The sequence below is a fragment of the Oreochromis aureus genome, linkage group 9 (genome assembly GCF_013358895.1).
Source record: "Oreochromis aureus strain Israel breed Guangdong linkage group 9, ZZ_aureus, whole genome shotgun sequence".
Classification (NCBI taxonomy): Eukaryota; Metazoa; Chordata; class Actinopteri; order Cichliformes; family Cichlidae; genus Oreochromis; species Oreochromis aureus.
The window spans coordinates 16928033-17050876 of NC_052950.1; the positions used below are offsets into that span (position 1 = coordinate 16928033).

The following is a 122844-nucleotide window of genomic DNA, read 5'->3' on the forward strand; positions in this document are numbered from 1 at the left end:
TGTCTACCAAAATCAAGCATACATCTCAGCTGCAGTTAAGTAATCCTTGGCAAAGCCTGGCTATTGTCATAAAAAAATGAAATTTCACACATATTACGTGGTGTAATAGCAAACAGGGACCTGGGATATTCTGGGAATATCTTTCTTGACAGACAAAGAGACGGAGCGAGCAGAGAAAGTATGAATCAAAAACTTCAAGAGAAAGTGTGGCCATTCAAGTTTCTTTCAATGTTTGCATCACACTGGAACACGAGTGCTCTTCTTAGTGTTGCACAAAAGTCAACTTCCCATGGGATCTCAGCAGAGACACTTCTGTCCCTCTTCCCCTCTGCTCTACAGCTCAGTCCTCATATCATTGATTAAACCACCAAACCAATGCACAAAAGAAATGCAAATATGGCCAAGACACCCAGTAAAAATATTTGTGATACTATGAGAATGAAGATGGTGCCTCCTTGCCTCTGCCACACCCATGTCATGCCAACGCTCCAGATGTCATGGGAACCAATAACAGCTGGGGCTGGTACACACAGGCTGCGTGTGAAGCGCTGCTCCATCTGCAGAAACCCAATCCCTCTGTGAACGCAGCAAAGGATTAAACACTTTTGATAAGGTCCTCAAGACATTTCCAAAACACATCTGCAGGACCACAAACCAGAAGACTTTTTACTCAATATAATGTATTTGGAATTGTTGCAACGGACTGGACCTAAATCAGGGAATTAGTGCTCTCCAATAAATTCTGAATTTTTGAGGAATTTGCAAAAAAAAAAAAAAAAAAAAAAAAAGGTAAAATTATTGCACAAACAGCTTTGGAGGAACTTCACTGCATCTTTTGCTATAACTATCTCTGAGGGCAAATAGTTTACAGGACTTAAGTTTTTTTATTAAGATGCAAATGAGCAACATATGTCTTTAACAGTTTACACAACGAGATGGAGTTGTGGTCTCACTGAGGTCATGGTCGCTCGGACAAAAAAGGGGGAGGAGAAATGCTCAGGAAAAAAAAACTGTGCAGATGCCAAGTCCATGACACTTAAATTAGAGGGATAGCTAGGCCATGTCTCTTTAGACAGAGCTGTCTTTAGTTCGTGCAGATGGTACTGTAGTGAATCAAGGGTTGACGTTTTAGCGCTTCTGTGGGAAATAAGTTCCACGGTTACCAAATGGGAATTTAAAAAGGAGGTGCTGACTTGCAGCCTCTCGTCATTTACTTCACTCTTGTCTGTCGTCCACAGTGCCACTCCGGTCTGTTTCCCCAGGCGCAGGTGGAGCAGCCATGTCCACTGGCTCTGCTGCAAGTGATGCCGAGGACGACGAGACATGCCACAGAAGGACTACCGCTGCCATGGAGGCCAGCGCACGGAAAGTCACCTGTTATAATCCCAGCCGGTACTCGGAGGAGGAGTTGGAAGACGAAGGTGTTGAGGGGAGGATCAAGCAGGAGCGCAGACTTTCCAAAGCGCACCAGAGGGAAACGCGACAGTCGCAGAGGAACGCGGCTAACGCCAGGGAGAGGGCGAGGATGAGAGTGCTGAGCAAAGCTTTCTCCAGACTGAAAACCAGCCTGCCCTGGGTCCCAGCGGACACCAAACTTTCCAAACTGGACACCCTTCGTCTCGCTTCTAGCTACATTTCCCACCTTAGGCAGCTTCTGCAGGATGACCGATTCGAGAGCAGATTTGCACACCCAGTCAGTCTGGTATGAATGCCAAACTTTTACAGCCACGACAGAAATCAACTTTTTCTTTTATACTTTTACACATTGCTTCAGCAAATATAAAACTAACTGTCCTCTGCTTTTGACTTTCAGTATGAAACCTAATGACATCTTTGCTGACATGACAGAATGCATGATTTTTTCCAAATTGAAAGCAATTCTGAATTAACCATTGTCATTCTGAGCAAATATGTTGGATGTTCTTTTTAAAATGTAATTAATCAATTTATTCAATTTACTAATGAATTTGTATTCTTCTCTATTATTCTTCTCCAACAGACCTGGCCATTTATGATGACAGGAAGGTCAGAGGAAGACATCTCATCCTCTATGAGACTTTGTGGAGCAACAGCTTAGGCGACACGTCTTCACCCACCAAGTTCAAGCTCTTCAGCTAAAACCTGAAGACAACAACAACAATAAAAACAAAAAGGAGGGGCATCAGTTTGACCCAATTTTAACCACGTGCCTTAAACAATGACTGTGGATTCAAAACTATTATGTTTTACTGTGTGCATGTTTGCTGAAATCAGTATTATGTCACATTTACACTGAGTGTAACATCTAATCTTCATTTATGCTTGATTTTTTTGTGTAAAATTTGGATTTAGCAAACTTCTTTAATATCTTTCACCCCATCAGTCTGTGCACAGCATCATTAAACTGTTATATGGCTGAACACACTTTTGATACATTAAACAGTTTCGGCAGCTCGGCCTGTGCATGATGTCCAGTTGCAGTTTGATTCTTTCATTCTGCTCTATGAGGGAATTTAAAAAAAAAAAAAAAAAAAAACACCTCACAACTTAAAATACTTTCTGCTTTTTGCTAGTTTGGCTTGACACTATGACAGTGACCATAATATTTCACCTGTATTGTAGATCTATTTATTGTGTTCGTGTTTTAAAGTCTTTGCATTTGAGACAATGTGAGAGTCTGTCTGCATTTATTGTTTCCATAGAAGTTCACCATTTAGCCATGTGCATGCATTCATGCATTGAGAACTGTCGGATGAATTGGCACATCTGCAGAAGATGAACATCAGAAAGCGCTCACACGATAAAAAGCAAATTATAAATGTCGAATATCTGTGCCACTTGTGCAAACAATACGTGTTTTAGAAAGACATGAAAACTGTTTAATTATCAGTGTGTACACATTCTTCACAGATGCACTGAAACTATAAAGCCAGGGCAAATATTGGACCCGTCACACACATACAGGCTCCGTAATGAACTCTAAATGTGATAAAATCTCCAGCGTTGTCACAAAAGGTCCAAATAAGTGGCTCAACCAAATCAAAATGCTAAATTTGTGGTGGTCACAAGGTTAAAGAAATTCTTCTAAGCCCTCATATCAGCTGCTTGGAGCCGCCACACATGACTTCTCATTTTTGGCAGCAGAAGGGTTGGAAATCTTGAACACCACACCACACAGTGATAATATTCACATTCATATAAGAGTGGTGAAAAGTTCAGCGAAAAAATCAAAGATCACTGGTAGAATTCCTCAGTAACCTTCTGCACCCCTCCATACATTGCATATCCCTCTTGCGGCAGCACACACACTCATCCAACTCTATGCTCAGCTGGCAGAGAGAGAATGGATAACGGTGATCTCTTGATCTGGGAGTCATTTTATCCAGTTAAACCCCCCAAAATGATGTGAGTACAGATGGGCTGAGATCCAAGCCCGGGCAGTCTGGTGGGACAGACTGACAAAACGGTTTAAATGAAAGAGAAAGAGAGAGGGGAGAGGATGAGTTTTCATCAGGTTCATGTAGAGCTGCAGCTGTTGCTGCGTTGGTGAGTTTCCCAGAACTCTGAACTGCTCTCCTGGGAGAAACTGGCCACTCTCTTGGACCCGGACAGCTAATGAGCTGCCTTCTCACACTCACTCCGCCTGTTCTCGTACCATCTACTTAAAAATGTGGCACCGAGGGAGAGCATCTTGTAAATGTCTGATGTGCAACTTGACTGCACTGCAAATGAGGTGCCATTAATCAAAGCGTGGCACGTCAACAGAATGATGATGTTTGGGACAGGTCCACATGCAGTGAGCTGATTCCTTTCCTGAAGTTCCAGAAGGACTGAAGGTTTTTTTTTTTGTTTGTTTGTTTGTTTTTTCACAAACCAAACAATTTGTCTCAGTTTATGGCAACACTGGCCAGAGCAAATGAAGACGCCTAATGAGACATAAGCTGTGTTTTAGAACTCATGCATTTTGTAAATGTTGCATGAGTGGCATCTAGTGGTGAGGACTGTGAACAAAACACTCGGAAGTTTAAAATAATCGCATTTATGAGAGGAAAAAATATAAATGTATATTTTAGATATATTCAATGTCCATAACTTTGTAGACTGGGTATGACAGACTTTTAGAAAAGAAAATCCACAGTTTCCAGGTAAAAATGCTTCTTTTATGGTTGATTAAAATTTACAACAGTACACGCTCACAGTGACAGTCATTTCTAAGTAAATGGAAAATGTCAGTTTGCTTCTTCTGGTTTGATATTGTTAAAAGAAGTGAAACGATTTCATCTCAGCATACAGGATTTGTACGTATTTTAAGAAAAGCAACTCTTTATTAAAGCCATGTCATCTAGTATTGGATAATAGAATAGAATAGAATAGAATAGAATAGAATAGAACAGAATAATCGTTTAATTGTCCCACAAGGGGAAATTTGGTTGTAACAGCTGCAAGAAAAACACATATACAAACAAACAGGACACAGAACAGAAACATACACAATATTTTTACATATTTACATATTTACAGGACAATGGTTACTATAAACAGAGTACTGTACAGTTATTAAAATTAAATAAAATTAAATACAGATAAGAGGCAAACCCAGGTTGTAGTGTGAATCGGTTGATAAAATAGTGCAAGTTACAGCGCCGATGTAAACATCTATGTTTGTTGGGAGCAGTTTTGATTGTACAGTCTGACAGCTGCAGGAAGGAAGGACCTGCAGAAACGCTCCTTCATGCATCTAGGATGCAGCAGTCTGTCACTGAAGGAGCTCTGCAGTTCAGCAACATTTACATGCATGGGGTGGGAGACTGTCTATCAGAGATGTTATTTTGGCCAGAGTCCTTCTGTCTCCCATCACCTGCACTGGGTCCAGGTAATAAAAGCAGAGACATCAGGGAACATTTTTTGTATGTCACAGTGTAAAACTAGAGCTGTCATTTATAACAATACTGACTGGCTTTAGCTGCCTCTGTGTTCTGTTCATGCTGGCACTTGGGCTTTAAAAAGCCACAGTTGATACTGTACCATTTCTGTTATATCTATTCTAATGGAGTCAGAATATATGAAAAAATAGAAGAGGTAGTTTGTATTTGTTAAACTAAATCCAAGTGTGCAGAAGTCAATTAAAAAACAAACAAAAAAACAAAAAAAGACCTCAATTTCAATCATCCCTAATTTAATAAAACATCCTAGAAACAGTTAAAGTGATAATACTTTCAATCCTAGAGTGTTCTCGGAAGTCATCACAAGACCTTTTCTTTTATTGTTTTTTCAGTCTTTTATATTTTTGTCTTATTGCAAAGCAGGAAAGCCTAAACGGTTCCTCATCTGATAAAGGGTTAAAAATCCAGATGGAGAGCTGTAAGGTCAGCTGAATCAGAAATGAAATGAGTCTACTGTCAATCAGAGACTTTTAAATGCATTTATTTTAAACAAAACAATGTTGAATATTTATCACCAGCAGAGGTCAGCACATCTTCACATAAGTCATCAGGGTAAGGCCAGACTGAAACTCTGACTACCCTCCTAAAATTGTACAGCGTATTCAGTATGATGTTAAACTGATATTACATTGATTTTCAGTGATTTTTCCTTTATTGATTATTTATTTATTTATTTTTAACAGTCATTTGAATGAGAATACACCAGCAGCACATTTCCGCTCTTGGTTCTTGTTTCCATTCCACACTGAAATATGTATTTCTTCTTTGTCTTATATATGTTTTTTATTTAATTTATAATTCTTTTTTAAAAATATCGTTAGAATGAACACACTGTTTTGATATAAAATTAATTAATCAGCCATCAAGGCTCAGCACCATCAAGTTTTTTCTTCTTTTTTTTCCTTTTTTTTTGTACATCTGAATCTTTTTTTTAATTATTTGTAGAAGAATTTCCATGAACAGGAAGGACGTGTAGCTCCAAAGCCAACATCGGGCGGTTCAGTAAGGCTGCCGTTGTAACTACCCCAAAAACACTGACTTTAGGCCTTGCAGACAGCAGGAATTCAGCCTACATGCTTTGACCTTTTCATAACCACAGGCAGTATGTTTGTTGTTCAGAATCAAGTAAGCCAGTACTGCTAATGAGAAAAGGCATATGCTAATCCCCAACTGTTTAAATCATGCTAATGTACATGCTTCTCCATGGGGAGATTAGTTCCTCTCCTGTGTCCAAGCTTAATTTAAAAAATAAACCTACGATTGATTAAAAAAATGAAGCTGAGGTGATTACTTTAATTAAAAAAAATAAAATGCAGTATTTTGTATTATCGGTCATTAGTTCTTAAGATAGCTTGCTGTATTCTCATTAGCTTTGATAGTATGACTCTATGTGCCTACATCTCCAAGAATATGCGTGTGATCTCAGGAAGCAACTTCCTTTTTTAAGGTAAAAAAAATTATAAAATATCACTGGTGTTTTGTTTGTGAGGACATAACCATGAAAATGTAAGTCTCTAAAGTGAGGGAGAAAAAAAGTGTATCTGTTTTCTCTGGTGCGTGAGTGTGAACTGGAGATAGGGGCAGACGCAGCGAGGCGATCTGTCTGGTGCACAAGACTTCCTGTTACTCTGTGGAGATGACACACTCTTCTGTCAGATGATTGGGTTACAGCGCAGGGCTGGTAGACTCCTCTCAGGAGAGGATTCAGGCTCTTTGTGGCAAGACGAGGTGGACGCGCTGAAAGGGAAGGCAGACGCATGTGAATAATAAAAGAGCAGAAGAAGACGGCAGAGAAGATGCACAAACAAGGAGGGGCGAAGAAAGCTGAAGGTGAGGCGGATTGACAAAAAATAAAAACAACATCTACGCAAGCCTCCAGGCCCTTGCTTGGCCTCATTCACCATTGTCTCCCTAACTGGGTGACAGGTAGCAGTATCAGCCTTGCACGGCTGCCTGTTGACTGGGTGAGCTGCTGAGCTTCTTGGGTGGCGTCCTGGTTCCAGTGTTCCTGCAAACAGGAGCCCAGAAGAAACAGATATTTGCGTTTGCTCTCAGGGCATGTGAAGCAGTCCAGGCCATGTTTACAAGGATTGGGCGGTGCCCCTCGGGCTTATTATCTTGTCCTCACCTTTCTTTCTCTCTCACAAAGAGATTCACACCAACAGGTTTTTTTCCCCCCACTATGCTTGCTTTATGTTCACACTGGCTGCACATTTTCACCCATTGTCTCTGATTTCCTGCTGGTTTTGGTTCTGCAGATATGTACATTACTGTGTTGCAATAAATAAGCTGTGAATCATGTCATTTGTGCCCAGTAGTAGGTGCACATAAAAAAAAAGAATAAAAGAAATCCCACATGCAAAGTTTTACCTAAATACTCTTTTTAGGTTGAAAAAAAAAACATAAATTCATTATTAAATGGAATATAAATGACACAAAAACATCTTTTAGAAAGATGACTCCTTTGGCATTAACACATAACCCTAATGAGGTCAGAAAATTTTTTATTTAAAACAAGGATTCGCACTAAAATCCTCTCCACTAGACCGAATAGCTTTCACATTTTCTAAGCTGGTTCCATCGTCATTCCAGTTCGCCCTCCGGTGGCATATTCTCCCCGAGTTCATCTTCTGATGTTACAAAGGTGGCCACAACTTGACAATGGAGATAATATTTTCCTTTACAATGGCTCCCACTATCTGCTCAGGGCGAGGGCTCAGTAAGTAGCCCGGGTTTTCCCATCCCTGTCAGACAGCAGCCCAGCCCAGTGGAGAAATGAGTCCCCAGGTTGCTTAAAGGGCTAACCTGTCAGCGGTCCAGAGGGATTAGCCATTCACAGCCTCCATATTGTTCTCGAGGCCACAATAGGCTGCATGGGGCCCGACCCTTTGTCATCAACTCTGTTGTGAACCTTTGCTGGGGCAACAAAAATGTAACACACCTGCAACTGTGGATTAGAACTTTTTCCACATTCTTCTCCTCTTGTTTTCTCTTGTCTTTTCTTTCCTTTTTCTTCTTTCCGGGCACTTTGCCCGTGGCTGTGCTGTCCACATCAAAAGGCATCTTTAAGATGCCAAAAAACAACCTCAAAAATCCTTAATTCACAAAGGAATAGTGGCGAATACAGGCAGAGGTTTTAAATTGCAATTCCAAAATGAAAAAATAAATATTTTGGAAGATATGTATCTATAAAAGTTTTGAAATAATTTATATTGTTTCACAAAATTGCTCTAATGAAACCATTTACGTGCCCTGAGTGTTTTCACAAGATCAAATAAATGTCAGGAAGGCTATCTTTTTCAGGCATCAGTCTTATTTTGACATCCCTGCATCACCTTTAACCTTAAGGAGAAAATATTCTGTCAAGGGTCTCTGACTGCCACATCCCAGCAACTAAATCCCAAATCCAACCGTTTTTCCTAAGAGCCTTGAACTTTCCATGACCACATCAGAAATCAAACCGATTGCACGGTTATCATGTGGAACGTGATGTCTTTAAAAAAAAGTGGAAGAGAGACATTTATTGCAATATTTTCTTCTTTAATGCCTCTGAGGAGGGCTTAGTCTGCACAGGTGCAACACAAAAGTTTTAGTTTTTTTACAGAAAGATTAATATCTGAATTTTGTGTTACAGTAGAAGTACATTAACACAGAGCAGTAATAAAGTAGTCTCGCTTTGCATTTTAAATGTTGGTCAGATTTTTCCCTTAGTTTATACATCATCATCGAGTGTTACCCAGTTTTGAGGGATTTTTTTTTACTCTCATTTTAATTTTGCTGAAGCTTTTTTTTTTTAAAGCATTTTTTCAAAATAAAAGCCTCTTTTCATTTTTTAACTTGAAAATTGGTTAAAATTGGAAAGTTTTACAAAGGAAACTCTGTTTGACTCTGAACTGGAACGTCAAATAGTTCCCTATAACCAAATTATTCACATTGCATAAGTGCCAGAGATTTTCATCATCACCATACATTTGGGTTCATTTTTTATGATACATCCAGAGCCAAATTGCTGGAGTGGGGATTATCATTACTGCACAAAATGATCTCTTTGGGCGAACCCTGGGGTCACCGTCATACATAAGACACAGCTGACAGTGACACTTGGCCAGTTAACACTGTGTGATTGATTACCTGTAGGCTTGCAAGTGCGCATGCAGGGTTGTCTGTGTGTGTATGAGATGTACGTGTGTCTATGTGAATGCGTGCGTGTCTGCAAACCCCCTCCCTCCCCAAGAGAGCCTCTATGGCCGGATGGTGTATCAGATGGCACGTTAATTACTCAGCCTTCAAAAGGGGGCTGTCCTGGGTAGAAGTGAGTAGAGGACTGATGGCTGTGCGGTGGTCAGGAGAGGCTGCCTGTAGGGAAAAGGTGTAGAGATGAGGGGCACATGTGGAGATCTACACGTGTATCCCCCCCCATCACACAGATGGGTGAGTGCTTGCACAGGTGAGCAGTGAGGTTATCATAATGAGAAGACAGATGTGAAAAACTGTCACTCTTTCTCTCCCTGCTACGTTGTGTCTTTTGGAAATTGAATTGAGGGGTGGCAGTTTCAGAAACTAATGCAATACAGCCTGTGGCGGCACATATGACGTGTAAAGTGGCAGCTCTTTACACATCTGAACATCAGCAATTGTTATTTGTAATACTTCCTCTACTACCCGACTAATTTTGGACCAAAAGTGAATTATTCTGCTTTTAAATGTGTTTTGGTCGCCACACTTACCAATAAAGGATACATGCAATGTGTAAATGTTAAACACTCTGCTATATTCACCAGCTAGACTCTGAGTTTGTTTGAGAGTGCTTTAGAGATGGGCTTCTGTGGGTAAATATGATGATAACGGTATAAATTAACACAATTAAAGGCTGGAAAACCAAAGTAGCAATCTGAAAGATGCTGTGAAGAGCACAGGTGATCGTTCTTTCTTTGGTTTTCAGCATGAATCTAAAATATTATAAAAATTATTGATCAAAAATGCTTGTTTGTCTGTACATATTTGTAAGCATGTGTTTGTCTGTGTGCTTGAGTGTGTGCGAGAGCAGTCCACAGCCAACAAACAGGAGGACAGTGGAGATGGGCACCGGCCTTTGACCCCACCTGACCCTAACCATCCCCCTGGCTTTCAGTCTACGACCCCATCACACACATAGACAGAGCTTATAGTTCCCAAAGCCCTCTCAGACCCCCTTCTTCTGTCGGTCAGATCAAAGACGACGGGAGTTGAGAGGGACCTGACCCGTGGGAGAGGTGGAGGATCCTGCTGTTTGGCTAGTCGGTGGTGTGGAAAGAGGCAAACAGGCAGCTTCAAGGACAGCCACAGAGAGCCCCCCAACCCAGACTGATGGAGCCCTAAATCCATAGAGGTTTTTCAAGGCCATGCATGACAGAGGAGCCCGTTTGTTCTGTCGTCATATAGAGACATACTCACAGACTTGAAAAGACACACGATCAGTGTTTCTCTCACTATCTCTTCCTCCCTCGCAACAACGGAAAGGCACCCACTCAGGCGCTCACGCACACTCTGTATCTCGGCTTTCTCTTTGCACATGTAGGCGTCTTTCTTTATATTCTGGGCCTGTGACTCTGATTAATTGGTGCTAAATAATGGAGGCACAGCTTATATTAGGGAACCTGTTTTTATCACTTTCTGATGTGTCATATTTTAATTCTCTCGTCTATATCAAAGCTCAGAGTGTAGATGCAGCTCAGAAATATTAAAACACAGATCCCTGAAAGTGATTATGCTGTATCTAAACTAATACATCATTATTTATGACTGAATGCTCATATTTTGGAAAGAAAGTCATGCAAAAGGCCTGCTGCCTCAGCCCGTGGCTTTGATTAATCTGCGCGATAATGACGACACGCCACAAACCCTGGTGGGTGTAATCATTTAATAATTATGTTGTATTCATAAGGACCGAATGTTTAATGATGTGTTTACTCACTTCATCCTCACTTGATTAGATCTAATAACACCTCAGTAATACAGAGTCGTTTTTTTGTTTTTTTTAATAATAATTACATGCGGCTCTAGTGGATTTGTAATTGGCCTTATTTTATGCATTGAAATGTCCAAACAGTGATGGCTCATTTGCATCTATATTGCAAATGAGAAAACTTAATAATATCTAATGTCAACAATCATAGGCTTGAATTTCACAATCTCTCATAGCTGAGGACCATAAAATACAGTTTTGTAGCATGAAATTTCCTTTGAAATCCCAGAGACACCTGATGCTTGTTTGAGCTACTTCATTCGTCTCACACCAGCCTCCTCCACGTTTTTATTAAGCACCCTGCAATTTCAGATCCCCGTGTTCCCCTCCCGGTTTCCTCAGCCTCTGGTGTGCAACAAAAAGACACACCGCAACGCCGCTCGCCGACTCCCTCGCGCTTCTCTGTCTCTCCTCTTTCATTTACAAGGTGACAAAGCTCGCTGCAGTGTCTCTGTGCAGCTGGCATCTCCAGTTAACGGGGAGCTCCCATGCGATCTATCTGCACGGTGCTCATGTTATCTCCAGCGAGGGCATTTAAAGCTCTATGTCTTTTCCACATGGCCCAGACTAGTTTAATTACTCAGCTTTGCCTCAGCTGTAACTGTTGCACGCCCACCCCTCTGTCTGACTGTGTGGGAACTAGAACGGAGGTGGACAGGGTCTGTATATAATACAGTGATATAGTACGTTAACATAAAGGCATATAGTGTACACACTAAAACAGGTGACTAATAAAAGGAAATCCACAAGTTGATCACTGCAATGAAGGAATCCGGTGGCTGCGGCTATGGTGTTTGGGGGGCATTTTTTCCAGCATTTTTTCCACTTGTCCTGTTTGATGGAACAATAACTGCACAACCAACACAAAAATGTTCAGAGTGATCACATAGGATGATTCCTATCCTCATGGGAGTGGTCTCTTGTGGCATGCCAGTGTTGCAATCTGGAGATCACAATGGGGTTACTGGATAATTTGATGAGCTTAAAAATGACATAGATAATTTAGTACGGCATTCACAGCAAGAGCAGTGAGCAGACTTCTCCCCAGCAGACTTCCAGAGACTCCAAGAATCAATGTGAAGGTGGCTCAACACTTTACTAAGACACTTTACAGGGTTTTCCCCTCTTTATATCTCTTCCATTGGAGCCTTGATGGACAAGTACTTACATTTTTATCTTCTAATATAATTATAATTCTAGTATTATTATCGCCATGATTTAAACAGTTCTTATACTGAGTTACATTAAATCAGTCTGTGTCTTAGCTATACTTCAAAAGAAGGTCTCGTGTGGCCACATAAATCCAATTCCCACTCTCATTCTTGATTCTTCCACAAAAAAAGAAAAAAGACAGCTATGCCAAACTGCGTAATCCATTCATGAATTCTCCCCCTAACAAAATCTGACACTCACAGCCCACTATAATGGGGTGAAGCAACGAGATATGAAACCAAGCAAATAAATTCTGATTTGACCGAGTTTAAATTTAATCTTGGGTTATTCCAAGAGGTTATTCCAATAATTCAACATTGTATAAAACAATGTTATTTGCCCGTACAAAAACTAGCCAGTGTTGCGTTCATGTGATACTGCGGGCTGACTGGGTCAGGATTCTCTGGCTCTGAGCAGCGCGAGAAGTTGAGACACTCTGATAGGATCAGCTCGAATGACCTTTTCACTCCTCTCCTCTCCTCATCCCCCCCCTTCACTCCATTCCCTCTTGGCACCACTGGCGCTGGGTGGCACCCAAGAGCTGCTCGGCCCGATGGGGTAGGATTACAACAACCAGGGCCTTGACTCACATGTTTTAACAATTTCCTCCATTCTCAGAAAATTATGCAAATATTTTAGTCCAGTTTCCTTGAGTCTGGAACACCAATTAAGAGTGTCTGTTTGGTTTTCATGACAGCTGTTGAGGAGACTTGCAGACAGGCAGGCCTTTACGCTGGAGGTGAAGGGCTCCCAGCATGGAGGCCTGGACCCAGATGTAAGACATGCAGATACACAGGCTGCACACAGCGAAGCGCTACTGATGAAGTGAGAGTGGAGCATGAAAAGCAGGAGAGTATTGAGATAAAGAGGCTGAAAATGAAGTCTGAGAGGCGGAAGATTAAAGCTCACAAGGAGGAGAAAACATAGCAAAGACAGAAAGGAAGATATTAAGAAGATATTAAGATAATATAAGTGGGATTTCAAAGACATTAGTATACATGGTAGAGTTATTATTATTTTCCAAAGCCAATATAGATTTTAGAAGAATAGCAGACCTTTGCTTGGTATTTATTTAAAGAAAACATCCTTTCTAACTTCCTTTTGGCTTTCAATGCACCAACATAATTGAGGCTTATCAACCTGTTGTGATGAACTTCCAAAACTGCTCTTCCAAAACTTCCTCTGTGATAGATCTTTTATGCAGTCCCTTATTTTCCTTTTCTATCTCTGGCACATCCACCCTTAACATTCTTAAAAAAGGCTACAAATTCCACTCTAACGCTCTAGAAACCCAGCGTTGCTTTGAAGGAATGATGGCCCAACGAACTCTCCAGCACGGTGAAGGTTTTAATCGAGGGGATTGTGCTGTCTGGATAAAAGTTCCCCGTGCTCTCCAAGGGGGGGATGGATTGAGGTCCTGGCATTAAAGTATCTCCCTCAGTTCAAAGGTGCGCATGAACGAGAGTCCAGGAGAGAGATTCATCTTGGTTAGGAGAAAACCTCTTGAAAGCAGGGCATGTAATTGCACTATGGGGCGTGACGGACCATATCGTTATTAAACGGTATTGTTAAAGGAAATAGGAGAAAGGGGTCAATTTTGATGTAAGTCACTTTATTGTGACATTTGATACGAGCCTGTCACAGATGCTGGTGATAGATTTAGGTTTAGCTTTGATGAGCCTATCAATCATTATAAAAAACAACATGAAGGTAGATGTCATTTGGGGGGAAGGAGGTATTTTATATAATTTATGTGATATTGCTTTCTAAAAGGGTGAGATGAAAGGTCTAAAAACATTTTTTAGGTCAATATTGCTATTTTATTATAGCAGGATTTCCCTAAATACGTTATAAAAATTAAACATTTTGGCACACAACTTTTCTCTTTTTGTCTTTATCTATGATTGTGTGCAATTTACCTGAAAGGAGTTGCTGACAGTTGAATGAGAGAATTAACATCACTCGCACATTTTCTCACAGTCCACCAACTGGTTTATAGCTCAGCACAAAGACTGAAAAGGCGACAAAGAATGTTACTTAGCTCTGGCCAAAGCTGTTTGTTACAGTACTCACTCTGTTTTATTCCATATAAAATGATGTATACAGCTACTGTGATTCAAAGAGGTTGTGATACCTCAACAAAACCTATCAGGTTCTAGTAAAACCACATTTTTGTGCATGCACTTGTTTTTGTAAAGATTTGACTAACAGGCTTTAAATAATGTGTTTTAGAGGTGATTCTGGAAGAATTTGCTGCCTTCAAATAACGTTAGTGGTTTAGCTCTTTCTACTAAGCTTAGCCAACTGGCGGCTACCTGGTTTTATTTCTCTTATCAAGTCTTGAGAGGAAGCTCAAGCAAGTAAATGGTACAAAAATGTGCTGAGAACAGGTGAAATCATTTAGTGTCACCTGCCAGTTGTGTCTAGTCCTTTTATCTCATTCAGAGTAATGGATTTCTTCATCTTTCACTCTGCAAAGTCTCCCTCTGTATTTTCTCTTTCCCCTGTTTCCACACTCCCCTCTCTGTGGTGTCTCCCAGAGTTCTTAGCGTGGCTGGGCCTTCCTGCTCCAGGTGGTCTGCAGCCAGCCACCTGTGTTGTCTTTGTGGCCCTGTCATCTGTCTCCGGGCAGGCTTTGTGGGCTTGCCAGTGTGAGGACAGGCCTGGTGAGTGCCGATGATGGAGATAGTTCTTTCTGCTGCTGCTTCTCCCAGATTCTCCCAGGACTCCAGTGTTGCTGGACACAAGGAGCTATGTGTACACTCCCAGTCAGGACCAAAGAGAAATCCTGGGAAAGTGTTTGAATTGTCTTCTTCCTTCTAATGTTGTAAGGGACAAGTCTAAATGCTGACGTTCATCCAAAGGATGGATTCACAAGTTTGCACATTTAGATTTTAAATAATGGATTAAAGTTGATTTTGGGTCACCTCAGGCTTTATACAGTAAGTATCATTAGATGGCATTCTATTTTTTTTAAGATGGCCTAATCTGGTTTCTGTGAGTTTTTCTCCTTTAAGAAATTAAAAAAACAAAAACAAGCTCTGACTCACAAGCTTTCTAAGCCATTGCCTTTCCATAACACTTGTATACAGGTACTAAAATAACACAGCATCAGAAACACAAGCTGTAATGTGCTTTACCAGGATAATGCAATTTTCTTAATTTCCAACTGAGAGAAACATGATTCAGCCATGGCGCCTATTTTTTTTCTCTCTCTCTACATAACACCACAGAATAAAAACCCAGGTGAAGAGAAAAGAGCTTTGTAAAGTTTTATATGAAGCAATTCTGGTTTGTCTGGCAATTATTTTGCTCAGTTAACAAATTCATTTATTTATTAATCATTTAATTGCTACTTGACAGGTGAACTAGTCACATTTCAACTACAAAAAATACAAAAAATGTTGTTTGTAAGAAATGTATTGAAATGGGCCCCGGAAAGCCATTAAAACCCAGTCAAATGATTGTTAGTTCACTCATGTACCTCTTTGATCAGGGCTGTCACACAGTATGGGCTCTATTGAAGTGGGAAAAAAATGACGTTAATTTACCGTACAGTCAAAAGTAACCAGGAAGCACGTGATTTAGGAGCAAACACTCAACAAATAAACACAATAAACTGATGACTGCTGTGAGGTCAAAGTTTAGCTACTTCTTTATTTACCATTACACCACTACGTATGCTCAACATCCCGGGTAACCCTCCCCACTTCTTCTTCCCTCCATTTCCCCTCCGTTACATATTCAGAGTTTTATTTACTCCTCATCCGGAGGGGAGAGTGTTGATAAATGACGGCGCTGCGCCCTGGGACTCTCCTGTTTAAGGAGCGCCGAGGCGATTTATGAGCGCGCTCTCGCAGGCTTCACCGTGATTAATCGACGCCGTCCTCCGCGGCCACAGGCGGGGCAGGGGCAGCCGGCCCTCCACTGTTTGGATAGGGAGATAACATCAAAGCAGCCTGCTGCTTGTGTTAAGAAAATACTGCATTCTGGGTCAGCGCAAATGAATCCAGGAGGAGCCTGAAACTGTTTTTAATGGCATTCCCATCGATATATTATCACTCTGCACAATTTGGGCGTATGGGTCCTTAAATGACATGTGCAAATGTCTTTGTACCTTCAACCCCAGATGGTGCTTGAGGCTAGGCTTGACTTTGATGATCTAACTGTTTATGGCATGCTACATTTATGAGTGATGTGTGAGTGTGCTTGTCAGTGAGGGTAAACATTACCAATGTGATTTCCCTTAATTACTAAGTAATAATATATTAGTTTTTTCATAGCTAATTAGATTATGGTCGAATAGTAATAATAATCTTAATAATGATAATAATAAGAAGAAGAAGAAGAAAAATTGAAGTGGTAATAAAAACATCAGGTAAATTTGCACACCTGCATCGTTGCTCAAAGGTCAGCGTGATGAGCTGGATGCTTCAGGGCTGCTCTTGCTGCAGCTCTTTTGATCTCTTCAAAGTGACCTGCTCACCACAAGGCTAGAAATCCCTCTTGACTAGCGTTGGCCTAAAAATAAGAGTTTGTCCTCGGGAAATGACACTCAGTGCTGAAATCTCTGTTCACTAATTTACCCACACAGAGACCACACATGAATCAAAAATGTTTTTTGTTTTTGAACGCAATGAATACATTAATTAGCCAGGTCTCTTCTACAGTATGCAACAAGGTAAAACAATCCCTGCTAAGTCCTCCTTTATTTCTTATCTCATTTACACATCAAAATAGTTTCTTTCCTTTCCCATTGTGAGAACACCGTACTCCTCAAGTCAGCTGGGAATCGCTGGGCAAATTTCCGCTCTTTATTTTCTACTTCCAACTGCTTCCCCGAGTTCCTAAAAGGATGCCAATTTAGCTGAAATCGGGCTGAATTGAAAGGCGCACTGTTACCTGTCCGCTGGGGTAGAACCTCTGCGGTGGCTGCCCTTTCCCATGCTTCCACCGCAGGACCTCAACCGCAGGCAGACAGAGGGGACACCTGTTTCCTCAGAGAGGTTGGCCGGCATCTGAAATCTTAGTGTCCGCCCTGCCTATTGAGAGTGGGCAGTGTGATAAGGCCCTCGCACTGTGATGGGGTGGAGGAAACCTGAGAAGAGAGCAGGAAAGGGGATGCCTATAGCCAGATGAATCTGGTGCAATTTGCCAAAACACTGTGCCTCCTTCCCCAAGACGATTACCCACACTTGCAATAGAAAAGCCTTTGTCTGCTATGAGTCTCCACTTATCTATTCTTTATCGTAATGCAAAGGGAATAATGGCCTACCTGTGCTGCGGTAAAGGACAAAGTTTAGTGCAAAAGGGAGGAGGTGAAATTTAATGTGTCTGTAGCTGCTGGTGTAAATCAGTGCAGTTATAGTCTGGTAGGAAAAAACATTGGCCTCTTCTAGAAATACCTTTGACTCAAAATCATAAATTGTTGGCACAAAAAGCCCATCAAACTTTACGTTCTTTGAACTGTTTGTGTGTTTTTGGCTCCACTCTGCCACCATTCAGCTCCTATAGAAACAAAAGAAGCACAGAGGTTGATTTGAGACCCAAGAACTCATGCAACGGCCCATTGAACATGATAACTTTTTAAACATGTGGTAAAAACAGTGAAAGACTTAAAGATGAATGTGATCTCTGTCTCTTTTTTCTTTTTTTAATCCCTCATGGTTACAGCATAAACTAAGCCCACTGCTATTTCCTGACTTTGTTCCGACTACAGCTTCTGAGCATCTTTTGTGAGGAAAAGCAACAACATCTTTCTTTCTTGACTGACTGAATGTTGCTGGGAACATATGGGTCACAAGGGCAAACACATTCCAGCGAGAGTTTGTCCAAGATGTTTCCGCATGAGCCCCTCAATGAGGCTCATACTGCCTCTCTTCTCACACCATATATCATCAACCTTTCCCACTGAGCTTGTGTCACCTTCCCCACACCCCTCCCCTTTGATGTCATGAGATACTGGAGTACAATTTGTAATCACTGTTGAACCAAGCTTCAGCGCAGCCTCGGGCAGGCCCCAGTTGATCGCGCTCTAAGTTTTTATGTTTTCTTTTTTCCCCCTGCACTTCCGCAATATCTCAGGGTACCCCCGCTGATATGCTTCAATTGCATAAAAATGTCATGCGCCTCAGTCCTCAAATATGTTGAAGATGTACCCTAAAAGACTAGATGGGCAACAAGGGGCTTATAAGAGAGGCCTAGGTCAATGTCTTTCTGCTGCCTTTCGGGGAAGAAGAAAAAAAAAAAACAGCAGGCAGCTCTCTGCTAAAGGAAGTGAATAGTCTGAGGAGCAAAGATGCAGACTCCTGACATTTTTAAAGATTTATTTTCCCTTTGATTTTCACTTTGAAAAAAGAGTGCGGTGAGAATATTTTACCTTTAAACTACGGTAATGTTTAAATGATGGTTATGTTTGTGTATATATCTCATGGGAAGCACAAGAGGTGATTTTAAAGTAGGGCAGTTTTGTTGTATCTTATCACAGTCTCCATAGAAGCTGCTTTTCGTGTACTAATGTTTAAAGAGCTTGAAAAGAAGGTGACCAGACTTCTTCAAGTTTTGTTTTTGTATTTATTTATTTTATGTTTTATCTCTCATTGAAAAAGCTTCTTCAGTTCTAAAACCAAAAGGTGGAGGGTCCCAGGTATTTAAACTCTAGTGGAGGTTGACCCTTATGAGGTGGTACTGAAGGTCGTTGATCCTCTATTAATCATGTGTGTCATCACAAAATGTGTATTTATAAGCAGAGCTATACAGACAAAGCTCCATAGAGTAGTGGTTTCCATGTTCACCTAATAAATGAAAGAACTCTGCTTCAGTTCTAGATGGAGCCACAAATCCCTTTGGGGTTGCGTCAGGAAGGGCAACTAGTGTAAAAACCCTGCCGTGCCATGTGGAGCTACCTGCTGTGGCAGCTTCTTGTGAGTAAGGAAACAGCTGCAAAAGTTATTGCCTCTGCCTGATTGCTTAGTTTTGTTTTGTTTTTTATTTCATATTTTTTACACTTACATTTTTGTAGATCATCAAATAAATGTTAACATTAGACAAAGTTAACCTGTTTTTTGCAGGTTTTATAAGATAATTTCATTTATTAAGTGAAAAAGGTTATCTAAACCTGCCTGACTCTGTGTGAAAAAGTGATTGCCACTCTTGATAAATCATGAATTAAGGGTGATTTACCAGATTTTCTGGAGCGCTTTTACAAGCCACACAGGCCTGATTACTGCCAGGCCAGTTGAATCAAGAAATCGCTTAAATAGAACCTGTCTGACAAAGTGAAGTAGGCTAAAAGATCTCAAAAGGCAACACATCATGCTACAATCTAAAGAAACAGCAGAGAATCAAAGTATTTGACATTTTTGGGACTCCAGTGAACCACACTGACAGCCATTATCCACAAATAGAGGATATTTAACAGCAGAAAACCTTCCCAGGAATGGCCAGCCTACCAAAAGTTCTCCAAGAGTGCATCAACATCTCATCCAGGAGGTCACAAAAGAACTCAGAGCATTACCTAAAGAACTGCAGACTTCACTTGTCTCAGTTTAGGGTCAGAGTTCATGATTCAACAATACGAAAGAGATTTTATTTGTCACAAAAAAAGTCCTGATGATCCTCAGGACTTCTGGAAAAACATTCTGTGGAGCGTTTGAGTCCCGTCTGGCATACAACTAACAGAACATTTCATAAAGAGAGCATCATACCAACAATCAAACATGGTGTTGGTAATATGATGGTCTGGGGCTGTTTTGCTGCTTCAGGATTTGGACAACTTGTTGTAATTGATGGTAAAGCTCAAGCACACCTGGGTTATGCAGCAGGACCACGATCTGAAACACACCAGCAAGTCCATCTCTGAATGGCCAATAAAAAACAAAACGAGAGTTTTTGGAGTGGCCTAGTCAAAGAATGGACTTAAACCCAACTGAGATGCTTTGGCATGACCTTAAATAGTCCGTCAATGCTCAAAAACCCTCCAATGTAGCTGAATTAAAACAATTCTGCAAAGAAGAGTGGGCCAAAATTCCTCCACAGTGATGTGAAGGACTCATTGCCATTTACTGGAAATGCTTGATTGCAGTTCTCGCTGCCAAGGGTGGCACAACCAATTATTATGCTTAAGGTGCAATTACTTTTTCCACACAGGACCAGGTAGATTTGGATAACTTGTTACACTTAATAAATAAAATCATCATTTAAAAACAGTTTTTTAAAAAAATTACATTTTAATGAATTATTTTCTCAGGTCATTAAAGTATTTTTGTTTTTGTACAACAAAAAATCAACATACCTTATTAAAAAATAACCCACATCAGTTTTACTTCAGGCTGTTTATATCTGAGCATGCATTAAAGCTGCACAAATAGCTCACGTCTTTCTGAAAAGTCAGTATGTGTTCAAAGTCTTGGGTAACACCTTAGTATGTCTTCCTAATTTATTTCCCCACCCATCCTGTGGCTCAGGAAGAAAGGAAAAGAAAACCTCTTTTGTGGAAACAATAGAAGACGGCATGTTATTGGGGACAGTCCGTTAAGCTGTCCTCACCTCTTCACCTGACCCGAGATTGCCTGAGATGCTTTCTAGCCGAGGCATCCTTCCTGCCGGAGAAGAGCGAGGGGTGATTTATGGACCAACATGTTGAGAGGGAAGTGTAAGGGCACCGGTCGAGAGTTATTGATCCTGGGAATCATGAGCGAGGAAGAAGAGATGAAGAAACAATGAGAGAGACAGAGACTGTTAGACAGGAGGCAGATAAAGAGAGGGAGGAGAGGGCAGCACTGTGTGCAGCTGAGGCCATTAGCCTCTTCCCCTGTGCAGGACAGACCAGGCAGTGATGGGTGCTCTCCTGCAGAAAAGGAGTGGAGCACAGGAGGGGCTCTAATAGGATAACTCCCCCATTAACGCAGGGGAGCTGCCTTTCAGAGATGCTATCACTCCAAGCCTATGTCTCCATCATGCCTGCCAGTGTCGCCATGCAACACAAGAAATGCTGCATATATCTATCTTTCAATCAGGGAACATATGGTGTATGTCACATCTGCCAAGGGGAACACATTATAATGGAGCAAAATTAGCTTCACTGTAAATCTTAGATATTACAAATAAAAAAGCAAAGTAGTGTAGGTGGTAAGTGGCTGCAGACCTTTCTTCATATCTGGGTTCATGCCATTCTAATACTCACTATGTTTACAGTACAAGCATCTGTGCAGAGCTGCTGAGCACTTAAGGAATTGTGCATTTAACAGGCAAAATGTTTTCTTAAAGTAAACATAATTGCCATGGTGACTGTTTTTTTTTTCTAAGGCAACTGACAGCATTCATAAAACTTCACGCGATGCCATTGTAGCCCCCATTTTAAAAATATGATGTAATGGGTGTCTAATTTGGTGTGTTTACTCTTCACTAGCATTCAGCGAGGATCTGTTTTTGCCAGACGAACCAAACTGCTAAAAAAGGGAGGTGAGGGGGGCTACTTTGATTGTGCAGCGAGAGAGCGAGAGAAAGTAGGAGAGACTGAAACTGTTAAATCCAATTTACCATATCAGCATAACAAATGAAAAATACACCTTTTCTTGCCAGATAATGTGAAGTTGTTTTTCTTAATGTTGCAACGTTGGACAGGTTCTTTGCTTTTTTGAATGTGGTACCCGCTTTGACTGAATAAGGCCGGCACTCAGTGTATGAAGAATGAGTGCCTCCGGACACCTTGAGTGGATAACCATATGCTGTCACAGTAGACCAGACGCGCCTCATATTGAGAGCTCTGTTGAACTGGGAATTGTGTGGGAGGTGGAGAGTGGGGGTGGAGGGGCACGGGGGACTTGTGAGAGTTTTGAGAGGTACAAATCAAGGATTTAACTGCTCCTGCTCCGTCCAACTCAGACTGGTATAGGCCAATGTTCGATTTGGATTTTTATTTTTTTGTTTTCTTTTATTGGGCTGTCAGTGGCTCGCAAATTACTGACATGAATAGTGAGGAGAAGAGTCAAGAAATCATAAAGTACAGAGTCATGTTGTGGCTATGATGGTCTTTGAATAAAGAGAAAGAGTGAGAAAAAGTCGGAGGGAGAATCTAGGAGGAGACGGAGAATTGAAGGAAGGCAGATTTTGCACCAGCACCACGGCTCTTTATTGGGCCCACTCATTAAATCAAAGGCAGATGTTCATTCCCTTCGACCTAACCACATCAGCTGTCGCTTTCCTTGTTTCCTCCAGCCTCCTCAATTTTTTCTCAAAAGGGACAAACCAAAACCAACTATCAGTAAACATGCAGACTCCTCAGATTCCATGAATGTCAAGCAGCACAGGCAACAAGTCAGTCGGCATCCGTTTGTATATAGCTGGGAAACCCCGCTCTGGTTCTGACGCAGGGGCTGAGTCTAGCACGCTAGTTTGCGGGGGGAGTGTTATTATGGTTTAACATGCCAGAAGTTCTCTCTCATCATGAAACAAACCCACCAGTCTGTCAAACAACTGTTGACTTCCTAGGAAAGCATGTTATCATTTGCTCCTGAAGTCCTGTTTGTGGTCAGTGGAAAAGAATCACTTTTTGTGAATAATCAATGCAACTGAGCAAAATACAAATGCGCCTTTGTAATTCAAAGCGTGCAGGCAGCAGTGTGCTGGAGTTAAGGGTTTGTAACTTGGAAATGTGTCATTCTAAAGCAAAGAAAATAGATCTCACAGGCATTTGACAGCAGAGTGAAGCTGCCCTATTAGAGGTGAACCAAAAAAACATGGCAAAAACTTTCACTGGTCCATTTCTGCTTTAAGTTTCATAGGAGATACAACGCGTTCCCTTCCATTACTTAGACTGTACATGAAAATGAAACATTTCAGAGTGATGCATATTCAGCCCTTGCTTGCCTTAATGGTGCCCAATCAGTTCCACCAGGTCCTTTCCAATGGGGTAGGCGGCCTCTACCCCTGATTACACTGAATTGTGGGTATTTCCTGCCTCTAAGCCTTGCATATGGATTGAGTAAGGCAGTGGCTGAGGGACTACTGTTTCTCTCCACTACATCTTCCTTTCTTTCTCTCTCACTTTTTTTTTCAACGGGAAAAGCAAAACACTTTTGTTTTTTCTGGCTCTGCTGTCAAAATACTGAGCTGGGCCTTGGCTCAGTGTCTGCTTGCATGTAGCCAAGGAAAATCCCATGAGACAAGTGTGGCTAAATGCAGTTTAATCCACATGATCACTATCCGTCTGCAGGACTCAGCCACACCTATTGCTGACCTATTGCTATGAGGCACATTTCTAGCCAGTATTTTTCCCAGTTTTGGATATAGATGTTTTCAGTACACCCAAAGTAAAAAGTAAATATGATTAAGTCAGTCCCACCATATGTCTGTGGTCTTTTTTCGTAAAAAAAGAGAATAGATGCATTTCCCACTCAAAAGAAAATTATAATATAATCATGAAATACAACCTTCTGGCGCAAATGCCATGGTAGGACCAATAAGCGACTATTCTTGGAATTTACCAGTTATTGTATTAGCAGCACACATATGTAAGGCAAACCTGGAGGAAAATGGTGTCTGCCTAAAGGAAAGGAGTGAGATTTAAGAATAGCACATCAGTGGAATCATATTATATCCAAGGAGAGTCAATAAGGTAACCCCTCTCTGGAATTCCTTATGACATTTTTAACCTTCAAGTACATTATTTCTTCCAAATGTGGTTTCTACTAGAAGCCAAAAAGACTCAAGGCAAGGTGATAATTCAAATAGGGTAACATATCTCCTCCCTGAGCTGGTGAAGTTTCATCTCTATATGATGAAACTTTGCCAACTTTGGCAAAGTTTAAGAGATCCTTGTTTAATTTAAAAAGGATGTCTCATCAACAATCAAGGAGTAAATGGGGAGGGAGAAGATTTGGCATTTGTTGCTAGCTTACTTTATGACATATTAAAAAGAATCCGCACATACCAAATATTTGTACCGAGCAGTTTTGGAGGATTTCCCCTGACTGCAAGTTTCCCTTACTTTATGTTCTTCCACTGGACCGCTGCTTTGTAAGCTCTTTCTGTGGAAGATTTTGGCATTTGATGCCAGTGCTTGTATGTTTGCCTTGAATGTTTTTTTGGAACGGACAGCTCATTATTTGGCACTGTGCTTTCAAACCCCGGGCACGCGTCTTCTCAAATAACGCCTCTGATAGAAGGCAGATTGAACTGTGCTTTTTTTTCAGCATTTTGCATACTAGCAGGGGTATTTGATTTGGCAAATGAACAGCTTTTACATCGAAGCCATATCAGACACCAGAGCCATGAATCAAAGTATTTGGGTTGTTTATATATTTTTTTTTTATATTTGGAGGCCGATCAAGTCCAACATATACAAATTCACCGATGGCAATTAATTACTCTTTCTGGAGTACTTTCGCATGGGTGGTTGAAAAGCCTCTCCTCTAAAGGCACAATTTATGATCTGAAGCTGGAGCATGCAGGCTCAAAAAGGGAGTTCAGTGATTGGATCTTTAATTTGAATAGTGACCACCATATATTAGCAGTACCCATAGAAACCATGTGCCACATTCCTTAGTTTTAAAGCATAAAAGTGCATTGCTGTCCTAAACTGTGCATAAATTGTTACTCTGTTCAGTTATTCATACAAACTGCAGGGTTTGTTTCATAATCTGATTTTGGGAGACTTCCAAAAAGGCATTTTGTTGTTTCTTCCTTCTGTGAACTCACCCTGCCGTCCTGTGGCTAACAAAAGAGATAGTGTGACACCTACTGAATTACTGCTGCGCACAGTGTGATTGATTGACTTGTTGTCGGCCTGCCACGACCACTGGAATGCACCTTGTGTGAAAGGTAGGTGCCTCCAACAAACACACTGGCGCATACCTCCTCAGGTTACCTGGGTGGCACGCGGGGTATTATAAATTTCATTGTGTGCTTAAAGGAAGGATAATGAAGACAGAAAAACAAAAGTCAAGAAAATGTGTGCTTTTCTTCAGGTGTAGGTTATTTCACTTTGCCTGTAATCTGATAGGAGAATAATACAAAACACCTGACCTCAAAATGAAATGCTGCATATAATGTAATAAAGTACATTGTCTGATTGGTTATGGTAATTCTTCATTTAGTCACAATAGACCTAACCTCAACTGCCTCACGTCCAGTGAAATCACTTAAAACAGATGTGGCTGACGTGCAGTTCTAGATGGATCCATGAAAACTGTGTCTCACAAAAATGAGGTTGCACCAAAAAAACCCCTCAAAAACGGGTCCTCAAATGCGCAGGAGAGTGTCCCCGTGAAGACAAAGCACGGGTGCGTTGTTACATTTTATAGTCTTCCGTAAATCAAAAATTATAGAGGTGCTGAGAATAAAAAGCATCTGACATTTTTAGCGTGACAGTTCCGCCATTCCTGCGTTTAAGTGGCGGTGGGAGCTTTGTGGCGCTAGGCCGAGATCTCCTCCTGTTAAGTACACATCCTGTAAGCTTTGTCCCATGGCAGTGACCTGATCCAGCAGGAGGAAGCAACCAATCAGGAAGATATTAGATCAGCTCCAGGAAAAATTAATAAAATTCTCTCAAGTCGGCCTCACCTACTGTACTGAGCCCTGAGATCCGTACGCAAGACTAAAGGCGTTCACTTTATATGCTTTCATCAGAGTGACTCCATTAAACTCCCCTCTCTCCAGGTTCTAATGATCTATGGGCATCATGATATGCCTCTGGAAGGTGTTGTGTTCCTTACAGCTGATGTCCAGACAAGGGTGGTCTGTGCAACCGGATCCTTTGACATCACAGAGAACATGAAAACATGAAACATAGTTATTGATCACAGAGTCCACGCTAATCAAATAGCACCCTGGTTTGTTTGAAGTTAAAAATGGTTACAGTGGGTGTTTACCATTGCACTTCAGGACCCTCCAGCCGCACCCCTCTTAAACATACACAGACAGAAGTGTTATTTGTATTGTTAAATTTACATTAAGTCCATTTTAATTGCATCAACCCACTAAACAGATCTTACAATAATGGGCCTGACAGAGAAAATTGCAATCATCTGTGAAGAGCCTGTGGCGGTATAATGGACAAACCTGATTAATTTAATCTTGTTGCACTCCATTATAGCTGCACTTTATCATTTCAACAGATGGAGCACCAAGAAATTAAAAAATGCTCTCAAGGATATGTGGCACTCTCTCATCCACTCGCATCCCTTTATCTGAAGGTGTGTTGGCTGCTGTGCTAAAATGAAGGCCTGGACTGGAACCTTTGGATGAGTGCATTTTCAGACCCAAATGAGATTATGTGAACAGTCAATTGATGCAACAAATCATCAGAATTGTCTTGTGATGTATTGCTGAAGGCTGTTAGAGGCTGTCCATCCAATCATCTAGCTCAATTACTTGATATTATCAAAGTAGCAGAATGACAATCGCTTTACTATATGGAGGCTTTTCACGCAAGAATGAATGCTGCATTCATTCAGCTACTGTTTCAAACTGAAACTGTTTTTATAGTGCAGGAAAAACATATTCCTGATATTGCCAGTAAACTGGAATTTTGTAACACTCAATTAAAAGTGAAAACTAGAGCAACACAAACAGAATAAAGAGCAAATTTATTATTATTAATTTATATTACAGATGTTTCTAGAATTTATCCTAGTAGTTTATACAATAAAGTTTTTGTTGTTTTTTTTACATGTGGCCCCCTTGATATGTATTATTGTTACAGTGTATACATCCTCTATAGATTACTCAGTTTGACTTGTTTTACGAGCCTTGAAAGGAACAATGTCAGAAGAAAAGAGCATAAATCAGCTTGTAAAGAAATCCTCATAAACAGAATTTGTTGTTCTTATTTCCTCCTCGTCATCGTCTAAAACTATGCTATGCTAAAATGCTAAAAAAGAAAAAAACAGGAAGCATTCATACGCACATTAAAAGCCAAAAACCGATGACTGAACAATGGTTCCCGTAGGCGGCGCTCTAATTCATATCCAAAAATTGCGAGACATGAGGATTACTGTAACGACAAATAATCATATTATGACTCACCAGAGCAAATGTCATTTTAAAAAGTGGATTCTTTTTCTAAACGCAATTGAATGATTTTGTTTTCTGACTAATTATAAAACTATGCTATCAAACCAAAATGGTGGGGTGGGCTAATCTTACTGATAATAACTGCGGTTAAAAATAATTTATATTAAATTATATGGCACCGACAAGTAACAGCCTCTTGTTGAAGCCAAAAGTGAAGTGAATTATACCCTGGGTAAGCTTTCCTCGTGCCTGCCACATTTGATACCAGCAGCAGCGCTCGCGCACAGACGCATGCGGATATCTTGCCAATTCACTGGAACCTTCCGACTTCGCTGCCATGAAAACGTTTAGCTTTAATGACGGACAATGATAACCATTTTTACGTGATTGAAACCCCCTCCCTATTTTCCAGCCAGCAAAAGAAAGAAAAAAAAAGTTGACGGGCCAGCCGACTCTGGCGTTAATCTTTATGGACATGGATACTTGTTGCATGTGGTGACAGCGGCGGTACATAACAGCAAGGTAGGCAGCAGTCAAACCACTCGTTTCGCCTTTTTTCTTTGTTCTGTTGGCCATTTCTGCGCAGTTGTTCTGTATTTGTTTGACTTGTGTGGCGAATTTGACAGCGTGATATTGAGCCATTTCCAGAATGGGCGGGGACAGCGGGGTTACTTTCAGCGGGGCAGCCTCACAGTCCTCTGAATCACAGCGCTAGTCTGCGGAAGGATCGGTGCTCAGTGAGAAATTAAAGCTCCCTAAACTACGGCTTTTTCCTTTAGGGTGACTGTGAATCGGTTTGTTTATTTTAGTTACGTCATTGTAAACATTTTAATTGCAATTCAGTGTTTTGAAATTTTCTTTTAATTTATTTTATTTCAAGCGGTTTCTGTAAAATTGACAATGCTTCAAAGAACATTGCTTTTGAACTTTTTTTTAACTGAATTTATAAAAAAGCAGCACCAAGCCACATTTTGCAATAAAGAAGACCTATGCCTGCCCCTGCACTACACTGTGATTCATTACATGTGTCGACTCACCTCAATAACATGTATAAAAACGTGTTTTTACCCCCAGAAATGTAATGATCTACGTACCAGTTGCGTAAGACACATTTGTCAAAATATCATTTGCTCAAGTTGACAGGAGCTGTACCTGAGTTTCGCTCTCATCCATTCTGCCCCAGACTGCAGTCATTTTTCTGCTTAATTATTTCCCCCTTTTTTTAACCGTGCACCGCATTTGACAGTGATGGATAACAGGTTAAAAATGGACATTTTCTCCTCACTTAGTGTATGTTGGATTGGCTCAAGCATGCATGGTGTTCTTCCCTCAGACCAAAAGTCCTTGGAAAGATTGTGTTCCCCCTCTGTTTTCCCCATTCCTGTATGATACAGTTTGTCTTCATTTTCTTCTGCTTCAGAGTTTTTGTGATGTATGGCTGAATCACATCAGCAAGACAGAAGTGTAGGTTATGTCAAAGTTACGCCATCACGATTCCAGTTTTGCACTGGTAGGCCCTCTGCTAGCCCTGCACTGCTAATTAAGCAGCTCTCTGGACCTACTGTGTAAAAGCGGTGGTTCCCTGATTCCCACCAATCAGTGTCATGAGTGCAGGCTCTTGATGTTCATAATCAAGCTGAATTTCTTCACCAGCATCCTGAATTTTAGTTGTTTTGTTGTATTTTAGCCTTCAGTGCACAGACATTCGAGCATCCATTTATTTCCAAACTTGGTTTTATCTTTTTTTTTTTAATGGTTAAACATTAAACATTGTTAAACAGCATTAACATCATTTACAATGTGATAAAAATGTTTGAAATAACAGACAGTTAAACACTCAATATTTAGTTGAAGAAAAGCAGCAAATCCTCACCTATGAAATAGTAAACAAGTAGTAGCATTTGATATTTTTTGCTTCAAAATATCCTGAATAATTAAAACAATCAACCTGTTATCAAAGAAGCTGCCATTCATTTTGATTAATTGAGTCATTGTTATAACATTATTCTGTAATAGTCTTCTGATTCTGATTACATCATTTGACAAAGCCACAGTTTAATGTTCCTTTCCGTGGACTGCCCTTCAGAAATATCATCTATTATAAGAGGGGTCTGGAACATGGTCAAAATCCACAACATTGTAAATGACATATTTATTGTGACTTGTGGTCAATACTTTTTATAGCTTTTTATATTTCATAGGGTGATCTCACATCCTCTGAATACCGTATTTTATGGACACATTTATTGAAAATGTGGAATATCTTGTTTTGTTTTGACCCAATTTCTTTTCTTTTCTTCTTTGTGTGTGTGTGTGTGTGTGCGTGTGTGTGTGTGTGTGTGTATCCTCAGTGGCCTGAGGTGGAACAGCTGCAACCCAATGATCTGAGTTCAGAAATCCATCACTTTTTTAAAGTGTGGCTGTGCAGTAGAAATACTGCAATGTATCATGTCTGCAGCAATGAGGAGAACAATTTTCATTCACACATGTACTAGATTCCCTACTGTACTGTACATATGCTTCACGTTTTCTTTAAGACTTGACTTCAGAGGAAAGTTCTCCAGTCTGTTCTCCTTACTTTTGAAGTTACATGCTCCTCCTATTACTGGGGCCATGCAGTCTCCCCCATGGTGTCCTTGGACAGCTCTTTGAGTGCCTGAAAATGTTGCGGACCATTAATTCTGGATTGTCTTCATCTGTTTGCATAATTTTTCCTCCGTAACCGTTTTCCTCCCCCATTTTCACAGTCTGTGCTCTCAGGTTTATATTATTCTCTTTTACAAATGTTTGAGGCTTCGGCGGATTTCAGTTTTATATCATTTTCTTTCAATACCACTGACAGTTGTTAAAGTTTTACATGAGTCTGTTTTGTGGTATACAGCCTGTCAGCTGTGTACTGTACACAGTATGCTTTACAGCCTCTGTGCTGATGCTGACTGTTGAAACTCTTCACCTGCCAGCAGATAGGTTTACAGATATCTTCAACAATATTTTTTGTTCTTTTATTAAAAATTTCCAGAAACATGTAAAAGCATGAGCGCAACAGAGCTGTCAGTAAACACACAAAAAAAGAAAAAAAAGTGGGTGTTCTCTTTAACCTTATATATTTTCTAGTTTTTTCTGTTAGACTAATTTGCTGTCAGGCGGGAGGTTGTTTTTGCAACTCAGGCAGACTCCAGAAATTAATTTATCCAAATAACCAAGTCCTCCTGGGCCGTGGAGGTTGGGACACTGAAATGGCCCTGGTAGGCAAAGCCGTCTTTTGAAGTCTGGAATGTTTTGGCTGACTTAGAGCAGGCGACTGGAGTGGAGGGATCATTTTCACTGACCCATGGGATTTTTAACCATTTTCATATACCGAGAACAAAACAAAGTGAGGAAAAATGCCTGAGCTGATTTGCATTGACTTTGCTATCAAAAACCAAGGGGAAAAAATTAAGTGAGACTGATTTAGCAGGGCAGTAGATTTTCCGTTTTTTTTTTTTTTTTTTAAAGTCATTTCTGGAATATGCTGGCGATGGTGTATGTTACTTCATGGCTTAAAAAGTTTGACATATATTACAAAAAAGAAAATGTAACTTAATGTGAGATGCCTGGTTGTCATGTTTCCATTCGTTCCATTCCTTTTCAAGACTACAGACTTTTTGCTGGTGGGATTGTTCTGTGATTTATTAAAAAAAACAAAAAACAGATCTAATAACAATCACCCTTATTAATGCATTGCATTAGTGCTAATTAGGTGGTCATTTGGACCGAGGGCAGAACAAATACAGGGCACATCCTAATAATCCAAACACTTTAATTGTAAATAAATGTTCTCATTAAGAGCACGCACTGGCAGTAATTTATTATATCCATTATATAAAATCAGCAAAATAGTCACATTAATAAAATTAATTTCTGTTTTTATACTCGATCCTATTAAAGACTTTAATAACAGCACCTAAATGGTATGCTTTTATTTAACAAGCCCAAGAAAAGGGAAGTGCAGTAAACCAGGCGGCGTGGAGTAAAGGGGCACTTGAGTTTCCAGAGTAATAAATAATTCACAGGTCCTGTGTGATGAGCTGCTGAGGACAGAAATCCCTAATGACAGCTTTTTATAACCTATGACTCAGCTCCCCATTATGCTTCTGACATCCCTACATAGACCACATCCCCTCTGCTTGCCCAGTGCTCACTCTTCTCTCGCCCTCCGCTGCTTCGTCTACTGCACTGACTAAAAGGAGTTATATTACACACTACTATGTGCAGTCACCTAATGAAAGAAACTGAAATGGGAAATAAAATTTTTAGAGGCTAAATGTATGTAATTCATATAGCACATCCTAATGAAATTGTAAGCATTTATTTTATTTTACTTTATGTTGAAAAAGTTTTTTGTTTGTGTGTTTTGGGGTTTTTTCTTTCCCCTATGCGCTGGTGTCACTTGCTAACTTCTTGAAGTGTAATGTAACCCGTATTAGTCAACCTGCCTAATTAAATCTGTATGTGTATATTTTAATGTTGTAACAGTTATTTGTTTGTGCTCACAGGATATCTGCCTGTCTTGCTAGCTTTTTACTGAAATAGTGTGTCAAAGGACTTTAGTAAAAAGAGCAGTTTTACTTAGAAATGTGTCCAAGTTCACGCATGGTTATTCATTTCTTTCTTGTACTTTGCTGCCTCAGGTGAATGCTGGAAGAACTAAGCTAAACTCAATACCCGTTGCTACTGCTTTGTATGTGTGAGGTAAGAACCTGAATAATTGAGTTTCTCCAGTCCAACTTAGGTCTGTGACTTAAAGTGCTGCAGTGTGTGATTGGCATAATGGCACCATACCCCCCCAGGTAAGGTCAGTGCGAGCAACATCTGGCTCTATTGTGCATAATGCAGCTCCCAGTATGAAAGGCAAGGCCTCATATGGTTTTGGTTGATATCATTATTGTTATCATTTCAAAACCCCAGTTCTCACTAAGAATAGGTGGTTAATTTTAGATGCAAAAAAATATATATATATCCAATTACTCAGACCTGCTTGCAGTTGTCCCCAGAGTTAGTGCATGGAAATAAATCTGGTGGCCTTGATTAAGTACCTGACAATAGAGTTAGCACAGTGCTAGTAGTTTATAGTAACACAGCGGACATGGGCAATTAGGCCCACCAAGTAATTTACAGTACTGCTTGCAGGTGGTGACCAGGTACGAGCTGGGGACCACCTCAGTAACAAATTAGATCATATAGGCAAGGAGAGTAGAGGCTCTGTAGGACTGCCAAATAAAGTAAAGCAATCAAAGATTTTAAAAAGCTTGGCACGTATTTCAAATTTGTTATGATTTTGGTTTCTTTTTTTAAAGGAACAACATAGGGCACTGGGGTTTTTTGTCTGTGATTTTCTGGAGAATGAATGATCACTTTTATACGTTGTTGATCTTTTTACGTCAACGTGGACTGTTCTCCTCTCACTGCTGCCTATTAATTATGAAATACTGTAGGCCTTTCCCATTTAATTTTACTGCTTCTTCCTGCTGAACTTGGTGTGAAAGGCTGCTGTTCTTAAATAGGTGTATAAAAGTAGGAGCGGAGCGTTTCCCGAGTACCAGCTCTCCCCACAGCATTATGTCATCAGAGTCAAAAAGGCACAGCTAAAGAAAAATAGCTTGTTTCACACATACTAGACACCTTAACACGTGGAGCAAATGGAGCGCGTACAGGGCTACTTTTCTTTGTGGTCACAGGACAGACAGTGGCTGCCTTGATAAGAAAAGCATGTTTGAATGCATCAAATTTAACACTGCAGGCAGATGTGAATTTTTGAAAAAATTATATAAATTAAAAAACTTTTTATCCTCTAGGTGAATTTATTCAGTGATGCCTTTATCATTGTACTGTACTCTGTGTACTCCATGTAACAGTGTTGAAAACAGTGCCCTCTTCTGCCTGCTTGCCAGTGTCTGTGCTGTTTGTCCACAAACTGAATGACTTGCTGTATTCCACAGTGCTGAGATGCACTCTGTGTGGCACCTTATCTGTCGCTTATCAACCTTTTGTAGAGGTAATGACTAGGCTGTCCAGCCTTGGAATAACTTCGACTGCCTTGAGCTGCTGGCCTTAGTGCGGGGGGATTTCATCAAGGCCAACACAGTATGATGGCCCTGCTCCCTGTAAGTGTCCACTGCTGGGCTGGTTTCCTCAGTAAGGCTATTTCACTTAACAGTCCTGTGCGGCTAATCCAGTTCCCCCATGGCACCTCTTATACTGTAGGTGTTTCATAAAACCCTCATAGTTGTATTTTTGTAGTATGTTGTGTTGTATTTTCGCAGCAGGAATCAAGTAGTAATAAAAAAAACGTAGCTTCTTTTAAAAAAACTGTAAGTGATTTGCCTCTATTTTTATTTATATCTTTTAAACCTTTATAAATAAATGTACATGTTTATTGCCGGTCATACCAAGCACAGTGGTTGGTGAGTAGCTTTGGAGGATGGACCATCTATTTTCATTTATGACCAACACCCTGCAAATAGTCTTAACAGCTAATTGGCATAAACTCCAATGATGTGAGCAGAACCCCAGCACCAGCAGCTGTGTGTGGTCCACAAATGCTTGCACAGCTATTTTAGAACCCCAGTCCAAAAGAAATATACAGTGTGTTTATGCTTCGCTTGCAGTGCAACTCAGAACATTTAGCCTTTTCTCCTAGCAGAGAAATTAGTCTTATTTCTGTAATCTTCTTTAATATTGAAATTTAAAGCATTCATCATGCAAGTAAGCATCAGATATATTTTTTAATGTGCATGTTCTCTTTGTAAATAAAAAACAAATCCTGAATAGTCTTATAATAATAATTGATACTTTTAATGGAACGTTTCCAAAGGTATGGGTTTGTTGGATATGTTGCTGGGCTACTGAACAATAATTAGCATTTTGGCTGCTGATGTTTAATCTCTTATTAGCCTTCAGGTGACATGAAACAGCATCGGCCTCATTCTAGTGTTTGCCATTCAGACGCAGGTTGAGTGACAGCCACAGAACAGCACATCTCTTATGTAAACCTTCCCTCTGCTGCCACGAAATTAGAGTGCCTGTTGCTACACACTGCTGCCTCCTGCTTCTGCACAAATGAGAAGTAAGCACTGTGGTTCAGAAGTTCACATTTTGGATGCATGCCGGAACTACTTAAAACCAGTGACGTTTTCAGGGAACAGGTGGTCCGGGTGACATAATTCTGGCTTACTGTTATGATCCCTAGAAATTAGGCCCTGATACGCTGCCAGAAGGGTTATTACGCTGTCATTTTCTATAAGTTTTAGTGTATCTGTCTTGTTATTGATGGAAAAATATATGAATGCAAAGATATTGATACAAAATACTTCTTTGCAACTGCTTATATGCTTAAAGGTATTAAATATCGCTACAGATAATTTGCGTACATGTCAGACATTAACACCCATCTTTGACATGTCTCAAGCCTTGGCTAAGAAAGCTATTTATTCTCATCCACTGTTAACTACTGGCACATATGCATTAGAGTGGAATGCCATTCAGAATGCAGAAAATATATTTAGTTCTTGCCAACAGACAGCAAAAGGCACCAGTGGGTCTAGCCCCTGTGTGAGAACAGTTATTTCTGTCACAGTATGGACTTTCAATTACTGTAATCCGCTCCTTAAAGAACATTGATATGATTGATAAGACATGAATTTCAGCACATATTGTAAGTCAAAAAAGTTAAGATCATAACGTAATGATTTGCAAATCATTTAAACTCTAGTATATTTAATTAATAGAATAAAGGCTATGTGTCATATACTGAAACTGAGATTTTTTTTAAATACATGTGCTATTGTTGCAAAACAGTGCATTTAGGTGCAGCCCTCGCCACTTTTATGCAGACATTGTGGGTGCAAGAGAGAGAGAAAGAAAGAGGGAAATTGAGAAGTTTATTTCCCACTTTCATCATGACGAGAGAGCAGGAGAGCAGCAAATGACATTAATGTAACTCATATAAAGCAATGAACTATTTAAGCTACTACAATTAGCCCCTGAACAGGTAAAAACAGTATTAAGCTAAAACACTGACCTGGTCATTCATTTTTAAAATTATTTATATTCTTGAGCTATTATATGTGTAATTAACAGGAATCTCCCTGAGCTCGACAGGTGGGTTGCTGGGCCTGCATTTCAGAAAAACTTGGAAAAGAGGCATGTTTAACATTGTTTTGCATCGCTGCGTCTCTCAGCATTGTCTATTAACTACACCTACGCGTTCAGGAGCTGTAGTTGCTGTAGTTTTGAAAGCTATGGCCTTTCTTGCTTCGTTTTTTACAGGATTCCAGCTGCTTTACATTTCAAAGGATCATTTGTTGTAGTTTTTTATTTTTTCATCTGCCTGATGTTTCCTCTGGATTACACGTCTAATCTTCAGGCAGGTCAATTTTGACTTAACCCAGACAATTTTACAATGGAGCCATGCAAATTTAATATTGAATGGGTTTGGCAGTGTCTTGCTATAATGCGCAAGGTCTTGCAAAAAATATTGTCTGGTTAACACTAAACCACTCTTTATTGCTTTAATGGTGCCTTCACAGATATGTGGTTACCCATGTGCACTAATGCACTACCATATTATCACAGTTACTTTGCATTTATTACAAAACAGATGTTCCCTGTTTGTTTTGTCTCAGTCCATCTCAAAGAAGCTCAGACCCACAGAAGGCAGCAAGATTTCTTTATCTTATTTCTGTGTTGTTCTTTTTTAATTTGCCTCACACAGTTTTAACTTGGAATGAACTGTGTTCACTGGCAATGCTTTTTAGATGTCTACCTGAGTTGTTTCTGTCATTTCCGTAATATACTGATGTCTTCTTTAAAGCAGTGCAGCCTGAGAGCGTAAACATAATGACCACTGAATACTGGCTTAAGGCCTTGATTTTTAAGCACAAAGATTTTTCTGGTTTCCACGCCATAGATACACTAGTAAGTGCTCAAATTCTTCCCAATTGTGCATTGCAGAATGTCATTCATAAATTTTTAATTATTTGCTGTTTATTTCATTTTATTTAATGAGCTGAAACTTTTTTTTGAAGTGTTTTGGCAATGTTTTTACTTATGACATTTATCACCGGTTGGAATTTTTATGTTCTGTTTTTCATTTTTATTTATTTATTTATTTTTTATTAAATAGAGGATTTAATTTGGTAGTGTTTATTTATTTTCGGATGCAAGGTTGGCAAACTTTTATTTTTACATGATAGTTATCCGTTACACTGGCTTCTTGGGTGTTAGTCTAGGATATTGTGGAGTGAATATTTTGGGATATTAGAGCGTATTGTACCCTTTGGCTTTGTTGCTATCTGCGCTTGCTAAGTGCCTGCTTTTGGTTTGATACAAAATGACTGCATTAGAGAGATTTTAACAGTCTGACAGATCTAAGTTATTATTTTGAGTTTCTGTAAGCCCATTAATAGGTAGGCACTTATGGACGGTGGAAATACCCCACAGCTGCAGTCTGGCTGTTGCTCCATATGTTTCCCCCAGAAGAGCCTCAAACTTCAGTGCTGCACAGACATGTGTCCAGCAAACAGTAATACAAAGAGAAACAGATGTCTTGTTTTTAGTCACAATCAAATTAATAGAAGACATAGTTAGAAATCAGCTAGTATTTTCCATGCAGATATGTAGTAATCCTTAATGTTTAATTTATTATTGATATGCATGTTCACATGTAACTCCATGTTGTTACATGTAAACATTTTATTTCAGGACACACTGTGAGGTCTGATAATTGGAGGTTTTATCTAAAACCAAGTCTACCAACAAAGTCAGGTGATTCAACAAGGGTTAAATGAGAACAATGCCCTGATAAGTGAATTACTTTCCTGGTATGAACACACGACAGTGATGTCCAAAAGCCCTCTGTTTATATTAGGAAACTATTGACCAGCTCAGGCAAACACTACCTATCCTGTTTAATTGGTAAGTAATTCCTGCAAAGTTGTCTTATACAAACAGTGCAGAGCAGTGTGAATGGTTGCTGAGTGGTAAAGTGCTGCCTTCATTAGAAAGGCAAATAACTGTTGGTTTGAGTTGTGTAAATATTTTAGAACCGAGCTGCACGACTGACTATGGCCCATCAGTACAGTTGTGTAAGCAACACCAAACCCTATGGCCACTCATGTATAAAAATACTGTTTTATGGATGATTAAGCATGTTAAAGATAACACTGCTGTGTAGTACTACAAAATACACTGTTTTTCCTTATGAAATTTTCCAGAGTTGCCGATTGTAAAGTCGCACGAGTTTGTAAACCTTTTTGATCAGGGAAATAATAAAAACAATTTTGTTTTTCTCCAGGTTTTCACAGGCTCATCAATAAGTATTTTCAAGCATAACCTCATTAATGTACCTCATTAATGCCCAAATGACTGCAAAGTGATGATTCATTCATTTGGACATTGTTTGTTTAATTAATTCTCATGTTATCTTTAAGCATGAGATAATTCTGATATTAAAAAGCAAATTTATGCCTTCCTTGTACAGACCTTTAAGACCACTTTGCAATCATCTGGATATTAATAGTAGTAGGAAACAACGTCCTTGCTGCAAGTCAGACTGAATATTGGATTAAGTTTATTATGATTAAGAAAACAATCTTGCATGATGGCAAATGAAAAAAGCTTAAAATAAACATGCAGCTAATAGCTAACATTGCCACCATGGAGCCATTTATTTAATAAACTGTAATGAATAACTTGAGCAGACACTTCATTGGTGTCCGTGGTTCTGCGTTATTGAAGTAATTCACTAACGATAATCCATGTGCAAATGAGGATTATATAGAAGAAAACTTAGATATGCTGTATTTGTTTCTCATAGCAGATAACTGTGTCCTCATCTCTGAAAAATAATCCATGAGGTTTGACTAAAATAATCAAAAATAAGTTCTTTGGTCATTATTCTGATTTGCTACCATGAGTGAACAATACCTTTACCTTCTTTCAGTACTCAAACTTTTTAAATGTCCTAGAGGAGTTCTTGTTCGAGTCCCAAACCTACTGAGATCTCTAATGAAGGCTTTACCTTCCAGGCAAGCATATTTCTCCAAATGACAGTAATTTACATATGATGTATTTAGAGAAGAAGAGGGCAGGCTAATTCCATTTGGAGAGTTTCCTTTGTTTTAGGAGTCATTAGCAGCTAGCTCAAATCTAATTTTTACAATTTCATCAGGCCATCTTGGAAAGCCTCTGTGAGCTCATCAGAGAGGAGCATTTATTGCTAAGTGTTCTCTATTGCATTAGCACACAATAAAGCGGCCAGGGACTGCTACAGACGTTTATGGGGAATCCAGTTAACACTCTGGCAATTCGTTTTTTATTGGGACACAATCAATTTTTATTCATTTTAAAGCCAGAATGCTTTCTTTCATTGTGTGCCTACCCCAGCTTATTATCCCCTAAACTAATTACTCAGTTGTTTTCACAAAATGCTAATATTTATGTTAAAGATTTCCTCTTTTAAATTCAGACATGGCGTGCATATACATGCACTTCCCGCTAAGCTTTAAGCATAGTAATTGCATTCATTTAATTTGTGTAAGTCCTATTTTAAAGTATTACAGTATTAATCATTGAATCTGGCCCCTGGGTCAAATCTGGCACTCTGAATCATTTGGTACATCTTGAAATTTGAATTTTAGCATTGTTAAACTGCAACAAAACTTGTACTAGCAGAAACGTGTGCATGTAGTGGACATACCAGGGGGGTTGAAACAAGTTTTACCAGTATTACATATTCCATAATTATTATTAAACCAGAAGGAATTTCAGATTATTTGCTAGGAAGACACTCTGCCCTGGCATTGGCAAAAGCAAATCAAAATCATATTTTCACCACTCCTTACTAAAACTTCAGGTTTCAATATCCGGCGTTATTTAGCCAAACTCTGAGTGACTCTGTATGGTTTCTTTTAAAGGGACTCTTTAGCTTTAGCTGTACTTTTTAAGAGTTGCTATTTCTATCCTAGATTTATGTTGATTTTCCACCATGACTTCAAATGGTATCCTTAATCACAGACAAGTCCCGCCCTGTCAGATAAACATGAATGTGACTCTACCATACATATTTATGTAGTATATTGTATTTAAAATTAAAGGTACTATTTGCTTTACTGGTTGTGGGATTGCTGTTTGGGGTGTGAGCTAGATGAGTACGTCATCATTGATAATGTATTGTGATCAGTGCAGTGTAATAATTAGACTGCCTGAGTGTTCCAGAAGTCAAGACGAGCATGGATACCCTCTTCCTCTGCAGTAGTCTTTTCTCTTGTTTACCAAGATGGTTTTTAAAGGCTCCCATTTGATGCTGATATTGTTTGTATCAGGTGTATATCTTGCACCTTTCAACTTTTTGTACCGAAGCAATCTTACCTTGTCGTCCTTGATCCACCACTGCTTTCCCATCAGTAAAATGCACAGACACAACTAGAGAATATCCATAGCTGCTATGTGTATGTGTTTGCAACTGTGTTACTTTCTATGTGTGTGCACGGATATGCTTTTCTTCCAGTTTTGGGATTTGTTCCGCAGTGGCCTCTGGAATGCTTTCAACACATTGATGAGATGACAAGTTATCATTGATCTGTCCTTACTTAGTGGGATCTATTAAATAATGTATGGGCTCCCGTGCATTACCAGGACACTCTCCTGTCCTCGACCCATTAGAGGAGTAGGGCATGGGGCCCTAGTGGCTCAGGGCCCTCAGAGGTCCTTGGGCTTTCATTTAATTAAATTATCCTATAATGAAAACTCCCATAAGGAGATTAATTTTAATTATTTATCAGTGGCCGATTTGAGGCAGAGGCTGCATTAATAATGCATGAAAGGGCTAAACATTTTTCAATTCATCACCTTTTCCTTTTGTTAAAGGTGCAATTTATTAAGTGCTCTGCAGCTGCTAGAGATATTGGTGGTGGAGATGTGGACAGCCAGTCCCAGAGGTCAGTCAAAGGGGCTGCTCAAGTGCTCAAATGTCATTTGATAATGTTCATATTTATTGGTCAATTATTATCCCTAAAATTCTTCTGTAGTGTTAAATATTGTACTAGTGTCTTTGCATGCATTTTTACGTGTTTTGAAAGATTTATCCACACTGCGAAAAAGAAAGTAACACTTTTCCTTTCCTCAAATATACAGTAATGTTTTCCTCTGTTTCTCAAAGCTTGATGGATTTTATATTAATACCTAAGGCAAGGAAGTAATCAAAATTATGCCGGTAGTTCTCTGTTGATGTTTGTATATCTCCATCAGATTGGCATGTTGATTCCCCTTGTGTGAGCACATTAGAACGCTTTGGTGTCTGGCCAACAGAATAGGGGAAGATTGTCGACTGTCGCACTGTGTGAAACTGTAATTAGCTGGCTTGGTAATGTACTTATTTGGGTCCCCCGGCTGCAGAGATAGCAGCACAGTTGAGAGCTGTAAGATGATACATTGCTGAAAACAGCTGCCTTTTTGTGTTATAAATGAACAAAATCCACATTTTGCTAAGTTTTGTATCACGGGAACATACAGGCAGACAAAGTGGCAGAAGTGGCTCAAGGCAGGAGACAAGAATGTCATTGGGATGGTGAGCGGGGTGCATTTATCAGCCTTCATCAATAGTTAATAAATAATTCAGGCAGAGTCTGGGGCTTCTTTAGGGCAGGGTTTCAGCTAGCTTGTAATTTTGTAAATTGCATAGTCATCATGCAATGGATGGGCCAGGCTCCTCTGAGAGCCACAGCTGTGAATCTAGAGCTGTATTTATACATGCACTGCAGCCCCAAACTTTTCTAGAATCACAGAGCTGTATGTCAAAATGCTAATGTCCAAATCTTGTAGAGTATGTGCTTCAGGTAATTGTCCATGTCTGCCCAGATACAACCTAAACCACATAGAGTGATTTCATTGGGGAGAATGCAAATGATGAGGGATATCTTCCATTGTTTGCTACATGTGAGAAAGTGCAAACTTGGATGATGTGCAGATTGGATTCTCCTGAAATGGTCAAGAGTTCATGCCTTTCAAAGATGTAAGAGAAAGATAGTGTTAACCAACTTTGTGTCAAAAATACCTACATTTTAAAGGTTTTGTTTCCCTTAATATATCTAAACTAGAATGAATTTCTAGATGTAACTATAGATAAAAGTTTGACACTCAGTACTTCGGGTTGAAATTTTCCCAAAGCAGATATACAGCTTGCCACATAAGCTTGGCTACAGCATGAACAATATAAATCAATATTCAGAAATTGGCTTTTTGTTAAACCATTCTCCCATCTTCAACAAACTTCCACCAGATACTTGCACCAGCTCACACCAGAATAAACAGGCATTTCTTCCCATTGTGAGTTGTTCAAATTGTCTTAGCCCAGGTGCGGCCTTAACAGAACAGTCCATGGCCATTGAATGACCAAAGCCTTCAATTACTCAAAGTCAGCCTTCTGATACTCCTCTTTTAACAAAATAGGCCTTCTAATTGCCCCGACCAGTATTACCAGTTCTGCAACCAATAGCACACTGTTCTTCCACATTGTTTCCTAGGCAACTGGAAGTTTTGTGACCTATAAAAAGTTGCTACTCCTGTAACTGATCCGAGCCTTTGCGGTTGTTTGTTTCCATGGTAGGCTGCTGAGCTATTTATATGTCTGTTTAGTTGGTAGTAGTAGGCAGAGAAAGTATTGCTAACAGTTTTATTCATTTATTTATTTTAGGTAAAGTTTATGTTGGTGTTGATACTCTGAGAGTTGACATGTGTTTAAGAACAAAAAACCACCTGGGGATTCAGCAACTGAGTCACAAAGTTGAGAGGAAGAAGGCTTAACACTCTCATCCCAGTTTTCCCTCTGTCTGCTCCTTATAACAAACAGTGTTTATTTTGGAGTCAGAGGCAAAGTCCCGGTCGGCCAGAATTTCTTTGTTGTGGCTTTGTTAGCAAAGACATGCAGATCTGCTGGTATTGATGAATCATGTGTTCATCATCAGAGGTTACTAGCAGTTCATCACACTTTCCCCTTGTGATGTTTGACTATCAAAAGGTTTATCAGGGATTCCTCATTATTAAAGTGATAATTTATCTCTGATTCACAGGGTTGAAAAGGTATATTATTTTTCAAAGGTGCCATGTACAGAGTTCAAGAAGAGATCTCCCTGAAGGTATTTGGCAGCTGTAGCAAGCTGAACTCCAGTTTTACTCTTGTCTCTTTCACTGCCTTTACACACAGCATGCAACAAACACTATAATATCACTTGTGCAGTATTAGAGGAGTATACCACCATTTTTCTTAGTTTTGTTTCAACTCACAGAGACATGTACACCGATCAGCCACAAAATGTACTGTCCCAGAAATTTGTGCAGACCAGCACGCATCGCCAATGGCAGCAGGCTCCCTCTGTGCTACAGTACGCCCAGCATATCTCAAGGAGTACAAAGGAGAGCTCAAGCTTCAAACTGTACTGATCCCATTCTGTTCAAGCATTGTTTCAGAACAAGCACGATCCACCAAGGCCCCCCCACCTCCACTTTTCTCCCACTGCAGCTCACAGTACCCAAAAGATTTGGTGCCAGTGTCCTTGTGTCAGACACAACAATACAATTGCAGAGGTCCTTTGTTTATGTCCGCAACGGGTCAAGAACTTTTGATGGCACAAAGGAGACCTAAACAATAGTAGACAAGTCCTGTTAATGCTGTGGCTGTGAATATTGTACAGTTGTTTGCTTTATGTGCATGTTGCTGCAAATGTTTTTTATGTCCGTGACAGCATTTCTTTTTTTAAAATCAGTTCATCATCTGTAGCATTGCCATTTAGATTACATATATGCAATGCAAAAATAAGACTGCTACTTGGTCACTTATTTTGAGATCCCAAAAGAGTGGGAGGATATTTGCTAGATGGACGTTTACACCAGGTGAAATATCAATAGGAATTCATGTAGGTTATAGTCTCAATACATTAATTCAACTAACAATCAACCACTGCCATCTTTAAAGCCTTTTACACTGTGTTAATCTCACCTGGCAATACATTTCCAAGTACTGCACACTTTTAATGCTATTCTTTTGGTTACATGTCTGCCGTAGCTGGTTTGTTGCTTTCCCTTTTAAATCCAGCTTTTACTGCACAGTCTGAGTCATTTGCATAAGAGAAAACTTGGCACAGGCAAACAGGCAGACACCAAATCTATTCTGTTCTGCAAGAAGTATCTTTTTACCCTCACCTTCTGCCTGTTAGCAACAATGTATTTTTTTTTTTTAAATTAAAGACTGGCAATAGGATTGCGGTGTTACTGTACAGTTGATACTAAAATACACTGCACACTAACACGAGCCATATAGACAGAGAAAAGTGTAAATTCTGAGATTGTTTTTCTTCGAATCAGTTATACCAAAAAAAAAGAGAGAGAGAGAACATATTTTCTCACAAGCACAAAGGGAGAGTGTTCTGCATGGCGTGCATTGCAAATTCCATTTCCTCATAAGGGAAGTCACCTTTTAGAGGGGCCACTGCTGCTCTGAACACATCAAGAGGAAACAAACATGGCATATCATTGACTTTTAATGATTTCATTCACAGTGTCTGTAGAAAATGAACTGCATCTCAACTCTTTACTGACCTTTCAGTAAATTATGTATTCGTTGATTCCTCTTGGTTTAAACTGTTAGTGCTTCTCTTGGCGGTGCCATCTTTGTTTTTTCATATGTAAAGTAACTTAGACAGCTCTTCCTGTCTACTGGATATTGATAGTGCAGCAGTAGTGCTCTAAGAAAAACAATAAATGAAAGGCTGTCTCCCTTACTCGTGATGGCTGCAGCAACAAGTACCAGACACATGCACAGGAGTCACCTAGAAGTACTTTGAGGTGATATATTAGTAGACGAGTCAGTGTTCCTCTTGCATTGTCTGAAACTACAATTAATGCATTGCTTATTTTGAAAATCTGGAAATATTTAACTAGCTAGCTGCTGTCTGTTAACTTTATTCACAACTTTATTGTGGAGCTCAGTGTGTTTCTTGCTCTTGTATAAAATAAGTAAATAATCTACGCATCAGCCGACCGAAGTGCAGAGTATGCAGATAAACCCAGCTGTTAAATCTGTCGAGGAGTTAAAAATTACTGAAAGCTGGTGTCCAGTGGCGGTGCTCATTCATCACTGGAAATACCCGAGCTATGTTTGCGTGCACTTGTTTCTTTGAGAACGAATGTGGATGTAGGTTAAATATAAGTTATTTTCCGGTCTGTGCTATTTCTGTTTATTTATGTAGGACAAATAGCTGATTGATAATGCCCCTGGCTTAAATCCTCATCTGTGCTCTTGTATCATCCCTTGGCAAATATGGCACTGCAACTTGAATGTGGAAGCATTTTCTGTTAGTAAGACAAACCGCTGGCTTGCACAGCCGTGCCTCTTTTGTAACTGTATTTAGTCACTGAGGAGAATGGCACAGACCCAATCCAAGTGTCTTTCATCTGGCCAATTCAAACAGACGTTTGACCCCAGACATTTGCCTAATGTGTTTTTGTTATGTGGACTCCTGGCTTCACAAATGTCACAGTGGTTGGACTAGTGGGGGTTTGGTAAGTGAGTCAGAGAGGAGGACAGAGAGTTTGCCTGGAGGGGTGGGTTTGAGAGGCAGCAGTTATGTCTATAATGTCTGCATTTTGCACTCTAACCAATTGGGAGTTGGTTGGTGGTGAACATAAGTTCCACTGATGACCTGCCCCCCTTCGCCTCCTTGCGGGCCAGACCCACTGCAAGCCTGTTGATCAGTGGCCTGGCCTCTAGTGCTTTGCTGACCTGGGCAGCTGGGGAAGAGACGGGGAGTGCCACATTTCTGGCCGCCTGGGTTGCACAAGTCAGAAGTCTGTCTGAGACAGTTGGGGCAACCCTGACAAATGCTGCCATTAAAGGGGTGCTGAAAATTTATTACCAAACATATTGGTATTTTAGGGTGCAGCTAATTTAGATTTAGTAGTGTTGCTGTGAGGCTGTATAGTTAAACCAGAATGCTAGAGAAATTCTAAAGTCTTACTCATTCATTACCACAACAGTTATATCTGCTAAACCTACTGAGGAAGATCCCTCTTTACCCTCAGATTTGTTTCTGTGCTTGACTGCAAATTTTAAAATGATGTGACAGCTATAAGCAGATCCCACAATTTGTTATATCGGGTGAAAATGTGCTTTTGTATGCATTGCCAAAAAATTGCTGCTGAATGATAAAAATGTGCCACTTCAAGATGTTTTGATTCCTTTTTCTGATTGTTATTGCATTTGCGGGGAAGGCATCTGAAAGCAGTTATCCACTGTGTAACTTTTTTACATTAAATTATGAAACTTTTTTAGGTTTTGGTAAAAGCTGATGGCAAACGAGGGCCTTCTATTTTAAGTCGATTTCAGACTACTGAGGCTTGGCAAAATAGTATCGATAAAAAATTAATAATTTCTCTGTAAAGCCATGCAAGATCAGCTTTCACTGCATACTTTGTTTCTAATAGGGACAGCAACATATAGATCACATTCATGACTAGAATCAGCAGTTTAGATTATATCCGTCTCTAAAATTTTATAGCCTTATATTTGAATGTTTTTAGCTTTAGAGATTGTGATAAGAGCAAACTATAGATCACATTGTCATAGCATACCATTGGGTTGCACGAGCGTTAAAGCTGGAGAACATGTTGATGTTCCTACTCATAAATTTGTAATTACATAAGTTCCCAGTATTCATAGGTTGGACTATACTCTTCTTTAATTTAGTTTTTGTTCTTGTACAGACATCTATAAAATGTTTCACTGAATTTTGCAAGGTATGGTAAAGCTTTTTCTTGCATGTTCAGATATGTTAATGTCAGCTGTAAAATGTGTGTCTATATTTGCAAGGAAAGTTAGGTCATTGTTAAGCCAAATTCCAAGAGAGATAGATCAAAAATCCACATTTCACTTACTTATTAGAACAAATGTTCTATTAAAAATTTCTTTATCTTTCAGCAGGACGTGTATTATGTATGTAATGCCCACAGTGATAGCTTACTTCCAGCCCTAGCAATGTCTTATTCTGAGTAATAGGTCTCTGAAGTGTGCTTGTTTGGCTTTTTGGGGCCATTGGAGACCAATAAAGTATCTGTCTGAGGATTTTCAGGGTTCCTTATAGACTTTCCCCAGGTGTGCTTCACTGGTCATAAACTACTCTTGTCTCTTATGGCATATTCATGGACAAATGTGTCCATGGAGAGTTTTTAACTACATACTAGTTAGCAAGCACTGGGGCAACTACAAAATATAGTAATTGCTTTTGTAAATTCTTAAATCTCTATAAGATTGAGTTAAGTATATATATATTGTTTTTTTCTTAAATGGCATTTTCTCATAATTCAAAACATGTTTCTCGTGTTTTATTTGGAATCAAGATGGCTGCAACACTAAGGTCACTCTGTTCATTTAACTTTGTGACGTCCACTGAGGTTAACCATTTCCTTTGTTCCTTGCTTTCTGGAGAAAAGTGCTAGTGTATTTTCATGTCGAGGTATGCTGTGTTTACTTTTATCACTGCTCCTCAGCGAGCCAATCCAACCTGATGTTTGTTTATGAGGAATTCAGGCTTCACTAAGAACTTTCATTCACCACTTGAAAGCACTTGACTTGCTACTAATTTACCTTGAGGGATTTCAAAATTATCTGTCTGCACTGTCAAAATCTTTTTTGTGGTGGCAGCTTATCATCATCAAAGATTCTCTTTGGATTTAATGAAAGCCTGTTAGATAGGCAAATGTTATATTCTGTTTACTTGAATACTGGATGCAGAAAGACATTTTGAAATGTGTTAACATGTTTTTGGTCTTCAAAATGACATTGGTTGCTTTTTGTTTTTGCTTCGAGTGCTGGAGTTGTCATTGTTGCTAGGAAAGTTGCTTTTAAGTCTACTATTACAGAGTTCAGAAGAAAATGCATGCACTGGAAGAGAGAAGGAGTGGAATAGTTTTGAAAGTGATCTTGTATTTCTCTTGGTCATCAGAGTACTCTTGCTTTATCAAGAAAATGTCGCTCTGTGTTGCTTTGTTTTGAACAGGAAACTTTGCACATTGAACAACTCTGGAATATCCAGAAACTAGGACTTACCAAACTCCTTGACAAATTGCGATCCAGCAAACTTCACGTCACACTTGGGTCAGGGGCAAAGTTAGGAGTGGGAGGTTTGTATAGTTAAGGTTTTGTATTTTCTCCATAGTTAAAAGGTGAACACTTCACCCGGTAATGCCTGTATAAATATATAAAACTGTTATTTTATCCAAAGTTATCCCAAGTTCAGATTTCTCTTCTTGGGGGAACGTTTTGAATGTAATGCTTTGCTGAGACGTATGTCAAAAAAGGAACTTGATCCCCCAACGTGTGACATTGTGCAAACACTCTAGTAGTTCTACCCAAACAAGTTTGCAGCATATGCATATGAAAATATTGCAACTGTGTCACCGGGGTGTTAGCATTTTGTTTCATCTGAACCACTTGATCCCTTGTCACACCGTTCCTACTCCCTTCACACTGTTTATATATTCTTTGTCAAGTTAGGTAAACTCACTTTACTGAGATGTTCTCCTTTGTGGAACAACAGAGTAAAAAAATTGCCACAATTACTTGAGTTAGATCTATGTTAACTCTTAATTCTTTATCTCAAAAACTGCATCAGCCAGTTGGAATTGATGTCTCTTTCCATGTGTGCAAGAAGCTGAGTGGATAACCTATTGGCAGTGGAGGACAGTGCAGATCTCTCCTCACTCTAAATTGCAGTTAGGCATCCCTGCAGCCCCTCATGAAGACCAGTGAGTCCCATCAAGATAATCCTTAATAAAGAACGGCTTCGCATTTAATCTTAGCTCTCTTCTCAAATTTCTTACTTGATATAGTTTTTGGCAAGTGGTGTTTTAGCGCTGATGTCAGTCGAACAGTATCAGTGCATCTTTTGTTAAGCTTCCATCTGGCAGATGTAGAGGCACTCTTAGTTTTTACAGTTCCACAAACGATTATTTTATTGCTCTAATCTGCAAGTTGTTTTTTTACTTTGAATATGTTGAGTCCCCCTAACTGCGATAGTATATCGTTGCTCTTTTTGATTGTGTGCAAAACTTCAGTTTTCAAACTCTCAAGCTCATAATATTGACAATTCAATTCAAAGTTTAATCTGCCATTTTCCGTAAGATAATTTTCATTTATTGACCTTAAATTTAATACTCCGTGACATGAAAATAGTAGTTTAGCAGTAAAACTGCTGGATTGATTGGAACTTTGATTCACAACATTCAGATGCAGGATGCATGCAAGAGGAAAATCTGAGTTTACTCAATGAGACATAAACAACTCTGGATAATTATACTGTACAATTTGAAAATAACTCACTTGCAAAATTACATCTCAATCTAATTTTACACAGCCACTTAAAACGGAGAGTCACTGAATGAATGTAGTAACTTAATTGGCATGTGTACTCGTCTGCTATTAGAACTAGTTGCTTGAGAGCCCCCAAGCATCTATTAGTCAGTTTAGCTATTAAGAATCTGTTCAATGTGCAATATATTTCATGATCTGATATTGCAATGTGATCCTGTGGATTTACCTGTGGGCTGAGGGTTTGGAAAGGCAGGCAGCGCTTGCATTTCAGGCACGTCCACATTATTACCGCTCTGTGTTTAAATCAGGAGTAGTGCAGCCCGGATCTATTTCTGTCAGCTCCTCGTTGACTACTGCTACACAGAGGCCGGTTGGTGTCGACCTGCTTTCAGTGTGGGCCTTGAACACTACAGCTGATCAAGTGCAAACTGATTAACTCATTTTCATTAATATTAAATAAATACTATCGTAATCATAAAGATTTGAACGTGCTCTTTCAGTGACATGTGTGACATTTTTTAATTTCTTATCATCACCAACTGACTGGGAGTTAACAAGATATTCAAGTAGCACACAAAAAGCCCAGCCACTAACACAGCACGCTATTCTTCTGGCCGTGGGTGTTCTTTTTCTCTCACCACCTCTTTACCATAGTAAATGTATGGTTTCCTCTTTCTTGGTAATCATTTGTCAGTATTACAGTTGGTATTTAACCCACAGCTTTATTTTGTGGAAATTAAACATATTTTAAACGGTTCATTGATATCTCAACCATTATTTACACAGACTTGATATTCTTGAAAAAAAAAATGTCATGACATGTTGAAGCAAAATCTGTACACGCCTCATCACCAGCCTGAATAAATCACCAGTTCAAGCTCATCAGTAGCAGCGTGGCCTTGTGTTGCAGCTTTGCGCAGTTGAAATAATAACCTGGAGCAGACAGAAGGCAGTCATTACCTTGCACACAGATGCCGTGTGTATGTGTTGACGGAGGACTTCCACTAGAGCGCTGTGGAGATGAACAGAGCCGAGTTTCTCGGCCGCTTTTAAAACCTCTGGCTTCCCATCACCTTAGCTAATGACCTAGCCCCTTGTTTACTCTCTGAAGTCCTTCTGTGACAGAAAGAAATCCAGCAATGACCCAAGGCTCACAGGAGAAAGAAAAAAATGTGGTTTGTGGTGAAAAAAGAGCATAACAAAAACAACAGAGAAAGGGGGGAGAAGAAAAGTGTGAGCCCTGAGGGTGTGTGAGCAGAGCCTGGTGTTCCAGTGGACAGACAGGGCAGTGGAGAGATCAGCCTTTTCATTGTCTTAGTCTCCACTGATACAATCTGGAGAGGACTCTATTGCTTAAAGCTTTGAGTTAATGACATATGGGAAGCTGGTGTGAGGCACAACTCCCCCGTGCCTCCTCCAGACCCAAAGTCTTCCTGTGAGAGCACCGAGCAACTTTTCTGCTTTTTCAAACGGCAGCAGCCTCCCTCTCCCTCCCTCATTCACTGCCTTTTTTTCCTCCCTCCCTCCCTCCCTCCCTCCCTCTCCCTTGCTCTCGCTCACTCTCTCTCTTTTTTTCCCTCTTCCTCAGACACTCACTAGTCACTGCCTGAAGCAGTAATCGGACAACTCTCTTTCTCAATGGGACTGAGTCTCCTGAGATACCGCGTGGGGCTCAATGGGTTCCAACACCTAAAATGAAAAAGAAAAAAGTAGTTTTGTAGTTTACATTTATCGTGCTACAGGTTCTACGGATAGCTGAGAAGTGTTTTAGAAAGTTTGCCACCCGCTCTGCTGGACTGAACGATCTTTCTCAAGATTTTTTTTTTTTTAAGGAAGATATAAGAAGGGATAAACACACAGGGATTCAACCATAATTCTAGTGAGTATGACTTTAATTTCTATGCGATATTTATTTGACATTCTGGTTTACTAACTGTCCTGACACGATCAGTATTTCTTGAGTCTTATAGTGTGTGTGAGAGTTTCTCTTATTTCATACATTTCTGTCAGTGTTTAAGCAAGCAGATAATACTCAATTAAAGCATTAATGTCAGCAGAAAGTGTGACAATTATGACTGACATTATCTTTTAAAACAGCACCTATGACAACCCTTATTTTTACAATTTAAAAAATGTAATACTTGAGTGCATCTTACAAAAATAATGGTAACACAAACTCAAAAGGAAGGCTTTAAATTTCACGCGGTAGTTGCAGTTTATTAATGATAACAGATAAATAGCAAAAGTATTTAATTACATTTCACGTTAGTAAATCCAGCTAATATAAAACAATTAAAAAAATTACACAAAATCATACACTAAGCTCTGTTTTTATACCACATGCAGTCAGACGGAGTTTTACAAGTTTCCAGTCAAATTTGTCTACAAAAATAATAATTTATAGATGTAAATTACCAGTGTAAAACAGATATAATTTTTTTATAGTCATTAAAAAAATCTCTTTTTTTGGCCTAAGTTAATTTTTTGACCTTCGAGTAAAAATATATTTGATCTTTTAAAAAAGCCCAATGTCTTTAGTGGCATTCAAAATAATACAAAGACCGTAAATACATCAAAATTCGCATTTGAAATATGGAAGCCTCTTTTTTTTTATTCTTTAACACACTACATTTTGTTGAAGTGTGGAAAAGATGCTGCACTGTCGTAGTTCCCTTTTTTTGTTACTGGCGGAACAAACAAAATGAGCACAGTCAAAGCAGCTGACATCTAATGCCATCTGCTGAAGCGAGGAATGTTGCAAGACCTGAGAGGCTCACAGCCTCTAAACAAGACAACAGGCCTCGCTTCTCGGCCGTGCTGCCTCTCTGCTCGCCAGTGTTTCACGTGTAGCGAAGATGACTCACCCGCTGTAATCACTAGCCTCTCTAATTGAAGGATGTTCTGGTTTAATGTTCTGCGTATGATCACAGGCTTACATCTCAAGTCGAGGAATTATTGTATGGTGTGTGTGTGTGTGTGTGTGTGTGTGTGTGTGTGTGCATGTGTCCGTGTGAAGCGCATTTCATCTTTCTGAAATTTGTTTTCTTTTTATCCTCTAATTCCTGCCATTTTCAAACGCCTGCCCTTTTTTGGAGTTTAGAAAAGGTGTGTGCTGATGAAAGAGAGGAAATAGAGAGGTTAGGATCGCCTAGTGAGCCTCCGCTCTATGTAGACAAACATGACAGTGTGTTTGACTGCCTGCTGCAGCCATTCATTCACACAATAACCGTATTTATCCAATTAACAGATAATGAGCAGGCTGATTTGGGGCTGTTTACACTGTGTATTTGCTTTACACAGAGAGAGATCAGGGTCTCTCTGCCTGGCTGCAGTGCTTCATGCATGTGTAGCAGCAGTGTTTATAAGCAGGAGTGGTCGGCGGTGATGGTGGCATTGTTTGCCCAAGGACTGATGCCTTCCGTATGGATGTGTCTAGCCGGCCAAGCTCTCATCCTCTTCTCTCAGAGAGGAGATTGAAAATGGTGAAAGACACAGACGGCTAATTGATCGAGCCTCACTCAACTGTTAGGGAGGAAGATGGAGGGGTGGAAGAGAGCTCGAGAGAAGGAAGAAGATAATAGGGAAGCACCTATTAAGTAGCCCATGCTGGGCATTTAGTGGAAAGGGGTTGTTTACTAAATACTGTGGGGTGTTGTTTTGTTAACACACCCCTGTTTAGATCTGAAATATGTGGTTGAAAGAGCAGGAAATGAGTGCTCCGAGCCTTTTCTAAGCTTTCCTGATGATTGCTATTGCAGGTCCTCAATCACTAATACCCACTATTGTGCCTTTTGTGTGTAAAGGGCAATATGTTTACGCCGAGTCAGAATAAAAAGCAAGGCGCTGAGAAAATGTATTTCATTGCAACTGCATTGCACAGAATTAGTTTAATTTATTTATGTTTTATGTTTTTGTTTTTATAAAAACAATATTGCTAAAACTACTTTGCAACCTTTGGCGTTGTCAATTTGAAGTCTGCAATTTAAAATGTGTGTTGTTTCCTATTCTGTGCAAGTACTAATTTTTCTCAATATAACAAATTGCTTTTTCAGGATTGAGAAAATTAAAACGACGAGTATTAAAGCTTCATAATCATTCCGATTTGTCCCTGGACTTTCTTTCACCTTTTTCTCGTAAAGCCTCTCTCATTCTGCAGCGGTCACGGTGGTAGGCAGGTTGTGATAAAATGTCCACCTTAAATCTTGTTTGATGGCCCCTCAAAGGCAAAGTGGCCTTCTGGAAATAATTTTGAGGGTTGAAGAGCACAGTATTAACAGATTTAATGTAGCCATTGAGCGAATTGCTGGAGCACAATGTCATATTGAACCAAATGAGAGAGACAAATTGCACATCAACAAACAGCACATCTGTTAATAATTGTGCTTTTAATTGTAGACAAGTACAAAATTTTAAATTGCATGTGAAGCACCATGCGCTTTCAATTGTCACTGCACGTCGCACGTAGTGCTAAAATATATTGAATACTCCTCCATTATATGTATGCATTAAAAAAAAAAGTCATGCATTATATTTTAAGTAAAAATAATTATGTTTAGATTTGTTTTTTAATAAGATATACGGGCCATGATGAAGTCGTAATAAATAAAATAACAGAAATTGTTTTTCTTCTAAACAAAAAAAAAGGATATTAAAAATACACCAGTATTGAACTTCACTTGTCACTTCATTTTATCAGAAATGTGCAGTGCTTGTGCAAAATTAATAACACTGACAGGGTGAAAAAGCACCAGTGTATTTAATGTTGCATTTGTTGGCAGCCGTCATTTTTTTTTGGCCACGTATGGAGACACAAGTGAAGTGTAGCATTTTGTAAACTGTGCCTAATTCCACTCACATCTGTGTCCAATTGTTGTCCGCATCTACATTCTTTGCGAGTGGATTTATTTTTCCTGGGCCACCATGTGGATTCAGCTGACCAGCTTAAGTGGGGATTAGTTGTTTTAAAGTTAGATTTTGATTAAAGCATTGTTTTGCAAAAGTTGTAACGCACAACACATGGCTTATATAGTCTGTAAAATACAAAAGACTGTGTGTAGATTATAAGATAAATATGTATTAGAAATGACAAAGGGGGTATTGACTGAAAAATGCCACTTTTACTTGTCTTGTGCATTTTTAAAATGTGCATTAAGATCTTAAAATACTAAACAAATCACAATTTTTACGACAGTGTGTACATGAAAATAAGCAACCCTTGCTTGTATAATAACAGGTATATGCAGCAAAGAAGAAGAAACAGTGTGTGCTTGGTTAGGCACCCTGCATGCTCAGATGATCTTGCTAAAAGCTTGGCTGTAGCTATATTTATCTTTGGAAATGCAGGTCTTGAAATAAGTAAAGCGTAGCAAAAAAAAAAAAGCCTGCTAACGGCTCTGAATGAAGCATGTTGTGGCACTTCTTTTTTTTTTCTTCTTTCTTTTGATGACACTTCCAACGCTTCATCTAGTCAGGCTTTGTTCTTGTTAGCTTCAAAGACCTGGCAGTTCAGGTTGAAGTAAAGAAGCACATCAAAGATGCTAAATGCAGACCTTTTTTAAAGAAAAAACTAAATATTTAGCGATGATGAAGAAAGGCATGTTTTTGCTTTTAAATCCAAGCCCCCTCCTTTCTCCTCTCCCATCTTCCCCGCTCTCCCTCACTCCCTTCACCTGGCTGGTTTCACCTGCTGGCAAAGGCTGACACACCACTATGGTAATGGCTTTATTGGCATGAACTGTTGAAGAGAGAAGCCAGCCACCACACACACCATACCACATCATCCCACCACAACACTCTCGCTTCACAGCTTCCCCCAACTCTGTGATCTCTCTTAATGTGCTGTGGCAAAATGTGTTTCTCTTTCGTCTCCGTTGCTTTTGCCTCTTCTTTATATTCTATAAATATAGATTTTACTCATGTTGTAATTTTTTTTTATCCTTTTTGTGTATTTCAGTATTAAGAAATTAATGGAGGAAGAAATGCTGTTGTCTGTGGTTTGTGAAAGTAAAAGTGAGGTGTGAGCATAAAATATACCGGTTTTTTGCTAAGATGGATGTATCGTAAGCAGTGGGAGAGAAGGCAAATTGTAAAGCTGGAATGGTGTTCATGAAGGCTTTGCCTTGGTGTGAAGAGCAAAGCCTGTTGGGAAAAAAAGAAGAAAAAAAACCTTAGACCATGGAGCTCAGGTTACCCTGGCTCATGTAAACAGTCAGCCATTAAAAAATCATGGCAGGATTTTTGAAAAAAGACTTTATACATCTTTCGCTCCGTCTTGCTCTCTCTCTTTTTTTTTTACCTGACCATATGAATACCTTTGACCTTTTTTGGACCCTGTATTCCCATGGTGGGCTGGAGTCAGGTCTAATATAGTGTTATAGCCATGCAAGTATATGGCTCTGCTTGATGTTTGCAGAGAGACAAGCAGAGTGGGAGTGGACAGCAAAATGTAACTGTCAGCTAAAGGAGAGTAATAGAGGCATTCGTAGCGTCATAGGAAACATATGTGGCTCCATATGCTCTCCATGTTCTCGTTTCCAGTCTTTTTCATTGTCTGAGATGCACCACTGATCTGAGGGCCTCTAAAGTGCCCTGTGTGTGTGTGTGTGTGTGTGTGTGTGTGTGTGTGTGTGTGTGTGTGTGTGTGTGTGTGTACGCCACTCATCTGGGGGCCTCTGTAGTGCCCTGTGCATGAGTGTGTGTGTGTGTGTGTGTGTACACATGCAGACATACAGGAATGAGTTATGTGTCTTTGTGTGCTAAAAAAAAAGCCATAAGCATGAACCTTTGTGTTACCGCAGAGAAAGTGTGTGTGTATTTCTCCCGTTCTTTATTTCATGGCCATTGTGAGTCGGCTGTGAAGTTGTGCATTTTTCTATTGTGCCCCAGGCACAGGCAGGCCTAGGGAAGGCAGCCCTGATGGTCATTAGGACCTGTCAGTATGCCTAGAGGAGGAGTGCTGATAAATTTCAGATAGTGTCAATTGCAGATGAAAGATCTGCTGAAGATGCTAGGGGTGTCACGCTTGACTTGCCACTGCTCAACAAGTCCCATCTTCCTTCCAGCAGCAGCAGGCTACCTCAAGCAGGAAAGTAGGCAGGCTCTCCCACCCTTTACTGGCCCTCAGCCCCCTTCTATCCACAACCCCTCACCCCTTTGCCTACCTTCACTCCCTCACCCCCTTCCCAACACCCCCCCCCCCCCCCACCCCACCCCTTCCTGCTTACCTTGGCTAAGCCGCTTTGCATGTTGATTGGGGGAGGGCTAATCCAGTTTGCAGCTGTCGTAGACCAATGATGAATCACCTTTCCGTCATTTGGCCATGCTCCCCTTGCTCAGGGAGGAGGGAGGACCTGGAGGAGGAAACAACAGTGGAGCGGGGCTGCGGCTCAGAGCGAGACAATGTGAGCCTCTGTTCCCCTGCTAGCCCTCTCTTCCCATTCTGCTCCAGAATAACAATAATGTTTTCTCAGACAAGCCTTTTTGTGTCATGGATGGCTCCGGACTGTGACATCGAGCTGCAATAACAAGGAGTGACATTGTTTCTGCTGGGGCAGGTGGAGGCAGAATAAAGAAAGGGAGTGTGGTTTGAGAGGACTCAAAGCCATCTAGGTCCAGGTAAGAGCACAGTTGTGCCAGTGCCAGGAGCATCAGAGACATGTAGCTCTCTGTGTGGCATCAGAGATTGCTTTAGAAAGTCTGCTAAAGAACTGTCGGCATTTCTCGGCTTGACTGATTAGAGAGATAGGAGGCTTTTTAGCCGTCAGTTAATGACAAAAAAGTTTGGCAAAAGGAAAAGAAAACAGGATTAAGCCGTGTGTGCAAGAAATAGGGTCAGTTTATTCTGGATCATCCTTAAGAGTATGCTTAGCGGGTGTGATATTTTTAGGGGAGGAGTAAATTAATATACCTTTGGGAAAAAGGCAATGCAGCTTCCATTACTGGAGCACGCGTGAAGAAGACTGACTTGGACTTTTGTGTTGCTGTTTTTTGTTAATTATAATTACCTTTTTGGTGTGTACTGTCTTGCTTAAATATATATATTTTTTCCCATAAATAATTGATTTGGATTTAAACCCCAAGAAATGACTGCATCTGCCAAAATCTACTGGAAAGTATTACAACATAATATCATTGCAATGTTATTTTAAACCCAGTGAATGCATATCATAATTTAATGTTTTTATCTCATAATTCTGTTTCTTGGTGGCATCTGATATCACTCAGACTACTCAGAGTTGCTTGAGCATTTATCTTTGTGGCCTTTTGTAAAGGCCGATGTTTATCGATAGCAGAGATACCCCGAGCCCTGCAATATAATTAAAAATGACAGTATAATGTACAAAACATTTTATCCTAATTTCGTTAACTCACTGTTGCAACGGGAGCAGCGGCAGAAACAAATGGGGTGTAGAGTTTGTGGCCATACTTTTTCAAATCACTCGTGCCTTCTTTCAGCTCCATTGTCTGTGCTCGATCAGATCCTTTGAGCGCACAAATGAGACGAGAGAATAATGTTTTCAGTGGCGTGGTCTTTTGTATAAACACAGAAACAATTAAGGAGCTTGCCAGAGCAAACACATGCCTCATGAGCTTCTCATCTGCCCATCACTGAGGCATAGACTCTTATAATCAAGCAGAGTGCTGCGTTTTTAACAGGCATGCTGAGCGTTGCTTCTAACCAGCAAACATCTGTTAACAGTCTCCATTATCACACAAAACGATATATACTTAAGGCCATTTTTGTTTCAAGAAGCATCAGACTAAATTAAGAGTAAACATTTTGCGTTCACATCACGTTAAATTGTGACTGCCAGTCTCAAACTGTGCTGTCAAAATGCTTACCAGTCATTTTATCACTCTCAGTTCCACACAGTTTTTTTTTTTGTGTGTGTGTAACTTTTTTGTCTTGTGAACTTCTTTCATTTTAATCTAATATTTTTTTTTGCTGGTCATTTAGCACAGCATAAAAATTGCTTTATTTAAAGCAATTTGAAAAATATCACATGCAAGATAGAAAATAGTAAACTTGCATTAAATTGTGTATTTTTTCTACTGTAAGTGCAGTGGAATACATATTTTTTTTAGCTTATCTTCTGTACTTTTTACTCTCTCATGTTCACCATTTTATACCATGCACACTGTGTACACAGAATTCTGCATGAGAGCTCTGCGCCTTCCCTGAAACCAGACTATCTAATTTGATTTGATGTGTGCCTGCGTGTGTGTGTGTGTGTGTGTGTGTGTGTGTGTGTGTGTGTGTGTGTGTGTGTGTGTGTGTGTGTGTGTGTGTGTGTGTGTGTGTGTGTGTGTGTGTGTGTGTGTGTGTGTGTGTGTGTGTGTGTGTGTCTCGTCAGGTCTATGGAAATGCAGGATCTAGCCAGTCCGCACAGCCGAGTAAGTGGAAGCAGTGAATCTCCTAATGGTCCCAACCTTGACAACTCACACATCGGTAACAATTCCATGACACCCAATGGCACTGAAGGTATGTGTGCAGTGCTGTTGTGCGTACATTTAGCTTTCTCTCTTTTAATGCTTGCTAAAGTTCCTAAAATAACTGAAAATTGTGACAGTAAACCTAAAAGGATTTTATCACAGTATCGATGCTTTACAGCAATAAAGCCAGCGTGAGTGTTGAACTGATATTTAGATGTTTTTTAGGATATATTATCAAAACTTTTGCTGTAATATAGTATTAACCAGATCCTAAAATGGGGCGTGGATTCATTTGACATTTGCTGGTTCTCAGCCTTAACACAGTTCAGTACCTGTGTTGGTCGTTTTCTCGTGACTATTAGCTGTTTATTTAAGCACCCATGTAATTATTCAAAGCCCACAAATGGAAATGATGGCACTTTGCATGTGGTTTCTACTCTACATAGTTATAGTCACTCAGGCGATTCACCTGTGCTTCAAATCTGAGCCTTTGTTTAGTGAAGAAGTCATGCCCAAATCATAAAACATTGTCAGATAAGCTTTAGAATGGACTTTGCTTCAAGTATATTTTTTTTATTTATTATTTTTGTTTGTTTGTTCATGACACACAGGACCCGTAGTCGTGATGTAGACTGTCATGTGTCCCTTTGCCATTCTGTCTTTCCCATAGGTGATAACATCACAATGCTTACCACTGCAGACTGGTTGTTAGGTTCAAACTCACAGTCCGCTGCAGGTTTGTCTACTGTTGGTGACAATGAAAGGACAATACTTGGTGTTTTGTTTTTTTTTGTTTGTTTGTTTCAACTCAACCGAAAGCACTCATTGTAATTTTGAACCATCTGCTTGACTGGTGAAGAAATTTGTTTTCTTTAAAATCTCCCCTTAAAATTATATTACTATTTACCAGCTGCAAAGTTATAAAATCGCCTCAACTATTGTGCCTTTCATTCAGAAACTCTGGTATTTGTTGTTATTTTTTGTGGTATTCTGTTTCAAGCATGGTTTGACACAGACTTGAGTTCATTGTTAGTGATTGGTCGTACTGTGAACTTGCATATAAGCATTGTAATTTTTAATTTTTTAATTTGGTTGTTCCATGCTGATTTCCTGAATACAGTGGTTATTGTGTGCTCTGTGACCTGAGTGCTAGTTTATGCATGCATTTACCACTATTTTTCATCAGTGTGCTGTTGAAAAGAACTACCCTTTGTCAGCATATGTTCGTGCACTGAGCAAGCATAGTGGAAACATGTAAAACATGACAGCAAATGGCTTCTTCAACCATGAGGGATTCCACTGAGCATGACTCCTTTGCCCACATTGTCAATTTGTTTTGCCAAAAAAGGAAGAAAAAAATCCTTCAGCCCGCCTGAAGTGAAATGGATAGATTTCAAAGATTCCTGAGCTGTCAGATAGCTGTGAAATTGTCTTTGCAAATCTATTGCTGAGCTGTATAATAGCGTCAAGGTCGAACAGCGTTCCCCACCCTCTTAAAAAGATTTTGTACACCATATATTTCCTTGACATTTCAGTCGTACTTGCGTATCGCTTTTTATCAGCAAATTTAATGCACATCTACTGCACTTATTTCCATTCATCCCACATCTAAGTACTGATATGTCAGGTTATTTTCTTTAAATTAATAATAGAAAGCTTTAGTATTTTACATTTACTAGAATCCACTCTCATATGAAAGTTTAATTCATGGTTCTTTTTTAAGTAGATAAAAAACTTTCCTCTTTTAGTTTTGATCTTTTCTATTTTGTCAGTCTGAAAGATAAATAACAAGAGATCAAAAGAAAACCTAGCTTAGGAGATTCGCTACCAAACATATTTAGACAATTCAGTAATACATATACATAGGACTACTGCAAATGTATTGTGCATTTAAATTAGCTGATCTTATTTTACATGCAATACACTTATTAAATGTTATTTTATTTCCCCCCAAATTTTTTTTGTTTAAAAAATGTGGAAGCCTAATGTAGTGAGACAAGATTTTCCTTTTTTCCTGACATTGATTTGGTGCTCTCGCTGAGAATGTGTCTTCTTTGTTTGCAGTTAAAACAGAACCAATGAGCAGCACCGAAATCGCCACCTCAGTAGCAGACACCTCTCTAGATAGCTTCTCAGGATCAGGTGAGACCTTTTGGTGTGTGTAAATGTGTGTGAATGTGTGTCCGACTGCCTCTCTCTCATACACACAGCAGATGAGCATAGAGATGACTGACTGATAAGCCGGAACCCGGGAAGTGTCCCTTCAGCTAAAACTGCATTACAATGTGTGTTTTTGTGTGGTAGTGTGTTTAAGAACAAGGGGATCTACCTCAACTGTCAGCATATATATATGCTGTGCTTGCTTGCACCTGTGTGTGTGTGTGTCCTCACTCCACTGGTTCCCATGTCAGTGAGGACTGAATTATGACCTGTAATGCACTGAGCTTGTCTGTCCGGTGGAGTGACACGCTGTCCCAGTGGCCCTCGATCTCCACGGGCTGTTACCCAATCGGCCTATCAGAGCCAGGCTTTTCACACCTTCCTTTCAGCAAGGAAGCATCTCACTCTCACACACACACACACACTCTTTCTAACATAAACACATTGTTAAATAAAACAAAGGCCGCAGAGTATGATAAGCATTGTTGGAACTATAATAGGAATTATAACTATTTAAAATTTGGGGGGTTTATTTTTCCACCATCTGCAGGAAATCTTTGCTGTAAACATTTGTTAATAGCACTACATGCAGCTGTACATGGTATTAACCTGCTGCTAATTTGCCTTTATTTCCTAAGCTGTTTGACTAAATGCTTGATACTATACGCTCGGAGCACATAAATCACGGCATGACTTTTGTCTCTGACAGTATTAATGAAATTTAGTAATCTTATACCCCATATCCTCCGTGGGGGAAACCCAAAGCGCTCTTCAGAAGAGCAAGTTTTGTCCAGTGGCAGGTGCTACTGATGTGGGAAAAGTGTTCAATATTAATAACGTGTGTGAGGGGTTTGGGCATACAGTTACATACAGTTAGCGCCCCCCGCAACCAAATCCCTTATTTTACATGTCACGACCGATTAGACAGATGTTTTAAAACTGCGTCTCCGGTACAGTTAAATGCCGAGACTGAGATTGTTGCTTCCCTGAATTGTTGTGGTTTTAAACTAACTGTGAATTATTTTGTCAAGCTTAATAGATTTTAATTTATACAGCCATCTCTTGCATTTTATTAGCTTATTTTGATTTCATTCAATATGACTAATTTGGGGGTTTTTTTAACATTTAAAGTTTAAATTTGCAAAACAGCATTCAAGGTAGCTCTTCCACTCTCAAATTTAATTTCTTTTTAAAGATTTTCTTTCTATTTAGAATTATTTACCAGAGTCCTGTTAGTAAATTTATATTTTCCTGTTAACGTACACGTGCTCTGTGGGTTGACATGTGTGCACATGCACACACGCATCAGCAACAGTAACCGGGAAGATTTTCTACAAATAATCAAATTATAGATATTAAACGTACTTTTGTGACTGTTGTCATTTGACAAGCTGGAAAAATGAACCCTGTGCTGTGAATGTGTCAGAATGCAAAGCAGCCAAGTACATTTTGAGTTGTTCGACTTAAAACCGCACTAGCTAGTTTAATTCTCAGTTTAATCTGAGCTTGCTAGCAGCTTTGTGTTAAAGTTGCCTGTCTTATCTAAAGTAGGGCTTTGTGTTGATCAAAAGGCATATTTAAAAATCAGTATTTCTGTGATTTACCATGAATAGCAGGCGGATGCTTAAAAAAATGTTTCCGTCTCAGGTGCAAAGTTGGGAAATAAACTATCTACCTATCACCTAGCCTCACCTGCACAGTTTGACTGAAGATAGGGTTGATCTGTGAGGCGGCTTTGGGAGAAACCCTCTAACACTATATAGGAAAATGGAGTGAGACAGCTGATATTGCACAATTTTACATACCCCACAGCTATAATTAGTGTAGTAATTTCAGAACTAATTTTACAAGTGAAGGCATATTATAGTTATTCTGATGAAGGCAGGGAATTGTAGAAATATATACATTGTTGAAGATGGATGGAGTGAGTTTGAACATCCCCTGATTATTGCACAGAGAGCCAGAGCCTCATACAGTATGACTGACAAAGGCAATCTTGTGTTAAATAATTTTTTCTGCACTCAAAATAAAAAAAACTTGTAGATTTGTTTGTATTTCAACCTTAAGAGCACCGGTGAAGCATATACTCATCAGTGATGAAACGAGTAGCACTTCTTAGCTCCAATCAGTGACGTCACTTCAGATATGGCTGTGGCTAGAAAGACCCAAAGCATCTAAAGCCACAAGCCGAGACTGAGTCAGGCCATCGTGTGTGTGTTTATATCAGTGGTTGTCATAGCGGCTCAGAAGTATCTCAGAGATACGTGGGTCAGCAGGAGGACCTGATGTTTTTACCTGATTATTTTGCTTCATTCTTGCTCTCCGGTTTTCAACCTTAAATAAGGTTACCAAAATAAATAGAGTAATGCAATGTAATTACTGTTTCCTTGGAATCCAGAAGTTCTGTTGGCAAAAGATAATATTTACCTTATTTCTTAATGTTTAAATATGTGCTTGCCTCTTTTCTTTTTAACTCTCCTCAGCTATTGGAACCAGTGGCTTCAGCCCAAGACAAACGCACCAGTTCTCTCCACAGATTTACCCTTCCAAGTAAGGTTTCTTTTATTTTTCTGTAAAAAAAATAAGCAGCATCCAACTTCATTTCGTTCTTTAATTAGATCCTTCTGCTAGATGGGGGTTTTCTGACTGGCTTTGTTTGCATGGGTGTCTGTAGCCAGCGCACTCTGAAATCTGTTGTAATTATTATCTTGCAAAAATTTCCTTTGCCATTTATTGTTCTTTCACTATGTATATGAGCTTTGCTATGCTGTCTATCTTACAGCTTGGCTGGGTGTTTAGAACGAAGTAGCTCAATCACAAGGAATTTGTCAGTTAGCAAAGTTTGTGTTATGGTTTTGGGGGTAAAACACGGGCCTCACTTTTCCTGCCTTCCTTTTCTCACTCTAGTTTCTTGTTTCTTTTCCCAAATAGCAGAACATATCCGCATATTCTTCCTACCCCTTCATCCCAAAATATGGCTGCGTATGGACAGGCGCAGTACACCACAGGAATGCAGCAGGCCGCAGCTTATGCTAGCTACCCCCAGCCTGGCCAGCCCTATGGCATACCAGCTTATGGTAAGATTAACACAAATGATTGCCTCCTCTTGCTAGAAAGAGTCTGTTAATAATGTCAGAGTTCTTGAAACTGTATTAACCCAAAGACTTGGAAATGCACGACTAATTTTTTTTTCTTCATGAAGTTTAGGAAAAGTACCTTGCTCATGTTCCCAGAATTCCTCCTGTACACCAAAACCAAGAGAGATGCTGAGTTGTTGTTTAGTGCCTGCATATTCTCTTGCAGTGCAATAGAAGAGAATTTGCTTATGAAGCTGTTCAGATAGATCAGAAAGATTACTGATATAAATCTGAAAACAAGAACTGGTTTCCTCTGGCATTGCAAGAGAAGCATAGAGTACATCGCTTACTGTAGACTTTATTTGTCCTAAGTCTTTGGAGTGTTTTGACCCCAGAAGACTCTCCAATATGTGGAGGAATTTACACTGTTTATTTGAATGAAGTCCTGCAATCTGCCGTCGCTTAGAGACTACATTGTGACTGACTCAGCCAAAACAGTGGTCAGGGTAGCTCGCAAACACGGGCATAATGTTTTGTTACTTGTGCATCTTTTCATGTGACCTATGCTAAATGATAATAACAGTTATTAATAATATCATAAAATAAAACAAGCCTAATCCAAACATGCGTTTTGGTTTTCGAGCAAAGTAGTGTGCTGTTGTGCGGAGTGATGGAACTCAGCGCAAGATAAAATTTCCAAACAACAAATGATGAAAATCAGTAACAGATAATCACCAGTCATCCACTGTGATTAGTGTATTATGCTAACAGACAGAGGTGGTGTCCCTTTGCTGTCCAGTGTAATTTAAAACTGTGTTGACTGTTGTCTGTGCATCAAACCGATCTGGTGTCACTAACTGATTTAGGTCCATTGTGGGCAGGCATAAAGACGGAGGGGGGTCTGAGTCAGTCCCAATCCCCGGGACAGACAGGCTTCCTAAGCTACAGCTCTGGCTTCACAACACCACAGACAGGACAGGCCCCCTACAGCTACCAGATGCAGGGTGAGGACATCATTGTGAATTCTTTGCTTTTTCTCCCAATTTTTCAGAAGTTTGACTTTGTGCGTTAGAAAACACGCCACAAGATGAAATACATTTTACTTAAACCCAACGGCATATGAAATAGATGGCAAACAATTTTTTTTTTTTTTTTTGCTGTTTCTTTAGTGAGTCTCTTTTTGGATGTAATGCACAAAATCCTGTCTTTATTTTCAGCCCTTCCAAATAAGGAATAAATTAGAAAAATAGCTCTCTGATGATGATTTATCTACATGCAGAGGAAGACTTATTCACAGCACAGCCCTCGCCCTCACCCTTGATAGTGGTTGCAACCCAGCGGTGTTATGTGCAGCCACAACGGCCGCCTTCCTTTCCTCTCCTCTCTTAAAAGAATCAACACAGATGGAAAAATGGCAAGCACTTAGGAGGCACCAGCCATGTCGCTCCCCAGCCTTTGTTTTTTCTCTCCCTGTGATCATATTTTCATTTGTTTAAGAACTGAGAACACAGAGATTTATGCCCTTGAAACCGATTAAGATGAGTTGTGCACCCTACACTCCCCCTTTTTGTGCTCTTTCTCTCCAGTCATACAGTTTAAATGTAGATCAGGCCTAATGCCCAGTGGAGTGTATCTGTTACACTCTTTCTGCTTCTCTCTGGTTCAGAAAGCCTCTGCACCGGGCAAGCTAGTTGCTAGTGCAGTCTTTGTATTCTCTCCTGTAATATCTAAAGTGTGACAGTTGAAATATCTCCACATGTTGCTGAAAAGCCCCCAGAGCATCTCACAATAAATAACACCAGCTCAGCAGCAGATGTGGCAGGGGAAGCCTCTCTTCCACGCCTCTTAACCAAATACAGTTGGCCACATTCAGAGATTTTGGAGCACACTTCACACCTGAAAAAAGGAGAGGCAGAGAGAGAAAGACGGGAACAAAAGTCAGAGCATGTGCGGCAGAGTGCACAAGCTGCTATCCTGCCCTTAGTGGTTTAACTCATGATGACAGTATTATGTTCCCATTCATCTTCTAAGTATTATGCTCTTACTCTGTCTTTCTTTTAACCTCCGTCTATCTCAGCCTCTCCCTCACTCTCTTCAGCTATCTCTGCCTATCTTTTCCCCCATGTTAGCGTTAAGTGCGTTAGTAATTGACAGCCATGTAAGATGACAGATTGACCACTATTCTGGCCCTGGGTTCTCTAACTGTGGCTCTGGCCCTCCGCCACACCATCATCATTACTCTCTCCGGCCTATTGATCTGCCTGGGCAATGTGCCTCAGGCCCGAGTGTCCCAACCAAAGACTCCTTTTCCACATCTGATACTCCCCTTTCTTTCAGTGTCGCTGCCACCAGCCTGTGGCCAGCTGTCAAGGCAGAGGACGATTAGATTAATGTTTTTTGCTCTTTGCTTTCATCTCTGATGCGATGGAGCTTTGTGTGGTTGCTAAAGTCAAGGCACCAAATCATAAAGTGGACACTTGGGGCACTTTAGGGCATTTCAGGGAATATGGCGAAAAATATTAGAGGCGCGTAAACAGACAGAGACATTGTTTTTATTGTGGCGCTGAGCAGATGCTAATTAGGTGAATAATTGGGTTCCAGCATTCTGTCCCAATGGTAGTGCAAGCTGGAGAAGCTGAAGCCTTGGTTGCCTTTTAAAAGGAGAGCCCCATCTGGACTTGATAGGCTATTCCCAAGTGGGGCATACAAACTTCTGCTACAAATATTGTGCACTGATGATAGACATAGCCCATGGCAAGGGGACTGATCAAGCAAAGCAAATGGACTTCCAATTGTGGAGCCAGAAGGCAGGAGGGAAGGAGGAGAGGAGGGAGGGATGATGTCTGGTCCTGAGTGAGTGAACTAACTGGAGCAGGACAGGGGGAGGGAGAGAAAACATGCCCCCCGGGGAACCACAAGGCCCTTTCTTTCTCCCCCTGCTATAACCAGCACCACCACTCCAAACAGCATGGGCTCATTCTCACCGGGCTAGCGGGGGGTCCCCTCAGCTTTTATGTGGCTTCTTGTTCTTCACAGAGCAACCCTCAAACCTGCCAGCGAGAGCTTTTATGACTGTTTGAACTGTGCATTAGGCTAATTTGTTGTTCTTTGCGGCCCTTGCTCCTTATTTTTGTCTTATTGTTCAATTGAACCTTCGCAGTATGTTGAACTTTCTTCAGCGAATACAGGAAAGTTTTACGTATCTCCTTCCCCTTAAAATATTAAACAAGAAAAGAAAGAGCAGCGCTGATAATTACCAGGATGTAAAACATGCTGGAGGTAAAAACTGCACAAGCTGCACAAATAATTATTCAATTCTGGTAATTTAAAGGTATTTCTTTTATCTTTTAGCCACTATGCTGCAAGTGTAGCTAACTGACAAGTCAAAACTCAATGTCTTCATGCTGCTTTCGATGCACTGCCTTATCACCCCCGCACCCAAAAAAAAAGACACACGCACAAAACACACATACACACTCCCCTCCACCCACACAGAAAAACTTCCCTAATCATTCCCCCCTTTCTGAAAGCTGCTTCATGTTTGTCACGGTGTGGGAGGGCCCTCCTGATGGGGCCAATGACCATAGGATGAAAGGAACTCCCTCTGTTTGTGTCTGACAACAAAGGTGTAATTACGTCCTCATTTAGGAACAGTAAATCTATCTCCTGCCTCGTTTTCACTGAAGCTGTGGGATACTTTCTTGGCCATGGTAGGATGACTACGGTTATAAGTAAAGAAGTTGTTTAAAGAATACGATGGCGGCACCCTTTTTATGTCCCCTACGGCTATGTGGACAAACATAGCCGCTGCTTTTGTATGGACAGAAATGAGTAACTAAGCCCACTGTTTTTTGGGCTCAGTGTTTTTTAACAGTTTATTTGGAATGAAATAATTAAAATTGAATCATCTGTCACTGAGTAGAGAGAGTGACCAGAACTGACCAAAAACCCTTGATTTTTAGTTTTGTTTATTTTAATGTGTGCATTACACTATTGGCAGAATAATTTGCTTATACTAAACTCCACAAGTAATCATTTCTTAATTGCAGTCATTATTTTGGATCACAATGAATTACACTTGAGTTGATGAGAAATCTGCACATAAAAGTCACATCAACACATCGTGGCCCCTACTCACAGCTTTTCCAATGAGTATTTTGCAATTAAACTTTGCTCAAAGTCATTTGCTCAAATGGGAATCCCCTTCACTACATCTTTGTAATGGATAAACTAGTTTTATTTACTTGACCAGTTTGCAGTCATTGTTTGTGATTATATAAATATTTGAGTTCAGTTTAATGCCGTTAAGCCTTGGGCAATAAAATCTGGCAAATTCTCTTTCTTTTTTTTTCTTTCTTTTTTTTTTCTTTCTTTTTTTACGGTTTGAAGTAACATTTATATATTAATTCGTGGATCGAAGTATACAAATGAAGACAGATTTTTATGTAAATTATTCAGTTCTTTGAAACTCCACAATAACTGTTATCTCAAGAATTAGGATCTGGTTTCTCTACCAGTGTATGACCCCTTTAAGCTGTCCCTCCTGCTGTTCTCTGGCTTGACATGACAGTACAGGTGGATGGCCACTGAGGAGAGATGTTGTGTCCCAGAGGGCAGCTGCTGCTGTCCTATGCTACAAATCATAGCATGTATGATATTAGAGCATTAGATACTATCGACCCTTTTGAGTGATTTAATTACCCAGAAGAACCATACTTTGAACGAGAAGCATACATATTCATCAGGGCTGGATTTCAGTAGCACACCATGCCAGAGCTGCTCACCCTAACTTCAACCCTCTTTTCATATACGTCTCTGTCACTATACCCCCACCCCCCCCCACCTCCTACTCATGTCCCGTCCAGAGTGCATCCACCGTTTCCACCCCCTTTACTCAACACCACCCTTCGGTAACTCGCACACAACAGTCTCTTGTGTTCTTCACATTGTGCGGGCTTGGAAGCAGGTTTTGCCCCCCCAGCTCTGCACTGTCATTCATCAGGCCTGATCCAATCACAGATAAGGGAGGAAGAGCAGAAAGATAAGGCCACTGTTTGGAGCTCTCCCTGAGGCCTCCCTCTGTTCACCTACTCAAATAGTTGTTTCAAGATGAATCTTTTTCCCCCCTCCTAACAATGCACCATTTTATTTCTGTCGCTGCATCGAGTTTTACACTACTGCAGATTCAATTTTGTCTTTTGATGTACCATAACTTAAAGTTCCAATGTTTTTCTCCCCATAGGTGGGACTTTCACAACAACGTCAGGATTATACACAGGAAATAACTCCCTGACAAACTCAACTGGCTTCAACAGCACGCAACAGGTAGCTGCGGATTTCCCCCTTATCTCCTTATTCCTCTAATCTGGTATCAATTTGCAGCTATCATTTTATACTTGAGGTTTGAACTGCAAGCTCAGATCTTGGAAATCTTCATGAAACATGCGTACTCAATATGCTACATTTCACCCATGACACATTCAGACATAAATCATTCACAATGTCAAAAGCTTTGTACACAGGCTTATCTACCGTACCTCCTCCAACACATGTATATTATGCCACAGAGGAAAGGAGGAGGGGAAAAAACAAGACAGATCGTTGTCCAGATGTAAGACAGAACAGAACATGTGTTTGCATTTATTTTTTGGAATCTGCACTGTAAAGTAGCAACACTGGTGCAGGGCATTTCTCAGATTACCCTGCCAAACCACCTAGTTATTTTCTTCAATTCTGCTACCTTTTGTCTTTCTGTCTGCCTCTGTGTTTTGATCTAAATCTTCCCTCTAACATCCCATTGAACTTATCATTCCATTTGACTCTTTTTTTATGTATCCCTGCTCAGACATGCACTTCTTCTCTGAACATGTTGACTTTATGTCTGAGTGAGCACCCTGGTAATACTTATGTAAAAGTCACAATGGCAGTATTATGACGTTGGTCCTAGTAAGGCTAATATATCTCCATTTGCATTTGCAGACAAGCAAACATAGGATCGTGACCCATTGTCTGGAAAGCAGCTTAGAAATAAGTCCAGCCTTTTGCACGCTTGGAACTGGGCAGGCTTTTGGACAGAAACATAAGAAAAGGGAATTTAAGAAAAGGATTCCCTAAAAGTCATGAACTAGCCATGGAGATGATAATGTTAAACGAGATGCAGTGAACTTAGAACAAATTCTTCAAAGAAATTTTGAAGCTGATGTCTCTTTTAACTCTGTCATCTCCATTACCACAGCACCATCGCCACAAACCATGAACAGACACCCCAGTGCTGTCCAGTTTTGAGTGTATGACATCATGTGTGTAACGTCTCTTTTCATCACTATCGGGAAGATGTCTGAATGAAACCTTGAGGAACACTGACACACAAGTGACCTACAGAGTTGTGTCAAATTAAAGGAAAAAGCTGAACACTTACCCCTTACAATGCTCTTAGAGGGAAAAGTACAATAGGGGTTACTAAAAAGTTGTTCTAAGTGATCATCTGTATCCTGAAATGAAAATCATGAGTGTTCTTCCCCAGAAAGAAAAATCTTTTAGCTGAATGTTGATCTCTTCCGCCAGTAAAGTTTAGACTCTTGTAGAATTAATATTAAGGTGTATTCAAGCTGTTTTGGCTGCAATTTATTCCCTTACATGTGTTTGACTAAATGAAATGGCATCACTTTAATCAACTAATTAAAAGTGATCAACTTCTTCAATTTACCCTACTTACTCCACAGGACTACCCAAGTTATCCAGCCTTCGGCCAGGGCCAGTATGCTCAGTATTATAACAGCTCACCCTACACTTCACCCTACATGACAAGTAACAACACCAGCCCCAGCACGCCCTCAACCACCACTACCTACACCCTCCAGGAACCACCCGCTGGCATCACCAGCCAAGCCCTCACAGACAACCCTGCAGGTAGGAATTAAACCTCAGCTAGACCTGCCTTGTATAACCTGAATATCACGAGTTTGATTCTGGTAAGAGGCCTCTTGGAATTTGCTCTCCATAGCAGAGAAAATGTTCACTTCTACCACATAAGAACAGGACAGTTTGAGCCACTACATCTAGTGGTGAGATAGAACAGAAATCAGATGTAAGATTTTCCATAATTTCATGTGACATTAATGCATCATCTTGCAACTGAGATTGTATATATTATAAGCCACTCAGAATTTTATGACTGCATTTGAAATTGTCATCATTCACACTGAAGACAGCTGGCTTTAACTAAATATAATTTCATACTTCCATCATTCAATTTAGATAAATGACATTTTAGCTATTTCCAGTTGACATGCACTCCATTACCTCTTGTTTATTAAATCAGTATGGCGCACAGTAGCTTTTATTATTTGTTCTGCATCTGATTTATGACATGCTTGTTACCTGCAGTCTTATAAGTTATGTCTCCTGCAGGATGCTGTCTGTCCTCCATCAAGACAAATGGTCCCTTTAAACATCTTTTCTAAAAGCAAATAGAAGCTCGTCTTCGGTGCGCTCTTTTAATACTCCCCTTCCTCCTTCTTTCCTTCCTTTCAGGAGAGTACAGTACCATCCACAGTCCATCAACCCCCATTAAAGATTCAGATTCAGATCGATTGCGCCGAGCCTCGGATGGAAAGTCACGTGGCCGTGGAAGAAGGAACAACAACCCATCACCGCCGCCCGACTCTGACCTTGAGGTAGGGTGAACCCGCTACCTTGGCGACAGACAGCCTCGCCCTGTCTGAGACACATGGACACTAATCCACTTACTATATGGCTGCCACACCAACTTTAACACTTGATGGGCATTAATACTTAAAGACGTGATTCCTTAACTATAAATGCATTATTAATGCATTGTGGAATATATGAGTCATCACTAAACGCATATCATCTATAAAGGGCTTCGTATATCGTGTAAATAAACAATAAGGCATGTGATTAAGTGAGTCATCACTGATGAGAGACATACATGACTACATATATACCGCTCACTGAAGGCTGCTCACTAGCTGTTGCTTAAAGTGGTGTTATTGCCCACTTTGATAGTGACCATGTGTCAAAACAAACTTGCTGTAATTTCGAGGACTCTTCATTAATATGTTATTCATTTGACTGAGGATAATAGCAGCCATTAAAGACACTGACATCATGGCATGTTAACATATCTAGTTAATTAGTTTGTCACTATTGATTACTCTAATGTAAAGGGCATGGGGTGGAAAGTGTGTAGTGGGGTGATGAGAGAAGTGTTGCGGTGACCAACCCAAGCAAATGGATCCTGGTCCCTGTGGCACACGAATACGCTCCTGGCCTATTGACCAGGAGGATCACCTTGCAGCCCTACAGAGTGCACCATTGATTTTGCCTCTTTTTTTTCTCTGTTTTTCTTTGTTTCTTTCTCCCCCACCTCTGCCCCCCATCTCTCCAGCGAGTTTTCATCTGGGACCTAGATGAAACAATCATCATTTTCCATTCCTTGCTTACGGGTTCTTATGCCAACAGATACGGACGGGTGAGTGACATCAGACTCTGGCAGTAGCCATTCACTTTATCAGCAAAATGCATAAATATTAAAAGGAGGGGGGAGAGGATAGATTTCACTTTGCTCTAACCCCACAGTGAGACGATAGAGCAGAACTCAATGTATAGATAATTGCTTCGTCTTCTTTTTTTAAATGAGTCCAATCGGATCTGACAAAAACCCGACTACTCTTTGCAGCTGTTGGGGCTCTGCATGGCCCGTCCAGGCCCGGCTGTAGGGGCTCACAACAGTTGCACTCTGGATGTCTATTGACACATCTTGAGTGTTCTTTTCTCCTTCAGAAATGCCACATTGTTAGTTTAATTAAGTGCTTCTCAATCCATCCTTTTCAGGCAGGGATCTCCCTGGAGACCCTGGCAGGAGAGTGAGTCCACTAAATACAGCCCAGCCAGAACTCAAACTAGAGCTTAGAAATTCTGCCAAACCTGGCTTAATTAAGACTCAACAAATATATATGTATTAACAAACATATATTTTTATTATTATATTTTTATTATTATAGCAAAAGGTCATTTCTATCCCATGTAACTTTGTGCGCTCATGAAATGGAGAGTTTACTTTTCCAGGCTTTTCTATTTGTTGTTTCATGTAAATTGCTTCTCTAAATTTAAACCTTCAAAACAAATAATTTGGGAAATAAGCCAGAATGCTTTTCTCATGGTTATATTGAGGTCATAGGTTCCTTTAAAGCACATCATCCTGTCTGTTTTTCCCCTTCTAGATATAAAAACTTACTTCAATATGAAATTCATAAACTGATATGCATTTTATTTTATTTGTTTTAGAGCAGTGGGGTTTTTTTTTTAAATCACCACATGTTTTGGCAAGTTGAAAATGACATATTACTCCTCCTATGTCAGAGAGCTTAGCGTCTGCGGCCCATGCTCTGTGCCTTTGTTCTGGTATGAGGGGGTGTTTGATGGGGGTAGTGTTTTGTTTTGGGGGTGAAAGAGGGCTGCCCCACGACCCTTTACTGTTTATTTACTTTATTCCCAGCCCTGCCTGCTGCGTAAAGAGAGAGCTAAAGCTTAGGGAGCTGTGGCTCCGTCATGAGGGTCTCTTGCACCATGCACACACATAATCACACATAGGGTCTCCAGTGTGCTCCTCTGAAACTCCATAATGGCCCGTTCCATCAGAGCTCGTATAGGATGCGACAGCTAACTAGAGCCACTCACTCTGGATTTTTTCATTTGTTCTCTGTTTTTCTTCCTCTCTGCCCATTTTACTCACTTTGTAACCCATTTTTTTTGTCCCTCTGCCATGCCCTTATCTGAAATACAGATCTATAAACTCCCTTAGAAAAGAAAGTTAAGACTAACAACCAACACAACCATTCCACCCCCTTCTCCTCCTTTCTGGCTTTCATTGATGCCAGGCATAAACAAAAAAGATACAAAACAGTTTTCCCTCCTAGCTGCTCTAAACTTGCTATAAATAGATGTGTATCTGAGTGAGTGCACATCCACACTTTCGCTCACTCACTGTGACCTCCCACCCGCGCTCTCTCTGACTTTTTTTTTCTCTCCCTCTCTCTCTCTCCCTCATACACATAAACACACTGCTGTTCTTATCAGCTCTTTTAATTGGCATCAAGGCAGCTCACCCCCATAAAGCTGATGGCTAAGGCCAGCTGTGCTGGTACTGGGCTGGCCAGAGCTAGAGCTTAAAGTGGGTGGGGATGGGGGTTGTTATTGGTAAGGGGCTTGAGGGTGGAGGGGGAGGCTTGGCGTCCCCCTAAAGGCACTGACATCTCAGGACAGGTGGTGCTGGAGCAGTGACAGCAGCAGCACTTTGGCCTTCTGGCCTGCTTGTATTCTTAACTCCCTCACTGACTGATTGTTTAGATTTAATTGGAAAGGATTCACTTGTGCAGAAAAGGCAGCCTTTTCCCACCAAACCAGTCCATAAGAGTGAATCACCTAACAGTGCCAGAGGTTGGGAAGAGGGAGCTGGTAGCCATTTTCATGTGGGAGGCTAATTATTTTTGATGAATTCTTACTGAAAGATTGATTCAAACTGGGAGGTTGAGAGGAAGGAGAAAGCCTCTAGAAGTGGGGATTGAGCTCTACTTGTGTGGTTTGTACTCTGTCATTTTAGAGAAAACATAAGCATTGTGGGGTGTGACAGCTAATCACTGGAAAGCTCAGGTGTGTCTTTAGGTGGTTTAACTCTGTAATCCCTGCTTCTGGTCCTGCCTGGCTTGTCTCTAATACAGGTCTCACCCAGCTGCAGGAAAACCTCCTCCTCCACAGGAAGCTTTTGTCTTGACTTCGTCCTTTGCTTGCTGAGGACATTTTGCTGATTTGAGACTTAAAATAAAAGGCATTCAATATCTATGAAAACAAACAAGCACAAAAAAAGAATGTAAACATATCTCTCAAGTTAGTTAATTAATAGTAATATTAATATATATGAAACCCCAAAACTAAAACAACAACAAACAATGGACAATTTTATAATCATGAGAAGTGTCATTACAATTACAGTCATTAGGGTTTGTAATTTTTTAGATGTTCATGTGAGAATCCACTGATGACATTTTGCCTATACGTTAACTTTTTAAAAGGAAAACTGCACACATTGTCACAGGCTCATTAACTATTTACAGTGTTGTTCACTCCTCTCTTGGTATTATCTTACAGACAGTGCAGCCATATCACCATTGCAGCACGTGTCACATTACTGACAGAGATCACGATTTAAGGAGGAATTTGTAGTTGTGCCCGATATAGGGATTGATATAATGGTTGTATTATTTTGCAGTTTTAATTTTGAACACACAGAGTGACTGTCAGATAACTAAAGAAACTTTACAGGGAATCGTATTTTATCATGTAGAGAGCAATCAGATGATGCATCAGGACAACTATGTGGAGAATGGGCTATTTACGATGAGGCTGTGACCCCGGCTCTTCCATTTAACTGCCCCTCCCAAGAAGAGGCATGGTTTTACTCCGTTCATTCTGTCTGTCTGTGGCATTTCTGATGACTATTCTGGTCCCTTTCAGAGGGTCGTAAACAGAGGCTGAAACTTTCAGGTGCGCCTAATGTCTTCTATTATGGGAATACCTTGCTGTAGAATTTAAAGGGATTTCTGTGTTAATTGACAGACTTGCAGGGAACTTCATTATTTACTGTTCTGCATTGCTTCATCTGCTTCTTCAAACATACAGTATACACACACACACACTTGCGATTCAGAATGATGTGGTTTGATTTAATTAGTTTTGTCTGTTTTCTTTAGGACCCGCCAACATCTGTATCGTTAGGCCTTAGGATGGAAGAAATGATCTTCAACTTGGCCGACACGCACTTATTCTTTAACGACTTAGAGGTGAGTCCGTTTGTGTGTGTTTTACTCTGGTATGTTTTGTTTCTGCACAATTGCCTTCTGTTTACGTTCTGATGATTTTAGTGGCCAGAGGAGTGGATGTGCTGGGGTGTGAGAATTTTTTAGTAAAAGAAGCAACTGCTACGTAGCGTAGAGCCTCTTTTACTAATCTCTTAGTAATCTATCCCATAAGCGATGGCATGAATTTTACATGCGCTGTCAGTCTCCTGGGTCACCAGCCCTGCCCCCCACCTCCACTGTCTTCCCACTCCCATGGCAGCTAGTCCAATTTGTCAGGCTCTAGTGTTTCTGTGGCTGCTCTGTCTGTGTGTCATGCTGTGTGCTTGGTGTCGCTGTCCACCTACACCACACCACAGACCCCTCCGTCACAGCATGAAATCCCCGCCACCTCCCCTCCCTTGCCCCCCTGATTCATGTACAGTTAGTGTAAAATCTTCCCCTGGGGCACAGGAATAGAAGGATCAGGCGTGGAGAAAAATGTGTGTCACATTTGTTTCGACAAATGTGACGCACACTTCATGCATGGGTATGAAGCATACCCTCTGTGCAGATTCAAATGTCAAACCCAACTTACTAGCAACTGTCCACAAATTTATCGCATTTTTTATATCCACAGTTTTTTTGTCCACGCCTCAACGTTTTTCTCCCGGTGAATCTGATCCCACCGGCCCTGCTCTTTTCCTCAGAGTCCTGCTTTATGCTGACCTCACAGGAGAGGAAATGTTTTGTTTGATACTTAAGTGTGAAGAGATCTGTGGCCGGCCTGCCAAGTCTCATTACTCACCACCATGTTCGGCTGTGCTACATGAAGCAAGCCCAAGAACGAGCAAAAAACATGGGAGACAGAGAAAGAAAATATGCATACTCCCCCAAACAGACAAGCGACTGAGATTCCAAGTGCAGTCATCGTGATCAAAGTTAATTGGCTACAATTGGCTGGTTAAATATTTCCTTATGCCCTGGCCATGTAGAAGCTGTTCTAGCTGCACTTTATTTAATAGATGTGCCCCAATCATTTGAAAAAAATGGCACTTTGTGACAATGCTTAAATGTGGTTTTGCTCAACATCTGTCCCGTGTTTTGATCCTTTCATGTGCTTTGAAAGTGTTCACAGCTGAATTGGCAGCTCAGTCTACTTCAAAACTCCAGCACACACATTTCTTCTGCTCTGTCTCAGCAACAGTATTATTTGATTTTGTGTTTAGGCTTTAAGGACTCAATTTTTTCAGCTTTAACTGGTGTAGTATGCTTATGTAGGGATGCTTTTTACAGTGTCCAGTGTAAAGATGTCTCTGCAGATTCTGCAGTGATTGTCACTAACAATCATACCAGAGGAGGAGTGACATTCTCTTGAAGGCATATTGATCTCTCCTCTTAAGCTGAGCAGGGCCAGTGTGAGTGTTAAGTGCCAGGTCTCAGCAATGCCTAACCAGTTGTATTTCCTCTCTGCTGATTTACGGTCCTGCATCTCAGATAGAGCCAAGTAGAGTCCAACTATAAATACCACAGCCAGCAGCAGTTATGTATTTAAGCATGTGCAGAAATGCATATGGTCCATCTAATTTGGTCTAAGCCATAAAGGGAGACCCCAGAGGCTGTGCAGAAACACAGGTGCAGAGTTAGTGGCCTGACGGTGTGTGAGTGGTCCATCTAAGTCTTAACACTGTCGTTCTGACAGCCACTGCACGAGGATATTAAATAGGAGCTCAATAAAATTTCAGTGTGTATAATTCCTAATTGCTTTAATTTAAATATGGTTTCTTTTTTTAAAATTAGATTCAACATTTTTTAAACATTAGGCTGCTTTATAGGACATCTAAAAACCACAATTAAGCATAATATTGTACTGAGTCTGCAGAGGCCACATGCCACAGGCCACAGCGTATAATGCGTGTTAGTGTGTGTGTATATCTGTGTGTGAATAGAGGCTGGACTGTGTTGATAGAGCTGGTGAGTGACGATTCAGGGGAAAGTCATAAAAAGAAAGAGGGCATGCCGAAGGGGTCAACAGGGATCAGTTTCCCCCTTATGTCTCTCTCTCTCTCCCTCGCCCTTTTTCCTCCAACCATTTTTTTCTGGATCAGCACTCTCATGTTTTTGTTCACTGTTTGTTAGATGAGTCCCAGAAATACTGAAGTTTCACTAAAAGACCTCCCTTCCCAACTTGCACGCGCAATTCTCTCAATCGATTGTCCCACACAAGCCATTTGTTATTAAGCTCTATTATAAAGGAAGGGTGCATGATTGTATTAACAGTACGATCTGTTTTCTATCATCAAAAATGCTCAGTATAGAATAAGCCATACTGAGGCGATCTCAGCTCTATTCATTTTTTTTCTTCTGGTTAGAAAAATTGTATTTCAGTATTTACAGAAATAAGCAAATGCTTACTTTATTACAATTTGTAAAACAAAACAAATACTGGTTGTAATCAGTTAGTAACAATATCTCTAATACAATGTAATGGTGAGGGATTTTTTGTTTTTTTTGAGTATCATACTCTGACAATACAAAACCTGTTATGATTTTTGTTCATATACCCCATTTTTGAAATATAGCAGATTTGCTCACTGAATGCCTTTGTGGCAGGGGATTGCATGTGGAGTTAATTGATGGTCTGAAGTGATGTGTATAATGAAGTCCACTGAGGCTGAGCGCATAGAGAAGACTGACAGCTCTGCTGTGGCTCGGGGTGTGAGTTTACTGTAGGTGTGCTGCTCTAGGCCGAACTCTAATGCTGAGCAGTATGTGGGAACCAGGGGCCTCTTTCTCGCTGGCCGAGCCCCCTGTGTTCCCCTCTCAGTGGGGTACGGGGGCTGCCGTCTCCCGCCTCCTTGGGTGAGAAAACAACCCTCCCTGTCTGGAGAATAAAGGCCATGGGGGCAAACCACTCACAGGGCAAGAGAGGGGGAGAGGTCTCTAAAGGTGGGAACATTTTAAATTAGTCCACTGATGCCTCTGTGCTGTGTGCAGCGCACACTCAGACACTCTAAACACATGGAGCTATACCCACACGCATATGGAAACGCATGCATACTGTACGTAAGTGTATAATCAAATGCTGACATTCACACACACATGCCTGTGTAACAATCCTGTAACACTGTAAGCTGACTACCTTTTATAGCTCCCAGCCTGCAGTCACAGGGTTGAAAACTCCTCTGTCACTTTCACCCAGGGGCTGCCTGTTAATGAGAGATGCTGTGAAACACACGGTTACCTTTTCCTACTGGCTGAAATGGCCCTCCAGAGCCTCTTATTGTGGAGCCTTTCTGTTGGTTTTATGTCCCACTTTAGAAATACAGTCCTGTACTTGCAATTCTATATGACTGGTAGCTTTATTGTGTTTTTAGTGATAGTTTATTTCTTGGTGATTTTATTCCTGGGAAAGCAGGGCTGTGATGCTAGCTGTGATTTTCATTGAATCACAAAATTAAGTCATGCACTTGATCAGTTACCAATTAGCACTACAGCAGAATTAGTGATTATTTGTATATTCATGGGAAATCAAAAACACAACACTATCATAAAGTATTTTGAAAATTATTCATGTTTTAAATTTCATGAATTTATGTCAGTTAGACACCATTATAATAGCACATAAATCTGTGAAGATCTGCACCAGTAAAAAGCTTGGAAACCAGAAATTACAACTTTCTTTTCTTTCTTTTTTTTTAACATTTATTAACTTTCACCATGCTGCCGAAACCAAACTACAACATTTTTATATGTGGTATATTTTGTCAGATGGGCTTCTTTGGGTCTGCGCACAGTGATGTGGTTATTTTAATCATTTGCTTGGCCACTGATCCTGCACTCAGACATAACTCCATCAGGTTTCAAGGCGGGGTTGATGGTGTGTTTTGGGAGGACTACAAACAGAAAGTGGTGGTTTCAAAGCCATCCTGTCAATCTATGCTCCACAGAAGTCCACATCAACCCAATCCTCCACTATCCTCAAACAGCTGATTCATACCCCACTAAGGGTTGAGGGTTCATGGAAAATATAACATTACTGTCTTGTGACAAATGAGGAAATTTTACAGGAGATTTCTGGTCTTGCGTTAAAAAGAAAGATGCAACACCTGCACAACGTGATTTGTGTAGGAAGAGATAGGAACGTGCACAGATTTGTCCAAACAACAGACCACTCGGCAGGGATAAACTCCTCCACTCCGGATTTGTTCATTGCTGGGGGAAAATGCTGAAATGACTGAGATTTGATATGGCATTTAATGTTGTTCTCCTTGAGGTGCGGTTTGGATGTGAAGTGCCAAAAATAAGAAATAATGAGGAGCAGCTCATCTATCACACAGAACTAATTTATACTTTTTGTTGCCTACCTGTGGGGTGTGCTTTTTTTTTCTTTCTTTCTTTTCTAACTTTAAGATACAGAGCTCTAGAAAACACTTTGTTAAAATGCAGTTTGTTTCCCTCTGTGCCCCCTTTCCTGGTTGTTGGATTTTTTTTAAACCAGCATAGACTTACCTGTGCTTTGTTTGGCACTGCTGTTTGAATTCCATGACTGTTCAAGCACAGATTGTGGATTGGAATGAAGTGGGTTTGAAGAACTCTCCCTTTGTTACCCACATCCTGTGTTTGACCCCCAGATAATCACAGGCCCCCCTCCCATCTGCACCCTCCTCACCCCCCTAGACAGGGGTGCCTTTGGTGGGAACAGAGAAGGAAGTTGCTGGGGGTCACAGACCACTGGGGGTGGGGGGGTGACAGCCTCTACCGGCAGAGTGGCAGCATTGAGAACCTGCGAACCATGGATGAGCCTTTTTCACATGGCATTAGCCTGTAGGGTCACAGGGAATTTCGCGATGATGGCTGTTATCGCTCACACTATGGTGTGGGGTGGGGTGGGTGGCCAAAACACACAGCTCACCTGACAGAGAAGATGAGATAGGGGGAGAGAGGGGGCGGCTTGGATCTAAAAAGTGGACACTATTGTGTGGCAGTGACCTAGACCTTCATGGGGGGTAATGGTCAAAGAGGGAGTAAACATGGACCTTTCTGTGTTTTGGTAGCATGCATTGCAGAGTTACCCCGTCTTTCTTCTCCCTACCTCTGACTGCTGCAGTCACCACTCTGAGCTCGATCCAGGGCTACAGGAAGACTCATGCCGTCATCGCTGATTGCTTAATGACAGATGCCAAGGGAACAAAGAGGGCTCTGATAACTTCCTCCCCAGTGAAAGGTTTTCAGCAGACTAGTGGAAAGACAGACAGAAAAAGGAAGAGAGAGTGAATGATGCCGAGATGGAAGCATCCTGTCTTCAATTCTTTTCTTTTTTTTAGTTTGTGTTTTTTTCTTTCCTGTACAGATAAAAACTGCTCGGTAGCTGAATGAACTCTGATAAAAGAAAAGAACGCCGCTGATGAATTTCACAGAAAGTCTTGGTGTTTGCATAAGGAGCAATTGCAATTGCTTCTGGTGGAGGGTCTTCACTTCTTAGTACAGTAGGAACATCTGGTGTAAGTTAGCAGTGATTGTAGGTTTTAGAAAGACCACTGTTTGCTTGGTGAGGGAAGAACGGGGGATTCAGTGGAAAAGAGGTGTTCAAAAAGTTCTAAGAAATTCTGACTGCCCCTCAATGTGCCACCGTCATAAAAGCCTGTCAGTCTATAGTTAGGATTATACAAACAAAATAACTTCAAGACCCTATAATTTATTATCTTTATGAAGTCCTGCACGACTGCAAATAAACTGCTCCTTCATAATGTGGCAATATATAAGTCATAAATTATTATGGTCGTGTGATTAAATACATTTTTTATTTGCCCTCTTTTGACTGAATTTCCACAAACTATTGTAAAATCCACAGCCTGCTAGTGTTTCCTTCGTTCTGTCCTCTTCGACCTGCTCTGTTCATGGCCCTGTGGTGTTTATGAGGCCTTCAGAAGTGGCTCCTAATGAGTATGTGTAAGAGTTACTGTACGACATTACCCGCAGCAACCTCCTCTATTAGCTTTCCCAGGGAGCCAGTGCAGAGGTTTATGCCAGCCCCAGCTGGGAAACGTAATTGTTGAGTTGAGTCTTCTCATTCATCCAGCAACCCACAATGCACACACACACACCAAAAAATTCTGTCTGGATTTCCAAAAGCCTTTTCATCTATTAATAAAGCATTGTAACATAATCAAAAAACTATGTAAACATTTCAGAAACAATGAAGTTGAAACGGTGCAGACATTTAAACTCCAAAACCCTGTATTTTTCTTGGCCCCTTCGAATATTTAACACTTTACATTTGTTGGGGTTTGATGTGTTTATTAGGTTTAAATATTTGGACCCATCCATGAAAAATCATTCGTAATCAGGCAGCAGGTATAATGGCTCCAGTTAGGCCTAATTACAGAGACATATTAATGTGCTTCATGCCATAGTGAAGTATCGCTTGTACGACCTAAAATAGCTCCATTATTAACGTGCTAACAATGCTCTCAGATATGCTTTGATACACGCTCGCTGTCATACTCTGAAAGAAAACATTACGAGTGAAGAATATGGGGAGCTGTTTTAAACAAGGCTCAATAAAGTGGGATATAATTTGGGATATAATTTTGTAACCAAATTAGAGAAATTAGTGGCAGAAGCTGCTCGTCAGCCTATTGTGTCTGCTTCTAAGCAGATCATTACTAGACAACAGTAGCATTCCAGTCACTTACGTCAAAATGGGAGGTCTTTAAAAGGAAGCTTAATGAGGTGCTTAACCCAGGATGCTGTTTTTGTTTTCTGAAACAAGCACACACGCCTCTACTACTTAAGGAATTACGTGCAACAATATGCCTGGGTTGAGAGCTATTCTCAGGAAAATTTGGGGATTATTTGTGAACACAAATTATCTACAAGTTTTTTGGCAACAGACCCTCAAGCTGGGACAAATTGTCGAGTTCTTCAACTATTAAAGATCTGCCAGCGAGTGTCTGGAAACAGATTAGGCCGACAGAGCAACAAGTCCCCACTTGCACCCCATGTCAGTTGGCAGTTCATCTTCTGAAACACATTGCTTCAAACTCACTCCATGTGAGGTCACTTTGGGCTCTATCCCCCAGCCTTTACCCGTTTCTCTTCTCCATCTCCACCTCTCTACCCTTCCACCCCCTTATCGGGGTGCCAGAGCCCCAGAGAGGAGGGGAGAGGGGTCACGGGGTCAAAGTCTTTTCCTCTTTGGATCTCGGGGCTTGCTGGGAGAGGCTTGGCGAGAGAATGGCTGCATTAGAGCTGGGGTTGGGGGGTCAAGATTTTAATTCTGTTAAAGAACAGCTGGTTTGAGTTTTTCTTCACGTCGTTCTTCCCTCCCTCTCTCCACAAATCCAGGGAGATGAAAAATTTGTTCAGATGGGAACCAGTAAAATAAAAAAGGTTTACGGTCCAAAGCCCTTATCCTTACCCTGCTCTAGCATTAGGGAGGAATGTAATAACGTCAGCATTTGGCCTCAGTTAGACTGACTTAAAACAAGGAAGTCCTTTCTGTGTTTTGGTGTCTTAACAGCCGGATGAAACTTAATTAAAAAGCTCAAAAATTTTTGAGGGATTTTTCATATTTGAGACCAGAGGAATTCACCTCCTCGTGTTTCAGTTTTCTTGAGAAATTATTAACATAACTTTAAACAGGTGAGACAAACTTTTTTGGCAGTTGCGTAACCACTTTAAAATCTTTAGCCTTCCTAAAAAAATGAGAAGACAAACTAAATCATGGAGCGATCAAGTGCTCTCTCTGTTATTCACACTGGATTAAAACTGACTGAAACAAATTTAGAAGTAACATAACATGAATTTCAAACCTTTTTCCTCTTATCTAGGCTAATGCTGAACCTCCTTATGGCAAAATTGCTAACCACACAACATTAAAGAAAAAAAATAGCAGCTGAGCTACTTTGTTTTTCTTTTCCCCACATGTCATGTGCTTATCTAGATGCCAAGCCAGGACTCCCTCACCTTTCGCCACTGATGGGGTGGAAAGACAGCAGGAAGGGGGAGGCACTAGAGGGCTCCCGTAAATGGAAAACTAATAACAGATTTTTTTTATTTTAGTCTGCTTTCTCCTGCGCTCTTTTACCGGTTGGCTGGCTCACTAGCCCCGGGGCTGTGTTGGTGTGTGGCGCAGCAGCAATCAGAGGTCATAATTTCATTGGCGGTTAGCATCAGGTTCAATTTTTCTAGTAGGTTACATTTACCAGAAAGTCTGGATTGTGTTACTGTGTACTGGTAGAATCAGTGCAGAGCTGCAGAATCCCGCTACCTTTCCAAGAGGAGCCAGGCACCCCCAAAGGGGAACAGGAGTGTGCGCATATGTTTGGAGATGGACGCACACAGAGACACATACACATGCACAAACCATTAGTGCCAAGATGCTTGTATTAGCTAGCTCTAGTCCTTCTGCTATGTAGAGTGTATATATATATGTGTTCAACTGTAATCTTATACATAGAGGAGGAAACCTGGCGAGTGTTTACAGTTTCTTGATTGAGGCTTATTGGTTATGTGCAGGAGTGTCCACATCTTTAGATGTCTTTCAGGCTGATGGTACAGTTTATTTTTATTTAGACCTTTGAGCTGCTGCATAGTAAATCAAAAAGGGGAAGAGCTGATTCAAAAGGAAATGGGGAGGCTGAATGTCTACAGGGAGCGCAAAAAAGACTGGGAATATAAAGGAAGCGTCCCGCATTACACAGTTAAGTGATTGTTTTGTGTATTTTAGGAATGTGACCAGGTGCACATCGACGATGTGTCCTCTGACGACAACGGCCAGGATCTAAGGTACAGCAGTGATTCATAGTTAGTCAACAAGAAATGCATCATATGCTCGGCCTCCACGAACAGTGAAACAGGCTTGTGCTAACACATTCTTTCTCTGCCCTTATTTTAGCACGTATAACTTCAGCGCTGATGGTTTCCATGCAGCAGCTACCAGCGCCAACCTATGTCTGGCCACAGGCGTACGGGGAGGCGTGGACTGGATGAGAAAGCTGGCCTTCCGCTACAGACGAGTAAAAGAAATTTACACCACCTACAAAAATAACGTTGGAGGTAATCCCCGGCAAGCAGCGCTGCCCTGTACTGATTTTTTGGGTAGAAATGACTTTGCAGATGTACGTTCCCTCATTATGTGCGTGTTTGTGTGAGGGCACGCTCATGTTGGTGCGTGCGTTCTAAAAGCACACATGCCCCCACCACTTGGTCAGGGTAAATTTTGAAAACTTCGCTGGTATTCGGGGGGCCCGTCCAACCTAAACAATGTTACCCTGCATTTCAGGTCTGCTGGGCCCGGCCAAAAGGGAAGCCTGGTTGCAATTGCGAGCAGAAATTGAAGCCTTGACGGACTCCTGGTTAACACTGGCACTGAAAGCACTAACATTAATCCACTCAAGGTAGGACTCCAGTGAGGAAAATTTTACACGGTCCCATACCGCACATATATAAATTTGTATGTGGTGTGGAGTAGCCCATACTCCCACATTATTAGAAAAACAGCAACGCTGTGCATTTGTCTTTTTTAGACAGTCTTTATCTGCTCGTTTAGAAAAATACGTGTGCTAAGAGATCCGACTTGAAAAAGGAGCTGAAACGCAATCCTTCATCGCAGGACACTATTTAAAGAACTGATTCATTGCAGTGTCTTTATTTTCTGCACACTGTGTTTTCTTTTGTCCTCCCACGGAGTGATTTTGAATGATGTCACCTCTTTTTCTGCTCCTCTGTCTTTGTCACTGCAGGTCAAACTGTGTGAATATCTTGGTGACCACCACGCAGCTCATCCCTGCCCTGGCTAAGGTCCTGCTCTACGGATTGGGAATTGTCTTTCCTATCGAGAATATTTATAGTGCAACCAAAATAGGTAAAGACTGCATTTGATGTGTAATTTCTGAATTAGCTTGTTTGTTTTATGTTTTATGTGTCTTTGAGACACAAATGTCTATTTGTTTATTCATTTATTTTAACCCCGGTGAGATAAAACCAGTTAAAACATACATGCTACTAAAGTGACAGGACTGAGGCACGGACGGGGTGGGAGATTGAGTCACTGGAGAGGGTTGATGTTCTTGTGTGAAGGAGTAGTCCCAATCAGCCTAGGATTATTTTCTTGGAGCTTGGCCTGCGCTGGGCCTCTTCAGGCCTCTCCTGCTCAATCTCTGCATATGAAACCACTTCTGCACATTTATGTCATTCCAGCGCAACAGGGCCCCGTCCTCTTCCTCCTCCTCCTGCTTTTATCTCCTCACTTTCCCCTTTTTCTTTCTTTCTTTTTTTTTTTACTGTTTTAAATGCAAAATAAACATCAAGTTTCACTCTTGCGTCAATATCAGACCCATCAGTGAAGAGTTCAGGGAGAGAAAGAGTCACAGTGGAGCACAGTGGTCTTCAAAACAAGACCCTGTAGCAGGACTGATTTGCCTGTTTGTTCTAGATTTAAAGAGGAGAGGGGCAAAGTTAATGCTTTTAAGATTGTCTTTATCTGGGGGACAATCTTATCACATCTCCTTCCTGAACCCACTGTTTACACTCTTCCCTTCTTTGTAAATTTGGTGTTTTAAAGTGGCTCTTGTCACCCTCGGCTCCTAAATCAACTTTGAGCGTGTGTGTGCCTGCATATCTTTTTTGCATCCACGTAATGCTTTACTAAGAAACTGCCCTCGACTTCTTCACAGGGAAGGAGAGCTGCTTTGAGAGAGTAATTCAACGGTTTGGGAGGAAAGTTGTTTACATTGTTGTTGGAGATGGGGTAGAAGAGGAGCAAGGCTCAAAAAAGGTAAGAGGCTTTAGAATAATAGATAAAGTAAACAACATGCACACTTGTATGTCTTTAGGGTATATTTACATGGTGAAAACATCCATGAGAACCGCATAAAGTGTGGAGCAAAGAACTCCTGATTAGTTTTCATAGGGTCAGGAGTTCATTGTGAGGGAACACCGAACATACCTGCCATACTTTTCCAAAGAAAGGAATCAACGCTCCGGCTTTCCTTCTCAAGAGTCTTTGCTTTGCTTTCATTTGTTTATCCTCTTATACGGCATCCAAGCACAAGAGAGAAAGTCTGTAGTGTGTAATCAGCCCTCTTCCTCCACCATCTCAGGTTTACAGAGCAGGGGAGGGGAGAGATGGCATAATTATATATTCCTGCTTGGTGCTCTGAGCAGTGTGAATGCTGTATGTGTAACGCTAGACAAGCCCTTTCAGGCATGTTGAAGGCGCATCGTAAATAGAGCGCATATAAAGGCGACTTAAATCATTGTTGATGAAATTAGAATATTTACTGCAATGACAAGCCTGTTAGCACGAGATGGATCAAGGAGGGCTCGCTGCCGACCTCCGCCCACGCTCTTGCAGGAAGCATGACAGTATCTGTTCAGATGAATTTGATGTCTCGCTGTTTTTTTTTTTTCTCTTCCCCATTTTTTTATGTTACTTGTTGGCTCTTGCTCCAGATCTTGTGCATTCAGCATTCCTGTCAGGTTTGGATGTAAAGCAAATGCTGCATGTGAGACTCACACGGCAAACACGCTCTTTAGCAAATTAATCAGCGGCTCAGGAGAATACTTCCCTGACAGTTATGGTGAGCCGCCCGTGTCACGCTGAAGACATTGAGTTTCCCTTTGAAAGTCCTCCAGCTCCTTCTTCACCTGTTTCTCCATAAACAGAGCAGAAGCACGAGGACCGACGCCGAGCGATTAGGCAGCTATTAGAGAGAAGTAAGAACCTTTACCCTGGATAAAAGCGTAAAGCAATAGCTCTGTGTTATGAAAAGCGAACACGCCCTGGGAATGTGGTCTTGAGGGATGATTGTGGAAAAAGATGCAAATATTTTTACTCAGCTTTGAGTTGTTGGAGAGTGACATTGATGGAAGAATAAGGTGTTTTTTTTCCCTCCATTTGAGTGGTTCGAGTCCCGCGACATGCCATGCGGTAAAAGGTTTCTGTGTCAACATCAGAGAGAAGGTGAAATAGCACAACAATTTCACCCGTCAGGAGGCGCATATCAGACGTGACACATCGTGGAACTACAAAAGCAAAAGTCTGAAACTTCTCCCGTCTTCATTCCTTCACTTACAAAAAAAGAAAGAAAGAAAGAAAAAATTCACAATCCCTGTCTTCAGTTATTGCCTTCGCTTGGGAGAGACAGCAGAGATAACATCGCCAGCTTTTAAACTTAAAAGCAAAGACAATTTACAAAACAAAAAGCAAAAGAGCTTTTTAAGGGTCAGTGCAGGCTCTCCTAAGCGGAACATACGCCTGGGAGAGGCCATACCTTTGATAAGGGGAGGGTAATGGGCTCCACACACTGAGGAGCTGAGGACTCTACCTGACAAGCTCCTTTCATTCTCTGCGACTCAGGTTTCTCCCCCCATCCTTTGCCTGGGAACAACAGCTCATTTGCACTGTCCTAAACACACACTGGCAGGCAGGAGGTTCATTCAAAAGACACTGTGGGGAGTTCATTTCTGTTCAAGTTAAAGACAGTCAGTGCATTAGTCTGGTGGTATAAAACTCCACTTTGATGCAGCAAAGAAATTAGTTACAGGTACAGATGTACGATTTGGCTGCGCGGACTTATGCACAAGGGAGCAAGAGGAGTAGGTGGGGTGCATTAATGATATGATTGCTTTTCCTGGTGAGTGGACCAGGCTTGCTTCATTCACTAAACATATTACCGCAGTATAAAGAATAAGAAATCAGTTTAGAAGGCCTGCAAGTATTCGTCTATCCAATTCTAATAGTGTGTTCTTTGTTAAAGGCTGACTGAAAAGTATATAATTTTGTCCATAACATATTCCAAAATGAATTGATATGATTTGCAATCATGAAAAGAAACAAATGCACTCATCTTTTAATAAATAACTAAAAGGATTGATAAATATTTTGCTCATTAACATCTCTTTTTTAGCAATTTTACTCTTTCATCTAAGGTGCATTCTCCTGATTGGAATAGAAGTCATTTTTATTCATGTAAATGGCTAAAAAGATAAATTTAAAAAAAAACGGTTTAGTTCATTTTTTAATTAGTTTGAGAATTTTGAGTTTTGTGTCTAATAAAACTAAAAAGATGCTTTTTCTTCCACCCACAGCACAACATGCCCTTCTGGAGGATCTCCAGCCATTCAGACCTCATGGCCCTCCACCATGCTCTAGACCTGGAGTACTTGTAGCACCGCACCACCAACGTGTACCCCCTGCTCCGCTTCGGCACACCACACAACCTTTCACCTTCGCCCTCCAGCCCCATCCCACGCTTGCCACGGACCCCACAGCTCAGAAAAAAAGACAAAAAACAACAAAAAAAACAGCCGTGCTGCTGTGCTGCCTGGCGTCTGTCTGTCACTACATAGGAAGAAAAGAAGAGGAGAACGGAAAAAAGAAGACTGAGCACACGGTTAACGTGCTGACATACGGTCACACATCGTCTTAACCCTAAACTCTTTCTTTCTTTCTTTTTTCCGGCGAAGCGAAGGAGAGAGAGAGAAAGAGAGAGAGAGAGAGCGAGGTGAATTTACGGCGCTGCAGCTGCTTGCCCTGGTTACTGTGAATTGGCCGCTTTCTGGAGCTGTCAAAGTGTTTTACGGCCCCCTGTTTGTGCCGGGACTCTGTCAGGGTTCACACCTGTGAGGAGAGCAGAGCTACTGATGGCCTCGCCTCGCTTCGCCTCACCTCGCCCCAGAACTCAGTTACAGCGAACCGCAGGGCCCACAGCTACTGGTGGTGACTTTTCTGCGTCCCTCTGGCTCGCCCCACGTCTGCTCTTCGCCTCCACTTTATTTCTGTTCCTCTGTTCGTAGCCTCCCCTTCGCTGTGGGGCAGAAAGACAAAGCAAGTGCTCCTCTGTAAAGCGTCGGCCTGGGAGCTCTGTGCTTCTTATTTATGAACAGACACTTTGTGAGTGGCACCGCGCCACTGAGAAGGTACCTCGATGATAAAAGACTCGTGCCTTTTACAAAGTACTATTGATTTCCACCGCAGCGAGAGGAAGACTTTTATGGAAGAGACAAGAAAAGGGGGTTTTCTAATAATTTAAGAAAATTACAAAAAACTTTATTTACAATGCTGAGACAATCATGTACAGAGGAAATCTTTTTTTTGTGTGTGTGTGTGTGTGTGTCTAAGTTTGTAATCACTGGACTATTCCTTCCTATATTCATTTTAGGTACATGCTCTTGAAAGATGGCAATGCTTTTTCATTGAAGTTTTAAAAAAAAGGCATCCCATCGCACATAAGCTTGTGCGACGACGCCTGAAAGTGTTGATGTGTTAAAGTTATGTTCGATAAACAAAATATGTAGATATTGGGATTTTGTGATAAATTGTTTTGTCAAGACCAAAAGCATGGATGTCAAGTGTCAAGGACCTTTCTTTTCACTCTGTGATGTTTTCTCGTCCTTACAGGAAACTTCAGTCACACACTTTATATAGAACAACAGGTCTCTTCTTACTATACGTCCTTCTCGGACACATATATCAAAGGGAAAATATACTTTGTTTTTTTCTTTAGTTATTCAGGAAGGTAGCTCACAACCTTGTGTCCTTATGGCATTTCACCAGCTTGCAGCCCTGACCCCATATATTCAAAGGCAAACACAATTCTGACGAGGGTTTTGGATACGGCAGACGGGAATTTCTGAGAGCCATTTTAATGTCAAATTTAAATAAATCTGATGTTTGAAAAAAAACAAAAAAGCAGGCTTGAATAGGTTTTATTATCTTTTATACAAGCACTATAACAACTCTTGTACAGCAAGCGTAATTTTGTATACTGTAGTGTTTTTATTTCGACTTTGAGAATACATTCTGTGTCCCTCTTTGAAGTAGCTGAAGTACACGAAGCCCTTTTTCGTAGCGCTTCTGCATCTGTGGACGGGGAAACCATAATTAGCATTGAGAGAAAAGCCACTAACTTCGAGAGGTTTGTGAACATACAGGACATGTGCTATCGACTGTGAATTTCTTAAACAGAAACCGACTTGTTCTGTTTCTAATTTCTTTCCCTCCTTTGCACATGATCACTGTTGTCCTTTTACATTTCAATTCAAATCCTTCTCTCTTCTGACGTACCCCTTCTCCCCCACCCTGCCACCCCCCCCCCACGGGGTATCTACATATTGCTGCTAGATCAAGGTAATGGTAGGTAAATAGAGGAAATGTTTTATAGATTCATACAGCACGCTTTTTTTTAATTATGTTGCAATCATAAATGCAAACTGGAAATACTTTACACTACATGGGCCTCATTGTGGAAAAAAAAACGCAAAAGATTGTCGTGTCTGCAAATTATGTGTACAGATGTTTTTGACATTATTATTTGATTGTGTTTAAATTAATAAAACTGATTTGTGAACTGTTACACGTTGCTGACATTTTGTCCCCTTTTCCTTAAAACTACAACATGAAATTTAACTTTTTTTTTTTTTGAAGAGCAACATTATTGCCCCCCACAACCACCATGACTAACCACCAGTGTCCAGATTGACACAGATGCCATAGGGTTCAGACACTAATCCTACCAGGAAGTAAACAGAAACTGGAGCTCTTACAAGTCTAGACCAAACAACAGCCCATACCCTTTACCCACACACATGCTAATCACATCCCTTTATTAATCTTCCCAATGACTACAACTTTAAAGCATTCTTTACACTGTTTTTGGTTCCATTTCTGTTAAAGGCACAGTTCAACCCCAAATCCAAGTTATATATTTTTCTGCTGATAAGAAGAAAACCTGTATAAACTGTCTTACTTGCATGCCTGGTATGTTATTAGCACCTTAATGTGGGAACTATTGTCTGTATTTTGTCTACAATCCACCGTAGTGAAGGAGGATAGCAGAGGGTTGGTGTGACAGAGGAGGATGCCAGAGATAAGATAGATGGATGCAGATGATCTGCTGTGGCGACCCCTAAAGGGACCAGCCGAAGGAAGAAGTCCACATCCACGATCCAGGCGAGCTAGCATTACATCTCAGTCAAGGAGGATCCCATTAATTTGTCTTTCCTCTCATGCTATCAGAGCATCTGGTCACTGGTTCCACGCTTCCTTTTGCAAAGTTCTTTGGTAGAAAGAAAATAGTTCCTAATATGTAAAGATTAAGGGTGTCCCTTTCATCTGAGCTGAAGGTAGCTAGCTGACTTCTTGTTGTAGGGAGGCGACAAAAAAGTTTGCAGCTTTATTGTCGCCTCAAGACACCACAAGACAAGAGTCAAAGATTTCTATTGCTCCAAAACTGGGCAAGCCACAAAAACACTCTAGATGGCTAGCATACATGGCAGGTCAGCAGAAAAAATGCACATTTGATATGGGGGTGAATTTCTCCTTAATTTGATTTTTTTTTCATTCCTGTGAGAAAGTTTACTTGATAGCTTCAACAATATATAACATGCATCATGCATGTTTGAATCTCCGGAACCTGGGCCAAAATATAACCTAATATTTGGAATGCTGTAGTTCTGTCCTAATAGTCTAATGGAGCCTCCATGCATAATTTATGCTTATCAAACCACTCCAATTCAAAGAGAGCTGAGTTAGTTTAAATAACATATGAAAAATATTTATGAGCCTCATTTTATGAGGTGGTCACAGCTAAGACAGTCCAGCGTGTAACACTAGCCTGGACAGGGAAGAAAGTGTCCGGCCTCCAAAACCACGTTGGGAGAATTAAGCATGCATGGAATTTTATTTAGAGCCACATGGCCCGTTTAATATCCAGATCAATTATGTTTTCAGATGGAGAGGGAGTGATGGCCAGGGAGAGGCATGTGCGTCTGCCAGGCTGGACAAAGCGAGTCGGGGCGCTGCCATCGGAATGCACCAGCACAATGACCTCTAATGTGCTTTTCCCACTTCTGAACAGCTGAAAGACTAAGTGGTGTCTGAGGTCCCGACTGGCTTTCTCTTTCGAGGAGCGGAGCGCTGCTCTCTCACAGAATAGAGGTCTGTTCTCTTTGATAAGTTTTCCCGATGTTCTGAGACCTGGCAGAAATAGTCAGACACAACCAGACCAGACATTTTGAGAAAGAAAAAGTGGGTGTCGAGAGTGTCGGCCAGCCATTCTGGCTGCTCGGACAAAACAGACGGGAATAAAAACAAGAGCCAGATTGTGTCTGTTTGGCTCGTGTCGCTCATCTGGTTTAAAGTCCTCTATCAGGTCTTTAATTTCTGGCGAGTTCTACCAACCTTTGCAGGGCGATGTATGGCCCGGCTGTTACGTGTAGGTTTCACAGTACTTTAATCAGTCTTAACAGTAACCACGTAGTTCTCAAGAGGTCTGATCTTCAGTGAACTCCCACCCACATCCTTGTAGAAATAAAAGGCACCAATACCTTGCAGGTCTCGTGTTGGGCATTCCTCTGCAGGACGTCCCAGCAAAGTGCCCGCCCTCCATAAAACTGTACTGCAATAATAAACAACATCATTGGTGATTTACGACCTTGCCCAGACAGTGATTTCATGCAGATTTTCATAGAGTGGGGCCTCTGACGGTGCATCACAATTGAACTAATATTGTATTACATGCATATCAAACTCCCCTCCAAAAAACCTGATCCACATCCACATGAGCCACATCTCTTTTACGAGCAGGAAGCCTATTAATAGTCCTGTGTTCTCTTGGTGGCTAGTGTGTCTCAACTTTAGGGGAATTTGTGTCTGTAGCGAGCAGATGTCCACAGGCTGAGACAATAAGAAAGAGGGGGGAACTGGAGACATTTTGACACAAAGCTTTTACCCTCAGCAGTGCTGTGAGGAGTTTCTGCTCAATCTAAGAAGCAGAAGTTCATGCTGTTGGGACATTAAATCATGCTTTTCTTCATTCTTGGTTTGCCTGTTTGTCTTGGGGCTGGATATCAAACCCATTGACACTGATTACAACGCCTCCGTGAGTGCTTTGAAGATAGGGAAAAGCTTCCAACTCATTTTCCTCAAGTGCATGGCTCTGTTAGCACTGGCAGGCAGCGAGAGTGGCAAACCTGTTGTCATGCTGTGGCGGGCAATGGTGCTAAACTAGGCCCTTTTGTTTACTGTTTGTTTATTTCTCAGTTACTGGGATTTGACAGACAGAGTAGGACAAGGACAGCTGGCAATCAGGAAGCTGTGGATGCCAGGGATCTCGGCCAGGAGTGTCAATGCCGAAGGGGCCGGGTGTCCACAGCTATGCCTGTCCAATGCAGACGAGGCATTCTCAAGTAAATCAAGACTGTGACACGCCATTAGTGTATGTTGGTAGAGGGTCTGATTGGGCCAAAATACTTTGGTCATGGGTGTAAATGAACTTGCTGAGTGGATTGTGCCGCGTAGAGGTCAGCCACGGTTAATTTGCGTACACACATTCAGACGCCTGCTAGATGAGCCATGTATTGTATTAGGATTTTCCAGCTTCTAGTGTTGCAAATTGTGTGAAATCTTACCAGAAGTGGTTGTTTTGACAGAGCCCAGACTGTTTTAATAAAGCATTGAGGTACAGTGGTAGTCACTGTGGATGGAGCCTCTCATCGCGCGTCCCACATCGAGGTCGGAACCATACTCGCTTGCGGACACGGAAAGCTGTGGACACAATGGATAAGAAGTCTTTCCTGTTATATTTTGCTTCTAAGTACACTTGGAGTACAGCTGAAGGACAAATGCATGGTTCCAGCGATCATAAAAGAATGACGTAAACAGATGTGCAATCGTTGCCCCACTCGGACTTGAGCCGACTCGCATAGTTGCACATAACTCAGCAGTAGTTGCTGCAGCTTATGTTTAATTAATATGACACACAGCAGTGTGGCACTGCTGTTTCTGGGTAGTCGGCTTTTCTTTGTTGAATTTGGATGTTCTCCCTGTGCCTGCATGGGTTCTCTCTGGATAAAGCATGCATGTTAGGTCAGTAGGTGATTCTAAATTGATCCTATGTGTGAATGTGAGCATGAATGGTTGGGATAGTTGGGATAGGCAACAGTCCCCCTGCGATCCTGAATTGGATAAGCTCCTGAGAAAAGAGATGGATGAAGTAGAAACATGTTATAATGTAGCTCTCAGGTTCTCTTGTGATCGCAGTGATGTCCGTTTGGTACCCTAAGCCCTAACTCACCGCTGTGTACCACCTACAAAAATACTTCTACAACAACTGATGTAGTTTGGCAGGTATTGAAACTCATTCTCTAAGCAAATTCAGCAGCACCAGGCATACTTTCAAATAACCTCACACCACAGCTCATAACCTCTGCGAGGTTGCAGTATTTGAGTAGCTATGAGAGCAAGCAGCGTTGCCAGGCCCAGAGTTGGACCTGTGCTCACTTTCTGCCCAACCACACGTCAGCTCCACCTGCATCTGTGGTCAAACACACACACACACTCCCTCGTATTTACTGGGCCCACTGCACCATTCCATTTGAAGGTGAGTGCCACAATTTTATATGGCCCCCCATTTTTTATAAGCCACCCCCACAACCGTGAGCGTGCTTGCGTGTAAGTGTGCAAGTGCAACACTTCTAAGCTAACTCAAGAGCTATGAGCTACCAGGTCCCTGAGGGTTTATTTAACAGCCCCTCTAGACCTCCCTGTTTGCTGTCTGTGTGTGTGTGTGTGTGTGTGAACATGTGCAGCATATTTACGTGAATGTGCATTTGTGTGAGTTTTTGTAGTGTTAAGTGTGTGTTTGCATGGACCTCCCTCGCGGGTGTTAATTGGGCCAGCTCCCTCCAGTTAGGTCTCGGACTGAGGCCAAGCTCCCTCTCGTCTGGCAGGAGAAACAGCCTCTGAGCCATTTTAATAAACTCGATGTCATCTGTTAATAAAACAGCCTCGAGTCCCACCTTGGCTTGTTTTTGCTCGATAAGTCATGGGTGATGTTTCCGTTCTCCCCACATATTTCTTCTTTAAGAAGAAATGAAGGAAAGGTGAAACCTGTTCATTTTATTTTATGTCCTCAAACACTAAACACTGCAAAGGTAACTAGTTTTCTCTGGTTTTCCATGTGTGTGTGTGTGTGTCTTTATTCAAAGCGTGATTTGTTCTAGATTTTTAAGGGGTCAGTTATAGTTAAATGTACCCTGAAACTTGTTAGGTGTGCAAATAAAATCCACTGTATTCACTACAACAAACTTAAAAAATAAGGGTGTTTTACAGTAAAATACTGTTGTTTGAGAATACAGTTGAATACTATTACCAAATGGTAATAATGATAATAATGTATTAACAACAAGCTACTGTACAATCATGTTATATATGAGTTTAAATCATGTTGGATCAGGGCAGACTCAGGTAGCCATAAAATATTGTAGTAACCTAAAGAGACGGATTATGGACACCCCAAAGACTCATGGAGTTTCAGTTTCAGTTGTTTGGACAACAAACAGTTTTAACTTTTATCTAGCAGTAGGTAGCATGATGAGCATGAATTAAATACACTATGCAGAACTTGAGGTTGTGCAGCACATATGGTAAGGACAACTGTTCCCAAGACTGGCATCTTGTCATAGTTTAAGAAATAAATAAAGTGCATTTAGAGTACATTCATAATGGGAAATAATACTCTGTTTTGGGACACAGTTCTTCAGGTTAAATATTTGTTGGGATTAAGGTGGTGTCTACAAGAACATTGGTATTTTAGTAACCATAGTGTTTTCTATGTGCTTTGGCCCTCCGTACAACCGTACACGACATTTTAGGTGGGAAACAAGAAACTCCAGTTCTGTGTTTGTACGTGGACGAGGCAAAATAAGAGTCTCAAAGAATCCCTGTTTTCAAAAGAAATGCCAGTGTAGGTGTGGACATAATCCAATTCACAAACTGGTTACTTGCATGATAACATGAAGGTTGTTCCAAGTATCTCCACTACACACTCATTGTGTACAGCTCCAGCACAATGCCGATGGCGACCACTCCAAACAATGCTTGTGATTCCATCAAAAGGCTGCAGAGCATTTCATCGTATTATATATTATACAGTAAGCTTGTATACTATATAGTGCAATACTATAATATTGTTACAAGAAGAACCTTGCCTAATTTAGCACGCAAGTTTTTTTAATCATTATAATTTTTACAATGTTGGAATAGTAATAGTAACCTCAGATAAGGATAACCAAAAAGCTTCCAATAATTCCATATTTAGAGTCTAATAGGAGTAAGAATGAAAAAAATCTTACAATTTTGATATCAACTGAAAATACAGAGGGACATTATGTCTAAAAAGAAGGCGCACAATAGTTGTTTTATGCCACATTTTTTTCTCTAATGGTATCTTCACTTTAGTCTGCTGGGTTTTTTTCTTTCTTTCTTGGGGCCGTGGTGGCCCAGTAGGAATGTTAATGTCCTGTTCCAGTTGGCTGGAAATGTTTCTGCCTCTATCTGGGCCCGGGACTCAGAGATGTTAGGTAGCACAGTGTGACGAGCCGCCGGGACAGGAGAAAAATTTTCTATATCCTGGGTGACTCCACTCTTCTTGGGGATTACAAAGGGTTTAACTGGGGGATGAAGGAGAGTAAAGTGGTAAGTGACATTTCTGGTCTGGGAATATGGCAATCAGCAGCATGGAGTCCAGCCAAGTCTACCGGCCTGGCCAGAAAATGCTAAAAAGGCTTGGGAGAGTGTAAACAAACGCAGCACTGGCTAGCAGTGCGGGAAGGAGGGGAAAGGAGGGAAGGGAGGAGGAGGGAGTCCAGGGGGACAGATCTGTTAACCATCAGTGGCTGCGTTTCATCCCGCCGCCCGTCTCCAAAACCTTCAAGGGAGGCTTTGTGTACCTGCTCTGCAGACAGGAGCTGGGAATTTGGGGAACAGGAAACCAAGGCTTGCCTCCATCCCTCCTTCCCCACAGCCTAAACCCGTTCTCTTTCCCTGTGCCCCCGGCTGCCCTGCAACACACACCCTGCATTCACCACATGCGATGCCCTCTCTCTTTCGTCACCCCCCGCTAACTTTTATAACTCTACCCTGAATGAGCATGTTGTACAGTAGGCCATTCAAAACACCCACACTCACACGCTGGCAGGTAGGCTGATAAGGGGACACTGGCTTGTCCTACTACTTCTTGATGTATCAAAGAATAAATGTTTTTTCATGAGCTTACTTTTAAATCCAAAAGAATACTTCAGGTTAACATTTCTATCAGCAGTAGTAATTTCTCAGCTTTGACATGAATGCACAAAGCTTGTCCTGCATGAAGGCCTACATCCTACAGGCTGAATAAACCAGAGGTGGAGGTATTTTAACCTTAATGCATAATTCATGATTCTTCCTCTGAACCACCAAACAAGTGTACAACACTGACAGAGTTCACGATGTTAATCTTATGAGGTTCATCACAACTGGTGCGCAACTTGAACGATGATGACAAAAAGCTGCTAGGCCTATTACTTAGGCCTAAGATTAGTTGGGTAGAGTGAGAGTTCAGAAAAATAATCCATGACAAACAGTGACTGTATTCACTATCTGCTACAAGGTACAGCAATGCCGTCAAGCTTTCGATTTCTCCGTACTATGACGATGTCCAAGATGATACGTAAGAGGTCAGAAAAACAAGCCAAAGCAGAAGGCCAGCCATTTTCTTACCTGCTTTTCCAATTCAAGGTTGAGTGGGGGTTGAAAGCTATACCAGCTGTCATAGGCCAAGAGGTAGGGTACACCCAGGATGGATCATTGAGTCTATTGCAGAGGGAAGTCAGAAGTTTGAGGCAGACTCAGTCCCAATAGATCCTGATGTTATGCTGTCAACCTTTAAGGACAAAACTAAACATCAGGGCTGCAAAGCAAAGGCAATTTTGGCAATTTTTATATCTAATTTACCCCATCTATTTTTTATCACTTGTGTAATTTGTGTATTCAAGTTGTGTCTTAAAGTTGTACATTACTGGTGATTTCCCTTGTTCAGCTTCCAGTTCTACTAAAGACTCTCCAAGTAGTTGGCTGTTCATGCTGTAAGTCTAAATGGCTAACTAAAGATGTAAAAATAATATGAATGTCACAACTAAGCCCTGGTGGCCAGTAGTTTGCATGGAAAATGCATAATAAAGATACCACATTTGCATTTCTTGATTCCAGGACCTTTGCTTTCGATTTGTTTTCAGTACGTTTACCATGTAGAATCTGTAGTAAAGCAAGGAGGCTTTGATTTAACATGAAAATACAAATGTAGTTTTCCTCATTTCTAGCCATATTAGGTCGCAATCACACAGGGCAAGAGACTGCTCTTGAAAACCACCACCAACCGTTGATCACAAGGGAAACATTTGTAATCCGGGTCACAAAGAGGTATTCGGTGCTTCTCTGAAAACCTTGTTGCGATTACTTTGGTTGCTAGCAGATTGCCATGGTTGGACATGGTTTGCATGGAAGGTGCCAGCTTGTCTTCAAACACTCGCCAACTACTCTCCAGGTGGAAGGAAATCTTAAAAATCTGTGTTCAAATTAAACGTTGTGCCTCAGTACTGCAACCAACACATTTCAAAAGACTCAGCTTTACTTTAAAGGGTGTCCCTTCCAGATTGTTTAGAAACCTTTCAGTTTTAGTATAGCTTGGAGAGCAGTAATGGCGAGTGTAATGAAAACTATGGTCGGCAGCAGCAAACTGCAAGCAACCAAAGCAATCGCAAGAAGGGTTTTCGGTGGAGCACCTCTTTGCACGAGTTTCCCCTTTCATAAATTCAGCATCTTCCCTTTACGATCGGTGGTTGTCAGCTGGTTTCCGACAGGTCTCTAGGCCTGTTTGAATGTGGCTAGCAATGTGAAGTCTACATTTGTATTTTTATGTCCAACCAAAGCCTACTAGCAAAGGTGTGGCAAGTTGTCCTGGAATCAAGAAATGCAAATATGGTATTTTCATTATGGAGCCCATTACTGAGCCTACTGTCACGTTCAAATTTTAAAATTAGCAGCTTCAGAAGTAATATCTTTTTAACTATATTTTTAGTGTCTGCTCTTCTGAAGGAAAGGTGTGGCTTATTGTCTGTTAATACTAGTGACGAAGAGCAATACTCATCCCTGGCACCGAGTTGAAGCAGATCATAAAGGCTTCATTGTGAATGTTGACTTGTCTCCCAGAATGCTAAATTAAAAAATGGATGTAACCTAATACGGGATGGTAGCGGCGATAAGATCTGGAGTCAGCCCGTGTCCCTGCAGGCCCTTCTGCTCCTCGCTACACCACAAGGGAAGGCAGTGACAAGAGGTGTTCAGGAAGCAGTGAACACCCAACAGATCAGGAGATATTTTTTTTGTTTTGTTTTTAAGGTGAATAAATTCATTCCAGAACCTTAAATTACAATCACCTTTCAAAAAAAATGTCTGCTCTCGAAGCCCGAGGCACTGTTTGTCTAGGACGCGGGGAGGGGAGGGAAAGAGGAAGTGCAAGGTGTTAGCTGACGGCAGTTGCAGTCAGCGAGACGTATCGGTGCGCGCGCATTCTCGTGTGAATGTGCGTCTGTGCTGACATTCATAGCATTAAGTGTGTTTGTGTGTAATTAAAGAAAATTTGAGTCACTCTTAAATAGCTCTCAGAAGGGGGATTTTCATTATCGCTAGACTCGGTGGTGCACATGTGAGCGTATGCATGCAGAGCAGGAGAGTCGCCATGCAGCGCCATGACAACAGTGGAGCTGTCTGATCCTCTCTCTCTCTAATTGTCTGTGACCTCGTAACTGGAGAAGCGCTCTCAAGGCAGGAGGAGGGCCTTTCACACGGCAATCACTTTTGGATTTGTCCTCTATGCAACTCCTGAATACCACTTGCCAAAAAGAGGTGTGTATATGTGTGTGCGCACGTCAGTGTGCGTACGTGCAGGTGCGGCCACTTCCTTAACTCCCACCTCACATGTATTTGTCTTTTCTCGATTGGCTGCGGATTAAACGTAAGGCATGTCTGGATTAGACACCCAGGTCACATCAGGGGTTGATCTTTTTTTTTTTGGCCTTATTGTGAAGTTAATGAGAAATTTTAGATTTGTGAAAATATTCACAAAGCTAACTTCTCTGACTTGCAACAAGGGAGATGATGAAATTCCTGTTAGAAAAATTTGTGCTAATTAAAAACAAGTTGCTATCAAATCTTTAACGTGCTTTTTATTACTTTTAAATGGTTTTGTAAATTTACATTTTTTCCATATTTGGATTTCAGTATTCCAGTTTTGTGTACTAAGTGATAGCGAAAGTAATTCCAGGGGAATGCACTTTCCTCTATCTCTACACAGATCCCCCCATCTGTCCTCAGAGATCGGGCTTTTTTGATGTCTCTGTTGTCTTCTGCCATAAAGGGGCCTCAGTAATGGCCCCTGTCACACACAAAGGTATTAAGGCCTAAAGCCTCTCTCTCTCTGACGCCACTGGCAGCTGGACCAGGGGAATAATTTGATTTGGTATTTTATGCTGGAAAAGAGCCTTTCTTCCCAAGCCACATTTGCGCTTGGCTCCGCCTCAGCCCAACAGCCCTCTGAAAGACTTTACATGACATTAACACATTTCAGAGAGCATTACGGCTTGAAAAGAGATTTGTCTAGACAAAGACATGGTTTATTTGTAGTTAAAGCTTCATTTCCTGCCTGTTCCTTCCTTGCACTCTTTCCCTGCACCTTTGCTCACCCCTCCCCAGCCCCCACCGTTGCCGACTCCTGCCGAGTGCACAATGGTTGGCGCCCTGACAGGTAAGAGGATTTCAATTAGTTTACCTCGGAATGGGCCCAGCAAAACGTGATTAATGAAAGCAATTAGTCTCTGTCATGTCTTCAGCACACTCCTGCTAAATCACCGGACTGCTCCTCACTGACGCTAAGAGCAAATTACATCACCCGGGCCCTCTCTTCTCCCTCTCTCCCTTCCTCTTTATGAGCTCCCTGTGTCTCAATGAAGAGAGCAACCGAAAGCAGAAAAAAGAGAGGTATGAAACCCAGCTGATACCCATGTGTGAGGGTTTTTTTCTTCTTTTTACACTTTAAAAGCCTACCCTATAAACATCTACACTTTCTAAGGACTGGCAATAAAAATGAATAATCCTCACCTTTTTTTTCTAAATACCATTTAAAAAGATTTAGGACACTGCTGCTTAAAAAAATAACAGTTGTGATACAGCGAGGAAACATTTCTAAATCATGCTGAATGCTGTATGTGTGTATGCGTCATGGACTGACTGATAATATTCAGGCAATGAACAGCATTGTGTGTGTGTGTCTTACTTAATGAGGGGTAAATTAATCAGGAGCTTGGCTTTTGCTCCCCTCATTATAGCACGGATGATCTAAAGCATCATACATCATCATACACTTCATAAATGTACTTTTCCCTCTATAGCATCATACTATACACACCAGCGTTAAACTATAGTGGAATTTAGGAGGACATGGTTCAAACTTTTAAGCTTCAAAGTGCATTATGGGGTTTCTGCCACGACAGCTCACAACCTGCAAAAAAAAGATCAAATCCAATCAAAGGGAATTGACTGAGCCATAGATAATGTTTTGCTAGCTGCAGGCTGAGTGGAGCACAGCCAACAGTAATCACTGCACACTATGAGGGAAACAGCCCCACCTGCTCCAAAACAATTGCATGCACGCTTCTTCTTCTCACAGTATTTGCTTCTGTTGTTTATTTATGCCACTATCCGTCTGCTTCCACCCATCTATCTTTCTCTCAACAAGCCGAGAACAGGACACACAGGCTAGCTAAGCCGCCGTGCACTGTGAATTTTTGCAAAAATGTGTCAGGCTGTTGTAGGTTTGCAAATGATGGGGCTATTTTAGCCTTAAACACTCCAGTGTACCAACAATTTGCATACTGGCTAAACTATACAGCAATGTTCTTCTCAGTATGGCTGCAAACGCACAGTTCTCTACCCCTCATCAGAGTCGGTCAGGCACGTTACTAAAACGACCAAGAAACAGTGATTGTTGTTTGTACTTCTCTAGTTTCGATTGTTTGATCCACATTTCATAATCCCCCCTTTTTTAAGGGAAGTTTTGTATTAGTTGGCAAGTCTGCTAGACGGCTGCTAGACGTTTGGTTTATTTTACTGTCGTCACCGGTGCATTTTTTTGTTCATGGTTAAAACACGTCTCTTAATAAACTCCATAAAATTATTTCATCTGGCTAAAGGTTAATCTCCTAAGCTCTACGCTGGCTTGTCTGTGGTCTTTGGAAAGGTGTGCTCGGGATGATAGGGCTTGCATATTTTGATGTGATCCGATTTCTTCATTTCCTGCATTGGCTGGGAACCTGGGAGCAGCGCAGGTTTTAGCTAGACCAGACGCTCCTTTTTTCGTTCTCTTCCGCTGCCATTCCTTCTCTTCCTCTCATGCCCTGCCTGTCAAATCTTGGGGTAATTTGACAGTCTTGTTCTGATTGAAAATAGGATGACTGAAAATCTTTGGCATCCTGGCCCGTCTGTGCTCTCTGCGGTTCAAGAAGTCATATTTAAGGACAGCAATATGTGCATCTCCCCTCTCCGCACCTTGCCCTATATGTCAGATATTGGAAAAACCAAAATGATTGCACACCCACACCCGTCTTTCTCTCTCCATCTGTCAGTCTCTTTCACTCTGTCTCTCTCTCTGCTGTTGTCTAAGGTTTTCCTGTCACAGAGCCAAAATCTAATTGTTCGAGCTCTGTCAGCCTCCGACACTTTGATATTTTTCCCAGGCTTCAAAAGAGCATGACAACAATAGGCTTGTGCCTGCAGGGCACACCGAGGTAGCCAAGACTATATTAGTTATCACGTCTTTATGTCACTGGCATGGCTCAGAGACTTTTACTGGGTGGAGGCGGGTGCTTCGGAAGGAAGGAGACTTGTTAGTGGTTTCTCAGGCGGCTTTTTCTATGCCTCGGGATATTTTTTTGGTTTGCAACTTACTTTTCGATACCAGCTCAGGTAAATATCAGGGGGTGTATGGTGTCAAAGACTCAAACGGGGCAGTGTCTTTTCTATGTTAATAACAATGTTGAGGTTTCTGTAAATGACACTGTCTTACTGTGTGAAATTTTTTACACATTGTTATTCACCCAACCACAAGGCAAAGTCAGTGTTTAAGGGTCTGGGATTAAGGATAGACACGCTCAGATAATTTGTTACAGATTTAAACTTGGCAGCACTTCAGAAACCCTGTGGGATCATTTCAGAGGCAAAGTTTTAACAAACTTTCAGTTGAACCCAGATCTTTAAAGAAAGATGTGACCTTTTGGCATATTACACCATTTGGTATATTATTGAAATAATACAGAAAAAGAAAGCAACCAGAGTTAGATACCATGCTCAAACTGTGATTAAGCTAAGAGGATTTCTTCAGCCTTTATTACCAAATACAAATGTTAATTGGTGTTCATTTGATTTATACATACCTGTTTAAGAGTGTTATGAAAATTGCAGTGCATAAGGAACATTTACCTTGGGATTACAAGAAGACCACACTGGGTTCCACTCCTGTCAGCTAAGACCTGGAAACTTAGGTTACAATTCACACAGGTACACCAAAATTGGATAATACTGGAAAAATGTCAGCTGGTCTAAAGAGTCTCAATTTTTGCTTAGACATTTACATTGTAGGGTGAGAATTTGAGGTAAACACCATGAAACTATCAATTTATCCTGCCTTATGTCAGTGGTGTAATGCATGGGGATATTTTCTTGGCAAATGTTGCTATCGTGGCAATACAGACCAGAACCTGGAAGTTGACCAAGTTGAATCCATGCCACTAATAATTAAGGCAGTTCTGAGGGCATAAGACGTCCACCACTGTACTAGGAAGGTGTGAGTATAACTATCCCACTCATGAATCTGTAAGTATTTATATGTCCCAGATCTGCAGAGTTGCTAGGAAGAAGCTAATTTAAGCTGTGAACGCTTAGTGGTGGTAACTTTAAACATATTTAGTTTGTTTATAAAGCCTAATGTTGCTTCTTTATGTCTTGTAACTACAAAAATGATGAAAGGGGTGTCAATTTGTAGCTGAAAGAATTGTCTAAGTGTCAAAAAATTATATTTTGTGCAGTGATTATTTTCTGAGAGGAGGGCAATGCTAACATCTTAGCTAGCTCTTAAAATATCTCTGTAGCACTCTGTTATAATTGTGTTTGCTGATTTAATTCACTAAAATGAGTCTTCTCTGCATGTGCTATTGTTATTGTAGCATTTATGCTAAATCTTTTGTGTTCAACTATTAAAATGCTTTGGGCTACACAGTAAATTAGCATTTAGCTGTTAACTAGCAAACTGTGTAACTATTACAGCATCAAATCTGACCTCGTTTAGTGTGTTGTGTTCGCTTGCCTTCACACCTTTACTCTGTCTAACTTTCCGAGATAGATGAAAATGAAAACAGGAAACACTCAAAATAAGATAACATTTTAAATTAGATTTCTTCTTTATTCAGGTTGAGCATTTTCGCTAATTTTCAATCAGACGTAGCCCGGTATGCAACCTAAAGACATCCCTGTTGTTATTCAATTACTTGTAATATAATTCTGTCAAGGGAACCAGCACTTGACAACAATAAGCGTTAGATTGCGTTACACTTTCTTGTGTTTTACTCCACATAACATTAGTTCACTTTTCACACAACAGTGATCCAATTTCTGTGTTTCTCTGTAACAAGTATTGTTTAGTGTGGAGGTTGCCAGCAGAAGGTTAGCACCTACTCAGCCCTGCTAACATGATATGCATTCACCTCCATTGGGATATGCTCTGCACGTTCTATTTATGGATGCTGAGTAAAATGACACTTCACCCTCAAACTCTACTGTCTGAAAGGAAAAAAAACAGACAGAGGCCATACTCATATGTTGCGTGCAGGACAAGAGGTGGACAACCAGGAGTCATGCATCCTGAAGGTATGCCTCAGGTGGTAGTACTGCTGCAGAACACTGGTTTCATTCAGATTCTCCTAACCTCCTAACCAGACAAGAATATTATGGGTTAGTCAAAACCTCAATGATCAGACCACCAAACCCAAATAAATGGGATTAATTTAGTTCCCTCTCCTCCCATCTATGTAATCAATTAAACTACTGTAAAGACTTTTACCAGCTTGAACAGTGTGTGAAAATGGTTTTCACTGAGTCTCTTTTCAGCTCTGTGGGATTTCCTCTTGTGTCCCAGCGCTCCTGTTGAACAAGGAGTGGGTGAAGACAGAGCTGCCTAACAAGCTGCCTTCTCCGTCTGAGACCAGACTTTAACTCACTGTTGCAGAAAATGGCACTTTCCGCTGGGACAAGCGAGGTTTGGCCCGCGCTTCAGACGCAGATCGCGGCGAGCCTGCTGGCAGTAGCAGTCACTCAATCTCCAGCTCCTCTTCTCCCAGCAGCTGGGAACAGTGGGAGTTGCAGGCCTGTGATTACTGGCCAGGACACCGAGGTGAGGTGAGCTCAGACTCGCTGGTTTTCACTCACTCACCAGGAGCTCTGTTTTTACAAGCCTCCAAATGTGACAGGAAATGGGTAGCAAATGAGCTATGATGTCCTTCGTCAAAACACACCGCGTTACAATTCGCTTTTTCCCAGGCTAAATATATCATACAATATCTATAATTAAATTCCAAGCTATATCAAGCAGACGTATAATAGAGATGGATAAAGTACAGAGAAACTGTCTGTGTGCATCAAAATGGAAATCTATCTGAAAATAGCAGAGACAGTGTTTACACAATAACCGGCCTTAACACATATCCATAAAATCAGACGCACAGCCCGCAGGAAGCAGTCTGCGTCCTGATCTTCAGATATCTGATTCCCTCTTTTTCAGTCTGCTTTCTGCTTTTTGTCAGGCATTTGCTGGTGTAGAAAACCCAGTGTGTTATCATGTCTGATATATTTATGCTTTCCCTTTTATTGCTTTCCTTCCTTTTCTGTCTCCCTGCATGTGCAGCATCACTGCTCCCCCCTCCATGCTGATGTGTTTGCTTTGATAAGGCAACAGTGTCGAGCATTTGTATTCCTGAGCTGCATTTCTCCCTTAAAGTCAGAAAAAGACGCCTATGATTTGTTGAGACAGATGTACATGGTTCAGTTTTAAACAGTCTAGATTTAGACTGGGAGAAATTATTTATAATTCCCGAGGCTTCTCATTTCTCCTATGTTTGCACAAGCTGCAAAAAAGCCAAAAGAAACTGAAAATCCGAAGGCATTCTTGTCATTCCACCTGTCTTTATGAAATGGCATTAACTATACTGTAAAATGTATTAAAATAACACTTTAAACCTTAAACCAACATTAAACCAGCGGCCTCTTTAACAGAGAAAATTCTTTTGTTATCACTTTGATAGAAAGCCGTCCTTATGCCATGCTCTCGCCGGGCCATTTCCTCCCATTTTCTTCCTCCGGTGACAGCGAGTGGATTTATGTGTATGCGGTTGCCCAGAAGACCCTGTACTGTACCCTCCCTGCAGAGCCTGTCACGCGGGCTGATGTATTCCCCTCCACCCCCTCTCCCTGGCCGAGCTTTATGATGGAAACTGATACAAACACTGTGATAGGGTTTCGGGATAAATTATTCACGCTTCCAATGCTCTCTGCTGCTGTTTCAGTTCTTAGAGGACGTCCATTTTACAAATGGCCCTTTTTTTAGCCCTCATCCTTTTAATTGATCCGTGGCAAAGACAATACATGTGTGATTGAGAGAGGGGGACGATCGCACGGTAAAAAGTTCAGGCGTAACACTTCGGTCGGGTTGGTGCGCGTCGTCGGTTGCTGGCTGCCTGTGAAGCGGGGCAATAGGTGCCTTAAGATTTACTGCCTGGTAAATGAAATGGCTGTCCATCGGTTGCAGGGGCGGCACATCAGCAGAGTCCTGCCCTAATGTCTCTACCATCTGGTAGGATAGGCCTTTAATTGAAAAGAATTTCTGGACTGAAAGGGAAGAGCTGGACCAAGTCTCTCAGTCCCCCAAGAGAGAGAAGTAATGAAAAGAAAATAACTTCTCTCCTCTTTAGTGCCTATGGAACCCATAAAGAATAACAGGACATGGTGATATAACAGACGCACGGCCGTAGTGAGTGGGTGAATAACTTTCATATTACAGCCTACCATCTGCTAAGACGGTTTTGGAGCTAGGAAGCCAATTGGATTAAACGTTATGGCCACTTTGCTCACCGCGGCTTTTAGGGCTACCTTCAGGTGGCAGTTCATAAAGCATTTCTTTGTCAGATTTATTTAGACATGAAAGATGTGTTTTTGCTTTTGTGTCAGACGCACTCAGTCCGTACTCCCACTTTGAGAGCGGGATTTTTCTTAAAACAAACAGGGGAGTGAGAGGAGGGGATGGCAGACATCCTGGAGGCCATAGAGGATAACTGATGAGTCTAGCAGGACTGAAGGGAGAATAACAACGCTCACCTTTAATGTGGCTTTTACCATTGGGATCCACCGAGTCCCAGACACAGCCGCTGTTGTGTGCGTTTGTATGCGAATCGCACGTGAATCGGAATCACGCAGGATCACTTCGTGCTTTGCGCAAATCACGAATCTGAATGACTTTTAGGCCTTCGTCAGTCGTGAAGAAGATCGAGGCACGTCAGGGCTTCGGTATGCTCCCGCGCCACTTTGAAACGCTTCCACCTGACAATATTAGCTTCTGTGATGAGCGCACTGGCAGTGTGCATGTCTGCAAGGGCAGCCGTGAGCTGTGCTGGCTACGTCTGTGACAACCCTCCAGGTTTCCAGACAATTGGGCTATGTGAGAAAATATATCATTTCCATCCACTTAAAAAAGAAGAAGAAGAAAAAAAGAATCCTACACCAAAATGTGCTGTATGAACCTATTCCATGCTTACTTTGGTTGACAAGTGTGCATACTGAATGAGGTCATCGTCTAAATCATTTTCAGCACCCAAAGGACTCACCCACACCCAAGGTAAACAGATATAGATACTAAAGGTAAACAAGAGGGGCCATTTAAAGCAGGCAACATCAATGGGAGATACTGTACTGCAGCAGATGAAATAAAAACAAGCCGTAATAATGATGATTTTCTACATGTATTTTTCCACGTCTTTGTAAACATCAGCAGTGTTGAAATCAGGCAGACAGACCCTCTTTGAGCCCACATCCAATGCCTCTTGTGTGTTTTGGCATTTGCTGCCTTCTACCGGCATCGCGGCGACGTTCGCACACGCACTCGCGCAGCTGAAAACGTACACACTGCTTTCCAGGGCGTGAACGCAGCAGCAACAGAGAGATACTCATTTTCCAGTTTTTGTCTAGAGGCGGTGGGGTCCAAGACGGCTAGCTGCATTACATGTTGCACGCACAGAGACAGGCAGGGGACTGTTTTCACTCTCTGGCCTTGTTTTTTTTTTAACTTATATTTTTTGAGTCAACAGAATAGGAACACCGTCAAATCCAAATCAGCAAATAAAGAAGGAAAACGCTCCTGTCAACAGAGCGCGAATGCACAAGCAAGCCATGAACTTATGGCAGGAAAAATGTAATCAGATATATCTACCATTACAAATACAGCACTCGACAAATTGCACAAGGGTAAAGCGCTCTGTTAAAACAATAGCCAAGAATAGGCGGCGTGACATGGGCCCCGGTGTGTGTGTGTCTGTGTGTGTGTGTGTGTGTGTGTGTGTGAGAGTGCGCAGACATGGGTCACAGCTTGTCCACTGACACGGACCCCATTAGATCAGATGACAGCACTTCATAATATTGACACATTCACAGCATGAGGTGCGCTATTCAAGAGGTCACAGCGCTGATGATATACTGTACGCACCTGACGTGTCACAGGCTAATTCTGATTCGGTAAACCGCCTCAGTCACGACACTAAACAAGAGAAAGCTGAGCTACATGGAAATATAAGATCCTACGAGATGGCACACACATATATGCACACATACAGGTAGTGTATGCTGTAGTCGTGCATACATATAGTTGTATAAAAGCACAAGTTAAACATATAGAGTGTAGCGCACTTACAGAGGTATTTGTGTGTGCTCCAATAAAGCTGTATATATGTATTGTATTTGTCTCTAGGCAGATTTATGAGAATTTTCTTTGGAGATTAGAAATGTTTGTTATTGGGAAAGTGAGGCAGTTACAAATGCATCTGCGGCTGACAGATTTTCATCCAAGCCACATGTTTTTAGGGTAAACCAAATGTGCTCATGTTTTTTATTTTACCTCCGCTGAAAGCTCTTGCGCATGTGCAGATTCGCCATTAAGTTTATAGCCACATCCTAAAAAAAGTGCCTGTAACAAAGATCTTTGTGTCATTTGAGTTGTGCCGATTTTTAAACTTACACACTTGGGCGACAAAAATGCGATGGTCAATGAGTAGCTCTTAAAAGAAACAGGTGTTTCTAAACTTTTAGGAGGGTTTAAGCTGATTTTTTGTGCTTATTTAGGGTTATTATTTTATGCCTATGCACTTATTTAAAAAGAAAAAACAATCAGGGAATCAACCCTGTCCACTTTCAGAGCTGGTCAGATTACCTCAGAATAATTTGTCAGTGTTTGGAGGGCAAATGGGATAATTATGATGCTGACGGCCAGGAGATGATTCAAACTCATGCTGAAGCCTCCCCAATTATGTGTGTGAGGTAAAGTGGCCTCCGCCAAAGCCAATGAGAGCCGCTGTGGCTCTCCTCGCCTCCTTGCTCTTGAACAAACACGCCAGTCAGACATCAATAGGAAGTCTCTCTGTTTTAGCATGCCTGACCTTTAGCCGCTGTCTCAGCCTGTGCCCACCAAGAGAAGGCCTGCACGTCCCACACATTCAGCGGTAATCACTAATGCCCGCACGAATAACATCATAAACCTGGTGTGACCCTCCTGTGGCTACCCAGCACCAAGCTGATCATCAAAGCATGATGGACAGATTGCTGCAGAAGACTAAAATAAATAAAACGGGCCTGCTGGGTGACAGCGAGGGGCTTTAAACGGTTGGTGATTGAGCATGGGAAAGAGGAGGAGAGAAGAGGGGAAAAGAGTGAGAAGACATGATGGAGTGTGTGTCAGAGAGCGGGAGAGAGAATAGCAAAGGCGGGGCCCCTTGTGGGGCTAGCATAGTCTGTGTTGTGCCATGCCACGGGGCCAGCTGGCAGGGCCCAAAGCTGGCATGACAGAATGTGACAGAGGATCCGGAGAGCAGGGACTCGGGGAATCCCGGCACAATAATGCGGATGGCAGAGGCTAAAGCCCAGATTTAATCACAGCCATCACACACCTGCCAATAGAAAATTACACAACAGATATCAATGGCGGCCTCTCCAAAGCGTCGAGCCCCCAGCAGTGTTTCCAGGCAGGGCTAAGCTGTCGGTCACTGTGATTCACATTCAGATCAACTTTATTAATCCCAAAAGAAGGACGATTTGTTCACAGCCTACTCCCACAGTCAAACTCACACAACCACTAATCACAAACACTGTTACATGTCAAGACAGAGCTCAACAACAATGAGGTCAAAAAATAAATACATTAAAATGAAAAAAAAAATAGAATAACAAGGAGAAATGTCTAAAAATGAACAAAAGAAGGAAGATTAATCTAAGTGAGCCCATTAAGTGATCGAATAGCTGAGGCAATGAAGGATTTTAAGGATCTGTTTGTTCTACGCTGGGGTACAAGGCAACGGTGACCTGATAGTCAAAAACTATACCGAGAATAACACTGTCTTTATCCTCAGTGTTACAGCATCACCTTAATAGGGAACGACTAAAAGTTATAAAACTTCTCCAAGCGGTGAGAAGTGGCGCTCTTAACAGTCAAACAACGTGATGATCGTTTACCAGTTGTCCTGCAGATTCACCGTCTCAGCGGTTTATCGGTGTGTACATTTCCAGAAACATAATTAAGGTTTTTATCATCGATCCTTACACATTAAACATACACGTTTTCATTCAGAAAATATACAGTTTATGGACGTTTCAACACGATCTTTGTGGTTATGTTTTATAGTATGCTTATATTTTCAGTTTCAAATGTAGCTTCCAAGTTTTGAATATCCTACAGTCTCACAAAAAGAAAGAAACTCACACACACACCCACACACACATTTGTTGGGTTCATCAAGGCTCGGTTTCGCTGCAAATTGACTTTTTTTCTGCGTTGTCAGAAATCAAATCACAGAGAATTTAGATTATATAATGACGATGTCGGCCTAGAGCGGCGCAAACACTCTGATTCTAACCAGAGCTTTTTTAGTGTCCCAGGCAGGCCTCATTTTCAATCATATATAATCATATACATACACACTAATCTACACACACACACACGCACACATTCATCAAGTCAGTACGGAGTGCTCAGACTTGACAGGTAACGGTCCTGTGGTTTGGATACTAATCAGTCTCCAAAAATGTTTACATTTTTCAACCGCGCCGCATGCTTTGACTCTCAGGTGCCCCTGTATGGATTGCTCGGCCACAATTAAGATCCACCAAAATTGGAGCAATTTTACATGCATAACACACACACACGTGCACACACACACATATATAATCCCTTATGTGATGCCTTATATCTTTAGCTTTCTGTTAGATTAAGTTTGGGTGTTGTTGTTGTTTTTTTGTGTCCAAAAATGTGCTAGGGATTCTCATTTTTCACATTTTCAGTCCTGTAAATTTCCTTCAAATAAAGTGACATCGTTCTCCACTTCCCGCCGTTCATAACATCAGATCAGACTCAACTCGAATCTCTTACATGCTCTCGATTTCAGCCTTTCTTTTATGTCCTTTTGCTTGGACTGTGTGTGTTTATGTGTGTGCGTGCGTGTTTATGCTTCTGTGTGTCAGACCCTGACAGCTATCGCATCTGACACAAAGTGGTTGTTTTCTGAAGGCTTTGCCCCGTTTCATGTTCTAATAGCTTCCCTGTGATGGCAGGGAGGACCTCTGCTCCGCGCTGCTCTCAGCCATGACTCCTGCAATATTTACATGTTTACGCTCACAATTTCCATCTGTTGTTTCTGGAACAATCAGCAGCAGAGGCCTGGAGAGAAACACGGGGAACGACTGTAAGTCGCGCTCAACTTGGGTTTCATGATTGGGAGGCTGGGCCTGATTATGCTCGGCTTGGGTGGAGGGGAGTAGTAGGCGGGGAGGGGGGGGGATTTGGTTTTCTTTTCTTCAAGGCCTTCCCAAGGTTTTTGATGGCGGGCTGGAAGTAAGCGAGGGGCTCTGGGGATCTGTTCGAGCTTGCCCTCGGAGAGATGCTTCACTAGGGTGAGATCAGTCGTTGCGGCCCGCTCGTGAGCCAACTGGCTCGGGCCGAGCTCACTAATAGATTTCAGATATGACACAAAAATCAATTGCAAGAGTTCATATTTAGTCAAAAACCATTTTTAATGTGGCTGATTATAAACTGGTATGTTTACAACAACCATTTCAAAAGGAGTGGAAGAAAATACAGTCATGGTTAATAAGTGGCTTGAGCTTAAGGACGATTTTCAACTTTTACCCTTTCTTTTTTTCACTTTTATGATGTTGACTTTCAAAAAAAGGCATTTCTTGACTTTAGGAAGAACATTTTGCACGTGTTACTTAGTTAGCAGTTAAAGAGCAAACCCAAATCTTGTATACTCTGCAGACCAGGAAAAATAAGGAAGGTTATTCCTAGAGGCTAGTTAGATATTATCAAAGTATCAGCAACATTGTTATGGGCTACAATTGGAACACTAAATAATCATTTAGAAGGCAAAAGAAAACTATTACTACTGAGAAGTAAAGTTAAAACCCCCCAGGGACAAGTGGGAGCTCTCAGAGAAAGGGTGATACTGATGACTGTGTGGATAGAGGGAGAAAGAAAGCAAAGAAACACAGGCAGGATGAAAGGGTGTGTTGGTCCCTTGTGATGTGGCTGCAGACGCACCGGGTCTCAGCGTCAGCCTGGCCCAGCGTCGGGTTTCCCCATGCCGGAAGTGGCGCGTTTCCCCCTGGCGACAAGCTCTTCCTGCAAAATAAAGAAATCATTAGAAAGATGACAGCTGGGCCAGCCAACAGAAAGCCCAGGGGGCTCAGCCTCAGAGAGCTGCCACCCAGCATTAGCTGGCTACATTTGGCTTCGCCATCGTTTCCTTAAGAGAAGGTAAAGCACCCGACTCCAAAGCGATTCCCATCGAGAGCAGTGCTCACTATGTCGTCCTCTGTCTCACTCCTAATTTTTCTTTTTTTCCATCTCTGATCTCGGTAGGCCTATTTGACATGCTTCTCTCACTCGCTCACATCCTTCAGCTTCGTACAGTCCCTGAGGATGACGAGTTAAAGAACAATGTCGGGGTTGGCCATCAAGCGGTGAAATATTCTGACCCTTTGACCCCGAATCATATGAAGCTGAAGGGTCCGGGCTCAGGCACTGACCCCTGGCAATCATGGCGTGTGGCAGCCACACTGGGGCCTCCATAGGATGACTGTCTGGGAGCACAACACGGCACATTCCAACTCAAAGTCCTCCCAAAGCATTTCCTCCACAAACCATTGCTTACTTCTGTCTGCCAGATGAACATAGAGCCAGGCGACTTAAGAGTGCATTAAGAGAGCTCTTCCAAAAACCATCAGTACTTGACCTCAGCTGAAATGATTACACTGTAAGGAAGATATTTGAAGTTAATCCCAAAAGATAGGCTCATCATGAGCTTAAAGGCCTACAGAGGATCAATTGATGCAGCCTTACAGAAATTATGCTGTACTTGAATTTAGTTTTTTGCTAATTTAGGAGATGTCTCATTCATTCTTTTTTTTTTTACATTATGAATAAACAAATCATTAAAGACTTGGGGAAATAATTATTGCAGAGACAGCTAGCTTTGATTTGCATTATGTCTGGGACATCATGTCTGGAACATAGACTGAATATTAAAGAAGGACAGCCTCTGGATCTGAAAAGAAAAACCAGTGCCTTAAAATCCACACTTTTAACGGCCAGCAGGGGGCAACTCCTCTGAGTGCAAAAGGAAATCTGGGTATATAAAAGTCAATGAGAAAGGGATCTTATTGATTACTAGACCTATAGCCTACAAAGACAACAACACAGATCTAGAGATCAGTCGGAGACCATCTGACTACCACTTTGTCAAGAGAGAAAACTGTGCAACTCGGGGGTTGCTGCCAGTTACAAGGTAAAAACAGTCACAAAAAAGGGATGCAATGCTGCACTGAAAACCTTGCAAGTGCTTTGGTCATTAGCACGGAACCACAGTTATCTCTAGTTTGCATGGAAGACACCAATTTACCTGCAAATTCTCTCCAATTGGTAATGAAAATGTGTGACACAAACTGGAAAAAGAGACCATTTACCTTTAAAGTAAAAGTTGCACCTTTTGAAGTGGTAAAGCACAACTTTTACTTACCTATTTCTAGCTTGCGTTGCACCTTTTCAGGTTTCAAGCATTTGGAAAGTGTCTCTCCATGCAATGTCCATACACCTACTGGCAGCCATGGCAATCTGCTAGCAACCAAAGGAATTGCAAAGAGGCTTTTGAAGCAACACCATCATTGTTACTGCCAGCACCCACCAGGAAACAAGTGGTTGGTAAATCCAGATTTCTCTGTATCAACCAGATGCACAAGTTGACCAGCGTAGCCACTGGGCAACTGGTTCTTCGAAGGTCTTTAATAAATTTAATGAAGTAGGATGCACATTTTGTAAGATATTGATCTATTCAGAGTACATCAGATGATAAATCAGGGTATGGTTTAGGGGATAGTTACCCTTGTAATCGAGAAATCACATTTCAGCGTGCATCATCCTCACTCCTTGCGCAAGCTAGAAAATGCTCAAGTTGAGATGGGTCCTCACAGGTAGCCTCAAAAGTCTGCAGTCTTGATAAGTTAACAAACAAAAGTCAGTTTGATTTTTTAAAAACTAAATACCTAGTTACTTTAATTCATATACAAACAAAAAAATCACTCCTTCGGACTAAAAAATAGGCTGGTAGACTGGTTTGTGAAAAGTTTGGACTTTTGTAGGGAAACTGAAGTATATGCCCATTTGTCTGTTAGAGGTGACATATGACTTATGATAGTTGTCAAGTTTTTTTAAGCTAAGCTAACAAGTGGCTGCTAGCTGCTGTATATTTGCCGAATCTAGAGTAATCAGCACTTCTATTAAAACACTTTTTTTTTTTAAAAAGAAAAAAAAGTTAATTTGAATCATTGGGCTTAGGTGATGATCAAACCATGACACAACCTCACAAACACCTCCAGGTGCCATGACTCTGTTGCCATGGCGATTAGGAGTGACATAGGTTAACACCTGCTAGCGCTCACTCATGGAGATTAATGTGGCTGCTCGAGCAAGACACACATACAAAGGCACACACACTCGCATACTCACGCTAGACTCCTGTCCCCTCTAATGGGGACTGATAAAAGACAGGCTCCATCTCTCACAAACAGGACTGACTGGGCTGCTGGAGGTCAGCTCCACTACAACCATTTCCATGTGCTGCTGCATTTAGACATTCAGACTCATGACTAGAAACCAGTGCGCAGTTTCTATGGATGCGCTACACTTCCCGCGACACTGTGACAGAAGGCCGGTGGTTGCACGAGGCCACTGTGATACTAACTTACAAAATTACATGTCAGCCAATCAGTGCTTTTTATGTTGGTTTCTCTTTATTGTTTGTCCAAGGCATGCTTTACATAACCAAAATGAGAAAGACCCTCTCCCCAACCCTCACAGAAAAAGAAAAATCAACTTTTCTCTGACAAATAAATGGCATGGTAAAACCTAAATGAAGCTGGATGAGCAAGTTGATATAAGCTGCTTTGAGGCTGTTGACACACTGGGGCTCATTTCCATTGTTGATGTCTGAGCCAGAGGCCATTGTGGTCATGGTTCAGGCTTATTTACACACACAAATGAGGCTGACAGCAGAGGCAGACGTCACACTGATGGGTAGATTGCCAGAATCAGCACTTGTCAGGATAGTTCTGTTGGATGAACCTAAAAGAGCTTCTGAACTCTAAAAGCATGCTAATCTAAATTCTAGAATGCAGTGCATATCTTCTCATGTATCTTATCCAAACACGATGATAGTCAAGGATAAAGTTTGTATATATAGTTTATATTGTTGTATATAGTTTGCACATAGACAACTATCGGCTTTACGTCACATGACCATACGTCCAGGATAGTGTCAAACTGGTGCACGTATATGTGTGATTGGTTCTTTTGTTTTTACAGTTAACCTATGTGTGGTCCGCTTTTTTTTATGACAGCTCAGCAAAAGGATGATAATAAAGGATCAGACAATAAAGTTGCTCTATATAATACTATTAATGAAATAAAGTTTGCCAGCCAGAAGACTGAGGTTCATTTCTTGATCAGAACTTTGTTTTCCTTTGTTTGCTGATCACTTGCTGCGTATTTTCTCATGTGCAACACATTATTTCTTCATTTGCACTGTTAGGAAAGATAAAAATGTATAAGCTACAAGCCATCAGCAGGGCTGATATCAGTCAATCGAATGTTTGTTTTCCTATTTGTCAAGCCTGAGCACCCATACAAGTGATATTTAGTTTAGTTTCTGGCTTTTTACTTTCAGTTTGACTTGCTGGGCAGGTTTAGACACCAAAACGGCTTGATTGGGTTGAGGAAAAGATCTTCACAACTCTGCATATTGAAAAGTAACACATACCCAGTGGATTTCAATTTGATGGCAAAGGGCTTTTTTTTTTAAGTGTCTGTACTTTATGTGACAAGCTGGGAACGAAAGACTCATCTCATTGTCGCCATCAAAGCGCTGATATCTAAAGGCAAGCTGTGCATGTCTGTTAGACGCCAGCAGCTTTTTACAGAATGGCAGTGTGTCATGCCTGCAATGAAAACTGAAATCAGTCCATTAAGTACTACATGGAGATGTACTACTAAGTGAGGAAAATAGATTTTTTAGTAGATGAACCTTTTAAACTGGTATTGCCCACATTTTCAAAAATAATGATGTAATTCTCTTTGATCACTGTCCTGCAATTAAAGACTTCCCCTTATTCAAGAGTTCACCACTGACTCCACAAGTGGTTTTCATTGGGCTGAGCCGCCTAGAGCAGCTACTAGCCTCCATGTCGGCCGGCGTGTGTCCCGGAGCAGTGACTGTAAAATCCATTTGGGACACTAAGCCCTTAATGACGACGGGATGCTGAGCTAAGGCAGGTACTCTGCCTAGCCTCCTAAACTCTGATGATTTTTGGGCAATTCTAACTCCCCTGGACTTGGATGTCCATCTCAGCCAAATCACTCACATGGTACTATTTACTTGGCCTGTTAGCGGGATAATCGGACCCCCCTGCTTTTTTTCCTCCTCCTTTTTTCTTCTCTTTCCCTCCCCCTGGTTCTAATAGGAATTGATATGCGCTATTAGAGGGTATTCACTGTGTAGTTTTTCCCCACATGAAAGCGGTGGTCTGTTTACAGAGTTCTAAATAATTGGGATTTGGAAAGCATTGTCATCACAGTTAAAACCAGGGGAAGGATACAAGGCACTTAATAACAACAAAGAAAGAGATCCACAGGCATGCCGCACAGACAGGGCAGAATGTTCAATCCATACACTGATATGTAACCAGTAAACTGTGGGTTGGCATGTTTTTATGGAGCACATATTTCCTGGAGAGAATTTAAGGAAGTACAATATTTTCTAATGACTTGGAACAATCTGTTAGGCAGAGGATTCCTGGTTCACTGTGACATTGTTTTGTTTTTTCAGGAAACTGATTTGATATCAAATATAAAAGACCTTCCAAAACTGCTTCTAACAAAACAAGCCCAATCAAAATGAGCAGCAATATTTCACTTTTTGGAGGGTTTTCCCCATCAGCTAAATCAAATGCTGCAGAATGCAGTTATAGAAATAACAAGATTACTAATAGCAAGACTTTTTCTTTCCCACATACTTCATATGCCATCTGCAGCACCCTTAATTCATGGAACACTGAAGATCTCAATCTGTTCGTGATTATCAACAATGCGTCACTCAGCACTGAATCTAAAAGGAGGTGCTGTCACAGTGCTGTCACGCTATGGTTGCCACCATAATGGCACACAACAATAATAAGGCCTTTTGTGGAACAGCCCTATAGGCCACACTGACCTATTCCAGTGTTCCTTAAATTCTTATTCTTTCTTTTTCTTTTTTTTTGCAGTTGATCTGCCCTGTCATTTGGTGCATTTCTGAAGAAGACAGAGGAGGGAGTACAACAAAGCTTGGAGGTGCAAAAATAGCCTTGAGGCTTTAGGATGCATTGTTTAGTGTCTCAATACAATAGGGAGGAGTGAGACGAGCCAAGGCTGGGAAACACCCCAAGGGACGAGAGTGGTGAGGTGGAGGCAAACTAAGAAACAAAGTCCCAGGTGACATTCTAGCGTCAGTGTCACCCATTTAGGGCACGGCACAGCGGTATCGGTGACAAGAACCGCCGCGGGCTCCGGGGCTCTGTCAGTGCTGCTGTGATCCCAACAGGGAGGAGAGGTTTTCAACACAGACCTTAAAGAACACAGCGTAGATGTTATATAAGGCCCCACTGATTGTACATGTTAAATGCTGTCCCTTTTCATGTGATGATGGATGTCACTGTGTCGTACAGCGTATGCATAGGTGAAGTGAGTTATTCTTGCTTATCTCTTCAGTGCTGTGGAATCCTGCAGAGCTTAACCAATTGTGCACTGCAGTTCATTTTAATAATACATAACACCAACTTTTTTTTATTAGTTGCACTCCTTAGTCAAACCATCCTGGTGCGCAATAGATTCATGGTCAAGTTAGCTTAAGCAAAGATAAATATGGTGCCTTTTAAGATAAAATTACAAGGAAAAAACAGCAAAACAGGAAATAGAAAATAACACAGTAACACACATTAAATGCTACTTGAATACCAGCTTAAAAGATAAGTCTTCAGCTGCTTTTTGAGCTCATAGATCATACAGACCTAAGCCAACACACTGGCCACTCTGCTACACAGCTGAGCATAGCTGCTGCTCCCCAGTGTTAAAAAAAGCCAGATGAAGTGATTTAAACCTACCAGTTGCCTAAAGCCACAGTCACACAAGGGAAAACAAGTGATAATTAGGTTGCAAATAAATTATGGCTGGATTAATTTTATTTTTTGTCACGCTGCAGTTGGAGATCACAGCACGTCCAATGAAATAGTTGCTTTGAACAAAGGGAACAGATCTGTTACCATAGAAAGCACATTTGGTACAAGAAAGTCAAGACAGCAATAAAGTGACAATAAGATGGACTCAGCCTGGAATCAGTTTGCTATTGAATTTGGTGGAGTTAGTAATTATATGCAATCCATTTTTAATAACACCTAAACACGGTGATAAATTTGTTGCCCAGTGCAAAGAGATTCATCGCAAACTAGTCGAGCTCATCGGCACAGATCGATTGCTCCGATTGATTGCAATGTGTCGGCAATCTGTTTGCGTTTATAAATTAGAAGGCAACTGTTTGCAAACCTTGGCCAGTCTCTTTGAGAATAATCGAAGTCAGTCTGAGTCAAACTGTGATTGTTTGGAGACAGGTTGCCTCCCACGAGGTGACCTGTGCAATCACGATCAAAAGTAGTCGTCCAGAGGTTGAGGGTGTTGCCTGGGCGACCAGCTGGTCTCTGACAGCAAAAAAAATGAAACGCAATCACCGGGCGACCGCTGATTTTTCCTGGTTGCAGTGAGGTCCTATTTTTACTCTGGTGTGAGTGAACCCTAACTACAGTGATTGCCTCCCACTTGGAGGGCAAGTGCAACACACCCTGGAGGTATCAGCTGGTCCAGTAATGATTAAGGATTCCTGCAGGAGTCGGAGGACATTCGCAGGAAGGACATCACATCTATTTTGTCGGGACCCAGATAAGCAGCATAAATGGATTCAGATTACATTTCAGAGCTCCGGTTTTGCGTCTGTCTCTTTCAGGTGTGAGTCTTTTCTGTTTTGAGATCCAGGCTGGGCCTCCTTCCAGTCACTGTGGTGGTCGAGCATTTTCCTATGACGAAGCAGGGCCTAGAGTAATGGATCCATTTAGCAGTAATATTCCTTAATGGAAACAGCCTAATTACAACCGCAAATAACCACAAGCCTTCACAAAGGATTAAATATACAATAGCAGAAAAAAGGCAGGTATACATTTTCCAAATGATGAAAAAGTGAAACATCTGCAGTTCTTAGCAGGTTCAAAAAAAAAAGAAAAGAAACGTCTGGCCACGGGCTTGGAAGGAGAGAAAAAAAATGCTTTGTCACTTTAGATTTCACAGCGCCGGTTTGAGCTACAATGCAGCCGGTTTGGATTTCAAAGTGCTCTAGTTCCAGAGAGAAAACAAAAACAAATGTTTGTTTTGTGGTTTATTGTGTTTTAATATGGCAGCAAGATGAGACACAAATTGAATGCAGGAAGAAGTAAGATGCAGCTGCTGAAATCAACGAAAAGGATCTCTCTGTCCAACAATCACGAGTAAGCCATGACCTAATCTTCCTTTGAGGAATATTTGTGATTTTGATTACCGACCAGTTTGATTATTTGACTTTTAATCTTTTGATTGTATTGCCCAGATACAGATTTCTTGTTTTTTTTGTTTTGTTTTGTTGTGTTTTTTCACTATCTCAAAGGATTTGCTTGTTTTAGTTTGTTCTGACGGTCTAATCCACAGTTCCTAGCTCCATGATCTCAGAAATGAGTTTCATTAGAACTTCAAGGGGCGAAAGGGCAGAAAACTGAAATGACCACTTCAAAAACAAACAATATCAAAACTGTTCATGTCAAAAAAGGCCTGAATAGAAAATCCAAATGTCCAGGCTTATTAATAGCAGGCCACAGTAAATGACAGGTATAGTGAAACGAGGCCACCAGGGACTTTAGATTGTGAGTGAAGGCCTACGAGCATCACTCATCGCCGGTCGTTACACCCGTCGCTCCTTTGGTTAGCCCCACTGGCTGCTAAAATTGAATCTCAAGTTGTGTCCTATTTTGGTTGCAGGAACAGGTGATGTGCTTGGCCCAGCTCGTTCCCTTGCCTCTGCACCACCCCCTTGGGGCTGTTAGTGAATGCAATGACAACATAGTTTGCCAAGAAAAGGAGCAGAGGCGAAATGGGCCCTCTAATCCTACGGCGTGGATCGATACCTGATTAGCACAGCCTGCGTGTGCACTGCTGTGCTTAAAATTGGGAATAGACATATTTCCTAATGAGCATCTTGATAAAAGACACCCATCCCCCGATTTTGTTTGGTACAATAAATCCACCTTGGACAGATAGTGGTAATTAGTCCAGTACTGTTTAATATTACTGTCAACTCGTGTGGCACGGAGCTTTCAGTCTCGCTTTGTTGCCCTTTGTTGACAAATGCTCGACTGACTTGAAAATATCTATCCAAATGAGGCAAATCTTTCATCCCCTGTGCCCTCTAACAGAGTCGCACACCATAAAGCGACTTAAAGCAACAATTTAACCAAGTCGCTTTTTCAGTACATTCTATTATATATTGCTCTGGTCTCTAAATAGAAGTCGACACAGAGCAGATTTTTTGTCATTGTCAGCACACCTGGACTTTCCCTTGCGCCGCACCTGCCTGTCTGCTTGCTTTCAGTGTAAACTTCTCCCGACGCACTATTTACATGGCGGCCAAATCCTATTCAAATGCCTCCATCCAAACAGAGGAGCATTTCAAAACAGACACCCTCAGTTGACTTGCGATCATGCATCAATTTGTATAAGGTCTCCTCGGATGCAAAAGCCAGAATAATCAAATCGGAGCTGCAGACATAATCCTTTATTGTTAATAATGCCACGATAGGCCTTTACATATCAAATCTTCAATCTGAATCTGGCAGAACATAAATATCTTTCCTGTTACTCCGAGCGGGGCCCGGATCGAGGGGAATAATGCAAGAGTGCTGTGACAGAATAGTTGTTATTTGCCTGGCACACTAACTAAAACTTTCCAGCAATCTTTCAGTTATTTATACCATGTGCATGATTACAAGGACAGCAATAGATATGCACAAGCAAATTATACTACAATCTGGGATGCTTAGATTCGAATACCAGCATGCTTAACTCCAAAGGCCACACTAGAGAAGCGCATGAATCATGTGAGAAGGAGGAAATAAGAGAAATACAACATGCAGCCAAGAGTTCCACATCCCTGGTTTCAGAGGTACGGAAAGGAATATTAGTGTAAATTTATATATTTTGTGTAATTATGAGAGTATATGTGAGAGAAAAAAGTTCTGAGAGATGTTGAGAAACTACATCCCGGGGAGCCCTGGTGCTGTAACTTCAATTTGAAGAAATAAACCATTCATATTAACTACAACGAAAGACAAACTAGTACAGTGGTTGCCCTTTCCTGTGAAAGTGATCACATCTTTATGGCTCCCGTCGCTGCTCTTTACAGATCTGTTTCCCAGAGGTATTTGATGGGGAGAGCCAAAGCAGGAGGAAGTGTGGGTCTGCAGCCGGCATGTTAACAATGGCTCCCCTCAGACCCCCAGCCCGGGCCCAGCCAGTCATGAAACACCGTGGAGATGTTATTGACCTCAAGGTTAACTCTCCTCAGGTAAGCCTGGGAGATAATGGACAAAGAGCAGTTCTTTTACAGGTGGAGTGACACGGCATATCCGCGCCGCGCAACTCCTCTCGCATTGACAGATTTTCTAATTCACTGCAGATTCCCATAAAACTGGGTGGCCAGGGTCAGCTCTACCCAACAGAGGGCCCATTCATGCTGGGTGGGATAGGGGGCCTGGCCAAATTAACCTGGATTAATTTAAAAGAGCAAAGGGCCCTTACATCCGAATAAAATGAAGATCAATAAATTAAATGTCCAGGTCAGGATGTCAAGTTGCGGCGATGATCGACTTGCA

General features: G+C 41.1%; 2 protein-coding genes and 1 long non-coding RNA gene across 8 annotated transcripts; 2 read left to right on the top strand and 1 right to left on the bottom strand.

The window, feature by feature from the left end:
* The first annotated feature begins 995 nt into the window (after positions 1 to 995).
* LOC116328264 (musculin) lies at positions 996 to 2647 on the top strand. Its single transcript, XM_031750003.2, has 2 exons — positions 996 to 1702; positions 2000 to 2647. Exons 1-2 carry the CDS (start codon positions 1280 to 1282, stop codon positions 2075 to 2077), a joined length of 501 nt encoding a protein of 166 aa, XP_031605863.1. The 5' UTR covers positions 996 to 1279; the 3' UTR covers positions 2078 to 2647.
* Positions 2648 to 27113: 24466 nt separating this feature from the next.
* Positions 27114 to 90436, top strand: eya1 (EYA transcriptional coactivator and phosphatase 1). Of its 6 annotated transcripts, none has more exons than XM_031750072.2 (18): positions 27114 to 27675; positions 57907 to 58034; positions 58656 to 58721; positions 60050 to 60127; positions 62629 to 62695; positions 63077 to 63222; positions 64104 to 64226; positions 68465 to 68547; positions 69945 to 70131; positions 70756 to 70898; positions 71633 to 71716; positions 74994 to 75083; positions 83812 to 83870; positions 83980 to 84140; positions 84367 to 84481; positions 84827 to 84948; positions 85760 to 85860; positions 88176 to 90436. In XM_031750072.2, exons 2-18 carry the CDS (start codon positions 57911 to 57913, stop codon positions 88254 to 88256), a joined length of 1830 nt encoding a protein of 609 aa, XP_031605932.1. In that variant the 5' UTR covers positions 27114 to 27675; positions 57907 to 57910; the 3' UTR covers positions 88257 to 90436. The 6 variants fall into 6 exon arrangements, with proteins under 6 accessions (XP_031605932.1, XP_039473711.1, XP_039473713.1 ...); XM_039617777.1 differs by having other exon boundaries at positions 27118 to 27675; positions 63080 to 63222; XM_039617776.1 differs by lacking the exon at positions 27114 to 27675 and adding an exon at positions 50166 to 50432.
* Positions 89820 to 97758, bottom strand: LOC120442046. Its single transcript, XR_005614487.1, has 4 exons — positions 97627 to 97758; positions 93498 to 93633; positions 92415 to 92485; positions 89820 to 89949 (listed from the first exon to the last, which is right to left on the bottom strand). It is a non-coding gene; the product is annotated as an uncharacterized LOC120442046 (long non-coding RNA).
* Between the last annotated feature and the right edge of the window lie 25086 nt (positions 97759 to 122844).

Bases quoted from the DNA above. Each gene is read 5' to 3' on its own strand.
- LOC116328264 (XM_031750003.2), top strand. From the start codon at position 1,280: ATGTCCACTGGCTCTGCTGCAAGTGATGCCGAGGACGACGAGACATGC. The intron at 1,703-1,999 runs GTATGAATGCCA...CTTCTCCAACAG, and splicing joins TTGCACACCCAGTCAGTCTG to ACCTGGCCATTTATGATGAC.
- eya1 (XM_031750072.2), top strand. From the start codon at position 57,911: ATGGAAATGCAGGATCTAGCCAGTCCGCACAGCCGAGTAAGTGGAAGC. The intron at 63,223-64,103 runs GTAAGATTAACA...CATTGTGGGCAG, and splicing joins CTATGGCATACCAGCTTATG to GCATAAAGACGGAGGGGGGT. The intron at 84,141-84,366 runs GTAATCCCCGGC...CCTGCATTTCAG, and splicing joins CTACAAAAATAACGTTGGAG to GTCTGCTGGGCCCGGCCAAA.